The sequence below is a fragment of the Ostrinia furnacalis genome, unplaced genomic scaffold (assembly GCF_004193835.3).
Source record: "Ostrinia furnacalis isolate ACB-3 unplaced genomic scaffold, ASM419383v2 OfSCF5710, whole genome shotgun sequence".
Taxonomy (NCBI): Eukaryota; Metazoa; Arthropoda; class Insecta; order Lepidoptera; family Crambidae; genus Ostrinia; species Ostrinia furnacalis.
In genome coordinates, this window is record NW_021135949.1 from 33,719 (window position 1) to 158,948 (window position 125,230).

Below are 125,230 nucleotides of genomic sequence, written 5' to 3' on the forward strand. Positions count from 1 at the left end.
AGAGACATGCACACGACAATTCGCGTCACCATCTCGAGCTAACAGTCTCGAATCGATCATAAGGAGGAGGAGGGTCAATGGGGAAATATGTCACATTTACATATAATTATTTAAAAGGAATACTACCGACTAGTGTGGAAGCCGAAAGAGCCTTCTCTGCTGCTGGCTATATCACCTCTAAAATACGCTGCAGTTTGGCAAACGACTCTTTAGACATGCTATGTTTTCTTCGCAAACATTTCCAATTGAATGATAACAAAAATATGAAAGAATTCTTTATAATTCAGCTGAAACTGTTTTTTTTCTATTGTACTTGATTTTATTTTTATATTTGATCTCAGTACCTAATTGAAGTGTAATTTGATTGATCCCATTTAACGTTAATTAAAGTGAAATTACGTTGATTTAATTTGATTATTGTATTGTTTTATTTGCCTCGCATAATATTTTTCATAATTATATGCGGGATCCCGCCAATACCGGGATCCCGCGGGATTTGAATTCCAACTCCCGCCAATACCGGGATCGAGCATGGGGTGCGGGATTGGAAGCCCTAGTCTGGAATGCATTCTCTCAGCGGTCGCAGGTTTTTTATACTTAAGTACACAGATGGCCCGCGCGCCCGCGCCCCCCTTTAAAGGTCTTTGCGCCTCCTCCCATTTTGGGAACCAATGATTTAATCTAAATTATAACATCACCCTACAGCCAATAGGGGCTGTGCGGGAGAGAAAAATGTTGCAAAAACGGGAAATATTATCCAAACTATTTTCACAAATAACGAACTCGCGGGCACAGCTAGTTGAACAACAAATTAAAATAAGTACACGTTTCTTTACTCAAAGCCACTTCACGCATCATTGCTCATTAAAGCAATCCCTGTTTTCCTTCGGGCTCGCTACGGATCTTAATAGTTCCTGGAGCAATAAAGGTAGAGTTTCGTTTGCCTTGGTTTAATAGAGGCAAAGAATATTAATAACAGGTCTTAAGATATAATAATATGAAAAACACACTGTCTAATTAATAAAACAGTTTATTAATTTTTTTGCTTTTAAAGCACTGTCAAATCAATGTTTCTTTTTTGGTTTAGCCGGAAGTTCAACTGGCAAAAAATGCTTTTTTGGCATTATTTTCAAATCATGATAATAAGGAAAATGAATAATTTAATCATTTATCATCTTAATGTAGATAACCCTTTTGTCTAAAAATTGTTATTTATGATTCCAATGTAGTTTCATTTTTTAAAAAAAAAAAAAAAATATTTACTACCCGCGTCTTGTTATGACGCATACAATAAATAAATACCTGCCTTGTTATGCATTAAAAAGGTAGGTAACGACAAGTTGCATCTCAAATATCATCTTCATGACACTTAAACAATGATCTCGACGTAAATTGATAATGACCGTCATTGAGACACCTTCGAATGACCTTTTTCGTCATTTGACATCGCTATGATCATGCCATTTATGCCCGTTTTCACAAACATTACTATGAGGTCTCACAGTGCGCGTGGACGCACAAGGTGACACACGAACCAATCAAAGAGCTCTATTCAACACTGTGCATTCGATTTGCTGCTTCACTTAAGCAAGCATCGTTTGTGAATATGGACGTTGGACTTCGGACATGCTAGCATTTGCCCTTGCTTTGGTCGCTTCAAAGGTGGCCTAAGGTAGGTAGATTATTTTATGCCCCTACAAAGAAAATCAAAATCAAAAATGGCTTTATTTGTCTGGACTGATAAAATAAAATCCATAAAAAATAAATTTATTTTTGCAAAGCACTTTAACACGTCCCTGTATTAACCCTACCACTGCTTAGGGACAATAAATGGGCCAGTGTTGGCAGCGCAAAAATAAAATTAGTAGGTAGGTGCTTGCAAATCGCACAAGTATCTTATGTCACTTAATCTGTCACATGACACTTCACTTTCAAATAGAATGCAATTAAAAAGTATAAATAACTAAAATACAAGCACTGATACTGACAGCATTTCTTGCAGAAAAGAACTCTTCTTCAAAAGTAATAAAAACAATAATTGGCCCAATTTAAAATTCGAACGCACAACAATGGCGGGCAAAAATCAAAATGGCGGGCGGAAATGAGCGCGAGCGCTAATGACGCGCTTCCGGGATTATGGCGGTGGTTCCTGTGTTCTGGTTAAATTATTTTGGCTTTAATGCTGTAGCTGAAAGGGTTTCTTTTTGTTTAGTTGACGTAAGTATGGTAATACTAGCGCCTGCAACTTAGTACGCGTGGATCCCGTTTTACCTTCTTAAGGGTAGAGTTTCGTGAAGTCCGTTCTTAGTGAGCACATACGTTCTAAAAGGAACCCCCATGCAAAATTTGAGACTCTTAGCACTTGTAGTTTCTGAGATTTCGTGATGGGTGAGTGAGTCAATCAGTGCAGCAGTGACCTTTCGCTTTTATAGATATTATGTCATCACTTTCCATCATCATCATCATTTCAGCCATAGGACGTCCACTGCTGAACATAGGCCTCCCCCAATGCTTACCACGTTGATCGATTGGTAGCGGCCTGCGTCCAGCGCTTCCCTGCTACCTTTACGATGTCGTCGGTCCACCGATATTATGATATTAGATATTATGTAGATTAAGAATACTTTTCATTCAGGTGGCATTACAAAATGTCACCCTTTAGATATGGGGGGTAGTTATTTTTAAACCTTCTAACGTCCGAAATGCCCTTTTAACTTTGTAAGTTTTAGAACTATCGATTGGAAACCAAATATTTGATCGCACGATGAATGAACATTAGTAAACTTTTCAATTAAGTAGTTTTTAATGGGAGATATTTTGGGAAATTATTTCTATTGAATGGTTAAGGAACAAAATTAAAGTGAATTAAACTAGGTTAATTTTGTAGCAGAATAAAAATATAGGTAGTATATTTTAGAAAATAAATGCTTTGTTGAAATGCTTTCTGTCTGTGATGTATAGTTGTTGCAATTCACGAAGGCGAGTGAGCTTAAAGCCATATTCATTAGGCAACATTTGTTGATAAACACTGTTTATAAACTGTTCATATACAATGTTTCATAATGTTTCATCATCTCTGTAAACAGTTTATAAACAGTCCATAAACATAGGTGATGAAACATTGTTTATGATACATGTTGCCGTGCTCCCCGCTATGAGTGGAGAGCAAGTGTGGAAGGCCAAGTTTCAGAAACCTGTGTTTATGGTAAACTTGTTTCACACTAGTCATAAACAGTTTATCAACAAATGTTGCCTAATGATACATGGCTTTACAGCTTACACGTATGTGTGGTGGCTCGCTACTGTTCATTTTTCAAAAGATTCGATAGACATTACACTATCGTTATGTGCATGTACGTACCTATACTACTCATACACAAGTAAAGCTCACTCGCCTTCGTGAGTTGCAAGAACTACGAGTATAACCAGAAAAATTTTCACCTAACTTTAACGGTAACTCTTACGATAACCGGTGCATTTTGTATGGAGTTTGACAGATTTTTGACGTTTGTTACAGTCAAAGTAAGATGGTGCAACCCAGCCTAAGAATTTATTAATTAACCATTCAGTCATCGCAGAAAGAATCTCAGATAATTACTCTTTTCAATATCTGAGATTATAAGGACTGAGCCACACAACACCTGAAACCTGCTACAGATTTACAGAGAAGTTCAAATTCTTTCCAACCCTTTTTAGATTGCTCCTACATACAGGGTGTCCCAGAATGGGTGAATCAAACTGCTAGGGGAGGTAGTTCTACTAATGTACAATCGCGNCTATCCCTAAAAAATATGAAAAAAAAATTTTGAGTTCGGAATTTTTTTTTAAAATAAAGTGCTCTAAACTCGAAATCTAGTCATTATTTTCAAAAGATTGTTTACAGATAAACAAAGCGATTATGTACAATTAATATTAGTAAGAAAAAAGTACAAATAAACTCCAAACGCAGCAATTATAGCCAGATACTTAGGCGAAGCTGATTTATTTTCACTTTTTCAAAATATATTTTTTTTGTATCCTTATGCGCTTTATTTTTTTCATAATTTTTAGGGATGGTACATTAGTAGAGCTACCTCCCCTAGCAGTTTGATTCACCCATTCGGGACACACCCAAACAGGGTAACTGAAACACCAACCAATTAACGTGTACTTTTAAAAACTGTCAAAATGACCCTTTTGGAATATATGGGGTTGAGGAGAAGTGACAGATTCAAAGATTCAAAGATTCAAAGATTCAAAGATTCAAAGATTATTTNAGAATCATTTTGAACTTAACTGACGAACAGTTAAAGATTATTTTCTCTAACTCGAGATTATTCTGTAACATAGTTTCAAAAGGTAATATGTGCTCGCGATTCGTTGAAGGAATCAATTTGAAAACTGACGAACCTTTTCATTCCGTGACTGTACTATCCCTAAAAAATATGAAAAAAAAAATTTGAGTTCGGAATTTTTTTTTTAATAAAGTGCTCACAACTCGAAATCTAGTCATTATTTTCAAAAGTTTGTTTACAGATAAACAAAGCGATCATGTGCAATTATTATTAACCCTTAACCACCTAGCACATATTATTGTCACACAACCGCCTATCATACGTCTGTGGGACCCCAGNAGAAGAAACTCAGTCACCTTTGTCAGCCTCTTTTTCAATCTATACTAATATTATAAAGCTGAAGAGTTTGTTTGTTTACTTGAACGCGCTAATCTCCGGAACTACTGGTCCGATTTGAAAAATTCTTTCACTGTTAGATAGCCCATTTATCGAGAAAGGCTATAGGCTATACAACATCACGATACGATCAATAGGAGCAGAGCAATAATGAAAAATGTTGCGAAAATGGGTTTTCACGCGTACGGCTAGTTAATAGATATTTGTACTTAAAACAAGAATAGTAGAATAATTTTTAGAAAAAATCGTAAATACAGGTTACAAGTTTATATTCTTGGCACGGTGTGGCTCAGCCTTAAGCATTTTAAATCGACATTGTAAGCTTAGCGTATTTCCCTGGGGGCTCCATTGAAGTAAGATGGCAGATGGTAAGTGGTAGCGATTATAGAGAGGTGATATTTTATTGTCACTTTAGAAATTAAAGATAAAAGATTTAGGTTTTGCTGGGGCTTTTATGGCGTGGATTTTGATCTGATTTTTAAACGACTTTAGAATCTTTTTCAACAACAATGTTAACAGCATTGCTGTGTTCCAGCAGTTAGATAGCCAGTTCCTCCGTGATTGAGGATTCCAGGTGAAGCTCGGTTCAACCTTCGGCCTGATCATCACTTACTATCAGGTGAGATACAGGCCAAGAGCTTCCTCGTTGTGGATAAAAAAAAATCAAATAAAATCGTTTAATGCAAGTGTAAGCTTCAAAAGAGCACTTTTTGTGAAATGAAACTGTCTAGCTATTTAATCTTATACAATTTTGAAAAGGGGGCTGACAAAGTGACTGATGCCTGTTTTCACCATCAATCCCTAATTTTTAAGTGACCCCTATGGTAACACATAACAGGAAATTTGTTTTCATAGGAGTCACTTAAAAATTAGGGATTGATGGTGAAAACGGGCATGAGTTTCTTGCGCTCAGCATTGGAATTTTGGGTTATTTGGAAATTGGGTTTCAGTTCATTACTATTATTATTTCAAAAAGTAGTCGTGTTTTTTTTTTCAGCTGCGATACAAGCCGCTGATGTTTGTTGTCTTTACTACTTCTTGGAAATAATTATTATTAGTAGAGTAACCGATCCGCTCGAATCTATTCAAAGGTGACTCGACTGACATAGTGATCTATCAACGCACAGCCCAAACCACTGGACGGATCGGGCTGAAATTTGGCATGCAGGTAGATGTTATGACGTAAGCATCCGCTAAGAAAGGATTTTACGAAACTCCACCCCTAAGGGGGTAAAACGGGATCCACGCGTACGAAGTCGCGGGCGGCCGCTAGTTTGTAATAAAATTCTAACACACACTTGTGTGTTCACACGACAGTCCAGTTTTGATTCCTGCATTACTGTATCCCGCAAAACTGGATCTTAATAGGGAGGTGAACTTCCCACCCTTTCCTGATTGAAAACCTCTTTTAATGGTGTTTTCAGTCGTAAAATTGTCGTAAACTGAACGTTTCCATTACCAGCGTTCTAGGAGCTTAAACGCTTCAAGTATGATGCGAGTACTAGTTCATCTAAATACCAGCTCAACCAACGAATTTCGTACTGCCTTCGTTCAGCAGAAAAACATTAGGATTCTATTAGTGAAAGAATTTTTCATAAATCGGTCCAGCAGTTTCGGAGCTTGTTCAATACAAAGAAACAAATCTTAGAAGAACGTTATTCAATTATGGCAGTAGTCATTAATGAGAAAATTATAACAAACTAGATTTCGCTTCCTTTTTGTGAAATTTTGTCTGTCACAGAAAAACTATCGCGCGCGTCCCTTTTTCAAAAACCGGGATAAAAACTATCCTATGTCCTTTCCCGGGACTATCTATCGTGTCTGAAAGTAAATAAATGATTTAATTTGATTTGTCCGTTCCGTGGTTCACGCCTAGTACCCAATTAAGTGATTTTTTGCAGGACATTGCATAGGTAGGTACTTAATGTTCGTGTGAATGATTAGTATTATATTAAGGAACGTCCAGTAAAGTATACAGGGTGTTAGGTAAATGGGTATATGAGCCGACACTAGCCCATGTTAACATAGTCATATAAATGGTATGGTGAAGTCAGAAAATTGATATCTTCATTTTAATTATTTTAATTTTCATACAAATCGGATTTTATAAAAAATATTTTGTATGAAAAAAATAATAATAAAAAATGATGATATCAAATTTCTGACTTCACCATACCATTTATATGCCCATGTTAACATGGGCTAGTGTCGGCTCATATACCCATTTACCTAACACCCTGTATACGGGATCAATTGCATTTTTTGGCATCAGTATCGATCACTAATCACCCCCTGATAGTTATTTCGAAAATATATTTCTTGTACAGAATTGACCTCTCTACAGATTTATCTATCTATACTNGGGTTAAGATTAGTAAGAAAAAACTACAAATAAATTCCAAACGCAGCAATTATAGCCAGATACTTATGCAAAGCTGATTTATTTTCACTTTTTCAAAATATTTTTTTTTGTGTCCTTATGCGCTTTATTTTTTTTTCATATTTTTTAAGGATAGTACATTAGTAGAGCTACCTCCGAGCAGTTTGATTCACCCATTCTGGGACACCCTGTATAACACACCCAAACAGGGTAACTGAAACACCAACCAATTAACGTGTACTCTAAAAACTGTCAAAATGACCCTTTGGGAATATACGGGGTTGAGGAGAAGTGACAGAAGAAACTCAGTCACCTTTGTCAGCCTCTTTTTCAATTAATTGATATTTACGAGTACAGGAAATTATTAAAACAAGAATAGTAGAATCATCATTACATAAAACAACGTCGCTTTTTCCGCTCTGTCCCTATGTATGTTGAGATCTTTAAAACTACCCAACGGATTTTGATGCGTTTTTTTTAAATAGATAGAGTGACTAAAGAGGAAGGTTTTTAAGTATAATACATTGTATGTGCGAAGCAGTGGCGGGTTAACTACCCGCCACTGCTGTATGTATTAATTTTTAGAAAAAAATCGTAAATACAGGTTACAAGTTTATATTCTTGGCACGGTGTGGCTCAGCCTTAAGCATTTTAAATCGACATTGTAAGCTTAGCGTATTTCCCTGGGGGCTCCATTGAAGTAAGATGGCAGATGGTAAGTGGTAGCGATTATAGAGGGGTGATATTTTATTGTCACTTTAGAAATTAAAGATAAAAGATTTAGATTTTACGGCTTTAGTGGCGTGGATTTTGGTTTGATTTTTAACGACTTAAAAAAAGGAGGAGTTTTTTATCTGATCTTTAGAATCTTTTTCTTTAGAATCATAACAACATAACAACAATGTTAACAGCATTGCTGTGTTCCGACAGTTAGAGGTAAGATAGCCAGCTCCTCCGTGGTTGAGGATTCCGGGTGAAGCTCGCTTCCACCTTCGGCCTGATCATCACACACCATCAGGTGAGATACAGGCCAAGAGCTTCCTCGTTGTGGATAAAAAAAACAAATGAAATCGTTTAATGCAAGTAAGCTTCAAAAGAGCACTTTTTGTTAAACAAAACTGCTTAGCTATTTAATCTTATACAATTTTGAAAAGGGGGCTGACAAAGTGACGCCTGTTTTCACCATCAATCCCTAATTTTTAAGTGACCCCTATGGTAACACATAACAGGAAATTTGTTTTCATAGGAGTCACTTAAAAATTAGGGATTGATGGTGAAAACGGTCATGAGTTTCTTGCGCTCAGCATTGAAATTTTGCGTTATTGGAAATTGGGTTTCAGTTCATTACTATTATTATTTCAAAAAGTTGTGTTATTTTTCAGCTGCAATACAAACGTTAGCTTAGTGCAGAAGCCGCTAAAAATGATTTGTTGTCTTTACTACTTCTTGGAATTAATTATTATTAAATAAGCTTTTCAATAAAAGCTTGATTTTTTCGACCTCTGCAACAATCATCATGATGTTATTATTTCTACAGATTTGTTATTGGATCCCGTTTAGTAATAAGTACATTTGATTAACCTTCACATGAACATACCGTTTGCAGTGTCCCGAAAAAAACCGATCCGCTCGAATCTATAAAACTCAAAGGTGACTGACTGAGTGACATAGTGATCTATCAACGCACAGCCCAAACCACTGGACGGATCGGGCTGAAATTTGGCATGCAGGTAGATGTTATGACGTAGGCATCCGTTAAGAAAGGATTTTACGAAACTCCACCCCTAAGGAGGGGGATCCACGCGTACAAAGTCGCTGGCGGCCGCTAGTTTGTAATAAAATTCTAACACACACTTGTGTATTCACACGACAGTCCAGTTTTTACAGAATCATGCATTACTGGATCCCGCCAAACTGGATCCTAATAAAGAGTTGAACTTCTCTCCCTTTCCTGATTGAAAACCTCTTTTAATGGTGTTTTCAGTCGTAAAATTGTCGTAAACTGAACGTTTCCATTACCAGCGTTCAGGAGCTTAAATGCTTCAAGTATGATGCGAGTACAAGTTTATCTATACCAGCTCACCCAGCGAATTTCGTACCGGCTATGTTCAGCAGAAAGAATGTAGGATTCTATTGGTGAAATAATTTTTCCAATCGGTCCAGAAGGTAGTTTCGGAGCCTGTTCAATACAAAGAAACAAATCTTAAAAGAACTTTATAAAATATGCGTGTATAGTTTTAAGTCCCTTTGTTCTGTTTTTTATTTTTTTCCTTTTTTGTGTCAAATAAAGTTTTTCTTATTCTTATTCTTATTTAACTTTATTTAATTATTGCAGTAGTCACTAATGAGAAAATTATAACAAACTAGATTTCCCTTCCCTTTTGTGAAATTTTGTTTGTCACGGAAAAACTATCGCGCGCGTTCCTGTTTCATAAAACCGGGATAAAACTATCCTATGTCCTTCCCGGGACTATCTATCATGTCTGAAAGTAAAATTAATGATTTGATTTGATTTTAAATCAGTTCTGTGGTTCACGCCTAGTACCTAATTAAGTGATATTTTGCAGGACATTGCATAGGTACGTAATGTTCATATGAATGATTAGTATTATAATACGTAACGTCCCGTTAGTATACGGGATCATACAAAAAACGGAATATCTCCGTGAAAAAGAGCCCTTTTGAGGGGCTCAAAATATCAGTCATCAAGATAAACTTAGTAGATGATAAAGTTAAATTATTTATATCGTTTAATAGTTAATTTCTTGTTAAAAACTAACTAGGTAGCTGTGACGTAGGTACGCGTGAAAATCCCTTATCACCTAGGGTTATGAAAAATTTATCGTCGTATTCTCAAACCTACTGAACATAAACACAAAATTTCATATGAATCAGTCATTTCAGAGGAGTTTTGGTACAAACACGAAAATTTTTGTATATTAGAAAAAAAAANTATTAGAAAAAAAAAGAGATTTAAGTGTCTCAATTAAATCCAAAAGGACCTTATTTTTAACGTCAAATAATTAAAAAAACGAATACTCACTTCTAAATAATATTCTTCAGCGACACCCCGTCCATTTTCTCACGGAAAATAAAAAAAAACTTCAACAAAATACTTTTTCATAAAATACCCGGGCGAGTGTCTTCGGCCGCGACCGGGTGCCGACTGGTCGAGAGAATCCTGTGCCTCAGTCCCTATTTGAAATCGCGTTCCAACGGCACCAATACCAGTTGAGCCCTGAAATGTAGGTGGTTCTCCCTTTATATGCTCTGGAAAGCATTATGACGCAGGGGGGCGGGTGGCTCTTNCGGCTCTTGGTTTAATGGTCATCTGTTATCAAGCCTTGATTGGTAGTTTAAAGCAAATGCGACTCTGTAGTTTAAAAATAGGGTGTATTTTCGGTTGCAGGTCTAAGAAAATCTCGTTGAGTAGATTTTGCAGAAGGAAAATGGAACGTAAAAGGAATGGAATAAAGTGAAAATTGGGTTGTTAAAGAATAAATGCCACAGGTTTTCGATAAGTTTTCAGCTGAAAGTGCTTGAATCGAATTCACGGAGAAAGTCGTAAGTTACTCGCGTATTGTTAAAATGAGTTTTTAATATTCTGGCGACAGATGGGGGTTAAAAAAATATTTGAAATTGGAACGAGTTTGAAATTTTGATCGTTATAAATATTTGTTTTTATTTTTTGACAATGTTATTACTTGCCAGATTATGGTTTAACAATAGTACTAAAATTCCCTTTTTTAACCAACTTCAAAAAAAGAAGGAGGAGGTTCTATATTTTCCACCGAATATATTTTTTATGTTTAATTTATCATTACTTTTATAATAAGTTTTGAGCTTTGAAATCTACAAAATTGTTTGGCTCAGTTTAGTTATTTGTATAAGGTAAATAAAACGTTTTTTTTTTACTTGTACGTAGTTAATATACATTTGTACACCACACAAAACAAGAAAAGATATGAATGAAATACAAAAGTCAAAAATCCCCGTCTGATAAGGCAGTCTTATCGTTATGAAGCGATTTCTTCCAGACAACCTAGACAGCAATAGTTTAAAATAAGTAAAATTCCGGTGATCTTAATAAAATATTTTTTGTGTTAAAACCACAGGCAAAAAGATAGTGCCAAATTATAAGCCACTGGCCACACAATTGAAAAAGCGGACAAAAAAGAGATCCAAAAATAAAACCTTTTTCATGATCATAAATAAAGTATTACGCCAGTTACCACTTTATGCGCCCAAAGCGTGGGAGTCCTTAATTTCGCTATCCGTCCCTTTCTGGCGCGTGGTAAATTGTAACTTGCTGTCTCTATCACCACTTTTAGTACAATCATTTGGTGGCAAGTAGGTTCTGGTCCATTTGGGGTCACGTGTTAAATGAATAAGTGAAAATACGTCTGTAGAAATATATCAATGTGTGATTTGATGATCTCTTGACTTAAAAACTCTTCTTTTTTAGGATAAATAACAGCAATTATTACGTGTCATGTAAGTTTTAAGTTACTGTATTTGATTGAAGAAGAGGCTGACAAAGGTGACTATGTTTCTTCCGCCACTTCTTCTCAGCACCAGTCCATTTGTCCCGAAGTGGTGGTAGAGCAAGCTATATTGGGGACATATAAGTGCCCTGGAAAGGGCCTATGTACTGAAACTATTTTATTGTTAAAATTGTTCATTATCAATAGACTAGCTTTTTCCCGCGATAATGTCGTCACATGTCACAGAATATCTTTAAATCCATCCATATTCTGTATTATGTTCATCAGGGATAACGTAGAAATGGTAAAAGAATTTTTCAAATCGGTCCAGTAGTTATGGAGCCTATTCAAATAAAAACAATCGAATATTTTCTCTTTATTTTAGTGTAGATTAGTCATAATATCTAGTTTTCTGCTAATTAAAAATCGGTTCAGAAAAAAAAACAATTATAATAAATATTATTTATTATTATGTCCGTTTTCACCATTATTAGAGGCCGGTAGATCTATTCTCATAATAAAACACTGGATACTTAACTTTCACATTATATTGCCTTATTTTAAATACAATTCATCACTTAGCACAAAAGCACGCGGAGTCGTCTCCGCGCGTCCCGCTATTCTGGCGTTTGATTCTCATGTGACATTGACATAACGTCAATGTCACTATGACAGCAGCTCATTGGCTATAACGCTACAGTTATTTTAACGTTTTATATTTTTCACAATTAACACCATCAATCCCTAGTTTTTAAGGTACCTCTATGAAAACAGAATTCCTGTTATGTGTTCCTATAGGGGTCACTTATAAATTAGGGATTGATGGTGAAAACGGGCATTAAAGTCTTAAAAATTGAATTTCCTGAGGCGGGAATCGAACCCACGAGATAAGACTCAACGCTATTTTTTATTATTATTACAATTATAATATAATACAGTCAGCTTCAAATAGTTTGTGACATCCAAAGTGGCCAAAAAGATCACAACACAACATATACAGGGTGTTAGGTAAATGGGTATATGAGCCGACACTAGCCCATGTTAACATGGGCATATAAATGGTATAGTGAAGTCAGAAATTTCAGAAATTTGATATCATCATTTTAACTTTTTTAATTTTCATACGAAATAAATTTTATAAAATCCGATTTGTATGTAAATTAAAATAATTAAAATGAAGATATCAATTTTCTGACTTCACCATACCATTTATATNTGGCTCTTGGTTTAATGGGCATCTGTTATCAAGCCTTGATTGGTAGTTTAAAGCAAATGCCACTCTGTAGCTAAAAGATAGAGTGTATTTTTGGTTGTAGGTCTAAGAAAATCTCGTTGAGTTGATTTCGCAGAAGGAAAATGGAACGTAAACGGAATGGAATAAAGTGAAAATTGGGTTGTTAAAGAATAAATGCCACAGGTTTTCGATAAGTTTTCAGCTGAAAGTGCTTCAATCGAATTCACGGAGAAAGTCGTAAGTTACTCGCGTATTGTTAAAATGAGTTTTTAATATTCTGGCGACAGATGACGATAAAGATTAAAAGTTAATGATTTAAAATTGGAACGAGTTTGAAATTTTGATCGTTATACACTTTTGTTTTTATTTTTTAACAATGTTATTATGGTGTAACAATAGGACTGAAGTTCCCGTTTTAACCAACATCAAAAAAGGAGGAGGTTCCATATTTTCCACCGAATATATTTTTAATGTTTAATTTATCATTACTTTTTGAACTTTGAATCTACAAAATTTTTGTCTCAGTTTAGTTATTTGTAGTAAGGTAAAAAAAGTGTTTTTTTTTTACCGTTAGAAGCGATTTCAGCAGTCAACCTAGACAGCAATAGTTTAAAATAAGGAAAATTCCGGTGATCTTAATAAAATATTTTTTATGTAAAATCCACAGGCAAAAAGATAGTGACATATTATAAGCCACTGGCCACACAATTGAAAAAGCGGACAAAAAAAAGATCTCCAAAATAAAACCTTTTTCATGATCATAAATAAAGTATTACGCCAGTTACCACTTTATGCGCCCAAAGCGTGGGAGTCCTTAATTTCTCTATCCGTCCCTTTCTGGCGCGTGGTAAATTGTAACTTGCTGTCTCTATCACCACTTTTAGTACAATCATTTGGTGGCAAGTAGGTTCTGGTCCATTTGGGGTCACGTGTTAAATGAATAAGTGAAAATACGTCTGTAGAAATATATCAATGTGTGATTTGATGATCTCTTGACTTAAAAACTCTTCTTTTTTAGGATAAATAACAGCAATTATTACGTGTCATGTAAGTTTTAAGTTACTGTCATCATCATCATCATCAACAGCCCTTTACAGTCCACTGCTGGACTATGAGCCTCCTCCACTATGGTGGAGGGATTTGCCATAATCTCCACGCTTGGCAGGCGGGTTGGATTTGGATGTCTTGTACAGTGACAACCGTATTCACAAACGATTCTTGCTTAAGTGCAGCAGCAAATCGAACGCACAGCGTTGAATAGAGCTCTGTGAGTGGTTCGTGTGTCCTCCTGTGCGTCCACACGCACTGTGAGACCTCATAATAATGTTTGTGAATACGAGCCTGAAACGCTAAAGCCCTACGGCCTATGAGCTTTCGTAGAGGCTACGGTTGAGCTACGGAAGTCTTGTAGAGTGAGAATATTCTAATAATAACTTTTAAAGTCTTGCAAGTATGCAAAATTCCCTATTTACCCCCATGCAACATTTTAGACTCCTAGCACTTGTAGTTTCTGAGATTTCGCGATGAGTGAGTGAGTCAGTCAGTCAGTGATCTTTCGCTTTTATAAATATAGAATACAGGATGTTTGGCGATATTTTTTTTTAATCGAATTCTAAGTTGAATTTTTTATCGTGGTTTGTACTTTTGTTAAACTTTGGCGGCTCGTAACTAGCTATCCAATCATTATTTGGATCTGAAATTTATTTTATTTGACTAAAGACATATTCTATAATAATATCAAATAGAAAAATCGGTTGAAAACACGCGAGAAGGAAAAATTAAGCAGTTTTCAGGTCTCGGAAAAAAATGAAATAAAAAAAAAATCATTTTTAAAAAAGTAGCTCACTTAGGCCCAGTTTTTTGATTCATAGTTAAAATAACTAATTGTTAATATTTGCTACTAATGGTTAAATATTAACAAAATCTAAACTAATAGTTAAAAAATGTAGTAAAAGTCAAGCTAACCATTGTTCGAAAAACATTTTTTTCTAATATTTAACCACTTGTCACTTGACATCTGTCAAATTTGACTATTGGTTATTTTAACTACGAATCAAAAAACTGGGCCTTAGGGTCAAATCGGCGAACTTGTATTCTTAAAATGACCTTACCTATACACCCACGAAGTTTGTCTAACCTTCCACCAAACACCCTGTATAGATTGTAATTTATTGTCACTTCGGCCACACATAATTTTATGACATTCAGATTATTGTTACTACTCGTATTTTGCAAAGAAATAGGTAGTTAGTTGTTTCTTAGTTCAATTTAGGGGCAGAAAGGTTCTGGAATGGAGGCCGCGTACCGAAAAACGCAGCGTGAGACGTCCACCTACAAGGTGGACCGACGACATCGTAAAGGTAGCAGGGAAGCGCTGGACGCAGGCCGCTACCAATCGATTAACATGGAAAGCATTGGGGGAGGCCTATGTTCAGCAGTGGACGTCCTATGGCTGAAATGATAGTTTAATTTAGGCTATTAAAAATATTGCAAGTTTTAAAGCTAAAAAGTACATACTTTTTGTGCACATCTTATGTTACCTTATTTCTGTGAGTATTTTAAAAATGCAATGAAAAGATGCCATAAACTAACTATTGGTATGATTTTTACCATTTTACAGCATCTCAGTTAACTATACATATTTTCCTACACATCTTTACCTTCATTCAGAAATCTTGACCTAGTTCCAATAATATACATCTATCTAGACATTATTCATTCATTATCATCCGTAACCTTATATGCCGTATCAAATTCTTCTATTTTGCGCCAATTCCGTCTAGGATGTTTTCTGTCTCGCTCGCACTCGTGGCTGACCGTCTGCGATCTCTCTCTAACACTTAGCCGACCCTTAGGAGTGTTGAGGGACAGAAATGGCGTGGAGTCGATGTCTGACTAGCATTTTTTTTACTATAGTGAACTTTCGTTAAGAAAATAGTGATTTTCTACGTTAAGCATGTTGCATTAATGTTATTAGTTTGATTTTTCTACAGATTAAAGGATAAAGCACACTTACCAATCCAGAAACGGATCGAGGCGGTCAGTATTCTTTGTATGAAACTCCGTACTGCAACGTACACTTTATCCGCATCGTACAAACGCCACGCCTCGCAGCGAAAGGCGATACGGTGTTGTTCCCTTTCCGGGTTGATAAGTGTGCTATGACTACTATTTTTTATCAACAAGAATGAATAGCAAGTAAAGTGCTTGTTTTTAAATTGTAAAGCTCGATTCACACATATCAGTGAAGCCACAGTTCCGTCACAGTGTCCGCTCAGTTCAGTATCAGTGCTACAGTGTTGCGTCAGTAAAATATTTTGAATATTTTAAAATGTCAGAGAGCTGTTTCAATATTCTTGTTCAGAAACTATGAAGTAAGTTATTTTGTTTTTGATGCCGCGGCGGCGTCCGTGATCCGACTAAAAATATCGTCGTCAACGAATACAATATCCGTATTTCCGGTGTCAGAACTAGGGTTGCCAACTTTTCTTTCAAAATATAAAGTATATCAGAGGTCGGAGAAGGAAAACAGACAGTATTAAAAAAAACAAACAGTATAGCTCTACAACGCGTACTTAAATGTGGTGTTGGGCATTTACTTTTAAAAATATCTATGGATACTAGTGATGCTAGCTGAAAACAGTATTTTGTATACTTTATTTTTGTTCAACAGCAAAAAGTATAATATAGTGAAAAACAGTATAATACTGTTCAAAACAGTATAGTTGGCAACCCTAGTCAGAACTGACACTGAGAGCACTGTACGTCACTGACACTGACAAGTGGGGATGCGTTCATAGAAACAGTATGAAATAATATTTCGCACTGTGCCGGTACTGACCCTGAACTGTGACTTCACTGATATGTGTGAATCGAGCTTTAACCTCCTCAGGCAGTGGTCACTACGTTTGTTGAGGCGCTTCTACTAAGCACTTTCCAAATTTTTGTCTCGAAGCGCTCTATGGGCTGATGTTTTTTATTTTGATATTTGATTTCGATTGCTAACAATATGTAAGGAAGAAAGAAAAATTTTTATTTGGTCCAAAACAATTATTACAATTTTACAGTTCAAAGTATAACATTTTGTTAAAATTATTATTGTTAGACCGTGCGATGTGGAAGTCATTGGGGGAGGCCTATGTTCAGCAGTGGACGTCCTGTGGCTGAAATGATGATGATGATGATGATGATGATGATGATGATGATGATGATGATGATGATGATGATGATGATGATGATGATGATGATGATGATGATGATGATGATGATGATGATGATTATTGTTAGAAGTGTGACTTTTAGCATATTTTCTCATAACTCTGCATTTCGGTCCTCCAGGGATTTCCACGAGGCACGAAGACCGGTCCTGCGCCGCTCGCATCCAGGCACCTCCCGCGACCTTCACCAGATCGTCTGTCCACCTAATAATATGGACTTAGTTTGTCGGAAATATTTGATTTGATTTATTTGTCCTCTCCACTCATTCCTCTGTCCCGCTGAGTGCTACAGAGGTCCGCACTCCGCTCTAATCGCCGTCACTCCGCCTCGCTTCTAGTTCTGATCCTGAGAATAGAAATAATTCATTAAGCTCTATTAATTACAGATTTTCTTCTGCCACAGTCTTTATTTAATCGAAGAATAAAACACCGAGAAGAAATAAAAGAGAAAAGAACGAAATCGCTCTTGAGTGGCAGTTTGTTGAGTGCCCACTTAATTTCGAACTTAACCTTAATTTCGAACTCCTCCTATGTTCTTCTGATTAATTTCGTTGCGGGTCCAATGACAGTTTAACTTTCCCCCGGGACAAACTTGACCTTCATTGGTTGGGTTTTTGTGGCGGTCACGCTGTAAATCCTGGCTACACAGGAGTTGCAGTGGTGGGAACGAGAGGTGGGAATAGTCCCGAGTGCCCACTTATTTCTTTTTCTTCACACTGCCCAGTGTGCATGTGCATTTAACAATGTAATAGATCGTTTCATCCACGACGACGCGCCCCACTAATTTGTGGTCGAAGGAAGCGCGAGGTGCTGGGAGTTTGATCCGAGCAATCCGAGCGTCATTATTGTAGTGTGCGTGTGCACTCATTGTTTAAATTAACAATGAGTCAAACATTAGCGGAAGAATGGTGGGGCGCGTCTTCGTGGATAAAACGATCTATAGTGTACCTAGTGCATAACAAAAACCTCACTAAATCTCACGTGGGGGAGAGGGGGGGTCTCGGAAAATATCACGTAATTTTTTCCGCAAGAAAAAAGTAAAATTGACAGAAAACTGGGTTATTTTAAGCAAAAAAAAAATTTTTTATGATGTTAATGACATTTTATTCTAAAACTTCTAAACAAATAAAACTAAAAACGCCTCTGTCGGTTTTTGTGAACAATAATAAATGTTGAAATTAAGAAAATTATACGACAGATTTTTTTTTCCTCAAAATCTAATCTAGTTTTTTTTTTGTGCTAGATTATTAGTAATTTTTTTAGAAAAGTACAATAATAATTAAACTAGGTACTTCTGTAAAAAATGTGACTACGACTAACCGTTCAGTCACTAGTGTCACTACACATGGTTTTCTGGGTCTACTACACGTAATCAGGGGGCTTAGTTAAGACCTTACTTCATAGGATCATTTCTATAGTAAGCTCTTCGCTAGGGGGCTTAGTGCGAGGTTACATCAAACGTTAATAAAAATTTCAATAAATGTATGACGGATTGTAAAGCGTCAAAGGATTTTGTAATATAATAGAATGTAATATAATAGACATTGCAAATAGACATTTTTAAAAATATCACGTGAGATTAGGGGGGTGGGGGAGGGGGTCAAGCAAAATCTCACCAAATCTCACCAAGGGGGGCGGGGGGGTTGAAAAATAGCCAAAATTGTCTCACGTAATTAATGGACGCCCCCTTATGTCAAATGTCAGCGAGACTTCAGATATTTATGCTCCGTCACGTCATAGTACTTATGTCAAAATCATCCCTCCCGTGCTGCCTCCTCAGGCACTGAGTCAAGCGCTAGACCTATATAATAAAATTTCCAAATTATTTGTGAACCAAAATGGCAAACATTACGCAGCACGAGCTTTTTTTAAATTAAGATAAATTTTCATAAACTTCAAATGATGTTTTTTATTTCATTTAGTGATGTTGAGTTATTGAGCCTTAGGGCTATTTCCCACAGAGACATCCCGTTTTTTGCAGTATCCCGTTTTATAGTGTACGTGTTTAATATGAACACCCCGTTAGCAATGTCCCGACATTGCTCGTGAAAGCAATGATGACAGCAGCGACGTCATAAATGTAAACAGTTTTTTACATTGCTTGCGTAGTAAGTACTAAAGATTATTCGAACGTTGAGTACTGATACCGCAGTGGATAATGAGCACATATTATTTTGATTACTTTGTGTGCGTGAATTTCTAATGCGACACTGAGTTTCGAACTCAGCGCATTAGTTGGCATCTCTCTATATCTATGGAGAGAGCCTTACCTGTAAAACTTCGTGAGATGCTCAGTAAATGAGCTACAGTCTGTAACCGCTCCGTTTTCAAGTACTTAACTTATACCTTGCATAAACTAGTGAAGTATTTCAAGTTATAACAAGGTGAAATAGTGTTGGGGCTGTGTCATTTTGAATATCCGTGAAAGGTATCGTTCGTTCGTTCGTTTCAGCCAAATGACGTCCACTGCTGGACAAAGGCCTCCCCCAAGGTTTTCCACAATGAACGGTCCTGCGCTGCCCGCATCCAGGTTCTTCCCGCGACCTTTACCAGACCGTGAAAGGTATATTCTTTCAAAAATAATGTAATAGGTACACACGGCCACACTGTTAACTATCCATTTCCGTTTTTGCTCTCGCTCTCATCAAATGGTGATTCTTTGCGATAGAACGAGACGACATGACAGACAATGGATAGTTAACACTGTTGCCGATGGTACCTTACTGTAAAAAGGTTGCAGGAAGGCGCTGGATGGTCGATTCCCGGTCATTTTGGAAATCATTTGGCGCCTATGTTCAGCCGTGGACGTCCTGAATTGTATGATTCCTGTACTGATCGATCAAGAGAAAAATTGCAGGAGTTGTCGGTGTGGGAATGAGAGCTTATGGTACATCACCATTATGTCACTGCAGGAATGCGATATTTTCTTTACCAGCGACAGGTGTGGCCTACACTCTTATTCTGACCAGACCTGATGTCTTCTGCTGATTGACCTACATCCTCATATAGTTTGTGTGGGAGCAGTTAGCTAGAGACCTTTGGCTTAATTGTTTATTTTTTAATTGTGTATAATACTGTATCTCATGTTGATAGCCCAATCTATATATATAAAAATGAAACCCGTTTCGCGTTGTCACGGCATCACGTGTGAACGGCTGAACCGATTTCGATAATTCTTTTTTTTTAATGTTTGTGGAAGTCCAAGGATGGTTCTTACGGAAAAAAATATTAAGAAAATCTCTACGCTAAGGCGGTACGAAGTTCGCCGGGTCAGCTAGTAAAATAAATAAATAAATATGATTTTCAGATTGGAAGCGGCCCGCATCCAGAGCCTTTTTTGTAAATAACAAACTAATAGTGGTGTTGGTTAACCCCTCGTGGTACGCTATATGCTTATGTTTCACCACAATTCAGTAGGTTCACCACAATAGTCCAGCAATGTCAAGTCGGCCAGTCCGATACCGACACCATTCGAGACTATTGTCGCTTCCAAAACTCATTTATCCGGTTATATTTTATCGGATATCTTTCGGATACGGACTAAAGTAAGCCCATCTCTACAAAAATAGAGTGTCATAGACAAGATTAGTCCAATAGGGTCTCGGGCACGCCCTGTTGCTAGGCAACCGCACCGTCCGATGCGTATATACGTATATACTCGATTATACAGGAGAGCTTTGTATGAAGGAATGCAGACAACTCTACAAATAATGTTTTAAAACACTTTTTGGCTTAGCTGCCTGTCTGTTCTTCTTTCATTTATTTTTGCAAGTAGGCTTTTAAAACGCACTTTTACACGTCCTAGTATTAACCCTACCACTGCTTCGGGACAGTAAACGGGCCAGTGTTGAGAAGAAGCAGCGTAATAAAACAAGTACACTCGACAGCAAATAAATCGCACCACCCGCGACGCGAACTTTAAAGATTTTCTTTTGACACAATAATGGTGCCCCAACAATATTGGTGTTATTTGAAAGCCCAATAAATATCCTTAAAGAAAAACACATTTAATTTCTTAATAAATGATTAACATATACCATAAATGTGACTTGAAAAAAGACCTCACTTTGGGCTCACCTCTGGGATCAATTAGACCAAATTTTATGGTTATAAAACCAAATAATGATCACACGTCAACACGTGTCCTCTTTAACAGATGGATAGCGATTAATCCCAACTTAACAGTTTTATAGTCATAAAAAATGGCTATAGCGTAACTACCTATTTCTTGAAGAAGTGACTCTGGATCCTTGTAAAGACACATTTTTGGGGTAAAAACCTTTCCTTTAATAAAATGAAGTTTAGAACTAGGCTTTTAAATGGTGCCAATATTGGTGGGAAGTAGGGATGCTAACGTTTGAAAATGGTGGTGCGATTTATTTGCTGTCGAGTGTATTTTGCGTCTAGTTACTTAGACTATAACTTAATTTTATTGTTCAATACTCTTTTGACAGAACTTAAAAGCTTCTATTTAATTGTGGAATAGAGAGCTTAAAAATAGAAATGCCTTCAAAGAAAGTCGAACCAGGAACCCAGGAACATTGAAGAGAAGCAAACAGAAGTCCCACAATTTCACGCGGACGAAGCCACAGAAAAATACTAGTTAATAATATTCTAGATTTTATAAATAAAGTTCCATATGACAACAAGAGATGGCGGTGTATGTACCCTGCATTGCGGTAGAGTTTAATACTCAATAGTTTATTTATTTATTTTCCTCCGATCTTATAAAGGATCGATGATTGGTTCGTAAAAGTGTCAAGAGATGGTGATGTGTGTATTTTGACTCGCGGTATCACCTAATCTTCACCCTCAAGATATAAGTTAAAAATTGTACCTACACTAAGGCTGGGTTGCACCATCTTATTTTGACTTTAACAAACGTCAAAAATCTGTCAAACTCCGTACAAAATACTCCGGTTATCGTTATAGTCGAGGCGAAGAAAATCGGCAAGACCTGGAGCGAGATCAAACGCGAAGCTCAAGACCGAACGCGATGGAGGACTGTTGTGGACGCCCTCTGCCCCATCTAGGGGACATAGGACCTTAAGTTAAGTAAGTTAGTTAATCGTTATAGTCACGGTTAAAGTTAGGTGATGTGTATTCATTCGAATTTGATTACAATACGACTATACTGATTATATCTTCAGATCAGTTGATTTTCATGCGATACAATAATTACCGAACCATCTGTTTAAATTTTTCTTATGTATTTATTCTATAATTCATTTACATTCCATTACTGAAGTCTCTTTTACTATTGTGGGCGCCGTTCAGCAAATAAATACAATAATGGACGTTATTTCGAAAACAATAAGATGCAAATTCAATTGTCGAGAGCACGCTATAGAATGCACGAGGAATTCCAGATATGAGCGGGGGATTCTGGATCTTATTTACCGAATAATAGGGTGTGGAATTGTGGTGAGGGAATTTTAATTTACTGAAGATGTAGGGTGAGTATGAGTTTGGTAAGTAATAATTAGAAGTTGATAAATTCCAAGAAGTTACTTGAGAATAGGCTAGATGACAAAATTTCAATTATTTGTCCGTCAGACAGATAATTAGAAAATATTAGACTCATATTTTTTTATTTTCTTTCATAATTAAATAATAACAGTGCTACATCGAGTTGAAATGGCGCGTTACGTCACGTTTGAGTAGAATTTTTACTCAAAATTCATCTCAATAATTATAATACTATAATTATTCGGTTATGGAAAAAAATAAAAAATATGAGTCTAATATTTTCTAATTATCTGTCTGACGGACTAAATTGAATTTCGATTTCATTACTAATTCAAATTGTTACTAACCAAACTATGGACTGCTTTTGTCTGCAAATAAATGATTTTTATTTTTATTTTAATATTTATTACCAAGTCATCATCCCTATTGTAGTTCTTTACTTCATTGGTTTTCAAATGTTGTGATATTTCATTTTTAAGTTCTTTGAAATCAACATTTATTTATTTATTGATAAAGGTTCACGAACAACATATTTTAATCATTCTTAAGCAACGTTTACATTATAAGGGCTCGAGTCTATAAGATGCGCCTTTTCTTTCATGTAAATACAAAAAAGAATACACAAGAACAAGCTTTCGAGTTATTTGACATTAAATAAATAAATAAAATAAATAATTTTAAATATCCTTGGGCATTTTACACTGCGCTTCTAGACCCAAACTAAGCAAAGTACTAGACAACGGATATAAACATACTTAAATACTTTTTTATACATACATACATATTAAATACATAGAAAACACCCAGTCCAATACAAACAAATATGTTCATGCACACAAATGTTTGTACTGTGCGGGAATCGAACCCGCAACCTCTGGAATAGTAGTCCGTTTCGAACCACTACACCAAACGGTCGACAAATCACCTTTCATGAACTGTCAAAACGCGACTCTCTATCTTCTTTTTCTTTTTTTATGGCAATCGAACCTCCTGAGTTTATTTGTTACGTGGAAAATTGGTATAAATTCGAACACAACTCTCTCATACATTTTCCCACAATTTTTTTATAGGTTGCCTTGCATAAATGTATTACCATATTTAACAAAATACCACACAACCTTGTCGAATTGCCAATAAACAAATTTAAGATACATATAAAAAATACCCTTATGTCCAGAGGGTACTACAAGGTTCGCGACTATATTGATGAAAAGGATGCGTGGTCAGTTCAGTCTGCACATATTTGATGTACAGTCGCGGAATGAAAAGGTTCGTCACCTTAGTGTCGGTTTTCGCTTGCACTAGGTACTGTGAGAGTCAAACCTGCCAACATAATAGTGCAAGAAACAGTGCTGCTAACATTTAAATAAATATGACGTTTGCTAACGAATCAGTGTGTCTAGACAAAGTGCCATTATAATCGCAAACCAGTCGAAAAGTGGTCGAAAAGCCCCTTTTTTGTATGGAATTTGACGGATTCGATTTTCGATTCGATCAAAAAGTGCGTTTTGTCTAGGGGGGAAGGTTTTGCTTGTTTATTTTTCTATCCCATCAGTGCAATGCAATGATGACATTGACCAATTGACAATAGTTTTTTTTATTTAAAAGAAATAATAATGGCAGGTTGAACCAACAAGAAGGTTTTAGTTTATCAATCATAATAATCTTCTTGACAAGATAAATCGTCAAACAACTTTGATCTGANTTAACTTTTTTAATTTTCATACGAAATAAATTTTATAAAATCCGATTTGTATGTAAATTAAAATAATTAAAATGAAGATATCAATTTTCTGACTTCACCATACCATTTATATGCCCATGTTAACATGGGCTAGTGTCGGCTCATATACCCATTTACCTAACACCCTGTATAGTTCTAAAATACTGAACTGTCCTATCCATGACATTGACAGTGGGGCGCCACCGTCAATACCGGATCGCTGGTTCCGATTTTTGCCATGTTGGAAACCATGTTGAACGATGGTAGCGCCCCCCTGTCATTGAGTTTGGTGGGACAGTTCAGCGTGGGTCATCTATAGACGTGTTACGAACTTTTTGACTACTTTGGGTGTCACGAAATATTTGTCGCTGAATGTATAACAAATATGCAAATAAAAATACTCAATGACAATAAAGATAAAAACAAAATAAAAAAAAAGAAAATCAATTAATCTCGTAGCTCGTAGCAACTCCATAGTCGTAGTGCTACGGCATCCTGCTACGGCCACCTACTACGACATCCTGCTACAGCATCCTACTACGCCGCTACAGCCCTACGACTACGAGCTTTCGTAGACGTCTACGGGCGAGCTACGGTCACAAACGATGCTTGTTTAAGTGCAGCAGCAAATCGAACGCACAGCGTTGAATAGAGCTCTGTGAGTGGTTCGTGTGTCCTCCTGTGCGTCCACGCGCACTGTGAGACCTCATAGTAATGTTTGTGAATATGGGCCTGAAAATACGATAGAATAATAATTTAAGTCGTACAAGTATTTTGTTTGTACGAATAGGCTTTTAAAAAGCGCTTTTACGACATCCAAGACAAGAGTGCACCACTATTTTTAATTAGTAAAATAACTTTTTTGCCATACAAACCTTGATAAGTCAGCTGTTTAACTACTTTGTTCTCTTTGAAACACCTTTTTGTAAACCCTATTTATTGCAAATAAATAATTTGAATTTTTGAATTTTTTTGTTTGCTTTGCTGACGTGTTAAGATTTATTTAACTATTTATTTATTTAATTTACCAACGTCTGTTTACATTAGTTTTACATATTCATCACTAGCGGCCGCCCGCGACTTCGTTCGCGTGGAGCCCGTTTTACCCCCTTAGGGGTGGAGTTTCGTAAAATCCGTTCTTAGTGAGGACCTAGGTTCTAAAAGGAACCCCCATGCAAAATTTTAGACTCCTAGCACTTGTAGTTTCTGAGATTTCGCGATGAGTGAGTGAGTCAGTCAGTCAGTGACCTTTCGCTTTTATAAATATAGATATACAGGGTGTTTGGCGATAAATTTTTTTTAATCGAAATCTAAGTTGCATTTTAAACTTTGGCGGCTCGTTAATAGCTATCCAATCATTATCTGGATCTTAAATTGATTTTATTTGACTAAAGACATATTCTATAATAATATCAAATAGAAAAGTCGGTTGAAAACACGCGAGAAGGAAAAATTAAGCAGTTTTCAGGTCAAATTTCGGAAAAAATGAAATATAAACAAAAATATTAATTTAAAAAAAAGTAGCTCACTTAGGGTCAAATCGGCGAACTTGTATTCTTAAAATGACCTTACATATACACCCACAAAGTTTGTGTAACCTTCTGCCAAACACCCTGTATAGCCACACATAATTTTATGACATTCAGATTATATTAATTGTTACTACTCGTATTTTCAAAACAAATAGGTAGTTAGTTGTTTCTTAGTTTAATTTAGGTAATTAAAAATATTGCAAGTTTTAAAGCTAAAAAGTACATACTTTTTGTGCATATCTTTATGTTACCTTATTTCTGTGAGTACATATTTTAAAAATGCAATGAAAAGATGCCATAAACTATGTTATGATTTTTACCATTTTACAGCATCTCCGTTAACTATACATATTTTCCTACACATCTTTACCTTCATTCAGAAATCTTGACCTAGTTCCAATAATATACGTATATCTAGACATTATTCATTCATTATCATCCGTAACGTTATATGCCGTATCAAATTCTTCTATTTTGCGCCAATTCCGTCTAGGATGTTTTCCGTCTCGCTCGCACTCGTGGCTGACCGTCTGCGATCTCTCTCTAACACTTAACAGACCCTTAGGAGTGTTGAGGGACAGAAATGGCGTGGAGTCGATGACTAGTTATTTTTATTACTATAGTTATGCGTTAAAAAAATAGTGATTTTCTAAGTTAAGCAAAAGAGATACTAATAAGTTACTATTATGTTTATGTATTATGTCATTATTTATTCTATGTAATCTTATGTAAGTAGGTATATTATCCAAAATGTAATTTTTTTGCACCGCCTTACTCTTTTCTGCATGACCCGTGGTTGACTGGCAGATAATGCCATCCGGCATTAAGTGCGCCACAGTGCATTGTTTGTATGTAGATACACTTAGGGGTGCGATGGTGAGGGACCTCCTCGTGGTGCCTGGGCAACGTCCGCGTGGTCTGTTCACGCTAACTTCTCACCTGCGCGGCAGATCTCGTCAACTCGCGGACTGGAGGTTACTACTAACTAGGTACTACGGTTATAACTACAAAATTTTGTGTAAATTAAACAAACTATAGTCTGGTCCGTGAGCACGTAGAATTTTGTACAATGACCCCAAGCTCCCATCCTTATCGCTCGCGCGTGATTATGTTGCTATCGCGCTCGCACACTCACTGCGGGCGCCCGTCGCACAGTCGCGACAGCAATATAATTACGCGCGAGCGATAAGGATGGGTAGCTATTGGTCATTGGACAAAATTCTACGTGCTCACGGACCGGGGTTTACATATTATTATTTTGTAGTGAGCTAAACCTGGTTTGGTTTATAACACCAGTTCGCAAGACACTCATCAAAATTTGTGTAACGAAACATTTTTTTCAGTGTAATTTGGATTTGATGAACCTAAAAATAAGTATGCCTGAAATATATTTTTTGATTTGATTTGATTTATTTGGTCCTCTCCACTCATTCCTCTGTCCCGCTGAGTGCTACAGAGGTCCTCACTCCGCTCTAATCGCCGTCACTCCGCCTCGCTTCTAGTTCTGATCCTGAGAATAGAAATAATTCATTAAGCTCTATTAATTACAGATTTTCTTCTGCCACAGTCTTTATTTAATCGAAGATTAAAACACCGAGAAGAAATAAATGAGAAAAGAACGAAATCGCTCTTGAGTGGCAGTTTGTTGAGTGCCCACTTAATTTCGAACTTAACCTTAATTTCGAACTCCTCCTATGTTCTTCTGATTAATTTCGTTGCGGGTCCAATGACAGTTTAACTTTCTCCCGGGACAAACTTGACCTTCATTGGTTGGGTTTTTGTGGCGGTCAAGCTGTAGATCCTGGCTACACAGGAGTTGCAGTGGTGGGAACGAGAGGTGGGAATAGTCCCGAGTGCCCACTTTATTCTTTTTCTTCACACTGCCCAGTGTGCATGTGCATTTAACAATGTAATAGATCGTTTCATCCACGACGACGCGCCCCACTAATTTTTGGTCGAAGGAAGCGCGAGGTGCGGGGAGTTTGATCCGAGCAATCCGAGCGTCATTATTGTAGTGTGCGTGTATTTAGCGTGTACCGATAACACTCAAACATTAGCGGAAGAATGGTGGGGCGCGTCTTCGTGGATCAGACGATCTATAGTTAATTTTTATTTTAGTTGTCAATTATACAGTACAATATACGGGAGTCATAATGTAAAAAGCTTACATTGCATGCCTATTTAAATCAAATATGTAACGGCTAAATATGTAAGTAGCGGCCGCCCGCGACTTCGTACGCGTGGATCCCATTTTACCCCCTTAGGGGTGAAGTTTCGTAAAATCCTTTCTTAGCGGATGCCTACGTCATAACATCTACCTGCATGCCAAATTTCAGCCTGATCCGTCCAGTGGTTTGGGCTGTGCGTTGATAGGTCACTATATCAGTCAGTCAGTCAGTCACCTTTAAGTTTATTTGAAGTAACTACTAAAGATTATTCGAACGTTGAGTACTGATACCTCAGTGGATAATGAGCACATATTTTGATTTCTTTGTGTGTATGAATTTCTAATGCGACACTGAGTTTCGAACTCAGCGCATTAGTTGGCATCTCTCTATATCTATGGAGAGAGCCTTACCTGTAAAACTTCGTGAGATGCTCAGTAAATGAGCTATAGTCTGTAACCGCTCCGTTTGCAAGTACTTAACTTATACCTTGCATAAACTAGTGAAGTATTTCAAGTTATAACAAGGTGAAATAGTGTTGGGGCTGTATCATTTTGAATATCCGTGAAAGGTATATTCTTTCAAAAATAATGTAATAGGTACACACGGCCACACTGTTAACTATCCATTTCCGTTTTTGCTCTCGCTCTCATCAAATGGTGATTCTTTGCGATAGAACGAGACGACATGACAGACAATGGATAGTTAACACTGTTGCCGATGGTACCTTACTGTAAAAAGGTTGCAGGAAGGCGCTGGATGGTCGATTCCCGGTCATTTTGGAAATCATTGGGCGCCTATGTTCAGCCGAGGACTTCCTGAATTGTATGATTCCTGTACTGATCTTGACAAGAGAAAAATTGCAGAAGTTGTAGGTGTGGGAATGAGAGCTTAAGGTATATCACCATTATGTCACTGCAGGAATGCGATATTTTATACTTTACTAGCGACAGGTTTGGTCTACACTCTTATTCTGACCAGACCTGGTAAGTCCTGATGTCTTCTGCTGATTGGCCTACACCCTCATATCGTTTGTGTGGGAGCAGTTAGCTAGAGACCTTTGGCTTAATTGTTTATTTTTTAATTGTGTATAATACTGTATCTCATGTTGATAGCCCAATAAAATAAATAAATATGATTTTCAGATTGGAAGCGGCCCGCATCCAGAGCCTTTTTTGTAAATAACAAACTATACTCAACATCAAATAAACCGCACCTTCCGCGACGCGAACTTTAACGATTTTCTTCTGACACAATCATGGTGCCCCAACAATATTGGTGTTGTTTGAAAGACCAATAAATATCCTTAAAGAAAAACACATTTAATTTCTTAATAAATGATCAACATATACCATAAATGTGACTTGAAAAAATACCTCACTTTGGGCCCACCTATGGGATCAATTAGACCAATTTTTATGGTTATAAAACCAAATAATGATCTCACGTGTTCTCTTTAACAGATGGATAGCGATTAATCCCAACTTAACAGTTTTATAGCCATAAAAGTTGGCTTTAGCGTAACTACCTATTTTTTGAAGAAGTCACTCTGGATCCTTCTAAAGACACATTTTAGGGTAAAAACCTTTCCTTTAATTAAATAAAGGTTAGAACTAGGCTTTTAAATGGTGCCAATATTGGTGGGAAGTGGGGATGCATACGTTTGAAAATGCTTGTCGCGGGAGGTGCGATTTATTTGATGTCGAGTGTAATAGTGGTGTTGGTTAACCCCTCGTGGTCCGCTAATATGCTTGTGTTTCGAGTAGGTTCACCACAATAGTCCAGCAATGTCAAGTCGGCCAGTCCGATACCGACACCATAGGAGACTAATTATCGCTTCCAAAACTCATTTGTCCGCCTATATTTTATCGGATATCTTTCGGATACGACCAAAAAGTAATCCCATCTCTACAAAAATAGAGTGTCATAGACAAGATTAGTCCAATAGGGTCTCGGGCACGCCCTGTTGCTAGGCAACCGCACCGTCCGACGCGTATATACGTATATACTCTAATATACCGGAGCTTTGTATGAAGGAATGCAGACAACTCTACAAAGAATTTAAAAAACACTTTTTGGCTTAGCTGTCTGTCTGTATATTACCTTTTTAACTTAATTCATTAATTACTATCTTTTCGCCCGCGGCTTCGCGCGCGTGGAATAGGCTAGATGACAAAATTTCAATTATTTGTCCGTTAGACAGATAAACCTCATTTTTTCTTTCTTTCTTCTTTAATTTATTTTTGCAAGTAGGCTTTTAAAACGCACTTTTACACGTCCTAGTATTAACCCTACCACTGCTTCGGGACAATAAATAGGCCAGTGGCCATTTAGTACCAAATAAATATTTTTCTTTCTTTCTTTCTTTAAGTGCTGAGAAGAAGCAGCGTAATAAAACAAGTATTTTGCGTCTAGTTACTTAGACTATAACTTAATTGTTCAATACTCTTTTGACAGAACTTAAAAGCTTCTATTGTGGAATAGAGAGCTTAAAAATAGAAATGCCTTCAAAGAAAGTCGAACCAGTAACCCAGGAACATTGTAGAGAGGCAAACAGAAGTCCCACAATTTCACGCGGACGAAGCCACAGAAAAATACTAGTTAATAATATTCCAGATTTTATAAATAAAGTTCCATATGATAACAAGAGATGGCAGTGAATGTACCCTGCATTGCGGTAGAGTTTAATACTCAATAGTTTATTTATTTATTTTCCCCCGATCTTATAAAGGATCGATGATTGGTTCGTAAAAGTGTCAAGAGATGGCGATGTGTGTATTTTGACTCGCGGTATCACCTAATCTTCACCCTCAAGATATAAGTTAAAAATTGTACCTACACTAAGGCTGGGTTGCACCCTATGGGTGTGAAACGTGGAAGGTCACCAAGGTTATCTCGCACCAGCTGCAGGTCTTCATCAACCGCTGCCTTCGCCGAATTCTCGGCATATACTGGCCCGANAGAAATAATAATGGCAGGTTGAACCAACAAGAAGGTTTTAGTTTATCAATCATAATAATCTTCTTGACAAGATAAATCGTCAAACAACTTTGATCTGAATAATTTTGAACTTTACTGAGGAACAGTTAAAGATTATTTTATCTAACTCGAGATTATTCTGTAACATAGTTTCAAAAGGTAATATGTGCTCGCGATTCGTTGAAGGAATCGATTTGAAAACTGACGAACCTTTTCATTCCGTGACTGTACTTGAATTTGGTTATTCTTACCGTTAGATAATTACTGGCAATAACAGTTTGTTCCGGCGTTTCTTCTCAGCACTTGTCATATGTTTGTCTCGGAGCGCTGGTAGGGCAAATCAAATCAAATCAAATCAAATCATTTATTGCATTGCATTACATGTGGTTTGATAGTTGGTGAATGGTAGGGCAGCGCATCACATGCACCCTGCAAGGGCATAGCAAGCATTAAGAATACATTTTACAAAATAAAAGAAGAAGTTACAATTTTAGATCAGTAGTAACAATTATTAATTATGTTATTTAATTATATTTCATTTAATAATATATTTATTCAATTTTAAATTTATTGCAGCCTAGTATAATATTCATCAATTTTGTAAAAACACTTATCACATAGAAAAACATTTAAGGACGCCACAAATTTATCATAATTATCTATCTGTCTTAAATATTTAGGAACGGGACTATTCCCACCTCTCGTTCNCCAAAAGCCCAAAAGATAAGGAGACATGTAAAGTGCCCCATAGGGCTACCTTTTCTTTTTTATTATTTAATATATTTTGACGTTCATAAGTGCCACTTGTGGTCTAAACTGAATAAATATTTTTGATTTTGATTTTGATCCCACATTTGAGAAGAAAAGGTTCAGAAGCTTACCCTAATAATTCCATCAAACATGGTCACCCTACACTGTCGTGGAGGCGCGTGCGACGTCGGTATTTAATAAGCGCTACCACACATCTCAATAGGGTGCCCTTGTTTTGACGATACTAGCTAAAGCAGCCGGGTTTGCTTGATAATACTTAATAATATATTACTAGGTACTGGACAAAGGCCTCCCCCAAGGATTTCCACAACGAACGGTCCTGCACTGCCCGCATCCAGGGACCTCCCGCGACCTTCACCAGTTCGTCGGTCCACCTAGTGGGACGCCTGCCCATACTACGTCTTCCGCCCTTGAATAAAATACTTGAATTGTTACCTAATAACACTTCATCATCATCCAATGAGGGTTTTCGCGTATGAAAGATCCGCTAGATGGCGGGACGTGGATGTGGGGTCTGAGTGCTGCGTGAATGGTGGATTTTGACATCTGTCAATGTCATGTTAAAAATAACCAATCATGCAGCATTTGGACCTCGCGTCTACCGTGTATTGCCATCTGGCGGATTTTTCATACGCGAAAACCCTCATTAAAATGAAAGATTTTAGAACTTTTGTAAACTCAAATAAGTATTTATTTCACACAGACTGAATCTTTTCCAGAAAAGTGTTAGAATATGCATCAATTTTTCACATTTTCAACTGAATAGCAGTTCGAGAGGCGTTCTCAGCGTGTAGAGTTTACTGAATTGGAAAACTATTTGCTATCTAGAATATTTTACACTTGTAAAGTACGGAAAATTTTATATTCATGGTATTTTGACCTTTACGCCCGTATTCACAAACATTACTAGGAGGTCTCACAGTGCGCGTGGACGCACAGTGTCACACGAACCAATCACAGAGCTCTATTCAACGCTGTGCGTTTGATTTGCTGCTTCACTTAAGCAAGCATCGTTTGTGAATACGAACGCGAACGTCGTTTGTGCGAGTTGATTTTTTTATGCAGACAAGGCAGGTATTTCCATCCGACGACTTGGACCGTGGGTCAAGCTGAAAATGGACCTATTCATTCATATTTCATACTGAAAAATCATAGTCAAAGTCAGAGTTTTTTATTCAGTACAGTTCAGTACTTAGACCCTTTCCAAGGCACTTATACACGTCCCAAATATAGTTTGCCCTACCACCACTTCGGGACAACATGGCTGGTGCTGAGAAGAGGCGGAACAATCCCATCAATCTGTAATTTTTAAGTGACCCCTATGAAAACAAAGTTCATATTATTATTAATTGTTATCATAGGGATCACTTAAAAATTTCAGATGGTAAAATCGGGCATCAGTCACCTTTGTCAGCCTCATTTTCAATGAGATACAGCAAAATAATACTTATACATACATTAAGCATAATACATTTTAGTGCGAGCTAAGCGGGTAAAATCCACGCACTCTTGTCATATAAATAATCATTTACTTTATGTATTATCCTTTTTTTCAAAGGGATTTTCTTAATAAAACTCCTCCTTATTACTAAGTTCTAAAAATATCTAGATTCCAGACACCATTCAGATCGAAACCATTTCTTGGTGAAGACGTGAAGATGATCACAATAATGGATCTACTATGAATAAAATTGGTATCCCCCTCTTAATGGGGGTGGTGGCTTCTATTGAGATGTCGAGGGCGGTGGGACAAAGATTAAATAACACTAACATGAAGTATTATGCCTAAATAAAAAAATAAAAATTCTGTCTCTGCTAACTTGTCTGTCTGTCTGTCTTACTTTCACGCCTAAACCACTGAACCGATTTTGATGAAATTTGGCATAGAGATAGTTTGAGTCCCGAGAAAGGACATAGGATAGTTTTTATCCCGGTTTTTGAAACAGGGACGCGCGCGATAGTCTTTCTGCGACAGACAAAATTCCACGCGGGCGATGCCGCGGGCGGAAAGCTAGTTACTCAATATTTTCTGTTTGGCTCAAAAGTCAACTGGTAGAGAATACGGCAATTTTTTTGGTGCAATTAAGTATTTTTTAAATATCTTCGGACAGCGCTATATTTAACGCCAAAGTAAGCAACTAATATGCTTGTGTTTAAAATAAAAATTGAGGTTTTGACCGCTTGAATCGCGATCCTATTTATTTTGGTCTTAACTGAGAGAGCACGACCCTTTTCTTAGCTCTTTAAATTACTATATAAAATTTAAATAATACCTTCTACTTAAATAAAGATGTTTTTAGGATCAATCACGTGCTTTGTTTTTTCAAAATCCAGATCATATCGCATCATGAATTCATAGTTTAGGTAGAATACTACCAAATAGTCGCATCTGTTCACGTTTAGGTAGAATACTACCAAATAGTCGCATCTGTTCACTGACTAATCTTTGCTGAGAGGGCAGGAGGTCACGAAGTAAGGATAATACCCCGCACGTTTCCACGCTGGGGTTACATGGCGGCATTCTTCGACATAAATCATATAATAACTCATTTATTTCAACCAAAAGACGTCCAATATACCAATCACAGAATAAATAAATAAATAAAATAAATAAATAAATAGTTTATTCATTAAAACAAGGGCATTATAAGAACTTATTATGCTAGAGTTTACATATAATTACTAGTCTTTTGTAGCCTGAGCTAGGTTAAAAACCTGTGTTTCAGGCGAAAAAAGCTCACACGTTAAATAGTAATTAAATAAATTAACAATTAGCTTTATTAAATACGATTTTTAAGAATACTTAGGTTAAAACTTAGGTTACATAGGTGCTACAAGTATCTCCTCAGTTAAATCATATGTCAAACATTGAAGGTAAGAATGACAGGACATGTTGGAAACCATAATATGGTATAGTTGAGCGATTGTGGCGCCCCCCTGTCATTGAGTTTGATGGAATGGTTCAGCGTGGGTCATCTTTATTGTACATTTTGCACTTTTAGAACTTTTTTATTTTTATTTTATATAATTGATTGTTTCATGATTTTTACTGTCTGTATTTCTGTCATAGGTAATCTGTGTGTTTGTTTTTAATTTTTTACGGCGACCCCAGTGCCCCAAAGGTCCTTGCTGAAAATCAGTGTCGTGGCACCTTTAATGTCACCACGACTAATGCTGAGCCAGGGACCTTTCTGGCACAGGGCACTCTTTATTTTAATTTGGGTTTTTAGTTCTATATTGTATGTTTTATTTTGTATTCTGCCTATTGTATTGTGCCAAATAAACAATATTCTATTCTATTCTATATTCTACATCCACTGCTGAACATAGTGCCGTGTGGGGACTCCTGGAAAGAATACCATTCGCCTCCGCCAACAGGCGTGTCCTAAGAGGTGACTAAATCCAGTAGCACGAGATGGGCAGCAGCGTCTGCTATGATGTCGTCGGTCCACCTTGTGGGTGGACGTCCCACGCTGCGTTTTCCGGTACGCGGCCTCCATTCCAGGACCTTGCTGCCCCATCGGCCGTCAGTTCTGCATAATATCGTCGCTTGCCTCTCTAACTGACGTAACTGACATTTTTCAATATTTTTAGGATTAGACAGATCGATTCGTCTTGCGAAATTGATTAAGATGGTGTAGATAACTCAGTTTCGAAAAAAATGTCAGATACGTCAGTTAGAGAGGCAAGCGACGATATGTGCCCTGCAGAAAAGTAAGAAACTTATAATTTTTTAATTCTTACATCCATGTAAACCAAGGCTATACAGTTCAACAGGCTGTCTTCTGTTGGTAGACGCGAAATTGAAATTTATCAATTTTTTTCACGATTACTTATTTAGGTACCTACCTAATACATGCTTCTGATAAATACTCTTTGGTTAACTCGTAGACTTACTAAAATAAAATCAAAAGTTAAATTATGTGCAATTCCTAAAAATAGTAAGTTGGTCATCATCATCATTTCAGTCACAGGACGTCCACTGCTGAACATAGGCCTCCCCCAATGATTGCCATAAAGATCTGTTGGTAGCGGCCTGCATCCAGCGCCGACCTGCTACCTTTATGAGGTCGGTCCACCTTTTGGGTGGACGTCCTACGCTGCGCTTTCTGGTACGTGGCCTCCACTCCTAAACCTTGCTACCCTATGGATAGACCAATAGATTTTTAGTTGCTTACCTACACCTTAAATAATAACTATGTAAGGTGTGAATAATGCTCATTTTCACCACCAATCCCTAATTTTTAAGTGACCGCTTTGAAAAGAAAATTCCTGCTATGTGTTACCATAGGGGTCACTTAAAAATTAGAGATTGATGGTGAAAATGAGCATTAGTCACACCTTACATAGTTATTAATAAATGTAAGTGTAAGCAACTAAAAATCTATTGATCTATCCATAGGGTAGCAAGGTTCTGGAGTGGAGGCCACGTACCAGAAAGCGCAGCGTAGGACCACGTAGGACGTCTACCCATAAGGTGGACCGACCTCAAAAAGGTAGCAGGAAGGCGCTGTATGCAGGCCGCTACCAACCGATCTTTATGGCAATCATTGGAATCAAGCATAAGACATTAAATTTTATAATTTAGGCAGACAAGAACTCAATCCAAAAAATCTTTGAGCCACTGCCTTTTATAGTGATCTGACTCATAGAAATAATACATTTTTGTCGAACTTGTCTATTGCTATCTCAACCACAATGAAGAAAACAAAAGTAGCTTCAAGTTCTTTGTAAAATTAATGGATAAATAAGCGAACATCAGGCCTCCCCAACTCGTCTGGCCAGCGTGGGGAGTGTAGGACAAATCCTCCATTTGCCTTGTAAATTAGAGAGCCGTGTGGTGACGGCAGAGTAGAATACATTTAACACCAACCCCTACTCTTCCCGCGGGTGTCGTAAGAGGCGACTTAGGGACTACACATCAAACAGAGAACGGGCAGCAGCGCTCTCTGAAAAACATCAATCTTTTAAACTGCGATCTCCAATCCGCCTGCCAAGCGTGGAGATTATGGCAAAACCCTCCACTATTGTGGAGGAGGCTCATAGTCCAGCAGTGGACTGTAAAGGGCTGTTGATGATTGATGATGAAATTAGAGAGGGTCGTAGTCCTGCAGTGGAGACTGTATGACCTGATGATGATTATACATTGTAGTAGACCTACTGAACATTATCTATTCTTTAGGTGTACGAATTTATCACTACAATCAATAATTATCAATCCTTATCAACCGGGCATGAGATATGGGGTTTAGTTATAAAAATACTTTCAATAAGTACGTAGACTTTCGGTTTTCATATGTTGTGAAAGAATATGGACTATTGTATTGTATTTTGGATTGAATAATCGTGATGACATTTGACCTGTGTGATGTGAAATAATTTATTGGTGTAGTGTTTAAGAAACTTGAGTTTTGTGTCTACAAAACTGAAATGTATGTATTAACTAGCGCATTGAAATTAGGTCTACTTTTCTGAGATTTACTTAAGGCAAATAATTAACCGGTAAACACCATACGACGACGCGACTTCGTACGCGTGCCTCCCGTTTTACCCCCTTAGGGGTAGAGTTTCGTAAAATCCTTTCTTAGCGAATGCCTACGTCATAACATCTACCTGCATGCCAAATTTCAGCCCGATCCGTCCAGTGGTTTAGGCTGTGCGTTGATAGATCTCTATGTCAGTCAGTCAATCAGTGACCTTTCGCTTTTACTTAAAATAGATACTTAGCTAAAAAAAATCTGCTCGGTTTGGTTGATAGGGCTTATTCCAAGTCCTCCTGGTTACACCTACTTAGTTGTAAGACAGCTAGTTCCTCTGTGGTTGAGGATTCCGGGTGAAGCTGGCTTCTACCTTCGGCCTGATCATCACTTGCCATCAGGTAAAATATAGGCCGACTCTCTTACCTTTAAATGTCAAAACAGCTGCTAACATTGTTGACTTAGCTAGCCAGGAATTGAACGTGGTGGCAGTGTAATAGAATTCCGGTATATTCCTTAGGTCTAAATGTTTTTTATACTAAGTTTTAAATTGTTCAACTCCCAAACCATTTAAATTTTGTGTGTCCTCAAATAAAACTTTGTAAAACACATAAGTTTCAAGATAAGTTTTTTTTACACCCATTAATTAAACTATAGTTCACAAAAAAAATGTGGAAACCACGAGCCGGAAGATTTAGTGTGGGCAGGCCCCCCACTAGGTGGACCGACGATCTGGTGAAGAAGGTGATTGGATGCGGGCGGCGCAGAACCGATCGTTGTGGAAATCCTTGGGGGATGCCTTTGTCCAGCAGTGGACGTCATTTGGCAGAAAGGAAGGAACGAAAAAAATATGATCGAACCTTACACAAAATGATTAAACTATAATTACAATTTTACAAGTTTTATTATGTAAACCGCTTATCTTTCGATATCAGTAAGATTACAAGCTAATAAATTATTCCAGCGATAGACATGTCACTACAATATTCATTGAGGAAATATAGCATCTGTCAAACTACAGTGGCGTGACATGACGTAGGAAAAAAACTGACAGTTGTTCCCTCATCATCAGGACATTCAGTCTCCACTGCAGGAGCCCCTCTAATTTACCAGAGGCAAATGGAGGATTGGCCTACACTCCTAGATTGGGGGGATCATAGTTCTTATAGCAGACTTATCAACTCGGAAAGGGATCAACACAGTATCGCCTTTCGCGCGCTGTCATCGCTTTTCGCGCGCTGTCAAACGCGAGGCTACGGTGCTACGGTGCGGATAAGTAGGCGCGCACACCGTTGATTTTTAGTTGGCCGATAGTTGTGCCCGATTGTAAATTGTATGAAGAATCGGCCAAATCGAATCGGCGTAGTGTGCGCACTCCCTATACATGCCCATACTGATCAACTGCCCGACTAAACTATCGGCCGACGAAAAATCAACGGTGTGCGCCTACTCTTAGTGTGCGTTGCAGTATGGAGTTTCTTACAAAGAATACTGACGGCCTCGAGTTGATACGGTTACGATCCCATTCCGGGTTGTTAAGTGTGCTACCTTAATACCTACTTACAAGCCACAACTTCTTCAAAAAAGGACTTTACTACTCCTGTAAATTGAGTTAATTTTCAATTTACTGTAAAATTATATCTTAAACCTGTCACGCTTTGCACTGGAAGGNATGGAAGAAAGTCGAACCTTAACTTCGAACTCCTATGTTCTTCTGACTAGTTTCGTTGCGGGTCCAATGACAGTTTAACTTTCCCCCGGGATAAACTTGACCTTCACTGGTTGGGTTATTGGCGGTCAAGCTGTAGATCCTGGCTACACAGGAGTTGCAGTGGCGTAAACGACAGGTGGGATTAGTCCCGTATAATAAAATATTTTGTATAAAAACACATGAACATTTTAGCGATCGCGTTATCAATAAAGTAATGATGTCAGAACCTTATCTAAATGATAAACAAGCTATTAATTCGTCGGACACCGTCGTGCATAGCAGGCTATTGAAGTATTTGCTCCCGTAAGTATTTTTTTTGCATTTTGTTTTATTTTTAAAACTAGTGTTTAGCGCCATCTCTTGGTGGGGTCTGTCAACTCTCATTTTCACTATATTTTGAAGAATTAAAACTGTCTCTGTCTTTGAACTTTTACTTTTAAATTAAGCCATATAATTTTGATTGCTCGATTATAATAAGTAATATTTTGAATTAGTATGCACATTTAATTAATTTTTCCTATTTTGATGCACCTTTGTTCAAGCAGTTCACTGCGTTCCTAACAGATGGCGCTGCCAGTTTTAAAAAACACATTTTTTACAATAATTTTATTACAATTTACACTTTGCAAAATAGGAAAGATTAAATACTGAATTTGTTGAATATTAATAAAATTGCTGTCTGAAAAAACATGACAAGAGGTTTCTTCTCAATAGCTGACTAAATTGTTGTGCATTAATGCACTTCTTCCAATATCAGTTGATATCTTACCGATAATATTGATAAATTGATAAGGAAGGATAAACATTACAAGACTGATGGCACAATGTTTTGTTTGTATTAAGGTTATAAGGGACAATTAATAAAAAACATGATGCAAACTCATAAAATTTATTTTGTCTTTTTCCTCTTATAAGATGTTTTTTTCTTCGTTGTTTTATTTTTTTGTAGGTACTATATTTTAGCATTTTCCCATTTTCTCCAATTTTTTCCGATTTTTTTCTTTGTGACTTGCCTAAGCGTTGCCACTGTTGCCAGTATCAATATTTTCTATTTCTTTTGTTTTTTTTCTTTCTTTACTGCCAGTAAGTTTGAATTTTATTCATTTCTATAATCTGTGCATGTGTATTAACAATTTCAGACCACCAATGGCGGATATAAAGTACAAATTCGAGTACACCGCGCCCGAAAATGTGGAATCAGAAGTGCCAACCGAGCAAAAACTCCGCGATTCCTCTGCCATTGAAAAACCAACTATTTGGGATGAAAATAACATCGACGACCGCGAAGACTACGTTTTAGCTCCAGTTGTGACAGTAACTAAAAATGAAGCGACTTTCACTAAAGGAGATATGAAGCTTCAAAAAGTGACAGTCACAGAGAACGTTTCGGTAAGTTTCCAGCATTTGTTCAAAAAACAAACACTTCCCGGCAAAACTGTGATAACCCAAGTCCAGAAATTTGAGTACAAGTATTAATAAAAGTTTGTGAACTGCTCATTTTGTTTTTATTTAATCCCTAAATGTAAAATAAATCGTTTAAATCGTTACGACTTTTTCTTAAAGCTTGATGAGTGACAATACCTAACTACCTAGGTAATACCTAGTAGGTATTGTCACGGGGAATTGAGGTAGTTAAGTACCTATTTAAAAAGAAATAGTGTACATAATCTAATAGGTAGGTACACAAAGAATTTGTAAACCGACCATATCTGGTGTGGTAGTCAAGTAAGCAAACCATCAAAACACAAAATAGTTTAAAACAACAGTTAGGTAAATGGTTTTCAAAGTTAACCTTCATGTGGTTATAACGAAGGAGGTTTAGGTATTTACTGGGGGTGAAGTGCGAGTTTATATCAAACCTCCTCACTAAGTAGTGAGCGCGAAAAAAAATTACATTCAATGTATGACGGATTGTACAGCGCCCCTAGCGGAAACTTTCAAGAACTTAAATTTTCATTTATTTTTATAACGCGCTCACTAGTGAATCCGTTTGATGTAAATAAACACACACAGCTCTTTACTAACTATTCTGAATAAAAATTGACTCAGCATGGAGTGCATTACCGCAGCAAAATTTTTAAAAATGTTGTGCTTTAGAGAGTCGAGAGTAACAGATAATTGATTAGTCCATCGTGAGCAGAAATTTGTCCACTAATAGCAAAATTCGTTCAAATTATAGTTTTAAAGTTATTACGAAAAAACAGATTTTGCTGGGATAATGTTTGAAACATTACCCTGGCAAAATTTTTTTTTTGAAAAGTCGTTTAATCCCGGAACCAAATACATGGATAGATAGCTTTTGTTGCGTAGTAATTTGTCCACGAATAGCAAAATTTGTTCGTGTTTCGGTTCTCAAGTTATTCAGAATTTTGCTGGGGTAATGTTTTGTGATGTCCCAGATCTCGTAAATGGCTCAACGCAGAAGTTTGAAAAAAATACCAATGATAGACCTTGATATGTCCAAATTTTGCTATTAGTGGACAAATTTCTGCTCACGATGGACTAATTATCTGCTATACTCTCGACTCTCTAAAGCACAACATTTATAAAAATTTTGCTGCGGTAATGCACTCCTCAGCATGGGCATGCATGCATGCATGGATGTACGTTAAAATTAAAGTTACAGAAGTTGAACTCAAAAAACTATGATTATTAAACTGTCGTTATCGACTACATCCTATAGAATAGAATAGAACCGACCTCAATTTGACGTGGATGTAGTTAGAGGCGACTAAGGGACAAATATGCGGACATCAGGTCTCCCCAACCCGTCTGGCCAGCGTGGGGAGTGTAGGACAAATCCTCCATTTGCCTCTGGTCAATTAGAGAGGGTCGTACTCCTGCAGTGGAGACTAAATGACCTGATGATGATATTAAGCTTCAACAGGCCTGTTCATCTCCGCGAGTTTACATCGAAAACAAAACACGCACGATGGCCCACCTACAGGATACTATTCGACAAGGCCTCACATACGAGCGAACATTGACTCACGCACGCGTATTCTTGTGTGATGGAAGAAAATAAAGAAAATGGTGTACTAAATACTGTGCATTATTTAACTGCCTAAATAATAATAAAAACACAGAATGTACTTTTTTAAGTTGCCTCAAGCACANCGTCACATCTTCGGCGCAGTGGCGATCACTGACGTTTGTCAACAAAATGGTGCTTGACTCTTGAGACAGGCTAAATTACACCGTATTGTTAATGACATTGAGCATACATTTTTTTAAATACCTTCGCGAAGTAAAACTTCTGTACGTAGTACATTATTATTCTGTGGCTTCGACCACACCAACGCGTTGCCATTGCCGACGCGATCATAGGCCAATGACAGGCACTGTCATGGGTCGCGCAACCTGTCATTGGCCTATGATCGCGCCGGCGACGGCGATCTGCACGCGTTGGTGTGGTTGAATCTTAAAGGCTTAGCACTCAAATCAGTCAGGTATGGGAGCGGCACTAAAGCCTGGTCCGTGAGCACGTAGAATTTTGTCCAATGACCCCAAGCTACCCATCCTTATCGCTCGCGCGTAATTATGTTGCTGTCGCGACTGTGCGACGCGCGCCCGCAGTGAGTGTGCGAGCGCGGCAGTAACATAATTACGCGCGAGCGATAAGGATGGGTAGTTTGGGGTCATTGGACAAAATTCTACGTGCTCACGGACCAGGCTTTAGAATCTTTTTGGGACGTCAAACGTCAGTGAGACTTAATTATGCTTCAGATTTCTATGCTCTGTCACATCATAATAATGTCAATGTCACCCCTCCCGTGCCGCTCCCATACCTCAGGCACTGACTAAGTTTAGCGCTAAAACTTAAAAGAAGAAGAAAGAAATAAAGAAATAATAATAAATATCCTTGGACATTTTACACTGTGCGCCTCTAGCCCCAAACTAAGCAAAGCTTATACTATGGGTACTAGACGACGGGATAAACACTTCGTCGTAACGATTTACACAATACTTTTTTTTTGTAAATACATATTATACATAGAAAACACCCAGACCCGTCACAGAAATTAAAATTCATCATTTCAATTTCTGCCCGGCCGGGAATCGAACCAAAGAATACAAATGATTCTCTCTAATCTTAAATATTTTGCCATCTTTCCAGGAGATACGCAATGGCGTATTCCACACAATAAAAGCACCGTCCTACCCTCCCATCTATTCTGACGTCATCCCTGATTCACCAATCAGAAAGATGGAACCAGAAGAGAGGAAAACCAGGATTCCAACTAGATTCAAGAATGCTGTCAACAGAGTGAGGAGGGAGAGGTCTATGCCAGCTAAAAAGGCGGAGGTGAGAAGTCCATCATCATCATTTCAGCCACAGGACGTCCACTGCTGAACATAGGCCTCCCCCAATGATTTCCGGATTGATTGGTAGGGGCTTGCATCCAGTGCCTAACTGCTACTTTTATGGGGTCGTATTTTCACCTTGTAGGTGGACGTCCTTGTAAGAATTAAGTAAGCACTATGAGAACTTGTAAAAGATATTTTTTATCGTTGGAACTGTATCTACCCGACTATCCGACGAAAAAGAGGGTAATGGTCGATTCACACATTAAAGTGAAGCCACAGTTCTGTCAACGTGTTCGCTAAGTTCAGTCAGTCAAGTAAAACTGAAGCTTCGTGAACAGAGTTCTCTTTTCTCTTCGACATGTATGTGCATTACGTCCACTGCTGGACAAAGGTCTCCCCCAAGGATCTCCTTAACGACCAGTCGTGCCACTTTCTGCGACCTTCACCAGATTTTCGGTCCATCTAGTGGGGGCCCTACCCTAGACAGGTACATTTACTAATAACAAAATTACGTATCATTCCAGGCCCAGCCAAACCTTCTTCGTCGATCTTCAATCCCCAGACTGAAGCCCAAAGCTCCCTCCCCTAAGCCTGANCCAGTCGTCGCTTGCTCCAACAGAGCGAGCCACAGTCTGGGGCGGAGCCGCGAAAGAATGTCTAGGCCATCTAGCTCGGACAATAACTCGCAGCACCGTCCCAAAGACTTCGGGAGGACACCGTCAGGTTTTAGTGAGTAGGCCCTGCCCATCTGGCAGGGAGAGCCTTACATAACCCACTGGTTCCCCCGGGCCCGCACTCGCACACTCACTGCGGGCGCGCGTCGCACAGTCGCGACAGCAATATAATTACGCGCGAGCGATAAGGATGGGTAGTTTGGGGTCATTGGACAAAATTCTACGTGCTCACGGACCAGGCTTTAGAAGCTTTTTGGGACGTCAAACGTCAGTGAGACTTAATTATACTTCAGTGGGTCTAGACAAAGTGCAAATTATAATCGCAAACCAGTCGAAAAGTGGTCGAAAAGCCCCTTTTTTGTATGGAGTTTTGACGGATTCGATTTTCGATTCGATCAAAAAGTGCGTTTTGTCTAGGGGGGCTGATTTCTATGCTCTGTCACATCATAATAATGTCAATGCCACCCCTCCCGTGCCGCTCCCATGCCTCAGGCACAGACTGAGTTTTAAGCGCTAAAACTTAAAAGAAGAAGAAAGAAATAAAGAAATAATAATAAATATCCTTGGACATTTTACACTGTGCGCTTCTAGCCCCAAACTAAGCAAAGCTTGTACTATGGGTACTAGACGACGGGATAAATATACTTATATACTTTTTTTTGTAAATACATACATAATATTATACATAGAAAACACCCAGACCCGTCACAGAAATTAAAATTCATCATTTCAATTTCTGCCCGGCCGGGAATCGAACCAAAGAATCCAAATGATTCTCTCTAATCTTAAATCTTTTGCTATCTTTCCAGGAGATACGCAATGGCGTATTCCACACAATAAAAGCACCGTCCTACCCTCCCATCTATTCTGACGTCATCCCTGACTCACCAATCAGAAAGATGGAACCAGAAGAGAGGAAAACCAGGATTCCAACTAGATTCAAGAATGCTGTCAACAGAGTGAGGAGGGAGAGGTCTATGCCGGCTAAAAAGGCGGAGGTAAGAAGTTCTCATCATCATTTCAGCCACAGGACGTCCACTGCTGAACATAGGCCTCCCCCAATGATTTCCAGATTGATTGGTAGGGGCTTGCATCCAGCGCCTTCCGAACTTTTATGAGATCTTATTTCCTTGTAGGTGGACGTCCCTGTAAGAAGTTACTACTATGTTAACTAAGTGAAAGATATTTTTGTCATTGGAGCTGTATCTACCCGACTATCCGACGAAAAAGAGGGTAATGGTCGATTCACACTGTATAAAGTGAAGCCACAGTTCCGTCAACGTGTACGCTCAGTTCGGTCACGGACCGGCAATCACGGACGTAACACTGAAGCTTCGTGAACATTACGACCTTCACCAGAACGTCGGTCCACCTAGTGGGGGCCCTACCTAGACGTAATTAGATAGGTTTTCGTTCGTTCGTTTCAGACGAAAGACGTCCACTGCTGGACAAAGGCCTCCCCAAAGGATTTCCACAAAGACCGATCCTGCGCCGCTTACATCCAGGCTCTTCCCACGACCTTTACCAGATCGTCGGTCCACCTAGTAGGAGGCCTGCCCACGCTACGTCTTCCAGCCCGTAGTCGCCACTCGAGAACTTTTTTGCCCCAACGGCCATCGTCTCTACGAGCTATGTGCCCCGCCCACTGCCACTTGATTTTAGCAATTCTGCGAGCTATGTCGGTCACTTTGGTTCTCGGACGGCGGATCTCCTCTTAGTAACGGAGTAATTAGATAGGTACACACTAATAACAAAATTACGTATCATTCCAGGCCCAGCCAAACCTTCTTCGTCGCTCTTCAATCCCCAGACTGAAGCCCAAAGCTCCCTCCCCCAAGCCTGAAGACGAATTCGAAAGACTTTACGGAGAAATAGCTGACAGCCCTACCGATATAGACATTAGCTTACTAAACAACAAAGTTGATGACCCTGAGAAAGTCGAAGATTGTTTTGAGGAAATAATACATGCGTACGATGAGAAGAAAGCAGAATTAATTGATGTAGACAAGCCACAAAATCACAGCGACAATAATGTTAGTGTTGAAAAGAAGAAGCAGTCAAAAATTCCGATGCTCAAACGCAAGAGTGAAGCGGAAATTGAAGTCCCCAAAAGTGTACAAATGGACAGCAAAAGTATTCCTTCTGGTGATAAGAATAAAGTACGAGATTCAGTGGCTAAAGCTAAAGAAGCTAGCGATATAAAACCTTCAAGAATAGCTGTGACTAAGAAAAATGTTGATGATAATGTGAAATTAAAAACCACATACCAAAGAGTCAAAAGCGTGACTAGGGATGGACCAAAACATGAATTGCAAATAGAAAATATCGTTCAAGTATCAATGGAACAGGATATCAGTCCAGATAACTTTATAAACATTGACAACGTAAGTGCTGGTGAACCAATAGAATCGAGTGTTGAAATAGTCGAAATGTCACCAGTCTTGGAAACAATCAGTCCAAATAGCGAAAATTCACTACCGTACATTGTAGAAGTAATCGAATCGCCAACAATAGTCGAACTACAAAGCAGTGCCATAGAAATTGAGGAGGCGACCGAATATGAACCAAAAGTAGATGTAAATAAGGCAGATAATGTAACTGAAAACAAAACACCAGTCGATCCTATCACAGTTATATCTATGGACCGGTTTCAGAATTTAATTCAAGAAAAAACAAAAGAAAACGATAAATTTAAACCTATCATGGAAAAGTATACAAATGGATCTACACATCACAATAATAACGAAGTTATTAGTGCACCTAAAGACATACTTAGAATAGAAAAAGATGTTTCAGGGACTACTTCAGACGTAGAAAATAAAAAAGAGTTTACTAAGCCAGTTTTACGAAAAACCGTTAAACCAGAACCAAAGAAAGAATCAAATGATGAAGAAGACAACGGTGTTAAATATAAATCGGTGTTGTCCAAAATTGCTATGTTTGAGGTAAGAATTAATTACTATACTGATATTAGTTAGTTAAAATTGGTTGATAAATTAGAAAGATCAACTCTTAAATGATATGAATATTAATAAATTCATAGTTTTTCTATTTTATGAAATAAAAAGCCACAAAAGCCTAGCTATTGATGGAGATTACCCTTACGATCTACGAATGGAAAGTCTTATAAGAGTACTTTGGTTACTGTTACTACTGAAAACTGTAATATTATAACTGATTTCATCTAAAGCCCGGTCTGTGAGCACGTAGAATTTTGTCCAATGACCCCAAGCTACCCATCCTTATCGCTCGCGCGTAATTACGTTGCTGTCGCCCTCGCACACTCACTGTGGCCGCCCGTCGCACAGTCGCGACAGCAATATAATTACGCGCGAGCGATAAGGATGGGTTGCCTGGGGTCATTGGACAAAATTCTACGTGCTCCCGGACCAGACTATAGTGGAAAAAACGATTTTAACTATTTTTATTATCTTTTTTTACAGCAGCAACGTCCAGATGATAAATCTCAAGCTGGTATCAGACCAAAACCAGCAGTGCGGTGTGCATACAGACGCAGACTAGCCGAAGAACAAGAAGATCTTGAAACAAGTGCCTCTAAAACCACTCAAGATGTTGATGACGACTTACATAGAAAACCAGCTCCTCCAACGAGTAAAGTCCCACATTTTGAGCCTAGTGAAGATCATATTAGTTCAAAGCCAGTCATAGTCAGCGAAATCATCAAAACTGTAGATAAACCAGCCAAAAATGAACCTTATTATGAAGTTAATAACAACACATTCAATAATGATAACTTGAGAATATCTAGAATGGAAATTAAAACAGAAGAAGTTGCAGTGTCAACTGCAGTAGAAGAAAATATACCGGAAAATGAAACCGTGCAGGTTGAATTGATAAGTGAAGTTATAGATGTGTCTCCTTTAAATTTATCAAGAGACGAGAGAGTAAAAAAGCATTTACCAAACAGATACTATTCCTTTGAAGTGGACTACTCTCCTGATAGCTCTCTAACATACGAAAAACCTAACGAAATTGAAATAAAATCTTTAACATCCACCGAAATTGAGTACGCTGCGCCTTTGAATGATGTGCTTGAACCTAAAGTAAATCTAGCAAAAGAAAACAACAAACCTAAGTATCAAAATATAAGAAGAGACCCAAAGGAATCGCCATTCGATTTTACACCCAAATCTCATAAAAACAACAGCAATAATCGAAAAATAGACACTATGATGAGCACGGAAGATGTAATAAATGCTTACAAAGCGAGATCACAGGACAATTTGAAGAAAGCAAAATCTACAGCTGATTTAGACTTAGGCGATGCGGTGAAGGGTAAAGTGCAAGATTTGATTGTAAGGATGAAGTCTGTGGACAGAAGTGTGGAGAAGAAGGATGTTATCAACCCAAAGGAACGACCGAGGAAGAAGTCAGTATCGGAGAAGATAGCACTTTTTGAGGTAAGAATGTTTCGACAGTATTTTTGTGCCTAATCATAGCAGACTTATCAACTCGGAAAGTGATCAACACTGTATCGCGTTACGCGAGCTGTCATCAGCTTTCGCGCGCTTTCAACCGCGAGGCGAGGCGTTTACGTTACGGTGCGGATAAGTGCGTTGCATTTTGTGGTTGCAGTAAGGAGTTTCATAAAGAATACTGACCACCTCGAGTTGATACGGTTACGATCCCTTCCCGGTTTGATTAAAATGCGAAATGCTATTCTTGTTCTCTTAATCTCGGTCAAAACTAAAGATTTTTAACTATATACCTACACAAGTTGTTAAATCTAGACAAAGTGGGTATGCTAGTTAAATTGACAATAGGTGCTGGTAAACAAAAAGGTCAATGCCCTTATATTGTGTACCAAATTAAATATCAATTACTTACTTAATTGCTATCATTAACGTGCCTGCACACTTGATGCCTATGTTCATCAGAAATAATGTACCTACCTGGTATCCTTCCGTTTGGCCAAATTACTTTTCGCCAAATTTCACTTCGCAAACAACTTATCGCCAATGTTTCGTTTCCCAAATGAACTTTTAGCAACTGTACTTTTCGCAACTAATTCATTTGGTCAAATTATCATTTGGCAAAATTTTACTTGGCAAATATTTATATAGCAAATGTTTTATTTTGCCAAATATTATATCCCAAATAATTTGTTTGGTCAAATTGACACTTCAGATACTTACCCACCGTTACCCACAAATCAAAGCATAAGGCACATGATCGTGGTTTTGACAAGAATTTTATGTAAAACAAAGAGATAGCAGAAAATAGTATGGTTGCAAAAAGTAGGTATTGCAGAAAATAGTACGTTAGGTTAGGTTAGAACAGTGACCCTATGAGAATCACCTCTATTGTTAATGAATCATTTGGAAATTTCGATAAAAAGAATGAAATAAGAAAATTAATTTAGAACAAATTTTATATTAACTACCCACTAAACAAAATAATAACCACAAGCTAATTTGTATTCCATTCTATGCACCAATCAAATTATTTTGTAAATAGTTTATCGAGAAATATTTTTGCCAAATGAAACATTTGGCAAAACATACTTTGCCAAACAATAATTTGCTAAATAATAATATGCCAAAAACGACATTTGCGAATTAAAAGTTTGCTATAAGTTGTTTTGCCAAATGAGAATTTGCCAAATGAAAATTTGCGAAACGTTGTTTGCGATGTGATAATTTGGGAAACGTTTTTTGGCCAAACATTAGTAATCCACCTACCTAATAGATATTCTAAATTTCAATGATGAAAAAGTATTTTTTTCATATCGGTCCAATATTTTCGGATCTTATTCAACAATACCAAAAAAAGAATCAATCTTTCCTCTTAAATTTTTTTGTAAAATACTCGTCGCAGTGACGTCCACTGCTGGACAAAGGCCTTCCCCAAAGCTTTCCACAGCAACTGGTCCTGCGCTGCCCCCATCCAGGCTCATCCCGCGACCTTCACCAGATCGTCGGTCCACCTAGTGGTGGGCCTGTCTACCTACTACACTACGTGGTCGCTATTCGAGAACTTTTTTGCCCCAACGGCCATCAGCTCTACGAGCTATGTGCCTCGCCCACCGCCACTTAATTTTAGAAATTCTGCGGACTACGTTGGTCACTTTTTTTTCGGTTTTCCTGCATAGGTAAATCTCATTTCTGATGTGTATAATGTGTATGCATCTTAATTTTGTTCTATTAGTTTTGGTCATTTGTTGCGTAATTCGTGATAAAACATATTATCATTGTATAGTAATTAGGCGACTGCATCCAATTGAGAAAGATTCAGCAGACTTAATGAAAAAAGTAGAAACAAAAAAACTTTATTGACACTATACAAAATTCTTATTATCTAATTTTAACAATTAAATACTATTTATTAGGACTCATAAACAATAAAGAAAAAGCAAATATACAGTAGAACGCCGATTATCCGAACGCCGATTATCCGAATCGCCAATTATCCGAATCGGTCCTAAGCTGTCCTAAGCTTAATATAAAAAAATAAAACCAATTATTTTTTTTTTTATTTGTTTTGTTGTAACAAGTTGGAACTCGCTGGATTCCAGATATATTTCAACTGAGCGTTATTGTAGAACTGTTTTTGTTAATTTAATCCCACCAANTTAGAGATGAAACGGATATCCGGTAACTATCCGGTAGGCCGGATATCCGGCCTAAATTTACTATCCGGCCGGATACCGGATAGTAACTCACTATCCGGCCGGATACCGGATATTAAAATACTACGACAATTTTCTATAAAAAAATGAATTACATCTTTGAGGTACTTAAATATCAATAAAATGGCATCCCAACTATAATATTATAAATGCGAAAGTAACTCTGTCTGTCTGTCTGTCTGTCTGTCTGTCTGTCTGTCTGTCTGTCTGTCTGTTACGCTTTCCCGCTTAAACCTCGCAACCGATTTTGATGAAATTTGGCATAGAGATAGTTTGAGTCCCGGGAAAGAACATAGGATAGTTTTTATCCCGGTTTTTGAAACAGGGACGCGCGCGATAAAGCTTTTCTGTGACAGACAAAATTCCACGCGGGCGAAGCCGCGGGCGGAAAGCTAGTATAATAATAACGGCTTTTATTTAAACTCCAAAAAGTTACAAAAAAGCCATATTAAAGCCTTTCAAAAAACTTATTTCTTTTTTTGGGCTATTCACTCTAATGACGAATACATAGTAAATATCTGTTAATGTCGAAATATTGCCAAATAAAATAGGCGATCTTTTTTTCACTGATGATCTGATAACATGATGCAGTTCAGTCAGATTACGCAGCAAGTAAACAAATTTAATTTTCGCTATTCAATCACCCACTCACGATGGTAACCGAAATCTCCCGAATTGATCTATCCCCTAGACAAGTGGCAAAATCTGACATTCTATTCGGACGGATTCGATTTTCGAAAAGTGTGACTAGTCTAGTCTACTAATAGACCCACTGATCGCGTTCGAAGCACCTGTGCGGCGCTAAACTCGTCACAACATGCAACGAGACAATTGGCCAACTATCCGGCCGCCGGATATCCGGCTATCCGGCCTAGCAGCAGGCCGGATATCCGGTATCCGGTATCCGGCCTAACAACTATCCGTTTCATCTCTAATTTTTATTGCATTGATCGTTAGGGTCAAGTATAAGGATGAAATCTCTCTAATAAACTTGATAAATCAAATGAAAGGAAATCCATAAAATCTTAAATTATTTTTATTATGTACAGAAAATTGTATGGTATGGTAGTGAATTTTTGAAAAAAAATCGAAAATCTATGAATGCAGTTCTCTTTCTTTTCAAAAATGAAGGAATGTTTTCTTTCAGTAAAAGTTTCTATCTGCAGTATTAAGAGTACTTTCCCTCCAGGTGGCATTACAAAATTCCACCCTGAATACCTACACAAGTTGTTAAATCTAGACAAAGTGGGTATGCTAGTTAAATTGACAATAGGTGCTGGTAAACAAAAAGGTCAATGCCCTTATATTGTGTACCAAATTAAATATCAATTACTTAATTGGTATCATTAACGTGCCTGCATACTTGATGCCTATGTTCATCAGAAATAATGTAGGTACCTACCTAATATATATTCTGAATTTCAATGATGAAAAAGTATTTTTTTCATATCGGTCCAATATTTTCGGATCTTATTCAACAATACCAAAAAAAGAATCAATCTTTCCTCTTAAATTTTTTTGTAAAATACTCGTCGTCGTGACGTCCACTGCTGGACAAAGGCCTTCCCCAAAGCTTTCCATAACTACCGGTCCTACGCTGCCCCCATCCAGGCTCATCCCGCGACCTTCACCAGATCGTCGGTCCACCTAGTGGTGGGCCTGTCTACCTACTACACTACGTGGTCGCTATTCGAGAACTTTTTTGCCCCAACGGCCATCAGCTCTACGAGCTATGTGCCTCGCCCACCGCCACTTTATTTTAGAAATTCTGCGGACTACGTTGGTCACTTTTTTTTCGGTTTTCCTGCATAGGTAAATCTCATTTCTGATGTGTATAATGTGTACGCATCTTAATTTTGTTCTATTAGTTTTGGTCATTAGTTGCGTAAATCGTGATAAAACATATCATTGTATAGTAATTAGGCGACTGCATCCAATTGAGAAAGATTCAGCAGACTTTCTAAAAAAGGTAGAAACAAAAAAACTTTATTGACTATACAAAATTCATATTATCTAATTTTAACAATTGCATAAAATAATTACTAAATTAAATACTATTTATTAGGGCTCATAAACAATAAAGAAAAAACAAATATAGGCAGTAGAGCGCCGATTATCCGAACGCCGATTATCCGAATCGCCAATTATCCGAATCGGTCCTAAGCTGTCCTAAGCTTAATATAAAAAAATAAAACCAAGTATTTTTTTTATTTGTTTTGTTGTAACAAGTTGGAACTCGCTGGATTACAGATATATTTCAACTGAGCGTTATTGTAGAACTGTTTTTGTTAATTTAATCAGTTTAATATATTTGTGTCAGTTCCTTTTTATTTATTACCAGTCTATGTCCGATATTAATTTTATTAGCTACAATAGAACTTAGTCACTGTTCGTACAAACCGACCCTACTACGAGTATTTCAATTAGTATATTCTGCGATAATTTGGTCATATAATAGCTATTCAAAAATCATTACATTTTTAGTCTTCCGTTTTCGACATTAGTGAATAAATGTAACAGTAAATAATATAATAACAAGTAAATATTATGTAGTGAGAAGTCATGTAAGTATGTAACTATGTATTACCTGTGTATTTAAGGTAAATAAATAGTTTACCTTCCCACCAGTATCTAAATAATTTTTCTTTTGTTAATATTGACCGCCTCTGTGGTCTAGTGGTAAGACCACCTGCTTCAGACGCAGAGGTCCCGTGTTCGATTCCCAGTGGGGGCAGATTTTTCTGTTCGGTTTGGTTGGTGGTAGGACTTGTTCTAAGTTCGCCTGGCTAGCTACCACTATCTTACCTAAGTCTGTCGCCATAACAACAATGTTGTGTTCCGGCAGTTAGAGGTAAGATAGCCAGTTCCTCCGTGGTTGAGGATTCCGGGTGAAGCTCGCTTCCACCTTCGGCCTGATCGTCACTTACCATCAGGTGAGATACAGGCCAAAAGCTTCCTCGTTGTAAATAAAAAAATGAATTTCCCAAGTAAAGAAAATATAAAATCTTCATACGGTTAAATACCTATAAAACCTACAATGACAAACATAAGTATTGTGTAGGTTTGTTGTCGACACGACAAGAAGAAACGGTTTGCACCGAAGTAGTAGGTCAGCCAAAACCTTTACAGTGTCAAGTAACTTCATAAAATATAATTTGAGTAAATCCATTTCATTGAAATAAATAAATACAAGTCAAATTATGGAAAATACAAACAAAAGCTTAAAACCTCAAGTAGACTTCTCAAAAGATTTCGAAATTCACTAAATTGAATTAAATATAGTTATTCATTTTTTATGACAAAAGCAGTATATTTTACATGCTCTCGGCCTGATTTGATTTCCTTTGTCACTGCATAAAAAAAAAGTTTAAAAAAATGTATAAATAATGGGGGTAGGTACAATTTTCTTACCAAATCGGTTACCACTAAACTTTCAGTTCATTTTGTGCGCGATCCGACCCGGTCCTATCCTTGATTTGGTCCTCTCCTATCCTCTCCTGGAATCCCGTCTCTCCCTGTCCTATTTTCAAACCATACCGAACAATTATTGTGTATTTTGACGAAACGACGCGAAAAAGTATCATAATTTAATCGAAAATCAATCGTCAAGATGCTGAAATATTTAATTACAAGTACATCGTGGGTAATTTTCATTTATACAACGTTTAATTATTTGCACAGTTATTTAACTCACATGGAACAAATTCTGTTTATAACAGCGGGTATGGTACGTATAGTTTTATATTAATTAATATTTTTAACAGAACAGAGTCTGAAGCCATCTTGAACTTACTAGGGGCCCTAGGCACTTATTAACGCCCGTTCCCAAACATTACTATGAGGTCTCACAGCGCGCGTGGACGCACAGGGTGACACACGAACCAATCACAGAGCTCTATTCAATGCTGTGCGTTCGATTTGCTGCTTCACTTATGCAAGCATCGGATGTGAATACGGGCGTAAGTTTGTAAGCATTGGGTAGGCCTAAATAATGTTCGCATATTCTATGAATATTCACAAATGTGGAATTGTGGGTAGCCGATAAATAAATTGAGGGTAGTTGTTAAAAATGTCCAATTACCCATTTCATTTCGCGTCCCATCTTGTCAGTGACAGTTAAAGGAGTTTTTATTTTAATTCTTCGAAAATCTCATGAATTAACAGTGAAATTAAGTGAACAAATAATTAAATAGAAAAACAAATATGTCGTGGTATTTAAAGTATATTTCTTTTGTGGTCATAATAATTAGTTATGTGAGTACTATTTTTTTTTCTTTAATTGGAGCACGACCAATTTACCAGAGGCAAACGGAGGATTTGGCCACAATTTGGCCTACACTCCCCACGCTGGCCAGACGGGTTGGGGAGTTCATTTAAACCACTATTTCAACTGACATTTATGTCAAAATTCTACTTTAGGCAACCTCATTGTAACGCATTTTATTTAAACCTTTTTTAATTTTCTCGCCAAAACAGTGTTTTGTCTTTTTTTAACATGAAAAAGATTGTGACTGGTTGTAATCTTATCATGAAAACGAAAAATAAATTTAGTTTATTGTCAACTCAAAAAGTTAACAATACGGTAAGTGAAATTTTAAACATCTTGTAGGTACTTTGTTGTACCTACGATTGACGCAATAAATATTTTGAATTTGAATTTGTTGGATATTATGTGTATTGTATGGAGATTACAATAAACATACAGACAAATTGAGAACCTCCTTTTTTTGAAGTCGGTGAAAAATGTAGTTATGATGGTATCAAACTATAGTCATTCAACTCATCATTAAATATACTGGTCAAAAGTGAATTATGATGAGTTTGATCAACTAATCATAAATGCCACTATACTGGTCAATATTCAAAAAGTAGGTATTAAATTGATTTGATTTGAAGTAAGCATTTCAGCACTCTTCTAACACCTTAAGAATAATAATATGTTTTCACTTCAGTAAAATTTAAAATTTTCAGTTTGCGATTCGTGCGCAATTTTGATACGTAGGTAGTGTTTTAACAAAAGTACCCCCATTAATTTTTAAATTAAAAATTGTAACGGGTCGTGGATGCGGGCAGCGCAGGTCCTTTATGGAAATCCTTAGGGAAGGCCTTTGTCCAGCTGTGGACATCATTTGGCTGAAACAAACTAACGAACAGAAGCTTGCTTTGAAAATGTTTTTTTCCTGCTATTTTTGTATCCCTCAAAGAACATTCGAATTGTTGTTTTCTCTTTTAAGAAGTTAAACTGCACCGCACGAATTTCGTTTCTATTCATAGTTAAGAAAATCAACAACAAAGAAAGTTCTAGGTCCTTTTGTTAGTTTTTATAGTAATTCCATCAGTTCGATTAAATTCACATTTGGCGTTTTACCCGACTGCGCCTGAAGGAGGGTTATGTTTTTTTCAAAAAGATATTGTCAGAATATATTGTAATTTTATATGCGTAACTTTTTGTTTGGAGTTTCGGACATTTAATCAATTCGCCCTAGTTACTCGCTGAGCAACTTGAACTGGTGAACCAAACTTTAACTGGTCCGTTAGAACCAAAGTACTGGTACCGTTAAGATCGCCGAAATCTTCCATTCAAACTAGTACTCATAGCACAATTGGCTGTCCCAATTTTTAACAACTTTCATTAACTATAATGCTATGAGAGCGACAAGGAACGCGATAGGCCCTATGCTTTCTTATCTCTTTTTGACATGGCATAGTTATAGTAATATGTCGGTAAAGACATCGATAGACTGGTGACGTGACGAGACGTGCATTTTCTTTTATGGGCATTTCTACGGGGACGACCGATCGACCTACTGGGGCGAAAAAAGTACCTTTAAAATTGAAGTACGGACTTGAAAAAAATCACACGTATTTAAAGCACTCTTGACTTGATGGAGAGCATATTTAGAAGACCGCCAGGTTTTACATCTCGCCTTGAAAAAATCCGAAAGTTCAAAAACGGGCGAAATTTGGCCTAAAATGGAGTGTCCGGTTTCCAGAATTTACTCGTTTTTGCTTCATAACTTTTGAAATAATAACTTCCCCATTATGAAACCCACATTCACAGAACAAGGGATAGTTAATAAAGCTATATAAATGAGTTTATTTATTGCAAGTCCTTGGGTTTTAATACAATAACACATTTAAATTTTGTCCGACGTGTGTGCCTCAATTCCGTGATTTTTACTTTTGTGCTCCTATATCACTAACAACGCACAATACGAACACCCACGCCTGATTCCCATAAACTAGCAGTTGCACTCGAGTGGTCGAGCAGTATAAAAGAGGGATCAGTCGCTTTGAGGAGCATTTTTCAGAGGTTTGAAATCACTCAGAATTTTNCTCTCATCTCTTTTTGACATGACATAGTGATGGTAAAATATCGATAGGTGACTAGTTTCTTACGATATTTAATGTTCTTCTCAGCACCATGCTGTCCCGCTGTGGTGGTAGGGCAAGCTATATTTGGGACGTGACAAATGCCCTGAAAATGGCCTAAGTACTGAATAAAAGATTTTTTTTTTATTTGATTGAATGGTGACAGAATTCGTAATAACATTGAACTTACTAATTTAACTTCAAATTTTTTTTAAATTATTTTTTGTTAAAATTATTTGTTGGTAGGTACTCCATGCCCTTTCTTTATTGTTACTGTAGGGTCTGTAGGAACTATTATTGTTGATGTTTTAAATTATGACAGTTTGTTGTCCAAAACAAATTTATTTAAAAATGTATGATATGGTGTAAAAACCCTGACTGATTCAAATCTTGCAAATATAAAATACCTTTTTGAATGGGAATAACATTATTAATTGACTAATCGCCTGTGACAGTTGTTTTTGAAGAATTACTTAAATAAGTGAAATTATTCACTTAAACCTTAAATGTACTAAAAACACAGTACGTAAAGCGAACTTCATGCCATTCGGCATTCTCCTCCAGTCAACCTTAGGGCCAAACTGAGAAAAAGTTCAAATAATTAAAATAAGATTATAAACTGCGTGCCCAAACAACTGTACGCAGGAAGATTTAATGAAGGCTACTGACAACGCCATTCTTGTGGCGGAGTTTTGGGCTGACACTGTGTAGGTTTGTTGTCGACACGACAAGAAGAAGAAGATAAATAAATAATTACCTTTATCGACAAAACTATCGATAGATGATCCGACACATCCCTACGGCCCTAATCGCTGACCATTCCACAGGGCTTCCTCACGATCGGCACTATGACTCACGTCACTCGTGAGGAGCAGAAGCGTATAGAGACTGCTCGTCAAGCTGCCGATTTAGCTGAAGAACAGGCTCGCGAACAGGCTCGCGAGCGTGCTCGCGCCGAACGCGCGCGCGCCGAGCACGAGCGAGCTGAAGAAGAATATAAAACGAAACTTAAAGAGTTACAAGAGGGGAAAGAAACTTATGGGAGAAGGGACATGATGCCGACGATGGAATTGAGTGATGGAGCCAAAATGCCGATCTTGGCTGTTGGGACTGCACTGGTGAGTTTATATTGTCATTTTGTATTTTCAAATTGCACTTTGAAAAAGGCAAAAGCATTTTCACACGGTACACTAAGGCTGAGTTGCACCACCTAACTTTGACCGTAACTATAACGATAACCGGTGTTTTTTGTATGGAGTTTGACAGATTTTTGACGTTTGTCAAAGTTAAAGTAAGATGGTGCAACCCAGCCTTAGTCGTCATATTTGCACAAATATTTGGCTGAAACGAACGAATCAAGGAAATTATTTTAAAAAGCTCTTTTATTCGGTACCTACCTAAGCTTAATTCTTATTTAAAAAAGCACTTTCTTAATCGGTATTGTGTAAATCAGTGTAGATTATAATCCGGGCCTTTTCAAGGCAAGAGTAAATAGGCACTTACAGGCAGATATGTACCATCCTAGACTGCATCCCACTTAGGGTTTCTGATTTCTCGACCTATTTTTTTTCTCGAGTTTCGGGAATTCTCGAGGCCAAAGTCTCGAGTTTTCTCGGGTCTCGAGTCTTTTAATTAAAATTGTTGAAATCGATTGAAATTTGCTAAAAACACAGGTTTTTTTAAATCTAATATACAAAAAAACAAAAACCCAACTACGTAAAAATGAACTGAAAAGATAGGAACAAGACAAAGTGTTCACAAATGCAGTCGAAGGCATCAATGACTATTTTTTTTGTTGGTGATAAGTAGTGGGTGATAAGCCGTGTGGTGACGGCAGAATAGAATACATGTCACCAACCCCTACTCTTCCCGCGGAGGAGGCTTATAGTCCAGCAGTGGACTGTAAAGGGCTGTTGATGATGATGATGATAAGTGTTTGATGCTTCCGACTGCATTTGTGAACACTGTCTTGTTTTTATCTTCTCAGTTCATTTTGACCCAGTTGGGTTTATTTTTTAATAATATTTTAATTTTAATCTTTTAGTTAAAGAAAATACATTTTGCAAGCTATTTAAAAACCCTTTATTTTGATACCCCACTCGATAGGTTTGAGATATTTTTTTAATACATATTATAGCGCCAAAAATCGGCCATGTTAATATATTTACAGTTAAAACAAATCTAACGATAGTCTTTAGTGACACTCGCCGGACTGAGAGGAATCGATTGACGTGCGAATCATAAAAATCGACCCCGGAGTTTTGTCTCTATAGTGCTTCAAAAAACATACATACATAGGCTGTTAAACACATTATCACTCCTTTGCGTCACGCAGTAGGGTAAAAAAGGAAAGACTAGACCAGTCTAAAAGAAACGTTAACCTATTAAATAATTAAAATCTTACTTTTGTCTAAGAAAATAGGCTTTCAAGAATATTAAAGCTTCAAATTCGAGACTCGAGAATTCTCGAGCTCCGGTAATTTTTTTCTCGTCTCGAATGAAGCCAAATTTCTCGAGTTTTCTCGAGTTCGAGAAAGCTCGAGCAGAAACCCTAATCCCACTTAACACCAGGTGCGATTGTGGTCAAATACCTCCCTTGTTATGTATAAAAAAGTAGAATTTAAGCAGTGCAAGAACCTCATTTTCTGTATGCCACTTTTTTTTGGGTTTATGCAAGTTATTTACACTGTTGGCCTTTTGGTGTAGTGGTTCGTAACGGACTACTATGCCAGAAGAAGCGGGTTCGATTCCCGTACAGTAAAAACTTTGTGTGACACGTTTTTTTGTAAAGTTTAAAATAAAAAAAAAGAATATTTCATGCTTACGGTAATTTCATGCTTTACCTCAACCCAAACTGACTTGCCCACTGCCCACAGCTGGACCCGCGTCTGGCGCCCAACATCATAGCCACGGCCATTGACTTAGGATACCGGGCCATAGACACGGCGTTCATCTATGGCAATGAAGCGGCTGTGGGACAAGGAATTAAAATGAAGATCGATGACGGAACTATACAGAGGTTGGTACAATTTTCTGTTACTAGATGGCGTTGTTCAACATTTGTATTTTTGCAGACCGCGGTGTGCAGATTTTTGTACCATTTACGATAAATATTTAAATCATAGTTATATAGTTATCTGTTTAAACGATAAATAGTAAAATAAACCAGTTATTTTGTTGTTTTTTAGTTAGCCGTGAGTGTAGTTGCGACAGAGACAGAACCACCCGCAAACGCATTGAATAAATACTTTCTTTCTTCTTCTTCTTTCCGTGGATGTCATACCTTCGTAGTACAAGTCAAGGTCATAGCACACTTATCAACCCGTAAAGGGATTAACACCGTATCACCTTTCGCCGCGTGGCGAGGCGTTTACGTTACGGTGCGGATCAGTGTGCGGTGCAGTACGAAGTTTCATACAAAGAATACTGACCACCTCAAGTTGGTACGGTTACCATCCGTTTCCAGGTTGACGAAGCACACCTTCGTCCTTGAGTGGTAACTAAATCAAGCCTCCCCAACCCGTCTGGCTAGTGTAAGGAATAAAGCCTAAAACCTCCATTTGCCTCTAGTGAAATTAAAGATAGATAAATAGTTATGCTTTTCAGTGAATACAGATCTTCTTCTACCAGGTCAGACCTGTTAAAGTCGTGTGATATGGGGAGTGTAGGCCATATCCTCCATTTGCCTTTAGGGTCTTGCTTCTGCAGTGGAGACTCAATGAACAAATGAAAAAAGCTGTATTTTTCCAGGTCCGACCTGTTCGTGATCTCCAAACTGTGGAGCACCTTCCACCGCACCGACCTGGTGGAGACGGCCTGCCGGCGGTCGCTGGAGACCCTCGGGCTGGACTACATTGACTTGTACCTGATACACAACCCTATGTCTTTTAAGGTAGGTACTCTATTTCTTCAGTTCTATTACAGGAAGTACTGCTTTGCGATGGAAACTCGAACCTTAACTTCGAACTCCTCCTATGTTTTTTTGATTAATTTCGTTGCGGGTCCCATGACAGTTTTTATGAAAATTTAAAGAGATAAAGCGCGCCAAAGTTCAAATTAAGAGGGGCCGTGACGTCAATGAGTGCTTAAAAGTGCAGCACTTTATGACATCACGCGGAACTTCAACGCACCATCACTTTGTTTCATTGACAATAATAATAAAAAATATACGTGTCCAATATATTTGGATATTAAAATTGACGGACTAAAAAAATTTTTTAGGAAACTAGCCTAAACATTTTCTACTGGGTTTGGTTTGATGGAAGTATGGTTTATTTTTCTTGCAGGAAGGTGCGGATCCGATCCCAACTGTAGCAAAAGTAGTCCAGTACTCAGACCACGACTTCCTGGACGCCTGGTACGGGATGGAAGACCTGGTCTCCAAGGTAAATGTCTGAAGAATGTAAAACATAGAAATAGCTTTTTCCACAACCTTAATTTGGAACTCCTCCTATGTTCTTCTGATTAATTTTGTTGCGGGTCCAATGACAGTAACTTTCCCCCGGGACAAACTTGACCTTCGCTGGTTGGGTTATTGGGTTGATACGGTTACGATCCGTTTCCGGGTTAATAGTGTGCATGTTTCGCAGTTTTTTTTTATGTGCGCGCTTTCAAAGAGCTTGAATTAAAATTATTTTTTATGACTTTTAGGGGCTTGTCAAAAGCATCGGGGTTAGCAATTTCAACTCCTCACAACTTCAGAAGATCCTGGACAAGGCCCGGATCAAGCCCGTGGTGAACCAGGTAAGCAATAGAACTAAAAAAAATTAAAACCGACCCTAACTTTAGAATCAATATGAAAAACGTAATACCTACGTGCTTATAAAATTTAAGGTTTGCTCTCGATTTCCCTAGGACCCATCATCAGATCCTGACTTGGCAATGGGACCACCTCAGAAGTGTACCACCCTTATCGAACAAAAAAAGAAAATACATACACCCGAACATAATTATTATTACCTCCTTTTTTGAAGTCAGTTAAAAACTCATAAAAACTCTCAGAAACTACAAGCACTACAAGTGCTAGGAGTTTTAATTCTGCATGGCGGTTCCTTTTAGAACGTAGGTGGTCACTAAAACGGGATCCAGTCATCCCATTTTTGGTTTTATAAAATTGAAATAAAGACGCCGACTTCACGCAGCAGCAGCGGTGCTGACGTGCTGTGTTGGCTAAGAACTGGCCCTATGCTTCAACGGTCTATTCCACTTTGATCACCTGGCTTTGATGACCCAGGTGATCAAAGTCCACTTCCAGCGACAATTTAGTGTCCTTTGATCACCCACGGATACGATGCCCTGGGTGATCAAAGTGGACTCCAGTTAAATTATTATTTTAGTGTCCTTTGATCACCGACATACAAATCACACCAATGTTTGTCCGTACATTAAGTATAAGAGGAGGTGTGATTTGTATGTACCTAATTGATCAAAGGACACTAAAATAATAATTTAACTGGAGTCCACTTTGATCACCCAGGGCATCGTATCCGTGGGTGATCAAAGGACACTAAATTGTCGCTGGAAGTGGACTTTGATCACCTGGGTCATCAAAGCCAGGTGATCAAAGTGGAATAGACCGTTGAAGCATAGGGCCAGTTCTTAGCCAACACAGCACGTCAGCACCGCTGCTGCTGCGTGAAGTCGGCGTCTTTATTTCAATTTTATAAAACCAAAAATGGGATGACTGGATCCCGTTTTAGTGACCACCTACGTTCTAAAAGGAACCGCCATGCAGAATTAAAACTCCTAGCACTTGTAGTGCTTGTAGTTTCTGAGAGTTTTTATGAGTTTTTAACTGACTTCAAAAAAGGAGGTAATAATAATTATGTTCGGGTGTATGTATTTTCTTTTTTTGTTCGATAAGGGTGGTACACTTCTGAGGTGGTCCCATTGCCAAGTCAGGATCTGATGATGGGTCCTAGGGAAATCGAGAGCAAACCTTAAATTTTATAAGCACGTAGGTATTACGTTTTTCATATTGATTCTAAAGTTAGGGTCGGTTTTAATTTTTTTTAGTTCTATTGCTTACCTGGTTCACCACGGGCTTGATCCGGGCCTTGTCCAGGATCTTCTGAAGTTGTGAGGAGTTGAAATTGCTAACCCCGATGCTTTNACCGTGGCCCACGGCGAGGAATGAATGACGCTGGTTTTCAGTGTGCCCCATACCTGGTTTTAACCCTAAAAAAACATACACATTTTTTTATTATTCTGTGCAGGTCGAATGCCACCCCTACCTGTCACAGCAGCGCCTATACAACTTCTGCGACGAGCGTAACATCAAGCTGTCCTGCTTCGGCGTCCTGGGCTCCAAGGGGACACCAGCTGAGTACAAGAACACCACCGCTTCTGCCATAGATGACGCGCTGGTGAAGGTGACAGCTGCGGGCATGGACGGGGATGTCAGCCCAGCTCAAGTGCTGATCAGGTAATCTATAGGAATATTATTTATAGTATTCCTTTAATATAATATTCTTTAGCTGAAGAAGAAGAGTTTGTTTGTTTAATTGAACGCGCTAATCTCAGGAACTACTGGTCCGATTTTAAAAAATATTTCTGTATTAGCCCATTTATTGAGGAAACTTATAAGGAGGAGGCTTATAACATCACCTTACAGCTAATAAGGGCGGAGCAGTAAAGAAAAATGTCGCATAAACGGGAAATATTATTCAAACTGTTTTCACGCGTACGAAGTCACGGTCACAGCTTGTTTTTAACCACCTCATCATCTCGATGCCTAAGTAGCTCAGATTATGAGAACAGTCGGCAAGCCTTTCGATTCCCACAAGGCAAATCTATTTTTTCAAGTGATGTGATCCATCCGTCCGATTTCGACCATTTTTAACACGCTTTTATACGGTCTTCGTGTATCTAATTAGTGGAATCAGAATCTGAATTACATGCATTTCTAATTCTTGTATCATCATGAAACTTGGCAATTATGACAATACAATATTATGGTATCATCTGTCTGATGATGGGGCTGGAAGGTGGCCATAGGAACTCCTAAACGTAACCGAATTGACGGCCTTTGGATTTTTTTATTTCAAGTAAAACTGATTTTAATGGCATATGTTTTTCAGATACCAGATACAGTCAGACCACGCGGTGGTGGTGAAGGCTTCCACCGCTAAGCACATGTGGGACAACCTGAAGGCTCTGGACATCCAACTGACTGAGAGCCACATGGACGCGCTGCGGTCTCTGAACCGGAACAAGCGCACCTTCGCTTTTAAGGGGTAAATATCTTTTTCCCACAATAAGGAAGCTCTTGAAAATTACAATTATTAGGCTGAAGGTGGAAGCGAGCTCACAGGAACTGTCTATCTTCAATCCAGCAGAGTTAACTAAAATCTGGCAACCGTGAAGTCACATCGGAGGTGTGCGGGTGAGTGCGAGGGAGTCGCATTCCAGCGAGGTTTACTGTTGAAAGAAATTGATGATCAGGTCGAAGGTGGAAGCGAGTTTCATCCTCAACCACAGAGGAACTGGCTATTCTACCTTTAACTGCCGCAACACAAAATACTGTTAACAGTGTTGTTATGACGATGGGATTAGGTAAGTAGTGGACTAGTGGTAGCTAGCCAGGCAGACCCTTTTCAGAAAAACGCATTGATTCACTTAGAGACGGACTTAGAACAACTTGCACCAACCAAACCGAGCAGGAAAATGTTGCTTCCATTGGGAATCGAACCCGGGATCTTCTAGCTCCAGTCTGACCACGCGGTGGTGGTGAAGGCTTCCACCGCTAAGCACATGTGGGACAACCTGAAGGCTCTGGACATCCAACTGACTGAGAGCCACATGGACGCGCTGCGGTCGCTGAACCGGAACAAGCGCACCTTCGCTTTTAAAGGGTAAATATTCTTCTGTCTCTTTCCCACAATAAGGAAGCTCTTGAAAATGACAATTAGGCTGAAGGTGGAAGCGAGATTCGCCCGGAATCCTCAACCACAGTGTAAGATTTTGACGCTGAAGAACAGGTCAGGGACTCAACTCATGGCACTCTTAGTGACATTTTGGGGCATTCAAACTGTGACTAGCGCGTAAGCTTAATCAATCAATAAGAGTAATGAACAGCGTTATATCTATCTCGCTCACAGCTTAGCCTATCTTACTCTGACACAGCACACACAGTAGCTATCCAGGCGGACTTTTTTTTGCGTCAAGAAAACGTTTTGACTTGCATACCCACCGGTCGTGGATGCAGGCGGACTTAGAACAACCAAACCCAGTTGAAAATGTTGCCCCCACTGAGAATCGAACCCGGGATCTCCTAGATCCAGTCTGATCATTCTGATCCACCGTGGAGCACTTGTGAGACAACCTGAAGGCTCTGGACATCCAGCTGACTGAGAGCCACATGGACGCGCTGCGGTCTCTGAACCGTAACAAGCGCACGTTTGCTTTTAAGGGGTAAATATTATTGTGTCTCTTTCCCACAATAAGGAAGCTCTTGAAACTGACGAATCAGGCTGAAGGTGGAAGCGAGCATCACTCGGAATCCTCAACCATGAGGAACTGGCTATCTTATTCCCAGCACAGCAATGCTGTTAACAGTGTTGTTATGGCGACAGAATTAGGTAAGTGGTCGCTAGCCAGGCGGACTTTTTTGATTCAGGAAAACGAATTGACTTGCATACCCACCAGAACCGAGCAGGAAAATGTTGCCCCCACTGGGAATCGAACCCAGGGTCTCCTAGATCCAGTCGCTGCCACATGGACGCGCTTCGGTCTCTGAACCGTAACAAGCGCACCTTCGCTTTTAAGGGGTAAATATTATTGTGTCTCTTTCCCACAATAAGGAAGCTCTTGAAACTGACGAATCAGGCTGAAGGTGGAAGCGAGCATCACTCGGAATCCTCAACCACAGTGTAAGATTTTGACGCTGAAGAACAGGTCAGGGACTCAACTCATGGCACTCTTAGTGACATTTTGGGGCATTCAAACTGTGACCTGCGCGTAAGCTTTAGTCAACCAATCAGAGTAACGAACAGCGTTATCTATCTCGCTCACGGCTTAGCCTATCTTAATCTGACACAGCACACACAGTAGCTATCCAGGCGGACTTTTTTTTGCGTCAAGAAAACGTTTTGACTTGCATACCCACCGGTCGTGGATGCAGGCGGACTTAGAACAACCAAACCCAGCTGAAAATGTTGCCCACACTGGGAATCGAACCCGGGATCTCCTAGATCCAGCCTAACCATTCTGATCCACCGTGGAGCACATGTGGGACAACCTGAAGGCTCTGGACATCCAACTGACTGAGAGCCACATGGACGCGCTGCGGTCGCTGAACCGGAACAAGCGCACCTTCGCTTTTAAGGGGTAAATATCTTTTTCCCACAATAAGGAAGCTCTTGAAAATTACAATTATTAGGCTGAAGGTGGAAGCGAGCTCACGAGGAACTGTCTATCTTACAATCCAGTAGAGTTAACTGCGCATCTGGCAACCGTGAAGTTACATCGGAGGTGTACGGGTGAGTGCGAGGGAATCGCATTCCAGCGAGGTTTACTGTTGAAAGAAATTGATGTTCAGGTCGAAGGTGGAAGCGAGTTTCATCCTCAACCACAGAGGAACTGGCTATTCTACCTTTAACTGCCGCAACACAAAATACTGTTAACAGTGTTGTTATGACGATGGGATTAGGTAAGTAGTGGACTAGTGGTAGCTAGCCAGGCAGACCCTTTTCAGAAAAACGAATTTANGACATACAAATCACACCAATGTTTGTCCGTACATTAAGTATAAGAGGAGGTGTGATTTGTATGTACCTAATTGATCAAAGGACACTAAAATAATAATTTAACTGGAGTCCACTTTGATCACCCAGGGCATCGTATCCGTGGGTGATCAAAGGACACTAAATTGTCGCTGGAAGTGGACGTTGATCACCTGGGTCATCAAAGCCAGGTGATCAAAGTGGAATAGACCGCTTCAACAGCAGTCAGCCATCATGTGTGCATTCCAGTGGCACTGATAGCGTCCCTCTATCGTACGAAGGCCCTGGTGGATTTGTTCTTCACTTAGATCCTTAAGAGTTGTGAGAAAATTGTTCAGGTGATTGCGAAGAGAGTGTAACAGTTTTCAAAAAAGGTGTATCACCTTAATATGTGCAGGTCGAATGCCACCCCTACCTGTCACAGCAGCGACTATACAACTTCTGCGACGAGCGTAACATCAAGCTGTCCTGCTTCGGCGTCCTGGGCTCCAAAGGAACCCCAGCTGAGTACAAGAACACCACCGCTTCTGCCATAGATGATGCGCTGGTGAAGGTGACTGCTGCTGGCATGGACGGGGATGTCAGCCCAGCTCAAGTACTGATCAGGTAATTTATCTATAGCTTTAAAGTAAAAAGTAAAAAAGTATTTATTTCTCAAAGATGTCACATGTACAATTTATTCTGGCGGTCTCTGCTAAGCTAGAAAGCTTGTATCGCAGCGGCCAATTCAAACAATTATTACCTTTGTATTGACAAGGACGGACGTGTTAAAACTAGTTATAGGCTTTTAATGTGTTAAATATAGTTTATACAGCTACTTACTATAAAAGCGAAAGGTCACTGACTGACTCACTCATCACGAAATCTCAGAAACCACAAGTGCTAGGAGTCTCAAATTTTGCTTGGGGGTTCCCTTTAGAACTAAGGTGCTCACTAAGACGGGATTTTGCAAAACAACCCCTAAGGGGGTAAAAAGGGATCCACACGTACAAAGTCGCGGGCGGCCTATTAAAAAGCTGAAGAGTTTATTTGCTTGAATGCGCTAGTCTCAGGAACTACTGGTCTGATATTTTTTAAAGCGCTTATTATATTTTGTGCAATACTAATTAATAATAGTCCCTTTAGCCTCTCGTGCTAACTGGAAGGTGACCATAGGAACTCCTAAACGAAACGGCGGAATCGCATCGAGTTTGGGTTCGTTGGATTTGTCTTTTCGAGCAATTTAGTGCTAGATGATGTCCAGGGTCCTGATGATGCAGTCTGGAGATGGCCATAGGAACTCTATTAAGAGCGTGTTTTAGTTTTTAAACTATACATTTTTTGGGAAACAGAATTCAAGTGATGATGATCCATCCGACCGATTACGGCCATTTTTTCAAGTGAAACTGTTTTTAATGGCATATGTTTTTCAGATACCAGATACAGTCAGACCACGCGGTGGTGGTGAAGGCTTCCACCGCTAAACACATGTGGGACAACCTGAAGGCTCTGGACATCCAACTGACTGAGAGCCACATGGACGCGTTGCGGTCTCTGAACCGGAACAAGCGCACCTTCGCTTTTAAGGGGTAAATATCTTTTTCCCACAATAAGGAAGCTCTTGAAAATTACAATTATTAGGCTGAAGGTGGAAGCGAGCTCACGAGGAACTGTCTATCTTCAATCCAGCAGAGTTAACTAAAATCTGGCAACCGTGAAGTCACATCGGAGGTGTACGGGTGAGTGCGAGGGAGTCGCATTCCAGCGAGGTTTACTGTTGAAAGAAATTGATGATCGGGTCGAAGGTGGAAGCGAGTTTCATCCGGAATCCTCAACCACAGAGGAACTGGCTATTTTACCTTTAACTGCCGGAACACAACAATACTGTTAACAGTGTTGTTATGACGATGGGATTAGGTAAGTAGTGGACTAGTGGTAGCTAGCCAGGCAGACCCTTTTCAGAAAAACGAATTTATTCACTTATAGACGGACTTAGAACAACTTGCACCAACCAAACCGAGCAGGAAAATGTTGCCCCCACTGGGAATCGAACCCGGGATCTCCTAGATCCAGCCTAACCATTCTGATCCACCGTGGAGCACTTGTGGGACAACCTGAAGGCTCTGGACATCCAGCTGACTGAGAGCCACATGGACGCGCTGCGGTCTCTGAACCGTAACAAGCGCACTTTCGCTTTTAAGGGGTAAATATTCTTCTGTCTCATTCTCACAACTAGGAAGCTCCTATCCTTCATCTCACTTGGTGGTCAGATGATCAGGCCAATCGTGGAAGCGAGCTCCAAACGGGGTAAATGATAATATAGTTTATTTTCTACAACGAGAACGCTCTTGCCTTTATCTCACATGAAAAGTGATAATCAAGCTGAATGTGGAAGCGAGCTTCACCCGGAGAACCGCAACCAGCGCACGTTCACTTTTAAGTGGTAAATATAATTCTTCTGTCTTTTTCCCACAATGTGGAAGCTCTTGGTCTGTATCTCACTTGGTGGTGGTCAGATGAGCTCTTGCCTTCGTCTCACTTGGACAGTGATGACAGAAGGAAGCGAGCAACAAGCGCACGTTTGCTTTTAAAGGGTAAATATACACTTCTTATGGAGCGTACTATGCTAGGAGTTTCCCTGCGTGATCGAATCAGAAATGAGGAGATCCGCAGGAAGACCAAAGTGACCGACATAGCACGCAGAATTGCTAAAATCAAGTGGCTGGCGGGGCACATTGCTCGCAGAGTTCAAAAGTTCTCGAGTGGCGACCACGGCCGGAAGACGTAGTGTGGGTAGGCCCCCACTAGGTGAACCCACCCCAAAGGTGATAATACACTCAAAATCAAAACAGGATTCTGGATGAAGACCCGGAATCATCAACCACAGAGGAACTGGCTATCTAACTGCCGCAAGGTTTTATTATTCGCCTTATTGCCAAACGGGAGCACAATGAGAGACACTCGTAGAGCTGATGGCCGATGGGGCAGAATTATTATTAAATACGAGCAACATTTGAAATTATCCTAACACTTTTTTTTTGTTTCAGGATGGGCGACACCCACAAAAACTACCCGTTCCACGCAGCATTTTAAGAGGCTCCATTTTATTTATTTTTTACATTTTGACATCTTTTGTTTGGTCATTTTTTAATTTATATTTTGTATTCTTAGATGTAGGTAAGCTTCTTTAATAATTTTGACATTAATAATTATAATAATAAATCATCAATTAATTTTTGTGTTACTTTTAAGCTTTTATGGTTGTATGTATTTACATTGTGTTTGCATTTGTATACGTTCAAATTCCTGCTTTATGGACTTCAATTTAAAAAATATTATCAATATTTTTTAGTTTATAACAATTATTTCTGGTAACTGACGTATGATTTTTATAAATTGACATTTATTAATTGTAATTTTTCTTGTTTTTTTCAACGCCTAGATCATGTTAAGTAGGTAAATAATATAAATTTGATTATTTTAGATGCAATCTTTAATTGTAAAACTTCGGAAACTGAGTAATCTTCTTTTAATTGTCTCCCATACAAATTCCATCCACAAATTATGTAATAAAAATATTTGACATGGAACCCCCAAGCGGTTACATACGGACACCGGGTTAAGAAACCCCTAGATAAATTATTTTTACTATCTGAGTACTGCAACTTGTATTTTTAGGTAGGTAGGTATGTATTAAGTATGGTTATTTTAAGACGTAGATATAACAATTTTAAGTAATCTTTTTCATAAATAAATAATTTTGAATGTGGTGGTGGTATTTTTTTAAATAAATTTTCGTATTTTCGTAATAAGTTTTTCATTTACTCACAAATAGTTATTTATTTATTTTCATAGCTGGGCATTAACTCGTTAATCCGTTAATCGATAGTTAACGAAGTTAACATTTCTATTAACGGATTAACTTTTAAGTTAACTTTAAAAAATGTTAACGGACTCGTTAACTTCCGTTAAATTATCCTAAGTCCGTTAATCGTTAATCCAGTACCTACTATTTACCAAAAAGATACAGCAGGCACGCTGAAAAACGCTAGAAGACAAGTACGTTCGGGCTTCCAGAACCCAAAACAACAGTTTTTGTAACCAGATCACTAGTTTATATGTGAGTTGTCCCACACTCTTGCAACTGAATATAAGACCAGTTTTCCTCAACCGATTGAGCTAAAATTTGGTATACTTATGTAAGTACGATAACAATGCAATGTTATGGTACCATTGAGCTGGTCTGATGATGGAGTCATGAGGTGGCCATAGGAACTCCTAAATGAAATGGCGGCATCGCATCGAATTTGGGTTCGTTGGATTTGTCTTTTCGAGCACTGTAGTACTAGATGATGTCCAGGGTCCTGATGATGGAGTCAGGAGGTGGCCATAGGAATTCCTAAACGAAACGGTGTGAACTTATCGAGTTTGGGTTTGCTGGATTTCTCTTTTCGAGCACTTTGGTGCTAAATTGTATTGTAATTGAACCAAGGCTCTGAGATTGAGATACTTACTACTAAAAAGTGTAAAATAAAATTAGAATAATTAAAAAACTTTTTTATATCAAGCTTTTTTTCTGAAATGCAGTTGTACTAAAACGAAAAAAATAATTGTACTTATGCAAGGTTCAAATAATTTCGCAAGCTTTCGAAATAATTTGAACCTTGCGTAAGTACAATTATTTTTTTCGTTTAGCGCAAACATAAAAGAGGAATAAATTCCATGCGCGATACAAGCTTTCGAAATTCTTTGAACCTTGCATACAATTATTTATTTTTTTCGTTTTATTATCATGTGTTAGCGGATTAACGATTAACGTTAACTTGCGTTAAGTCTTGCGAAATGTAACGTTTTAACGTTTAACGAAGTTAACTATTTGATTAACGGTGCCCAGCTATGTTTATTTTTCTATTAAAAAGCGTCAAAGATTCTTAGTAAGTGTAGAATACAGGACGCAGGGTTCCTTTTGACGTCGAAAAGCAGGTAAATGATTTGATAATCTTTGATAATAGGTACCAAATCTTCGGAAGACAATTCAATGCCAATGTTCGAGAAGAATTTTACACAGAAATTCGGTAACCTTTAAAAAGTAAATTTTAAAACCAGCAATACCATTTGACAAATGCGGACATATTGTATGATATTCAAATATTATACACAAATCCTTCAAATTGACAGAATTCGAAAAAAAAGGAACAAAAAATAACGAAAACAACAATCAAAACAACAACAAATAAAAAAAAACAAAACGACAACAAGTAACAAAAAATCAAAACAACAACACAACAACAAGTAACAAAAACAAACAACCCAACAACAAGTAATGTACCTACATAAATTATAGTAACACGTCTAAACGCTACCACACTCAGCTGTACATTGAATCAGACTGGACTGATGCAAAAGCGCTGGTGCGAGTCGTAATGAGTCGTCAAAGATAAAGCCCGGTCTGTGAGCACGTAGAATTTTGTCCAATGACCCCTAGCTACCCATCCTTATCGCTCGCGCGTAATATATTGCTGTCGCGACTGTGCGACTGGCACCTGCAGTGAGTGTGCGAGCGCGATAGCAACATAATTACGCGCGAGAGATAAGGATGGGTAGCTTGGGGTCATTGGACAAAATTCTACGTGCTCACAGACCAGACATAGACGGATTTATGCACTTTTCATTAAAATTCCAAACATCTTATTTTTTAAACTAAAGTCACTAAAACATAGCAAATGTTGTGATGCATTTGACTTGCGTGTGAGAAAAAGTAGCTTTCTGTCTTTTACTCTGAGGCGCAGTTGCGTTCCGCTTACGTTACAACTTCGTTTGAACTAGCTGTCAAAACGACACCGCGATACGCGGCGGGGGGGTCGGGGGCGTGGCAGGGCACGTGGTGTTTTCGGTGCACGTGTTTTTTTCGGTGCACGTGCTATTTTTCGTGTGCGTGCTATTTTCTGCCGGCGTACCTACTACAGGTTTCTGGTACACGCTGCTGCTGCATGCATCATCCCTCCTTCTAACGGGATCTCAAGAACTATAGCCTCCGGAATGCCATGTCGATTGGAACTGGAAGACTGTACGTTGAAGCGTGATTCTGCGATGCCCGAATCTGTAGGTGGATGTGACAGATTTTTCGTTGTGGGCGCCAATAATTCTCGCTGATGTGATTCCTCTTCTGTACGTCGTTCTTTCTTATCATCATCATCACCAGCCCTTTACAGTCCACTGCTGGACTATGAGCCACTATAGTGGAGGGTTTTGCCATAATCCTCACGCTTGGCAGGTGGGTTAGAGATCGCAGTTTAAAAGAATGTTTTTCAGAGAGCGCTGCTGCCCGTTCTGTTTGATGTGTAGTCCCTAAGTCGCCTCTTACGACACCCGAGGGAAGATTAGTGGTTGGTGACAAATGTATTCTACTCTGCCGTCACCACATGGCATTCCATTCTTCCTCACATGACGGCAATCTTTGTTGAGGGCGCGTAGTCTCCCCGTAGTAGGTACACTAATCGGGCCCGAAATAAATGTTTCTTAATTTTCTGCGAGTCGAGTATGACAACATCTTCGACAATCCGGCCCGAAGGACCCCTTTATAGAATACGTATAAGGTGAACCTTAACTTCGAACTCCTATGTTCTTCTGGTTAATTTCGTTGCGGGTCCAATGACAGTTTAACTTTCCCCCGGGACAAACTTGACCTTCACTGGTTGGGTTTTTATTGGCGGTCAAGCTGTAGAACCTGGCTACACAGGAGTTGCAGCGGTAGGAATGAGAGGTGGGAATAGTCCCGTTTTGTAGAATACAGGATTTTGACGCCGAAGAACAGTCAGCAAATGAAACACAGGGCTCGATCCAAACGTGACAGTAACTTATTTCTTGGGTCTCGCCACCTTACTTACTCATTTTCGTGTTCAAACGGTGACTAAGTAACTACATGAACCGATTTAAATAAAATAAACAGTAAAATGTTAACCGTAATTAATCACAAACAAATGTGAAAACACCACACAAATAAACATTAGTAAGTACCTAGTTACTTAGATAATAACTACAATATCACCACTAATGTTTCTAAAACTAAAATCGTGGTAGTTTTGTTAGACAGAGAAAAAAGACCCGTAAACAGTGTACGTTAGAGCGAGACATCATCAAGGGTCCCTAATTGCCCTTCTTATAGACCCAAAAACGATTTGTCAGTTTGACAGTCAACTGCAGGCAGTGTACTTTGTGTATTCATTTGGTGCGCAGGCGTTTCACAAAATGTAAGTAAAACCAGTTCTATATCTTAGTTTATGTTATTGTTGATTTTAAGTGTGAATTTTTCAGTAGTTTAGACATACTTAAATGTTTTTGAGTGAAAATATTAACTGTTGCGTTAGGACGTACCACAAAAGATTGGTTCGGAGTGTTGAATATTGAGTTATAGTTTTTTTTTGTGAGTGTCTCCAAAAAGAAAACTTAAATAAAATCATTTTTAATAATAATAGTTTTTATAATTTAAGGATTACATGGAAAAAAGCATATTTTATAAAAAATATTGTAATAATATTTAATTACATTAGGTATTTTACTTAGATTGATGTATTCAACCAGATGTGCACTTTTATGTTAGTACGTAGTAACATACGAGTAACAAATACGATGTAACTACCTACTTACTTATTTTTTATGTGCATTCAAATGAATAAATAAAAAACAGACCAACGTTTGACCATGACAGTTCCAATAGAAATATTTATTGTAATTCGTAAATTAGTTTGTACTAAAAATGTGGTCTTTTCTTACAAATAACCTCGTATTTTACAGCCAAAACAATGTGGGAGATAATTTACGAACGAATGTCCGCTACAGAATTATGGAATTTGATCTTCATCGCCAATTTCATAATTTTCATCCGGATGCTGATTGATTTAAGATACCCTATGCTTTCGACCATAAACCAGGAGAAATGTCTCACAGCCTTAGACGAGTGGCTTTACGGAAAACTCATGGCTATATGCCCTGATAGCTGGAACCAACGTAAGTACATCATCATTTTTCAGCCATGTTTCAGCCACAGAACGTCCACAGAACATAGGCCTCTCCAACTTAAAGGATGCACACTTATCAACCCGGAAACGGATCGTAACCGTATCAACTCGAGGCGGTCAGGGCCCCGATTGCGCTAATTTGTAATGTCTCCAATTCATTCGCGTCCCATCTNTTTCATCTCTAGTCCACACCAGTCACACTCCAATTTCATTCCAGCTGAAGTGCATTCGGTTTCGCGGTAAAGTTCACTCGCAAACAAAGACGAAACAACGGATTTAAGCACTTTCCATTAAAACTTCGAACACCTTATTTTTCACTAAAACACAGCTATGTTCGTAAAGCGTTTGAATTACGTTTGAAAAAAGTAGTTTGCTGCTGTCAGCTTTTACACAAAGACGCAGTTTGCATTCCGATTACGTAACAACTTCGTTTGATCTGAATCACTGTTGAATGAAACTGTGCATAAAGCTGATTTTCGTTCGTCGTTCAGTTGCGTTGCAGTTGAAAATATCTAGCGCAATAGGGGCGCAGTGTGCCGCGGTACACCGTTTGCAGAACATTGCTGTAATGATGATGATTGTATACTTTAATAACTTGTATTCTTACAACAAATAATATTCTTTTTCCAGCCTGGACACCCCCTTCTGCCGGATACATGAAGTTGCAGAAATGTTTTTACTTCTTAATGAACTTAAATCTGTATTCACTTGTAATTATAGTCTTAGTAGTTCTTTCAAAAGTATTTGATCAAATTTTCTTCATGTTTTCTATAATTATGACTTGTTTAATTTTGTATTTTTTGTATGCGTGTTATAAATTAAGCACACTTAGGATACAACGCCCTAGATTCATGTTGAGGCCAATTGAACAGGCTATGCATGATATAAATGAGTTTAACGCGAGAAACAGTAGAAATAGATATTGTCGGGGATAGTCAATTAGATAAAAACTGATTATTTAAATATTCAAACTAGACCTAAGTTATGGCATTATGGCGCTAGATTGAGCCTTTGTATTAAAGATAATGTTTATTTGTAATAAATTATTATTTTCGACTTGTATGTTTTATTCCTTCTTTCATCGTTCTTCTGATTAATTTCGTTGCGGGTCCAATGACAGTTTATCTTTCCCCCGGGACAAACTTGGCCTTCATTGGTTGGGTTATTGACGGTCTAGCTGTAGATCCTGGCTACACAGGAGTTGCAGCGGTGGGAACGAGAGGTGGGAATAGTCCCGTCTTGTGTGTTTTATTTTAGAGGACGGGAGTTACGTAGAATTATGTTGTCATACTTGGGACATTTTACATAACACCATCTAGTCCTAAAATAAGCAAAGATAATTTAAACCAGTCTTTCCCAAAGTGGGCGATAACGCCCCCTTATGGGCGGTGCAGGCTTAAAGGGGCGCGGTAAGAGACCCAGAAAAAAAGTCGGGACGTTCTGTAGAGGCTTGTGAGGCTTACTAGTCATCTACTAGAAGGACTCTTAGACACCGACTGAGCTCAACTCTTGACTACAAAAATGGGGGGCGCTAAAAAATATTTTTTTCTCAAAGTGGGCAGTAGACTAAATAAGTTTGGGAACCACTGATTTAAACGAATAAAGCTGAAGACTTTGTTAGTTTGCTTGACCGCGCTTATCTTAGGAACCACTGGTCAGAGGGCTTACGCCCGTATTCACAAACATTACTGAGATCTCACAGTGCGCGTGGACGCACAGGGTGACACATGAACCAATCAGAGCTCTATTCAACGCTGTGCGTTCGATTTGCTGCTTCACTTAAGCAAGCATCGTTTGTGATACGGGCGTTAGTGTGAGTTTACATCAAACGTCACTAGTGAGCGCGTAAAAAATTACCTTAAATGTACCTACCACAGAATAATAATAAGTACTACGTACAGAAGTTTTACTTCGCGAAGGTATTTAAAAAAAATGTATTCTTAATGTCACTAACAATATGGTGTAATTTAGCCTGTCTCAAGAGTCAAGCACCATTTTGTTGACAAACGTCAGTGATCGGCACTGCGCCGAAGCTATAGGGCTGACTTCGGTAAAATGATGTGACGTGAGGTGCCAAACTGCGGAAAATGGCGGAGGTAATACATGATTTAGCNTCCCATCTCTAGTTCACACCAGTCACACTCCAATTTCATTCCAGCTGAAGTGCATTCGGTATCGCGGTAAAGTTCACGCGCAAACAAAGACGAAACAACGGATTTAAGCACTTCCATTAAAAGTTCGAACACCTTATTTTTCACTAAAACACGGCTATGTTCGTGAAGCGTTTGAATTACGTTTGAAAAAAGTAGTTTTCTGCTGTCAGCTTTTACACAAAGACGCAGTTTGCATTCCGCTTACGTTACAGCTTCGTTTGAACTAGCTGCCAAAGCGACACCGCGATACGGATTTATGCAAACAGCTAATTTTCGTTCGTTGTCCAGTCGCGTTGCAGTTGAAAATACATATTTAGCTCAATCGGGACACAGTGTGCCGCGGAACACTGCTGTAGATGATGATAATTATTATTGTATACTTTAATAACTTGTATTCTTACAACAAATAATATTCTTTTTCCAGCCTGGACACCTCCTTCTGACGGATACATGAAGTTGCAGAAATGTTTCTACTTCTTAGTGAACTTAAATCTGCATTCACTTATAATTTTAGTCTTAATAGTTATTTCAAAATTATTTGATCAAATTTTCTTCATGTTTTCTATAATTATGACTTGTTTTATTTTGTATTTTGTGTATGAGTGTTATAAATTAAGAACACTTAGGATAATACGCCCTAGATACAGGTTGAGGCCAATTGAACAGGCTATGCATGATATAAATGAGTTTAACGCGAGAAACAGTAGGAATAGATATTGTCGGGGATAGTCAATTAGATTAAAACTGATTATTTAAGTAAATATTCAAAATAACTAAGTTATTAAAATAATTAAGTTATGCATTATGGCGCTAGTGATAATGTTTAATTGTAATAAATTATTATTTTCGACTTGTGTGTTTTATTTTAGAGGACTTTAAATGTATGACGGATTGTACAGCGGAAACTTTGAAGAAAAAAATGTTCATATAATTATTTAACGCACTAATTAGTGGGACGTTTGATGTAAACTCACACTAAGCCCTCTGATTGATAAAATTTTAAATAAGGCGAAAGCACTTGACTACCATCCTTGGTCAAACCACTATTGACTGGAAAAATCAGTCATAAGTAGTTTTGGCCGATTATGAGTTTTGACTGTAACCGTTATTAATAAATAAAAGAAGTTTCGTGTAAAACATAAGTGTTTATTTATTATTCAATAATATGTGTACTCTATACTCTATAGTACTGTGTAAAGCCCGGTCTGTGAGCACGTAGAATTTTGTCCAATGACCCCGCAGTGAGTGTCCGAGCGCGATAGCAACATAATTATTACGCGCGAGCGATAAGGATGGGTAGCTTGGAGTCATTGGACAAAATTCTACGTGCTCGCAGACCAGACTATAGTATACTTATTGGTATAATATTCGATAGTAAGGCATCGTATGGTGTTTAAAATTCGTCGTTCTCGAACGGATGGTCCTTGTGGCCGAGGGAGCTGAAAAATAATAAGAAAATATGTTTTATTTATTAAATACCATGTTACAAGAAGTCCTTCTGCCCAGCAGTGGACTAAAGAAGACAGGGTTATATTCAGCAGTGGGCAAAGGCATGAAGGGGGAAAACTGTAATCGTTTCATCCTCGAAGACGCGCCCCACCATTTTTCCGCGAATGTTTGAGTGTTATCGGCACACGATAAATCATTCATAATGCCCGAGACCAAAAAGTGGTGGGGCGCGTCTTCGTGGATGAAACGTGGGTTACATAAATCCACCAGTGGACAACCTAAGTTCAGCAGTGGGCAACCTATGTCCAGCACCGGGAAATCTTAGACCAACAGTGGGAAACCTATGTCCAGCAGTGGGCTACTCACGCAGTCGTCGGCACTAGCCGCCAGTTGCAATCTAAGTTATCTATCAACTGCACATCGTCTTGCGACAGCTTGAAGTGGGCTACGTTAGTCTGTGTCCAGCACTGGGCAACCTAAGTCTAGCAGTGGGCAACCCAAGTCCAAAAATGGGCTACCAAGTCTAGCTGTGGGAAACCTAAGTCCAGCAGTGGGCAACCTAAGTCCAGCTGTGGGCTACTCACGCGGTCATCGGCACGAGTCGTCCATTACAGTCGAAGCTGTCAATCAGCTGGACATCCTCTTGCGACAGCTTGAAGTGGGCTATGTAAGTCCAGCTGTGGGACAAGTCTAGCAGTGGGCAACCTATGTCCAACACTGGGCTTCTTAACTCTAGCAGTGGGCTACGCAAGTCCAGCATTGGGCAACCTAAGCCCAGCAATGGGCAACCTAAGTCTAGTAGTGGACAACCTAGGTCCAGCAATAGGCTACCAAGTCCAGCACTGGGCAATCTAATTCCAGCAATGTGCTACCAAGTCCAGCAGTGCAACCTTATCCCATCAGTGGGCTACTCACGCGGTCATCGGCACGAGTCATCCATTACAATCGAAACTATCAAGAAGTGGGCTACGTAAGTCCAGCAGTGGGGAACCTAAGCCCAGCAGTGGGCTACTTAGCTCCAGCACTGGGCTTCTTAACTCTAACAGTGGGCTACATAATTCCAGCAGTGGGCAAAGCCCAGCAGTGGAGCAGTGGGCTACTCACGCGGTCATCGGCACGAGCCGTCCATTACAGTCGAAGCTGTCAATCAGCTGGACATCCTCTTGCGACAGCTTGAAGTGGGCTATGTAAGTCCAGCTGTGGGACAAGTCTAGCAGTGGACAACCTAAGCCTAGCAGTGGGCAACCCAAGTCTAGCAGTGGGCAACCTATGTCCAGCAGTGGGCTACAATAATTTAGCCGTGGGAAACCTAAGTTTAGCAGTGGGCAATCTTAGTCCAAAAGTGGGCAACCTAAGTCCAACAGTGGGCTACTCACGCGGTCATCGGCACGAGCCATTACAGTCGAAACTGTCAATCAGCTGGACATCCTCTTGCGACAGCTTGAAGTGGGCAACGCAAGTCCAGCAGTGGGCAACATATGTCCTGCAGTGGGCTACAATAATTTAGCCGTGGGAAACCTAAGTTTAGCAGTGGGCAATCTTAGTCCAAAAGTGGGCAACCTAAGTCCAACAGTGGGCTACTCACGCGGTCATCGGCACGAGCCATTACAGTCGAAACTGTCAATCAGCTGGACATCCTCTTGCGACAGCTTGAAGTGGGCAACGCAAGTCCAGCAGTGGGCAACATATGTCCTGCAGTGGGCTACAATAATTTAGCCGTGGGAAACCTAAGTTTAGCAGTGGGCAATCACCTATGTCTAACATTGGGCTTCTCTAGCCGTGGGCTACACAAGTCCAGCAGTGGGCTACTCACGCGGTCATCGGCACGAGTCGCCCATTATAGTCGAAGCTGTCAATCAGCTGGACATCCTCTTGCGACAGCTTGAAGTGGGCTAGGTAAGTCCAGCCGTGGGCAACGTAAGTCCAGCAGTGGGCAACCTATGTCCAGCACTGGGCAATCTTAATCCAACATTGGGCAATCTGTCCAGCAGTGGGCAACCTAATCCCAACAGTGGGCTACTCACGCGGTCATCGGCACGAGTCGTCCATTAAAGTCGAAGCTATCAAGAAATGGGCTACGTAAGTTCAGCAGTGGGGAACCAAATCCCAGCAGTGGGCTACATATGTCCAGCAGTGGGCAACATAATCCCAACAGTGGGCTACTCACGCGGTCATCGGCACGAGCCGTCCATTACAGTCGAAGCTGTCAATCAGCTGGACATCCTCTTGCGACAGCTTGAAGTGGGCTATGTAAGTCCAGCTGTGGGACAAGTCTAGCAGTGGACAACCTAAGCCTAGCAGTGGGCAACCTATGTCCAGCAGTGGGCTACAATAATTTAGCCGTGGGAAACCTAAGTTTAGCAGTGGGCAATCTTAGTCCAACAGTGGGCAACCTAATCCCAGCAGTGGGCTACTCACGCGGTCATCGGCACGAGCCGTCCATTACAATCGAAGCTGTCAATCAGTTGAACATCCTCTTGCGACAGCTTGAAGTCGAAAACGTCGAAATTGCTCGCGATGCGTGACTTCGTCACCGATTTCGGGATGACAATGTTGCCGCGGTCGATTTGGTACCTGGAAAGAATAACAGAAATAGATTTTATGAGTTACTAAAGCCCGGTCTGTGAGCACGTAGAATTTTGTCCAATGACCCCAAGCTACCCATCCTTATCGCTCGCGCGTAATTATGTTGCTATCGCGCTCGCACACTCACTGCGGGCGCCGGTCGCACAGTCGACAGACAGATTTTCTGCGTAAAAAAGTGACATTAAATGTATGAAGGATTGTACAGCGCCCCTGGCGGAAACTCAAGAACTAAAATCTTCATAATTATATTTTTTTTAACGCAGTCGATATTGAATGCGTTTGACGTAAACTCACACTACCGCCCTCAGAATAGAAATACCTACTTTTCTTCTGCTTTTCTTATAGCTTTTTCTCCATGAAATCAAAAATGAAGAGATCCGTAACAAACTAACGTCAACTAACTAATGGCAATGGGCACGACACTAGTAGGCGGAACGATGCTTCGCTCCTTAGGAGGTGAATTTATTTGGTACACAACTTTCAACTGGGCAGGTGGACTACCTACTAGGTGGACTGACGATCTGGTGAAGTTCGCGGGAGGACCCTGGATGCGGGCAGCGCAAGACCATTCATTGTGGAAAACCTTGGGGAGGCCTTTGTCCAGCAGTGGACGTCATTTGGCTGAAACGAACGAGGGCTTGTTCTAAGTTCGCCTGGCTAGCTACCACCATCTTACCTAAGTCTGTCGACATAACAACAATGTTAACAGCATTGTTGTGTTCCGGCAGTTAGAGGTAAGATAGCCAGTTCCTCCGTGGTTGAGGATTCCGGGTGAAGCTCGCCGAAGCCTGATCATCACATACCATCAGGTGAGATACAGGTCAAGAGCTTCCTCGTTGTGAATATAAAAATATTAGAAAGGGTTGATTCTTACCTCCACCTACAAGGTGGACCGACGACATCGTAAAGGTAGCAGGGAAGCGCTGGACGCAGGCCGCTACCAATCGATCAACATGGAAAGCATTGGGGGAGGCCTATGTTCAGCAGTGGACGTCCTATGGCTGAAATGATGATGATGATGATGATTCTTACCTGATCAGTACTTGCGCAGCGGTCTTCCCAAGTCTATCAGCTATGGCCTTGATCTTCGGGTCTTCCAAGAGCTGAGGGTCTCCTGGCTTGGCCCAGGGCCGGTCCGGCGACCCGAGCGGCGAGTATGCTGTCAAGGCGATGCCTTGGGACTCGCAGAAGGCCTTCAGACGGCTCTGATTGAGGTAAGGGTGACATTCCACCTGGGATAGAATAATAATAATGAAGTACTTTAAAAAACTGTGTAAGTACTAATAGGTCTAGTTTAGGGATGTTATGGATATGTAATTTCGGTTATGGATACGGTTACGGATATAAGAATAATATTATGCCGGTTTCGGTTAGGGTTAGGGATATTTTTTTATTTCGGATATCCGAAGGTTTCGGTAAGTGCTTTGGAATGCAATTTGCAATAGTTGTCCAACACGGTTCATTCATGGTCGTACATGGTGACGAGACTTAAATGCATTGATCTTCATCGCTGCACGCCGGCTGATCGCGTGTGGTCGCGTTGGTTTGGCCGAACCTGTACATAAGCGCCTCGCCTCGCGGTTGACAGTGCGCGAAAAGCGGTGACAGCTCGCGAAAGGTGACACGGTGGACAAGGTGAAACGGTATCCCTTTCTGAATTGATAAGGCCCAGAACACAATTAACTGTTGGTGAACCAAATAAATAAAATAAAATAAAAATAAAACACACGGTGAAACGCAACTGCAACGATAATGCAACTTCTAGTTACTTTTGAGTTGCATCTAAGTTTCTGCCATAGATTCCGTTGAGAGACCACACATGACGCGACCAGTTTGACCAGTTCAAATCGGTTTTAAACTTAAAAAAAAACTCAAAAGTAACTATAAGTTGCAGTTTCGTTACAGTTGCGATTCACCGTGTGTTCTGGGCCTTAGTCTGCTGCTGTCCGAGTATTTGACTGACACCATATCCCAATAATTCGAAATGACAACTTCATTCTGGTCTAAAAACTTAATTAACTTAGGCAATAAAATAAATCAATAGTATAAAAATTAAAAACTTAAAATACAGTCCACTATTTATTTAGAGCGAGTTATCGAGTTAAATTTTTTATTTCATGTATTAAGAGCGTTGTCACATTTTTCATGCAGAAATCGAGAATTTGGCAGATTTCGAAATGATTTTAGTCATATAATTTATTGTTATAGCTTCTTTTGACTTATATCATCGTAATTATCATACGTTTTTACGGAATGTCTATTGACAAAATCTCGGTCAAATTGGATTTTTGCCTACGAAAACAGCGAATTTCGAAAGCCCGATTTCCAGGTAACTCGCGAAGGCACAACTTTGAACTAATATTACAACAAATTTATTTCTAAGTAAGAAGATAGAATGTATTCATTAGAATAAGCATACCCTGAAGAAGGAAGTGTATTGAGAAAATTTTGATGTTTAATTCATTAAAATGCATTTTTATCATGTCTAAGATAGTCAAAATTCGAGAAAATTACTGCAAGAAAACAGGTCACATCTCATACTCTAAAAGTCATTTGGCAACATAAACTACTTTATACTTAAGAAGAAACATAGTACTATTATTGTGTGAAAAAGAAAAAATATCTATCTTCAATCTTCAAATGAAAAATTAATTTGAAAATACTATAAAATCGGGTGCATCAAATGGCATAAATCAGTCGTGCTTTGGCACTCGTAGACGCCGGGTCTATGTCAGTTGACTGCCCACTGACGTATGTGCGTCACGCGTGATTTTTTCGTAAATTGTAGTATGATTGAGTACTTTTGATCCGCAAGTATTTTTAATTTATTTGTTTAGGTAAATCGGACNGACGTGAGGTGCCAAACTGCGGAAAATGGCGGAGGTAATACATGATTTAGCATGTATTATCATGAATAATATTAACTACTTATTTACCTCTCAGTGTCTTGAGGCAACTTAAAAAAGTACATTCTGTGTTTTTATTATTATTTAGGCAGTTAAATACTGCACAGTATTTAGTACACCATTTTCTTTATTTTCTTCCATCATACACAAGAATACGCGTCAATGTTCGCTCGTATGTGAGGCCTTGTCGAATAGTATCCTGTAGGTGGGCCATCGTACGTGTTTTGTTTTCGATGTAAACTCGCGGAGATGAACAGGCCAGAGCCCCGATTACGGTAACTTTTAAGTCTGTAGTCTACAATCCAGACGCGTTTCTGATTCTGCAATACGATTGGTCAAAACAGCTGACGTACGCTGTTGAACGACCAATCGTATCGCAGAATCGAGAAGCGTGTCTGGATTGTTGACGTTAAAAAATACCGTAATCGGGGCTCTGGTATGATGGATTGTACAGCGCCCCTAGCGGAAACTCTCAAGAACTAAAATTTTCATATAATTATTTAACGCACTAATTAGTGCCGACGTTTGTTGTAAACTCACACTAAGCCCTCTGATTGGTAAAATTTTAAATAAGAAAGAAAGAAAGAAATAGACTTTATTTAACGCGAAAGCACTTGACTACCATCCTTGTTCAAAACCACTTTTGACTGGAAAAATCAGTCATAAGTAGTTTTGACCGATTATGAGTTTTGACTGTAACAGTCATCTTCTATATAAATAAAAATGAATTGATGTTCGTTAAGTCTGATTAAAACTCGAAAACGGCTGGGCCGATTGAGCCGATTTTGGTTTTAAAATGTTTGTCGTAGTCCAGGGTAGGTCTAAACGGTGCCGCGGTGAGCAAATACGCGCGCGATATTGTTCTTCTGTAACAGACAAAATTCCACGCAGGCGAAGCCGCGGGCGGAAAGCTATTTATAAATAAAAGAAGTTTCGTGTAAAACATAAGTGTTTATTTATTATTCAATAATATGTGTACTCTATACTCTATAGTACTGTGTAAAGCCGGGTCTGTGAGCACGTAGAATTTTGTCCAATGACCCCGCAGTGAGTGTCCGAGCGCGACAGCAACATAATTATTACGCGCGAGCGATAAGGATGGGTAGCTTGGGGTCATTGGACAAAATTCTACGTGCTCGCAGACCAGACTATAGTATACTTATTCGTATAATATTCGATAGTAAGGCATCGTATGGTGTTTAAAATTCGTCGTTCTCGAACGGATGGTCCTTGTGGCCGAGGGAACTGAAAAATAATAAGAAAATATGTTTTATTAAATAACATGTTACAAGTCTTTTTGCCCAGCAGTGGACTAAATAACAAAGGGTTATGTTCAGCAGTGGGCAAAGAAGCAGGAAATCTTTGAATAAAGAAATAACTTTCGTCTTTCAGTGGACTACTTTAGGTACAGTTCTTGCAACTCACGAAGGCGAGTGAGCTTTACTTGTGTGTGTACGTGTACATGCACATAACGATAGTGTAATGTCTGTCAAAACTTTTGAAAACGAGCTGTAGCGAGCCACCACACATGTAAAGCTCACTCGCCTTCGTGATTTGCAAGATTTTTATTAGATCAATAGCATGTAGTGAGCCAGTGGATTAGATTAATTTTATTTGACACCACCAATCAATTGACGTACTTTTTAAAACTGTCAAAACGAGACTTCCATAGATTTTGTATGGCAATACTAACCGAGTGACGTCACTATTTTGTCCACTCAAATAAACGACTTTTTTCAATTACAATGCGACCAAAAATCGTAATTTACAGTTAATTTGAAAATTCATTAAGTTTTTAAGGCTAGAATGAAGTATTTTTAAAAAAGTTGTGATTTAGAATTATTGGGGAATGGAGTCAAAATAATAGTCAATTGTGTCCAATTATTTGTCCAATTGTTAAAAGAGTTCTTTGACTTGCTGTAGTTTTGTTCTTCTTTAGAATCGTCGCTAATATTGTGGTGTTTCTAGTTTAACTTTTGCATGCTAATAATTTTAGCTAAACGTGTATCGTTCTCACTGTCTACCTAACATCTTTATATACCATGTTTAATTGCAAATAAATGATTATGATTATTAATATTGGCCTAAGCGGGAAATGAAGTGTCCGACTAAAGGACGAAGCACACTTATCAACCCGGAAAGGGATCGTAACCGTATCAACTCGAGGCGGTCAGTATTCTTTGTATGAAACTCCATATTGCAACGCACACTTATCCGCGCCGTAACGTAATCGCCTCGCCTCGCGGTTGACAGCGAAAGGCGATAGTCTTACGCCCGTATTCACAAACGATGCTTGCTTAAATGAAGCAGCAAATCGAATGCACAACGTTAAATAGAGCTCTGTTATTGGTTCGTGTGTCACCCTGTGCATCCATGCGCACTGTGAGAACTCATAGTATTGTTTGTGAATTCAGGCGTTAATCCCTTTCCGAGTTGATAAGTGTGCTATTATGACCTTTATTTGGATGTCCATCATGGGACTGACGTAATAAAGCAGTCACCCAGTGGGATTGAAAGGAGCCATAAGTCCTGCTCTGAGCTAAATTAGCCCAGCTGTGGGCTACATAAATCCACCAGTGGACAACCAATGTCCAGCAGAGGGCAACCTAAGCCCAAAAATGGGCTACGCAAGTCCAGCAGTGGACAAAGTCCAGCAGTGGGCTACTCACGCTGTCATCGGCACGAGCCGTCCATTGCAATCGAAGCTGTCAATCAGCTGGACATCCTCTTGCGACAGCTTGAAGTGGGTAATATAAGTCCAGTAGTGGGCAACCTATGTCCAGCAGTGGACAACCTAAGCCTAGCAGTGGGCAACCCAAGTCTAGCAGTGGGCAATCTATGTCCAGCACCAAGCAATCTTAGTCCAACATTGGGCAACCTAAGTCCAACAGTGGGCTACTCACGCGGTCATCGGCACGAGCCGTCCATTACAATCGAAGCTGTCAATCAGCTGGACATCCTCTTGCGACAGCTTGAAGTCGAAAACGTCGAAATTGCTCGCGATGCGTGACTTCGTCACTGATTTCGGGATGACTATGTTGCCGCGGTCGATTTGGTACCTGGAAAGAATAACAGAAATAGATTTTATGAGTTACTAAAGCCCGGTCTGTGAGCACGTAGAATTTTGTCCAATGACCCCAAGCTACCCATCCTTATCGCTCGCGCGTAATTATGTTGCTATCGCGCTCGCACACTCACTGCGGGCGCCCGTCGCACAGTCGCGACAGCAATATAATTACGCGCGAGCGATAAGGATGGGTAGCTTGGGGTCATTAATAAATAAATCTTTGGACAATTTCACACATCGCCAGCTAGCCCCAAAGTAAGCAACTTAATGCTTGTGTTATGGGTGCTAGCTTAACGGATATACTACTTATATACTTTTTTTTTTAAATACATACATATTATACATAGTATCACCCAGACCCGTCACAGAAATTAAAATTCATCATTTCAATTTCTGCCCGGCCGGGAATCGAACCCGGGACCTCTTGGCATAGTAGCACGTTCTGAACCACTACACCAAACGGCCGACAAATTGGACAAAATTCTACGTGCTCACGGACCAGACAGATTTTCTGCGTAAAAAAGTGACATTAAATGTATGAAGGATTGTACAGCGCCCCTGGCGGAAACTGAAGAACTAAAATCTTCATAATTATATTTTTTTAACGCAGTCGATATTGAATGCGTTTGACGTAAACTCACACTACCGCCCTCAGAATAGAAATACCTACTTTTCTTCTGCTTTTCTTATAGCTTTTTCTCCATGAAATCAAAAATGAAGAGATCCGTAAACGAACTAAAGTCGCTGACATAGTCCGACGGATTAGCAAGCTGAAGTGGCATGGACAGGACACTAGTACGCGGAACGATGCTTCGCTCCTTAGGAGGTGAATTTATTTGGTACACAACTTTCAACTGGACAGGCCTACTAGGTGGACGGACGATCTGGTAAAGGTCGCGGGAGGACCCTGGATGCGGGCAGCGCAAGACCATTCATTGTGGAAAACCTTGGGGAGGCCTTTGTTCAGCAGTGGACGTCATTTGGCTGAAACGAACGAACGAACGAGGGCTTGTTCTAAGTTCGCCTGGCTAGCTACCACCATCTTACCTAAGTCTGTCGCCATAACAACAATATTAGCAGCATTGTTGTGTTCCGGCAGTTAGAGGTAAGATAGCCAGTTCCTCCGTGGTTGAGGATTCCGGGTGAAGCTCGCTTCCACCTTCGGCCTGATCATCACTTACCATCAGGTAAGATACAGGCCAAGAGCTTCCTCGTGGATAAAAAAAAATTAGAAAGGGTTGATCCTTACCTCCACCTAGAAGGTGGACCGACGACATCGTAAAGGTAGCAGGGAAGCGCTGGACGCAGGCCGCTACCAATCGATCAACATGGAAAGCATTGGGGGAGGCCTATGTTCAGCAGTGGACGTCCTATGGCTGAAATGATGATGATGATGATGATGATGATTATTACCTGATCAGTACTTGTGCAGCGGTCTTCCCAAGTCTATCAGCTATGGCCTTGATCTTCGGGTCTTCCAAGAGCTGAGGGTCTCCTGGCTTGGCCCAGGGCCGGTCCGGCGACCCGAGCGGCGAGTATGCTGTCAAGGCGATGCCTTGGGACTCGCAGAAGGCCTTCAGACGGCTCTGATTGAGGTAAGGGTGACATTCCACCTGGGATAGAATAATAATAATGAAGTACTTTAAAAAACTGTGTAAGTACTAATAGGTCTAGTTTAGGGATGTTATGGATATGTAATTTCGGTTATGGATACGGTTACGGATATAAGAATAATATTATGCCGGTTTCGGTTAGGGTTAGGGATATTTTTTTATTTCGGATATCCGAAGGTTTCGGTAAGTGCTTTGGAATGCAATTTGCAATAGTTGNAAATGTAGTTGTCCAACACGGTTCATTCATGGCCGTACATGGTGACGAGACTTAAATGCATTGATCTTCATCGCTGCACGCTGGCTGATCGCGTGTGGTCGCGTTGGTTTGGCCGAACCTGTACATAAGCGCCTCGCCTCGCGGTTGACAGTGCGCGAAAAGCGGTGACAGCTCGCGAAAGGTGACACGGTGGACAAGGTGAAACGGTATCCCTTTATGAATTGATAAGGCCCAGAACACAGTTAACTGTTGGTGAACCAAATAAATAAAATAAAATAAAAATAAAACACACGGTGAAACGCAACTGCAACGATAATGCAACTTCTAGTTACTTTTGAGTTGCATCTAAGTTTCTGCCATAGATTCCGTTGAGAGACCACACATGACGCGACCAATTTGACCAGTTCAAATCGGTTTTAAACTTAAAAAAAAAACTCAAAAGTAACTATAAGTTGCAGTTTCGTTACAGTTGCGATTCACCGTGTGTTCTGGGCCTTAGTCTGCTGCTGTCCGAGTATTTGACTGACACCATACCCCAATAATTCGAAATGACAACTTCATTCTGGTCTAAAAACTTAATTAACTTTAAATTGCCTATAAATTAAGATTTTTGGTTGCATTGTAATTGAAAAAAGTAATTTAATGAGGGTTTCGCGTATGAAAAATCCGCCAGATGGCAATACGTAGACGCGAGGTCCAAATGCTGCATGTTTGGTTATTTTTGACATGACATTGACAGATCTGTCAAAATCCACCAATCACGCAGCAGTCAGGCCCCACATCCACATCCCGCCATCTAGCGGATCTTTCATACGCGAAAACCCTCATTGAGATGACAAAATAGTGACGTCACTTGCTTGTATTGCCGTACAAATCTATGGGAGAGAGTCGTTTTGACAGTTTTAAAAAGTACGTCAATAGGTTAGATAACAAAATTTCAATTCAGACAAATAATTAGAAAATATTACTCATATTTTTTATTTTCTTTCATAATTAAATACAACAGTGCTACATCGAGTTGAAATGGCGCGTTACGTCACGCTTGAGTAGATTTTTTACTCAAAAGTGACGTGACGCGACATTTCAACTCAATAAATACTGTAATTATTCGATAAGATAAGATAAGCATTTATTGTTAATCGATTATGAAAAAAATTTAAAAATATGTGTCCAAATTTTTTTTATTATCTGTCTGACGGACTAAATAGAATTTTGATTTTATTACCCAGTCAACCCTATTGATTGGTGGTGGCAACACGTCTTTTACTGACCTGGTTGACAACAGGCTTGATGGTGGCCGTTTCCAGCAGCCGTGTGATTTGTTTCTTATTGAAGTTGGAGATGCCGAGGCTCTTCACCAGACCCTCGGCCACGAAGGGCTCCAAAGCCTTCCAGGTGTCCACGAAGTCCACTGAGGAAAACTGGATCTTGCCTTCTGAGTCTACGGGGAATAGTATGTCTTCTTCCTGGAGACAAATGTAGAATATTATTCTTATGAAGCCACGATAGCCGAAGGGTGAAGGTGTCGGACTGGCCAACTCGTGATACCTATTAGTACATAATTTGTGAAAAAACAAATTACTAATATTCTTTTGACAAAAAAAACAACGTGCCCACAGACATTGGCGTATTTAAGGTCATTTATCAAGGAGGGGTCCGGCCCCTGACATGTCAGGATAGTGTAGACTAAAGGACGAAGCACACTTATCAACCCGGAAACGGATCGTAACCATAATATCCGCTCGAGGCGGTTAGTATTCTCATAGTAACTCTGTACTGCAACGTACACTTAGCCTCACCGTAACGTAAACGCCTCGCCACACGGTGTTGATAAGTGTGCTATGTAGGATTGATAAGAAGTCATTGGGGGAGGCCTATGTTCCGCAGTGGACGTCCTATGGCTGAAATGATGATGATGATGAAGATGATGGTTACCTTGTACGCCTGAGGCCAGTGGATGAGGTACAGGTCCAGATAGGTCAGGTTGAGGTTCTGGAGGGTCTCAGTCAGCGCTCCTCGCACCAGGTCTGGGCGGTGGAAGGTGTTCCAGAGCTTGGAGGTGATGAAGAGGTCCTCCCTGGAGAAAATGAAGTATTTAAAGATGAAAACACAAAAAAGTGATTGATTTTTACACCTAAATATTTTTATTCTTAGGAAGTTGGATTCATGAAACGAAATGTTTCAACTGTCTAAATCACCATCATAAGCTGAATGAACTATAGTGTCGACGTTTGATGAGAACTCACACTAAGCTCTCAGTTTTCGATTGGCGACGACGGAAGACGTTCGTAGTGTGGGCAGGCCCGCCACTAGATGGACCGAAGATCTGTTGATGGTCGCGGGAAGAACCTGGATGCGGGCAGCGCAGGACCAGTCGTTATGGAAATCCTTGAGGGACGCCTTTGTCCTGCTGTGGACGTCATTTAGCCTAAACGAACGAACAGAGGGCTTAGTGCGAGTTACATCAAACGTCGTTACTAGCGAGCGCGAACCTTAATTTAGAACTCCTTCTAATGTTAATTAATTTCGTTGCGGGTCCAATGACAGTTTAACTTTCCCCCGGGACAAACTTGATCTTCACTGGTTGGGTTTTTATGGCGGTCAAGCTGTAGATCCTGGCTACACAGGAGTTGCAGTGGTGGGAACGAGAGCTGAGATAGCGAGTTAAAAAAATATAAGAAGATTTTAGTTCTTGAAAGTTTCCGCTAGGGGGGCTGTTGACATCGAATGCGTTTGACGTAAGCCCACACTACGCCCCCAGACCCTGGATGACACTCACCTCTTGCCGAAAGAAGTCCACTGCTGGACAAAGGCCTCCCCCAAGGATTTTCACAAAGACCGGTCCTGCGCCGCTCGCATTCAGGCACCTCCCGCGACCTTCACCAGATCGTCGGTCCACCCAGTGGGAGTCCTGCCCACGCTACGTCTTCCAGCTCGTGGTCGCCACTCAAGAACTTTCCTGCCCCAGCGGCCATCAGCTCTACGAGCTGCATAGCTCGTAGTGGGTAAAAGTGGGCGGGGCACATGCCCTGCCAGGCTGAAATGAACGCACTCACCTCTTGACGACTCCCTCCTGTATTTTCGCAGTGATGGCAGCACCGACCTCCTTTTCATTCCCATAGACGTACGCGCAGTCGAAGTGACGGTAGCCGATGTCGATCGCGTCTTTCACCGCCTGCGTCACTTCGCCCGGCTTGGACTGTAGAAGGAACATTGCAATTAAAGATCATAAGAGACTTGTCACCAACCCCTACTCTTCACGCGTCTCGTAAGAGGCGAATTAGGGACTACACATCAAACAGAGAACGGGATTGATGTTTTTCAGAGCGCTCTCTGAAAAACATCAATCTTTTAAACTGCGATCTCCAACCAGCCTGCCAAGCGTGGGGATTATGGCAAAACCCTCCACTGTAGTGGAGGAGGCTCATAGTCCAGCAGTGGACTGTAAAGGGCTGTTGATGAGGATGATGAAGGGACTTGTCAACTCGGAAAGGAATCGCCTGTCACGTGCTGTCAAACTCGAAGCGAGGCGTTTACGTTACGGTGCGGATAAGTGTGTGTTACAGTATGGCGTTTCATAAGAATACGGTCAGTATTCTTTGTATGGAGCGTCGAATTGATACGATTACGTTCTCTTTCTGAGTTGATAAGTGTGCTATGTCCTTCAATGTTAATTTTTACTCCATCATCATCATTTCAGCCACAGGACGTCCACTGCTGAACATAGGCCTTCCCCAATGATTTCCAGAATGTCCGGTTAGTAACCTGCATCCAGCGCCTTCCCGCAACCTTTAATGTTCATCTGTACACGTTGTGGACGTCCCACGCCAAGTAATTTTCACTCGGAATAAATCAATTACAACACTTGTGTTAGAAATGGGTTCACTACAATAGTCCAGCAGTCGAAGGGAATCGAACTGGCGATCCTCGAAACATTCATCTAAATTCACCAGTTAGAAGTGGTCGCCATGACCGAAATCGGTCAGATGAATCAGTCTAAATGCAATCACACGTTGCTTACAATGACATGACTAGTTGGTACTGGTCATACATAGGACTATATTTTTGTTGCAAAACCACTCTTTTTGCAACTACATAAGTGCTACGTTGATAAGCAGCACTTATCTGAAGCCTTGACATACATCGGGTCAACTGCTTGTAAATTATAATTACATAATTGACGATCAATAATTTTTATGTAAACATACATAATTGAGTAGTAGACTACGTAGAGACGTTCAATCGATTGACATAATATACTGTAATATACTTATGAGCAGTTTCCTTAAAACATTAGCGAAAGAATGGTGGGGCGCGTATTCATGGATGAAACGATCTAAAGTTTAAACGGGGATTTGGGAACCAATATGGTTCTCAAAGTGGGGGGCGCAAAAATCTTTAAAGGGGGGCGCGGGCCATCTGTAAGAAACCTGCGACCGCTGAGAGAATGCATTCCAGACTGCTCGATACGAACAATAAATAATCTTGACTGGAAGAGGGGGGGCGCAGAATTTTTTGTATGGCCGAAAGGGGGCGCGTCTCACATAAGTTTGGGAACCAATGGTTTAAACGATATACCTACTTAATGTATGAAACCTATTCCGTTCTGATACATCACGACACCACACAGACATACAATAATCTACCTTTTTTACAACCAGCTATTCAACAGATTTTTATAGCTACCACTAATTTTTTTACCGACCTATAAAAATACTGCATTGTAATCTTCCAAGCACTCAACAACAAAGCCTATAGCATGATAACTGGAATTATTGATCTTATCGTTAGTCAAGGTCGTTTGTAGCATGTTTGAAGTATCGTTAGCGCCAGTAGAGTCTAGCAAATTTGGTACTAAAACTCATAAACAACTCATAAAACTAATTTATTTATGCAAGTAGGCTTAAAAAAGCACTTTTACACGTCCCAGTATTAACCCTACCACTGCTTCAGGACAGTAAATGGCCAGTGCTGAGAAGAAGCAGCGCAAGAAACTATTGTCAGCCTCTTTCTCAAAGGTTTACAGACTTTAAAAAATACATAGTTATAAATATTTATGCGAGCTAGGCAGTTAACCATCCCAAACATTTTTATCTTTTAAATAATCATCGACTTTTCATTAAGTTAAGCTTCGGCTTCAAGCTTGACTGAGTTAAAAATTAGATAGATTCTACATGGGCGTACCCAGCTTTTTTTGGGTTAGATTGTTTGACTTATGCCCGTTTTCACCATCAATCCCTAATTTTTAAGTGACCCTGAAAAAATGCCTTTTAAGTGTTACTATAGGGGTCACTTAAAAATTAGGGATTGATGGTGAAAACGGGCATTAGCTCCTTCAAAGCGATTTCCGAGGGGGGCAGCTGTCCCTGCCTGCCTAAGGCGGGAATAAAAACCACGACCTTCCCGTTTCCCGATTCCTGATCGATACCCGCCTTAGGCTTTAGATTTTTTCGAAAATAATAATATTTTCATAATTGCCTGTTCCTATCGGCACTATAATCACTTTGGCACAGTTGAGTGCAAATAATATGATGGACACTTATCTTAGTGTTTAACAATAATCCATTGTGATAGACATCTACCAGATAATATAAAATGATTGTACTGATGGTGAATGATACTCTTTATTCTGATAGTAGATAAAGGTGTTATTGTAGCATAAGTTTTCATCATCGTCATAATTTCAGCCGCTAGCCTGTGTTACTAATAAGTATTTTGATAATTATAAATAACTTGAAAAAATCGAACTGCATAAGGCAGGAATTGTACCCACGACCTTCCGCTTGTCGGGCGACTGCTCTTCCAACTGAGCTACTTAGACACTGGATGAACCCGTCGAAATTTTCAAGTGCAATACGCTGTTCATCATCATCATTTCAGCCATAAGACGTCCACTGCTGAACATAGACCTCCCCCAATGCTTTCCATGTTGCCCCGTTGGTAGCGGCCAGCGTCCAGCGCCTTCCTGCTACCTTTATGATGCAATACGCTGTTACGGCCAGCATTTGTTTCATCAATGTTGGGTATACCTACCCTTATATATCTAACAAAAATATTCTTGGAAATATTTAACTGTCAGTTAATATAAATAAGATGGGGGTTTTATTTGCTGAACGTCTTCACTTGACTATTTCTAAGAATTTCTGGAGTGGGCAATAGACCATTCTGGAGTGGGGGGATACATCTCACTTGATGGAAGGTGACGAACATGGTTTATGTGAAAGAGGTGACGGAAAAGATTTTTAAGCCAGTTCTAATCTATAAAAAACTGGTGGTTTGAATGATTTTTTTATTTAATTAACTACCCAATATTAGTGGTAGATAAGCACAGGGTTCAGAAGATATTATTATGTTAGTCATATTTTATGAAATAAATAAGGAATTAAAATTTGAAGGCGCCACAAAAGTACTTCTAATGGAATGAAAATAAAATACAATAAAACCTTGTGGAAGTCCTTGGGGGAGGTCTTTGTCCAGCAGTGGACGTCATAAATGGCTGAAACGAACTTATAAACGAAATATGGCTAATATCCACGTCAGTCAATTGAACAATCTCGAGTTTAAAAATTGCCAAAGTACAGACAAGTTTGTGCCCTAAATTATTTATACTATATCCTTAATGTAATAACAAGTAATTGAAGCGATAATTAGCTGATAATTTTTGTTCTAAAGTTAGTAATTCAGCTGAAATTCTCAATTCTAAAATTCAAAGTGACATTCTTACCTTCCAAGTTCCCAAACCAAGAATTGGACATTCCAACCCATTGCAGAATTTCACTTTAGGAACTTTAGACGCCATATCGTTTTATTAAAAACAAGTTTCTTTCTAAAATACACAGCAACGTATTTCTTCTCGTAGTTTTTAGTAATTAATGAATGGAAAAAGAGCCGGCTGTTTTCAATTCAAGGCCCCAGAATCACAGATTAAAGAGTGCCCAGAATGACAGTAATTTTCATTCGATCAAATGTCAAAAACATGTGTATAGTTTTTATAATTCGGATTTCGTTCGGAAATTGTGTCGATTAAAACAAGAAAAAGTTTTAATAAAAACCAGTCTAATTTTTAAAAAAATAAGCGCTTTATAATAAGTTCATAGCGTTTTTGATTATTAAATTAATTAAATTATTGCTATTTATAACAACTTTGTAACGTTAAAATTGATTCATCATGATCTGAGTAAAAGTAGTTTTTTAAATTAACTTCCTTGATGACTGAGAATAATGTGTGTAAGAATGTGTAGCATATCAAAATCTGTTTAGCAACCTACTTGATGGCACATAAAAAGGACCGTGACCTATAAATGCTCGTATTGTTTCACGTAACTATAATACCTATAGCTTAAAGTTCCATACGCGATTTTTATTTAGGCATAATTATATTAGTAGTTTATTTTTCAAGAAAAGTTGCAAAATCTTACCTTCCAAGTGCCTAATCCCATAACGGGAATAGTTTGTCCATTGTTTAACAGTTTGACAGGAACTTTTGGCGCCATTTTTCACACACGACACGACCACCGCCTTCGAAAACAACGACGCAAGTGTAAAATGAAAAATCATCTTCAGTCATTCTTCAGTTTTATCGATCGAGTTATCAAGTCGTAAATAATAAAATAACTACTATTAGATAGCGGTATGGATAACAAGCAGTAAGTTATCGTGAGTAGTTTAACCTCTCGAGCATTCTATATTAGTCTTTGCTCTGGAATATCGGAAACAGTAGGTAAATGAAGCCTAGGCGCAGACCACCGATTTTTAGTTGGCCGCATAGAGCAAAGTAGGTACCTAATACATTGGGGTTGGCCGATAAGTTGGGGTTGGGCTGTTAATCAGTATGGCCTATGGGCATGTTATGTATGAAAGTGCGCACATTACACAGTTTGGTATCGCCGATTCTTCGTTGGTCTGCGCCTAGGCTAAAGAAGTTTTTTCTCCTTTAGGTATTTTAGGAACTGTGACCTGACTTAAATTAAAAATCCATGCTGATATTTTAAAGGCGTTCAAACTGAGGTTCAAACCTTCCTTTTGTTGAAATCGGTTAAAAAGGAGACATCGATTTACCTTAGACAAGACTCTTATCTCCAAATTTATTATTAATATTTAAGTTATGTGATATCATGAAATTGTGCTAATTCACGGTCTCCAATTAAACAATTCCATCCTCCTTAGGTCACTCACTAGACATAGATACATACATACTATACATACACAGAGAAGACACGTGATAGTCTCATAGTATGGCTAGACGATATACTTAATAAAAAAACATTCAATTTCTTAAATAAGCCGGGACTTGGGAGATGATATTTTTTAACTTGTATAGTTATAAAATGTGCAAGTACCGAAATCTAAAAGCCTTCCTCGATAAATTGGCTATCCAACACAAAAATTCGAATCGGCTTAGCGGCAGATTAGCGCGTTCAAGCAAACAAACTCTTCAGCTTTAAAGTAAAGTATAAATTAAGTATGATGAGATGACCACAACAGTCCAGCGGTCGACGTGGATCAAACTCGACCTTCCTTTGACCTAGTTGGTAGTCATTCATTTATTAATTGCTTCATGTGGTAATTAACTAGCGGCCGCCCGCGACTTGACGTGATAACTGTGATAACCATAGCTGGGCATTAACTCGTTAATCCGTTAATCGTTAATTAACGAGGTTAACATTTCTATTAACGGATTAACTTTTAAGTTAACTTGAAAAATTGTTAACGGACTCGTTAACTTCTGTTAAATTTTTCTAAGTCCGTTAATCGTTAATCCAGTACCTACTATTTACCAAAAAGATACAGCAGGCAAGCTGAAAACGCTAGAAAAACACGTTCTGACAAGTACGTTCGGGCTTCCAGAACTTCCAGAACCCAAAACAACAGTTTTTGTAACCAGATCACTAAGGACACTTGTTAGTATGTATGTGTGGGACAACTCTTGCAACTGAATTTAAGACCAGTTTTCCTCAACCGATTGAGCTGTTTGGTATACTTATGTAAGTACGATGACAATGCAATGTTATGGTACCATTAAGCTGGTCTGGCGTCATGAGGTGGCCATAGGAACTCCTAAATGAAACGGCGGCATTGCATCGAATTTGGGTTCGTTGGATTTGTCTTTTCGAGCACTTTAGTACTAGATGATGTCCAGGGTCCTGATGATGGAGTCGGGAGGTGGCCATAGGAATTCCTAAACAAAACGGTGGAAACTTATCGAGTTTGGGTTTGCTGGATTTGTCTTTTCGAGCACTTTGGTGCTTAATTGTACCTACCTATTGTAATTGAACCAAGGCTCTGAGGTTGAGATACTACTAAAAAGTGTAGAGTAAAATTATAATAAATAAAAAAACTTTTTTTAAAACAAGTTTTTATTCTGAAATGCAGTTGTACTATAATTTCGAAGGTTCTACCTTTTTTCGCAGAACTTTTTTAATCATAATTTTACTATGCATAACAACGGATGGCATAATCTTCTTTACGCAGAAATTCGTTAGGCATACACTCATTTGGTATACATTCAAAACTAATAATTTTGTAAGGTAGAATCATCTTTAGGCATAATTTTAGTATCCCGAATAATTAAAAAGCAGAACCATCACATCGCAGAAAGTTCTTAGTCAGAATAGTCTTTTGGCATACTATTAAAGGTAAAATGTTTATTCCCCAATCGCATTATTAAGGGTTGTAGGGATGAGGTGGTGGGAGAGAGGGAGGTAGGGGAACTCCCCCTGTGAATGGGGGAGATCAGAAACTTAGTTTCTGAAAAAACTGAAAATGAAAGGACAGTGCCAATCCATGTATGGAAGTTGGACCAAGTGCTGCCCAGAATGAAACCATAGTGCATTTTGTTCCTCAGGCCAAAACTAATTTATAAACCGGAGCGCACTGAAATCTATCCCTGGAGTTAAGAGAAAAAAAAGCTTGTAAAAAAGAGTTTTGTTTTGAATTATTTACATACAAAATATCATCGATGTATACGTACTAAGCATAAGATTTCGCGATTGTGGCATTAAATAACACGCGATATGTTGAACTTAACCATACTGCATCCGTACACCTTACTTTAGTACGACTTCGACATTCTTTATAAGCGATCAAGCGCTATTACAGTAGTTTGGTTACTTGACAGAAATTAATTATTTCCAAAATGGAGCAAGAAGTTTTAGCTTAATAACTCCAATAATCGATTGTAATACACTAATAAATTTATTTTTTGCAATGATATAGAACTAAAACTTCTTGCTTCATTTTTGGAAATAATTAATTTCTATCAACTTACCAAACAATTAAAACAGCGCTAGATCGTTTATAAAGAATGTCTAAGTCGCACTAAAGTAAGGTGTACGGATGCAGTATGGCTAAGTTCAACATAGCGAGTGTTATTTAATGCCAAAATCGCGAAATCTTATGCGTAGTACGTATACATCGATGATATTTTGTATGTAAATAATTCAAAACAAAACTCTTTTTTTCTCTTAACTCCAGGGATAGATTTCAGTGCGCTCCGGTTTATAAATTAGTATTGGCCTGAATAACAAAATGCACTATGGTTTCATTCTGGGCAGCACTTGGTCCAGACCCTGGCACTGTCCTTTTGAGGTTAAGTTGCGTTTTTTGGGTAGTTTTTATTGGAAATCAACTATTTAAGTATGCGATTCTAGACTTAGCGCTCGGCGGCCGCTGCCGCGGTCGCGCAAGTCTAACCTAACCTAACCTATAGCTTTGTTGTCCAACAAGTTTTTTAAAATGACCTTCGTTGGTACATTTGAAGACTAAGTAGATCATGCCGATCTTCCACTAAGAAAGGGACGTCTTAGGCTGGACTCTATTTACTAAAAAAACACGCAAACCCAAAAGTTGGGTAGGCACTCTAAATGTTAGCCGTATTCCACCATTGGAATATCATTAAATAATGATGCCAAATTATCATGGTGCTAAAGAAACATTATGCTAATCGAAATTATGCCAAATAAAATTCTGCTATCTTAAAAGTATGCCATTGAAAATTCGGGTATATAAACATTCTACCAAACGATGATTATTTTTGACAATGTTTATGCCTTATAAATATTCGGTTAAAGAAGATTATGCCAAGTGAGTTATGCCAAATGAGTTTCTGCGTAACGAGATTCTGCCAGATAGAGTCGGAGCCAATTTCGAAAGCTTGTAGCGCAAACATAAAAGAGGAATTAATTCCATGCGCGATAGGTACAATCTTTCGAAATTATTTGAACCTTGAATACAATTATTTTTTTCGTTTTATTATTATGTGTTAACGGATTAACGATTAACGTTAACTTGCGTTAAATCTTGCGAAATGTAACGTTTCAACGTTTAACGAAGTTAATTTTTTTATTAACGATTAACGAAGTTAACTATTTGATTAACGGTGCCCAGCTATGGTGATAACCGCCTACCTGCATGCCAAATTTCAGCCCGATCCGTCCAGTGGTTTGGGCTGTGCGTTGATAGATCACTATGTCAGTCAGTCAGTCAGTCAGTCACCTTTACAAAAATGACAGATGCCGACACCGTTGGACTAGTATAGCTTGAAAGGGAGGAAGGTGGACAAATATAACAATAAAATTGTCTTCAAGAATATAATACAACATTTATTACAATAATCAAATTCATCGTTCCACAATATTTCCATCACAGATGAGCAATCCAAAAATATATTTATTGCTTCACACTTCATTAAGGTGCATTCACACTGATACGGAACATTTGCCTCGTAACAATGTGAATACAGCTTTAGGGTACGCTTACACATCCGTACCAAGACCTCGTGGTCAGCGGCGTCTAAAACGACAAATGTCAATGACCAAATCAATCAAAATAAATTGATCTAAAGTCCGGTCGCCGAGCAGATAGAATTTCGTCCAATGACCCCAAGCTACCCATCCTTATCGCTCGCGCGTAATTATATTGCTGTCGCGACTGTGCGACGGGCGGCCGCAGTGAGTGTGCGAGCGCGACAGCAATATTATTACACGCGACTTTAGACACGCGGTAGCGTATCAAGCCAAGTTCAAGTAACAGAACTGGCGAGCAGCACCGTGCCATATTACACGAACCATTTGGAGCCACTTTTGACCCCCTCATAATTAATAATATCTTAAAACAAGCTTTTATGATGGCCATCTTCGGCTCCATCATCAGATCAGAATCTGGATATCACAAGACCAGAGTACTTGAACGAGATCAAACGAACCCAAACTCGATAGGGTTCCATCGTTTCGTCAGTTTCTATGGCCACCTTCTGGCTCCATCATCAGACCAGCTCTATGACATCATTATTTTGCATTGGCATCTGAATTACATGTATGCAGAAAATGTAGAGGGACTAAATGACCTGTAGCCTTATTCACGTAACAAAACTTCAACGACAACAAAACACTGAGTTGCGATCCTATCGAGTAATCGTTCTATCAAAATGACCCTTGTGAATACGGATTTAGGACTGTTTTTCAATGGGACGACTTCAGAACGTCAGCGAGATCTTGACTGTCAAAATACGTGAATTAGGCCACTGGTGATGATGATTGGTCATTGAATTTAGTACTAATCGCCGCTGACTACAAAACCTTGCTGATATTTTGACACTGGATCGTTGGCATCGTTTTGGTTATTAATATCTCATTAAAATCGGTCCAGCCGTTCTTAAATTATAAATTAACTAACACGACTTTGTTTTATTTGAATTAGATTTACCGTTTTTTTTTTATTTATTTAAACCGGTAGACAGTAGTGACTGAGTTTGATGCGGTGCTTCTTCTCAGCACTTGCCAAATGTTGGTCTCGAAGCGCTGGTAGGACAAAAAGATTATGAGACATGTAAAGGCTTCTAAAGAGCAATGTTTTGTTTATTTTCTTTGAAAAAAATGACGATTTGTAAGATTTTTTTAAAAGAATTTGTAAAAAAGAAAAGAAAGAGAATAATAATGTTCAAAATCATTGTTTAAGGGCCTTGAGACAAGCGAATAAGGTTAAAAATATGGTGGGAAATATATTCCCTTTAAAAACGATCCAACGACCCAGCGTCATCCGTCCATCACTCATCGTCCAAGGAGACGCCATATTGAAAATTAAAGCTCCCGTAAAAAAATCTATGTCTAAACAATAAATAATCACAATTTGCCCCGCAATCAGCTCCAGAACGTTGCTTGACTTCACTGGGAGTCGAACTCTTGACATTCTTGCCTTGCAGTTCGCCAGTTTCATAAGCAAAAGTGGCACAACTCAAAAAATGGAAAAATTGAGTAATATATTTATAAAAAAAATTTATAGCACATTACATAATTGTGCAGAGTAAATGCTTAAAAATACAACATTAATTTATTAAATGCTATATTATTTTCGAAAACTACTTTTTTCAGTTGTGCCGCTTTAGACGATTTTTAAGAGTTAAAAAAGGACAGGATTTTTTTAAACGATTTCAAATAGGCCAATCGAATCACAATTATAGTATACCTTTAAGAGGCGTAGCAAGTAAAAAACGTTTTTAACCTTAAGACAATGCAATAAGGTTCCAAGAAAGGTGACAACTATATTGCCTTATTTTTTTCAATAGATTTACACTGAACAGAAGGCTTATATTGAATTTACATTCACGAATATTTGAATAGAAATTTCATAGTATACTTTGCACCGAAAATGTAAGAAATAAAAATATTTTATGATATTTTACTGATAACCTTTTTTATTAAAGATAGTAACTTGTTATTGTTACACAAATTACTAATATTCCCGTTAGCCCCTCGTACTAAGCTAAATATGCTTGTATCACGAGTGAGCTCACTACAATAGTCGAGCGGCGGCGGGGACCGAACCCGCGTTCCCCGGATCACGAGTCGGCCAGTCCGACTCCTTTACCGTTCGGCTATCGTGGCTTACTTACTTACTTTAAAAAGAATTAGATTTTATTGCCACTAAAAATCACAAAATGATAAATTGTCATCATCACAAATAGTGGCGTAACTCAAGATTGCACAAAAAAGATTTTTTTGAAAAAAAAAAACATTTTCGGCGCAAAATAAAAACATTACAACTAAAGGCAGTTTTTAAGACTTCTTCCTAACCTACAAATAAATAAACTTTAACGAGCGATTTTATGGTGAACAAGCTAGATCTAGCATTTAAGTGACCGCCATTACATTTTGAACTCTAACAGGCGTGTGTCGGTTCATGTTGTGACATTTTTATTCCGATTGCGCCATCTAGTCCCAAACTAAGCAAAGCTTGTACTATGGGTACCAGACAACGGATATAAACATTATGTACTTTAAAGTTTAAACTTTTTTAAATTGTCAATTGACACAATTTAGAAATCAACTCCTTTCACAATCTTTTGTAAGTTTCTTAGCTTGATGATGCTAAAACCAGTGTCTTAAACAGAATGCTCTCCATAAAATCCCTCGCCATAGCGTCTATAAATAAACTTCAATCCAATATGGCGTCCGGTAAAGTCACAACACTAAATCACTTAGTCACAGAATAACGCACTGTTACACTGCCGCGTACAGTCACAGTCCGCAACACGTATTGTGGTAGCTCCGCAGTTCACGTGACGTTCTGTCACAGCTGCGCGTCACTGACACAGTTCCACGTGACGTCGTTACAGCTCCATGTCACCGTTACACTTCTCGTCACAGATCCGCGTCACTGTCACACATACTGTAACAGCTCCACGTCACTATAACAGGTACGGGTCACTGTCAGTTCCCCGTTACGTGATTTCACAGCGACACTGTTATTATAACAGGTCCAGGTCACCGTCAAATCTTCGACACGTCATGTCACTGTTACTGTAACAGTTCCTCGTCACGTGATGTCACAGCGTTGCACCGCGTACTGTCACAGCTCCGCACGGCGTGTCACAGCTCCGCTGTATCGTCGCGCGGTTCTACTCGCCTTTTAACCGTTTACTGAATTCCTCCTGTTGTAGCTCCCGCCATTCTTTTTTCGCCTTCATTCGCTTTAGTTGGCCGTCCCTGTAACAATAATTATGATTTAAGTTCATCTTGTAAATTGTAGCGATAGGTACTAAAGCCTGGTCCGTGAGCACGTAGAATTTTGTCCAATGACCCTAAGCTACCCATCCTTATCGCTCGCGCGTAATTATGTTGCTGTCGCGCTCGCACACTCACTGCGGGGCGCCCGTCACACAGTCGCGACAGCAAAATAATTACGCGCGAGCGATAAGGATGGGTAGCTTAGGGTATTGGACAAAATTCTACGTGCTCACAGACCAGGCTTTAGCTTTTCCTCGTGGCCCAGGAGAGTGACGGAGTTAGTAAGAGAGGAAAGGAAGCATGTGTGAAAAAGAAAGAGCGAGCGAGTGTGAGATAGGTGTGGAGAGCGTAAGGGGGATGGGGGGGGGGATAATTATGGTAGGAGGAAGAGAGGGACAGGAACAGTTATAGAGAAAAAATTTAAGGGGCTCGAAAAGGTAAGAGTAATGTTGGCAGAGACAACGAGAGATATCGAAGCACCAGTGCGAGGGAGAGCACATGTGAGAGGGCGAGTAAGACATGGGGAAAGAAAGAAAGAGGTTGAGAATCAGCATTCTCAAATATCATAGATGCCAGTCAACAACTCACCACTGTAAATCAACCAGGCCACCGCGCCTTGCGACCGCCGCCTTTACTCTATTCGCGAAGTCTACTGCAGATTCATCTCGCGCTCGATGCATGGCTGGTAGATACCACACGTCGCACACAATCGCCCATGACGTCATCATGTTGAGTAAATAGTGCAGCATGCCGTGACGTGAACTGTTCCAAAATGCGTCGCCGAAGCGAGGGTCGTATCTGTAATTTAAAAAAACATGGTTGGATTAGTAACCTCTTCCTTTTTTAAGACGGTTTCTCAAGTCCGTATTCACAATATGAGGTCTCACAGTGCGCATGGACGCACAGGGTGAAACGAACCAATCACAGAGCTCTATTCAACACAGCGTTAAATTTGCTGCTTCACATAAGCAAGCGTCGTTTGTAAAAACGGGCGTTACTCTGACTTCTCACTCATGAAGAATTGCTAAAATCAAGTGGCAGTGAGCGGGGCACATAACACGTAGAGCTGATGGCTGTTGGGGGCAGAAAAGTTCTTGAGTGGCGACCACGGGCCGGAAAACGTAGCAAGCCTCCCACTAGGTGGACCGACGATCTGCTGAAGCAAGGAAGAACCTGGATGCGGGAAGCGCAGAACCGTCGTTATGGAAATTCTTGAGTGAGGCCTTTGTCCGGCAGTGGACGTTCCTATGGCTGAAATGATGACGAATAGCAGCTAAAACTTACTTGATAGCGACAGGGTAGATGGTGCCTCCGACTTCGAAGCTGCCTTTCTTGAACTGCATGACTGAGGTGTTGTTGATGCAAGTCCCCTCCGGGAAGATAAGGATGGGAGGGTTGTCCGCGACGGATATGTGCTCTTTGAGCCTGTGGGACAAATGCAGGATCATTATAGCCCTTGCAGCAGTGGTACAAAAAAATAATAATGTTTGTTTTTGTTTATTGTGAAAAGCTCGCCACAAACGTCGGCAAACTTAGAGTGAAAGTGCGATTTTGTTCCCCAGTCGATGAAGCACATGATGGAAGATTTAATTAATGCTACTGATAACGCCACTCTTGTAGCGGAGTTTTGTGCTGACACTGTATAAGGTTTTTTGTCGACACGATAAGAAGTACGTGACACCCAAAGTAGCCAATAAGTTCGCAACATGTCTTTGTTACAACAGTAATAAGGTTGTGTTGTCAACTTGTTGGTCACTGGGTATCAAGAACTATCTAGCCGACTCTGTACCACTCAAAACTCACCTCTTAGCAACAGCGTGCCTATCCTTCACCTCGGACCGCTCAAACCAGATATGAGGCGAGGCGCGCGCTAGCGCCCTCTGTAGCAGACCCAGGAAACCGCCGTGCCTTTGCCCGATCTGCAATATTTGACGTCACATATTGCCCGAAATCTGTCATATCACACAGTGCAATAACGTCAGAAGTCAAAAAATAAATTTTTGGACTTATGACGTTATTGCACCAAGTGTGTGATCAATGGATTCTTTAACTAAGACGTCACAAATTTCCCAATAAATGGCCAGAAATGGTACGTTGGTTTTCTTATGTTTGAAGACGCCACATACTGCCTAAATAAAGCTTGAGATAATATAAGATGGGGTATGAAAAAGATTATTTAAAAAATTCTGATTTGTTTTATAAAAGAAAAAAGTTTTAATGAAACAGAAAATTTAGTATTTTTAAGACTACATAGTTTTTTATTGATGAAATAAAAAGATAATCATATTGCAATTAAGTTTGTTATAAAGAAAAACATCTGAAAAGTATAATTTATTAATGTCAAAAACTGTATACGAGAGAAGTTTAAAATTGGGATCAAAATAATATAAATTCACCTCGAATAAAGTACATTATGTACATCTATGAATATAAATTGAGTAGTTGACACCACCAAGAAGTTAAGGTTAAATAAATTAATTACATTAAGATTTATTAACCTAGTTATGTTTGTTTAGATGCGCTAAGTTCTAAATGTTGATTAGTTATTATTATTAAGGTGGATTCGACCCAACAAGAGTAAATATTAATCTCAGAATAAACTTGTCATTTTGACATATTTTCCATACTGAAGCCAGAGTAAATACAAATGAGTAGGTCATCTTCATAGAAACGCACCGAGCGCGGTTTGTATGTGAGCGCGTCAATACGTATGCGGCGCGCACGCACACACTGACAAAATTCGGGGCAGCTCCTCGCTAATCCACGCACATTTTGTCAGTGTGTGCGTGCGCGCCGCATACGTATTGACGCGCTTACATACAAACCGCGCTCGGTGCGTTTCTATGAAGATGACCTACTCATTTGTATTTACTCTGCTGAAACTGTCAATGTGCCAGTTATACCAGGAGTTATTCTCGGATAAAAGTTTGGTCGAATCGGGCCTTAATGTTATTATTATTATTCATTGGTTGGTGTTAACTACCCAATAATGTTTTCAGTCTTATAATAAACCCAACATGCACTAGACCGACACATACCAGTTTAAAATCAGCTTTATGCCCAGCAAAATAACGTTCACTTACCTTTGCAGCCTTGATTTAGCTGCTGCCGATACTGCGTTGGAGATTGTTATGTAATCGTTGACGAATAGTTAAAAACTAATATGAAAGTGTCTAAATAAAATTGTAGGCACTTTTAGAGCTGTCAAAATGCCATTCAGTATCTAGATCAGCGTTGCCAGTTTTTTTTTTCGCCAAGTCGGGACTTTGGTACTTTTTGAGTGAAAATAGCGGGATTCTTCCGTCAGAAGCGGGACATAGTAAAAAAACGTATAAAATCAAAGGTTTTCAAATATTTATCTTTTTATTTGACTTAAAATTACGTTTACGTGACAATAGATAGCAAAAGTAGCCATAGAAAATGTATTTTAACAAAAAAAAATATTCTAAATCAGATTTAATCTATCGTTAAATTCGTCTTTTGAATAAAAAAGAAAAAAAAAAGAAAAATCGAAATTAAAAAAAAATGTTTTATTCTTTAGAATAATAAGTATGGCGTTTCAAACAACAGTCTGGTGAAGTGAGAGTCTCTCCGAAAAGCGGGACCGAGCCTGTCCCGCGCGGGATATTTAATTTTGATTTAAAAATCGGGACGTCCCGCCAAAATCGGGACGTCTGGCAACGCTGATCTAGATGTCCACTGAAGTGCCAATGAGGGTTTTCGCGATTGAAAAATCGACGCGAGGTCCAAATGCTGCATGATTGGTGGATTTTGACATATCTGTCAATGTCATGTCAAAAATAACCAATCATGCAGCATTTGGACCTCGCGTCTACGTATTGCCATCTGGCGGATTTTTTAATGGCGAAAACCCTCATTGCGTCATTGATAGACACTTTTTGATGTTCACTAGTCTTCATAGACACTTTTATTACTTACCTACGTTGTTCACCAAAGTCTCTATTGACACTTTTGATGTCTACCAAAGTCTGTATGTTGTCCACCAGTTTTTATAGACACTTAATTACTTACGTTGTCCACCAAAGTCTCTATACACACTTTTTGATGTCTACCAAAGTGTCTTTGGATGTCCACCAAAGTGTCTTTCGAAGTCCACCAGTGTCTTTCGATGTCCACCAAAGTGTCTTTCGGTGTCCACCAAAGTTTTTGATGTCCACCAGAGCCTGTATAGACACTTTTTGGATAACAGTTGTCCACGAAACTTACCAGCGAGTAACAATTGTCGCACATAAGCACCAGCGCGTCGATGGGCGACGTGTGGTTGGCAACGCATATGCCTCCGCGCGCCGGCTTGTTGTGGACGTCGTGGTGCGTCACCACCGCCGATATGCACCGCGATAGGAAGTTGAAGCACATTATGGAGACTGTATAGTTGGTCTTCTGCTTCAGAGGTCCGTCCGGGAGCGTGCCGATACACGCGGTGCTTATGATCAGCCACCACACCTATAGCCCACACATTGGGAAGTATGAGGGGTGTGGTTGACGAAAGATAGTTGGAAGTTTTTAGTTAGGGATTTGTTGGTAACATTTTTGCGAAAAAAACGCTTTTGTAAGAACATAGACTAGATGACAAAATTTCAATTATTTGTCCGTCAGACAGATAATTAGAAAATATTAGACTCATATTTTTTATTTTCTTTCATAATTAAATAATAACAGTGCTACATCGAGTTGAAATGGCGCGTTACGTCACGCTTGAGTAGGTTTTTTTTATATGCTAGACAAGGCAGGTATTTTACTCAAAAGTGACGTCACGCGACATTTCAACTCAATATAATACTGTAATCATGCGATTATGAAAAAAATTCAAAAATATGTGTACAATTTTTTTTTATTATCTCTGACGGACTAAATAGAATTTCGATTTCATTACCCAGTCATCATCCCTATTCCTAAATACATGTAAGTAAGGAAATTAGTGTATTTATATTTTTAAGGCGGTCTATAGGAAATAATAGTATACAGGCTAAAAAACGCACTTATACATCATCCAAGTATATGAAGCGTGCAGCCTTTTTAGGAGATAATTATTGTTATATAATTTTTTTAGGATACTTATACGTCCCATAAAATGCACGTGCAAGCTAGCTATGTGAATTCCATACACACTTGCAGGGCAAGACCAATTNTTGTGGACGTCGTGGTGCGTCACCACCGCCGATATGCAGCGCGATAGGAAGTTGAAGCACATTATGGAAACCGTGCTTTAGCGCGGGCGGTTTATGAGTGACTTTGCTGTGACGCTGCTGTTAGAGCTAGCGAGTGTGTATCTATAGCGACTTACCTACGTTGGAACGCGATGGAGACTGTGCCTTAGCGCGAGTGTTTTAAGAGTGACTTTGCTGTCAGAGCTAGCGAGTGTGTATCTATAGCGACTTACCTACGTTGGAGCGCGATGGAGACTGTGCCTTAGTGCGGGCGGTATAAGAGTGACTTTGCTGTGTCGCTGCTGTCAGAGCTAGCGAGTGTGTATCTATAGTGACTTACTTTTTTAAGCACTAGGCGGTTTAAGAGTGACTTTGCTGTGACGCTGCTGTCAGAGCTAGCGAGAGTGTATCTATAGTGACTTACCTTTTATAGCGCTGCTTATGAACGCCACAAGATGAGGCCATTAAGACACTTGAGATGATGACACTGCGACTATTTGGGTAATATCTAAGTGTCTAAATATGATTGTAGACACTTTAAGAACTGTCAAAATGCAATTTAGTGTCTAGATGTCCACTGGGGTGAAGATTTTACGTCATCAATAGACACTTTTTGGAGTTTTGTTGTCAACTAAAATTTTTATAGACACTTTTAATACTTACGTTGTCCACCAGTCTCTTAGGCACTTTTTGATGTCCACCAAAGTGTCTTTCGATGTCCACCAATGTCCACCAGTGTCTGTCGATGTCCACCAAAGCCTGTATAGACACTTTTTGGATAGCAGTTGTCCACTAAACTTACCAGCGAGTAGCAATTGTCGCACATAAGCACGAAGGCATCGATGGGCGACGTGTGGTTGGCGACACAGATGCCTCCGCGCGCCGGCTTGTTGTGCACGTCATGATGCGTCACCACCGCCGATATGCACCGCGATAGGAAGTTGAAGCGCGATGGAGACTGTGCCTTAGCGCGGGCGGTTTAAGAGTGACTTTGCTGTGACGCTGCTGTCAGAGCTAGCGAGTGTGTATCTATAGCGACTTACCTACGTTGGAGCGCGATGGAGACTGTGCCTTCTGAGTGACTTTACTGTGACGCTGCTATCAGAGCTAGCGATTGTGTATCTATAGTAACTTACCTTTAAATGCTTATGAACGTCATAAGATGGGGCCATTAAGACACTTGAGATCTAAGCATTATTTAAGTGTCTAAATATGATTGGGGGCACTTTAAGAGCTGTCAAAATGCCATTTAGTATCTAGATGTCATCAATAGACACTTTTTTGATGTTAGTTATCTACTAAAGTCTCTGTAGACACTTTTTGATGTCCACCAAAGTGTCTTTAGACACTTTTATTACTTACGTTGTCCACCAAAGTCTCTATAGACACTTTTTGATGTCCACCAGTGTCTTTTGATGTCCACCAGTGTCTTTCGGTGTCCACCAGTGTCTTTAGATGTCCACCAGAGCCTGTATAGACACAGTTTTACTTAGAAACTTACCAGCGAGTAGCAGTTGTCGCACATAAGCACGAGGGCATCGATGGGCGACGTGTGGTTGGCAACGCAGATGCCTCCGCGCGCCGGCTTGTTGTGCACGTCGTGATGCGTCACCACCGCCGATATGCAGCGCGAGAGGAAGTTGAAGCGCGATGGAGACTGTGCCTTAGCTTGGACGATATAAGAGTGTTTTTGCTGTGTGTTGTCAGAGCTAGCGAGTGTGTATCTATAGTGACTTACCTTTTATAGCGCTGCTTATAAACGCCACAAGATGAGGTCATTAAGACACTTGAGTTTATAGACTAGACTGTGTCTAAGTGTCTAAATATGATTGGGGGCACTTTAAGAGCTGTCAAAATGCCATTCAGTGTCTAATTGTCTGCCACCAAAGTCTCAATAGACACTTTTTTGATGTTAGTTGTCCACCAAAGTATCTAAAGACACTTTTTGATGTCAACTACAGTCCTGAAAGACACTTCTGATTTTCATTGTAAACTAAAGTCTCTATAGACACCTTTGATGTTAAAGTCTGTATAGACACTTTTGATGTCCACCAAAGTTTTTATAGACACTTTTAATACTTACGTTGTCCACCAAAGTCTTTATAGACACTTTTTGATGTCCACCAGTGTTTTTCGATGTCCACCAAAGTTTTTGATGTCCACCAAAGTTTGGATACACACTTTTTATTACTTTTATTGTCCACTAAAGCCTGTTGACTTACCAGCGAGTAACAGTTGTCGCACATAAGCACGAGGGCATCGATGGGCGACGTGTGGTTGGCGACGCAGATGCCTCCGCGTGCCGGCTTATTGTGCACGTCGTGGTGCGTCACCACCGCCGATATGCACCGCGATAGGAAGTTGAAGCACATTATGGAGACTGTATAGTTGGTCTTCTGCTTCAGAGGTCCGTCCGGGAGTGTACCGATGCACGCGGTACTTATGATCAGCCACCACACCTATAGCCCACACATTGGGAAGTATGAGGGGTGTGCTTGACGAAAGATAGGGAGTTTTTGGTTGGGGATTTGTTGGTAACATTTTTGCGAAAAATACGCTTTTGTAAGAACACTTATACAATAGGCTAGATGAAAAAATTTCAATTATTTGTCCGTCAGACAGATAATTAGAAAATATTAGACTCATATTTTTTATTTTCTTTCATAATTAAATAATAACAGTGCTACATCGAGTTGAAATGGCGCGTTACGTCACGCTTGAGTATGTTTTTTTATATGCTAGACAAGGCAGGCACGCGATATTTCAACTCAAATACTGTAATCATGCGATTATGAAAAAAATTCAAAAATATGTGTACAATTTTTTTTTATTATCTCTGACGGACTAAATAGAATTTCGATTTCATTACCCAGTCATCATCCCTATTCCTAAATACATGTAAGTAAGGAAATTAGTGCATTTATATTTTTAAGGCGGTCTATAGGAAATAATAGTATACAGGCTAAAAAGCGCACTTATACATCTTCTACTTATATGAAGCGTGCAGCCTTTTTAGGAGAATATTATTGTTATATAATTTTTTTAGGACACTTATACACGTCCCATTAAATGCACGTACAAGCTAGCTATGTGAATTTCATACACACTTGCAAGGCATGACCAATTAAAAATAATTTAGTTACCCGCATTATAAATTCTAAAGTCATTCCAATTTAATTATTTTTATTAGACTTAACTAAATTTTTATATGGAGATATTGTTCTTAAACAAACCATGATTGTATAATTGTAAAAACCATAATACATGTACTGAATGAAAATTAGAAAAAAATATCATTGAATACTTCGCTTTTACCAACAAAAAACTTTAAATAAATGCAGATAAAGTCTAAATTTCGTCAAACATCACCCCAGACAATGTGTCCCTGTAAATGCACCACATTAACCCATGATGGCGGTGACGTCACAAGACATGCTAAAATTAAATACAAATACCCGACACAGACTCCTTATAAATAAAAAATACTACCAAAGAGAAACACGTATTCACGCTGAGCATGGCAACATCGATGACACTCGTGTGATTGGCAACACAGAATCCGTTCGCTTTCGGCCTGTTTTGCATATCGTGGTATGTAGCGACGAATGAAAGACTCCTTATCAAGATTCTCATGTACATCTTGTAGGACATTCTGCCGAAGAAATTCCGTATCCTTCCTTCAGGTAGGAAATTTACGAGGGTAGTCGTCGATAGCATAGTCAGCAGCTGGTGTTGCCAGTTTTTGGTAGGTTTTGGTAGTTTTTGGTCCGATGTTGCCAGTGTTAGTGGGGAGTGGAAAAAATATTATTAGTACACGTGAAAAAGAATAGGATTGTGAAGTTTGTAAAGTGTTTATATTGCAAAAGAGAGAGATAATGATAATTTAAGTACAGCAGCGTCAAATAGTTCGTGACACCCAAAGTGGGCAAAAAGTTGACAAGACAACCTTATTCCAATGAGCGCTAAAGTGGTAGGAGGACTATCGCATTTGCACTCATCAAGATGGCGCCACTGTAGAGTAAGGTCTTGTCAATCGCCAGGGGTGCCAACTGTTAAGTATAAAAACGATAGCCCTCATTGTAACAAAGACGTGTTGCGAACTTTTTGACTACTTTGGGTATCACGAACTATTCGACGCTGAATGTGCCAGCTAAATCATTATATAGATGACCCACGCTGAACTGTCCCACCAAACTCAATGACAGGGCAAAAATCGGAACCAGCGTTCCGGTATTGACGGTGGCGCCCCGCTGTCAATGTCATGGATAGGACAGTTCAGTATTTTGGAACTATATTTCAAATTAATATCGCGATAGTCCTCTGCTGCTACAACAGAGGTCGCGGGTTCAATACCCGCGCAAAACAAACAATATTTGTTTGGGTGTTTACGATTTATAAATTTGATTATTTACAAAAGTATATAAGCATGTTTATATCAGTTGTCTGGTGCCTATAGTACAAGATTTCTTTACTATGGGCTTGATATCCAATTTTTTCAGTTGTAGTATTTTTTCATACGCGAACGATTTATTAATAAAATAGTATTTTAATTACTTTACAAACTTCACGTAAACAAAAATACAGGAAAAGAAAAATAATATTGCAAATAAAAAAAAAAACAAAGTAAATAACCTAATTTGTGTGTCGTATTGCGAAAAAAAACATTTTTAACTCAAGATACATAGAGAAAATATAAAAAAATAACAGAAAGGATCATTTCATTAATTTGTGGTTCGTAATGTAAGGTTAAAATAATAATTACAATGAGGAAATTGGCCATATTGCCACAAGGTCAAAGCAAAGAAAATTATTTGACCTTTGCATTTTTCAGGTGTGGTTCAAAATTACCGAAATATTTTCTGACAAAATTAAATGATGATTTTCAAACATTACCTCTTTATTATAAGGTATAATTTGAAAATAATCTTTATAGGCCAGTAGAATTAAACACAAAAATTGATTAAATCGGAAATAATTCCTACAATAGATTTTTTTGCTTTAATGGCTTCATTGGTTGCCCATTAAGACTCTCCTAAGTTTTCGACTTCGACGGAGTTGTACTCAAGTGGTGGGGGCCCCCGAAAGGGGCGTTTTTTCGGTTTTCTGGTTATACCGCGTAAAGGACTTACCCTATCGAAAAGTGGTCTTCATGACGGTTGAAGGGCACTTAATCCTGCATTGAATAAGACCAAATTCAAATGTTTTGGACAAACCGTTCCCGCGCTAAAGTTCGGAAAAGTAGAAAATATACGTATAATTAATTACCCTCTCCACGTCCAATGGCTTGTTACCCACAGGCTTCCAAGTCTTGAAAAGGGCCACCTCAACCAGTGTAACCCTATCAAGGCTTACGAGCTTGATGCGCCTATCCTTGTGTGTCCCAGCCGTTCCTTAACTGCGGTTGGTGCACCTCTTCCTTGCACTCTCCTGAATGACCCTGTGTTACCTACTGTGGCTGTCCCTCTTCCTTGCAGCCTCCTGCACGACTACGTTGCCTAGCCGTATGCCTCTGGTCCAAGGTTCGACGCCACAAAATCAACTTCCCACGCGTGAAAATAGTTTAAATACTATTTTCCGTGCTTGCAACATTTTTCTTTACTGCTTCGGCTCTATTAGTCGTAGAGTGATTGTATATATCCTATAGCCTTCCTCAATTTATGAGCTATTCAACACAAACATTATTATTTCAATCAAACTAGTAATTCTTGAGATTAGCGCGTTCAAACAAACAATCAAAAAACTCTTCAGCGTTTTAATATGAACTTGTTGTTGTTGATTTTTGGCGTCAAACCTTAGACCAGGCATACGGCTAGGCAACGTAGTCGTGCAGGAGGATACAAGGAAGAGGGGCAGCCACAGTAGGTAACACAGAGTCGTTCAGGTGAGTGCCAGGAAGAGGTGCAGCAACCGCAGTTAAGGAACGGCTGGGACGAACAAGGATCGGCGAATCCAGCTCGTATGCCTTGATAGGGTTACACTGGTTGAGGCGCTCCTTTTCAAGACTTGGAAGCCTGCGGGTAACGAGCCATTGGACGTGGAGAGGGTCATTAATTATACACATATTTTCTACTTTGCCGAACATTTGCACGAGAACGGTTTGTTCAAAACATATGAATTTGGTCTTATTTAATGCAGAATTAAATGCCCTTCAATCATCAGGAAGACCACTTTTCGATAGGGTAAGTCCTTTACGCGGTATAACTAGAAAACCGAAAAATCGCCCCTTTCGGGGGCCCCCACTACTTAAGCACAACTCCGTCGAAGTCGAAAACTTAGGTGAGTCTTAATGGGCAACCAATGAAGCCATTAAAGCAATAAAATCTTTTGTAGGAATTATTTCCGATTTAAAAGCTAATTCTACTGGACTATTATGTAATAGTACTTTTCAAATATTACTAAATGAAATTAATATTTTAATGATTTCTTTTTTTTTACAAATAGTATTATTAACTCATTATGCTAAGGTACAAAATGAATTATGTACCTATCTTCTTGTATTAGTACCTATTTTTTTTTTTTAAATATTATCTCATTCTTATAAGGTACAAAACGAAAATTTTTTTCAACAGTGCCAAAAGTACAAAATCAATATGTAGTAGAAGTTTAGTTATACATATAACAAACTTACCCCGAATATAAAGATGAGTATCCTCAACGGTAGCAGGAAGAAGTAGCGCACTATGAAACCCATAGCCCATATGATGGTTAGACGCCATGTTAGAAACTCGTACTGCCTGGAAGGATGTAGTAATAACTATAATATAATAAAATAAAATAAATAAATATCCTTAAAAACTTTTGCATTTATAATATAGGATATATGTATTTACAAAAAGATTGTATNAAATGTATTTAAGTATGTTTATATCCGTTGTCTTGTGCCCGGTCCGTGAGCACGTAGAATTTTGTCCAATGACCCCAAACTACCCATCCTTATCGCTCGCGCGTAATTATATTCCTGTCGCGCTCGCACACTCACTGCGGGCGCCCGTCGCACAGTCGCGACAGCAATATAATTACGCGCGAGTGATAAGGATGGGTAGCTAGGGGTCATTGGACAAAATTCTACGTGCTCACAGACCAGACTATAGACCTATAGCTTACAGTACAATCTCACCTGTTAGTCCTCGTGAGGAGGTTCCAGCTCCTCAACTCCTCAGCCTCGAAGACGGAGGTGACCTGATCCTCAATGATGGACTCCATGCCTGCCTTCACCAGATCCAAGCAGTGAGACAGATGGAACTCCAGGTTGACCTGGCGAGAACGCAAAAGAACTATAAAGTTTACGTAAGGCGGATGTCGTAGAGGCGACTAAAGGGAAGATACGGAAAGGGATCGTAACCGTATCACATGGGGCACACGGAAAACCAGCGCCGTGTGGCCTTCGTCACCGTGGGCCACGGCATATGCTGAGTGGGGTCCCGTTGCAGTGGGCATCTTGTTGGTGAATGGGTGGCACTGCTCAGTTTACTCTTGTTTTTATTTTTTCTTCTTCCATTATTATGTGCCACTGTCATGTCTATGTAATTGCCTGTATTTGTGTGATGTCCATTGTAATAAATGTATCTTTCTTTCTTTCTATCAACTCGAGGCGGTCAGTATTCTTTGTATGAAACTCCTGCAACGCACACTTATACGCACCGTAAAGTTAACGCCTCGCCTCGCGGTTGACCGCGCGCGAAAGAAAAGAAAGCGATACGGTGTTGATCCCTTTCCGAGTTGATAAGTCTGCTATGACGTTAAGGGACTAATATGCGGACATCAAGCCTCAGAACTCGTCTGGCCAGCGTGGGGAGTGTAGACCAAATCCCCCACTTGCCTTTGGTCAATTAGAGGGCTAGTCGGTGCAGGACCTGGCCAGCCAGGTTTGATTCAGCATAAAGTTCCTCTATTTTCTTAATATAATTAAAATAATTTGTAAAATTACTCCCAACTGCCTGTGACTGGGGAGTGTAGACCAAATCCTCCATTTGCCTCCGGTAAATTGGAGAGGAGTGGAGCCTAAAATGATCTGATGAGGATGAGCTCTCAAAACCGATCTTCCACTAATTAAACCTGGATTTGATCACCCAGGTGATCAAAGAGGACTCCAGGCGACACTTCGGTGTCCTTTGGTCCCACATAGACCAGATTACCTAGGTGATCAAAGTGGACTTCTTATCCATGGGCGATCAAAGGACACCAAAGTGTCACTTGGAGTCTACTTTGATCACCTGGGTGATCAAATCCAGGTCATCAAATTGGATTAGGCCCCAAAACAGGTCTATTCCACTTTGATCACTTGGATTTTGATCACCCAGGTGATCAAATTGGAACAGGCCCCAAAACCTACCTTCTCCTGAGGCTTGTGTCCGTTGACGCGTTCCTGACTCGAGCTCCGCTTGTAGTTTAACTCCGGTGAGGGTCCGAGGATCTCGTCCCTCTCTATTACTGTCATTTTTGTACCTGGAAAGACAACAACAATCCATTAGTTACTTTTAAAAATTTTACCTAATGCTATTACGGGATTATTGCGATCGCTAAGCGTGGAGATTATGGCAAAACCCTCCACTAAAGTGTAGGAGCCTCATAGTCCAGCACTGGGCTGTAAAGGGTTGTTGATGAACGGGGAACTATGTGCCCTGCCCATCGCCACTTCAGCTTGCTAATCCGTCGGGCTATGTCAGCGACTTTAGTTCGTTTACGGATCTCCTCACGTCACGTAGTAACAGGTAGTATATTTTCAAGAACAATGTTTAATGTCATCATCATCAGAGCTATAGGACGTCCACTGCTGAACATAGGCCTCCCCCAATGCTTTCCATGTGTTTAATGTATGTTTAATGTATTGTGGGGTTACTATGAAGTCTACAAGAATACAAATCATAAATGTAACTACGTAAACGTGCTGGAAATACAAGTCAATTTGTCATGTGAGTTGTGTAACCACGTTGTATGTTGGCATGACAAACAACTTAATAGCAATGTTATGTTATTATTGAAATAAACCGTCTTTGGATGGTCTATTATTTAAAATGTAAATCATACTTAAGTTTTTAAATAGGTAATATTTCTATTTATAATTTATCGCTGTATTCCGGCAGAGGAGAATATGACATAGCTCGTTGAGATGATGGCCGATGGGGCAGAAAAGTTCTCGAGTGGCGACCACGGGCCGGAAGACGTAGCGTGGGCAGACCACCCACTAGGTGGACTGACGATCTGGTAAAGGACCTCAATGCAGCATCGAAGGGCCGCTCGTTATGGAATCCTATGGGAGGCCTTTGTCAAAAGTGGTGACTGAGTTTGTTCCGGCGTTTCTTCTCAGCACTTGCCATATGTTTGTCTCGAAGCGCTGGTAGGGCCCAAAAGATAAGGAGACATGTAAAGTGCCCCATAAGGGCTACCTTTTTCTTTTTTTATTATTTTCTATTGACGTTCATAAGTGCCACTTGTGGTCTAAACTGAATAAATATATTTTTTGATTTTGATTTTTTTTTATTTTTTGTGCAGCAATGGACGTCATTTGGCTGAAACGAACGAAGCAAAGGATCAGCTCTACACTTTCCGTGAATGTAAATAAAAATATGCGATTATCCTTCCCCAGTCCATCTGGATAGTGTGGACAGCCAAACCTTCAATTTGTCTCTGGTAAGACTAGGCGCAGACCACCGATTTTTAGTTGGCCGATAATTGGGCCCAATTTTAATTTGTTTAAAAAATCGGGCAAATCAAATCGGTGTAATGTGCGCACTTCCATACATGCCCATACTGATCAACTGTCCGACTAAACTATGGGCCAACGAAAAATCGATGGTCTGCGCCTAGGCTAAGTTAAACAAATTATGCTCCTGCTAAATGACCTGAAGGTGATGATGATTTAAATAATTAACAATTCATTTATTCATGCACGATAAGTAAAACTCAATTATTGATAATTACGATGTATTATCTACTGTACACTTTTGCATATAAATAACTGTTAACAATGTGAATTTCCAAACCATGTACGGGCGACTAATCTTCTGCTGAAATCGTCTAATTTGAACGATCCTTTAGAACAAGCTGTACCAGGCATTTTGCCGCCACTGGAGTCGAATCCAGGACATCTTTCGCACGTACCATTGAGTCCTTTTAACTTTCCCCCGGGACCAACTTGACCTTCACTGGTTGGGTTATTGGCGGTCAAGCTGTAGATCCTGGCTACACAGGAGTTACAGCGGCGAGAACGAGAGGTGGGAATAGTCACGTACCATTAAGTTTGAGATCTTTTAACTTTCCCCCGGGACCAACGTGACCTTCACTGGTTGGGTTATGGCGGTCAAGCTGTAGATCCNATAACTATAATATAATAAAATAAAATAAATAAATATCCTTAAAAACTTTTGCATTTATAATATAGGATATATGTATTTACAAAAAGATTGTATTTAAGTATGTTTATATCCGTTGTCTAGTGCCCGGTCCGTGAGCACGTAGAATTTTGTCCAATGACCCCAAGCTACCCATCCTTATCGCTCGCGCGTAATTATATTCCTGTCGCGCTCGCACACTCACTGCGGGCGCCCGTCGCACAGTCGCGACAGCAATATAATTACGCGCGAGTGATAAGGATGGGTAGCTAGGGGTCATTGGACAAAATTCTACGTGCTCACAGACCAGACTATAGACCTATAGCTTACAGTACAATCTCACCTGTTAGTCCTCGTGAGGAGGTTCCAGCTCCTCAACTCCTCAGCCTCGAAGACGGAGGTAACCTGATCCTCAATGATGGACTCCATGCCTGCCTTCACCAGATCCAAGCAGTGGGACAGGTGGAACTCGAGGTTGACCTGGCGAGAACGCAGAACTATAAAGTTTACGTAAGGTTGGATGTCGTAGAGGAGTCTATAAGGCCCAGAACAGACGGTGAAACGCAACTGCAACGAAACTGCAACTGCTAGTTACTTTTGAGTTGCATCTAAGTTTCTGCCATAGCCTCCGTTGAGAGACCACACATGACGCGATCAGTTTGAAACTCAGTTTCAGTTTCATTCATCAGAATGATCAGAAAGTTGCAGTTTCTTTGCAGTTGCGTTTCAACGTCTGTTCTGGGCCTAAGTCATTTATTTTCTGCAAATAGGGTTTTAAAATGCGCTTTTACACGTCTCAGTATTACTGCTTTGGGATAATAAATGGGCCAATACCTACTGATTAGAAGGCGGCGCAAGAAAGCAAGAGAAGGTTTAGAAAAGTTCACATTCAGTTGAAGAAACTTTGTTTTGTCATCATCAGGTCACTGCAGACAGATGTCCTTTACCAGTCTACACTCACCACGTTGGCCAGACGGGATGTAAAAGCACAGAAAAAAATGAGTATGTTTTCTGAAGACCATGCTGACAGCATAGGGACGATCGTTATGGAAATTCTTGGCAGTCTTTAGTCATCTTTTGGCTGAAACTGGTTCCTCCAGGACCCACCTTCCCCTGGGGCTCCGCCCCCTCGTTAAAAGGAAACGTGGTCACCCCAAGCAAACTTGGCGGCGCACTGTAGCAGACGAGACGAAGAAGATCGGCAAGATTTGGAGAGCAAAACGCGAAGCTCAAGACCGAACGCGATGGATGACTGTTGTGTACACCCTCTGCCCCATCTAGGGTACATAGAACATTAACGCAAGACTAGTTTCTCCTGAGACCCGGCGTTAAGTTCTTCCAAAACCCACCTTCTCCTAGTGAGCCTCAACTTCAACCTTCGCTGAATTAGAGGGTCGTGTAATCGTGTTCCTGCAGTGGAGACTGAATGACCTGATGATGAAATGGTTTGCTCCAAGGACCCACTTTCTCCTGGGACTTGTGTCCGTTGACACGCTCTTGGCTCGCTTTAAATTCTTCCAGTACGATAGATTATGCCCTAAGATTTAGGTTTTTGAGACAAGGCAGGTATATGACCGCAATCGCACCTGATGGCCTTTGGGGCAGAAAAGTTCGCGATCATGGAAGATGAGAGGAGGCCTCTCGCTTGGTGGGTCTACCATTTAATGAAGGTCGCGGAAAACCCAGGACCGGTCTTAGTGGAAATAGGTACATGGGGAAAGGCTTTAGAGGATCGTTGTCCTGCAGTGGAGACTAAATGACCTGATGATGTGCTTCATATTTTATGACCGTCCTTTGGCTGAAACTGGTTTCTCCAAGACCCACCTTCTCCTGAGGCTTGTGTCCGTTGACGCGCTCCTGGCTGGAGCTCCGCTTGTAGTTTAACTCCGGCGAGGGTCCGAGGATCTCATCTCTCTCTATTACTGTCATTTTTGTACCTGGAAAGACAACAACAATCCATTAGTTACTTTTTGAAATTTAGCCTAAGGCCCGCCATACATGGACAGCTCGAGCAGTTAGCCAATGATAAACATACACGGACCGCTCGAGCAGTTGCAACTGATTCGGGCGGTCGACAGCACGGTGAATTTTCATCGTGCGGTCAAGCAGTCGCCAGCCATACACTGACAGCTCGAGCTGTCGACAGCTCTCGCGCAGTTACCTCCGCCCACTTTCTTCATTCCAGGGCGCACGCGCTTGTAATTTGTTGAGCAGTTAATACCAACTGCTCGAGCAGTTATCACTGGCAGCTTCAAGCTGTTGACTCTTGACTACAAGTGGTCCGTGTATGTTGATCACTGACTAACTGCTCGAGCTGTCCGTGTATGGCGGGCCTAATGCTATTACAGGATTATTGCGATCTCCAATCCGTATGCTAAGCGTGGAGATTATGGCAAAACCCTCCACTAAAGTGGAGGAGGCTCATAGTCCAGCAGTGGGCTGTAAAGGGCTGTTGATGATAATGATGATTACGGGATTTCCACCTCTCGTTCCCACCGCTGCAACTCCTGTGTAGCCAGGATCTACAGCTTGACCGCCAATAACCCAACCAGTGAAGGTCAAGTTTGTCCCGGGGGAAAGTTTAACTGTCATTGGACCCGCAACGAAATTAATCAGAAGAACATAGGAGAAGTTCGAAGTTAACCTAATGCTATTGTAACAGGTAATCATCATCATCATTTTAGCAACAGGACGTCCATTTCTGAACATAGGCCTCCCCCAATGATGTCCACATCACCCCGGTTGGTAGCGGTCTGCATCCAGCGTCTTCCTGCTACCTTTATGATGTCGTAGGATCTTATTGGTGGACGTCCACTGCTGCGTTTTCCGGTACGTGGCCTATACTCCAGAACCTTGCTGCCCCATCCCATCGGCCGTCAGTTCTGCGTACTATGTGCCCTGCCTATTGGCCACTTCAGCTTGCTAATCCGTCGGGCTATGTCAGCGACTTTAGTTCGTTTACGGATCTCCTCACGTCACGTAGTAACAGGTAGTATATTTTCAAGAACAATGTTTACGTCGACGACGTCCACTGCTGAACATAGGCCTCCCCCAATGCTTTTCATGTGTTTAATGTATGTTTAAGTATATTTTCAAGAACAATGTTTACGTCGACGACGTCCACTGCTGAACATAGGCCTCCCCCAATGCTTTTCATGTGTTTAATGTATGTAATGTATGTATGTAAATCATATGTAACTACGTAAACGTGCTGGAAATAAGACAATTTGTCATGTGAGTTGTGTAACCACGTTGTATGTTGGCATGACAAACAACTTAATAGCAATGTTATTATTGAAATAAACCGTCTTGGATGGTCTATTGTTTAAAATGTAAATCATACTTAAGTTTTTAAATAGGTAATATTTCTATTTATTATAATTTATCGCTGTATTCCGGCAGAGGGGCAGAAAAGTTCTCGAGTGGCGACCACGGGCCGGCGGAAGACGTAGCGTGGGCAGGCCCCCCACCAGGTGTACTGACGATCTGGTGAAGGACCTCAATGCGGCAGCGAAGGACCGTTCGTTATGGAATCCTATGGGAGGCCTTTGTCCAGCAGTGGACGTCATTTGGCTGAAACGAACGAAGCAAAGGACCAGTTCTATACTTTTCGTGAATGTAAATAAAAATATGCGATTATCAGACCTTCCCCAACCCGTCTGGGTAGAGCGTGGGGTGTATGCCAAATCTTCATTTGTCTCTGGTAAGTTAAACAAATTGTGCTCCTGCTAAATGACCTGAAGGTGATGATGATTTAAATAATGAACAATTCATTTATTCATGCACGATGAGTAAAACTCAATTATTGATAATTACAATGTATTCTCTTTGCATATTAATAACTCTGTTAACAATGTTTATTTCCAAACCATGTTAACTGTTTTCGTTTTGCGTACGGACGACTGACGTCGTCCTGCTGAAATCGTCTAATCTACGAGTATACTTATAATAAATCTGTAGAGAGGTCAATTCTGTATATGAAATATATTTTTTAAAAATGACTATCAGGGGGTGATTAGTGATCGATACTGGTGCCAAAAATGCAATCAGTAAAATTTTTGTCTGTCTGTCTGTATGTTCCTTATAGAAACATAAAATACTCGACGGATTTTAACGAAACTTGGTACAATTATTCTTCATACTCCTGGGCAGGTTATAGTATACTTAGTAATTCCCACGGGAACGGGAATTAGCGGGAAAATCCTTTTGTATGAAAAATCTAAACCGCTTAAGTTAGACGCTTGAAATTTGGCATGCAGGTACCTTAGTAAACTTAAAGCTTAGTTACAACAGGATATTGCAAAATTCCCACGGGAACGGGAATTAGCGGGAAAAACATTTGTATGAAAAAATCTATACCGCGTAATATAGATGAAGGGGGTAATACGGGATCCACGCGTACGAAGTCGCGGGCGGCCGCTAGTTTGAAATAATAACCTTTAGATTAGAACAAGCTCTATCATCCAGGCATTTTGCCGCCACTGGAGTCGAATCCAGAACATCTTCACACGTACCATTGAGTCCTTTTAACTTTTCCCCGAGACCAACTTGACCTTCACTGGTTGGGTTATTGGCGGTCAAGCTGCAGATCCTGGCTACACAGGAGTTGCAGCGGTGGGAACGAGAGGTGGGAATAGTCACGTACCATTGAGTCCTTTTAACTTTCCCCCGGGACCAACTTGACCTTGTTATGGTGGTTATTGGCGTTCAAGTTGTAGATCCTGGCTACACAGGAGTTGCAGCGGTGGGAAAGAGAGGTGGGAATAGTCACGTACCATTGAGTCCGTTCTCCTTGATAAGAGCTGATGGTGGCTTGTCGCTTGGCACAGGCGGAGTGGTGGCACCTTCATCCTCATCGGAACTGTCGAGTCTGCTGATCTTCTTCGCCACCTCGATGTGTTGGCGGCCATACTGCAACAATTAATACGGCTTTTTAATACAAAATCGAGATTAAAAAACACATCATTTTGATTTAGACATTCGTGGTGTGTTTTATTTATTTATTCTTTAATGCAAAGGGAACTAATTGCCATTGAGCATTATCTGCCAGTTAAACTTTGGGCTAAACAGGTCCTTGTGTTAGACCCGGTTTCCACCAAAGCGGAAAGATGGGACTAGAGATGTTTTTCAATTCTTCTCCGCTATGCTTTACCTACAGGATGTCCTAGAATGGACAAATCAAACTGCAAAGGGAGGTAGCTTGACCTCTGATCTACCCCTAAAAATAATTATGAACTGTACTTTTTTTCTGTACTATTTCTTTTTCATATTTTTAGGGGTAGGTCAAAAGCTACTTCCCATAGCACTTAGAATCACCCATTATGGGACACCCTGTATCATCATTTCAGCCAGGATCCACTGGGAGTTCTGGAATGGAAGCCACGTGATTGACCGACGACCTCATAATATTTTGGAAATTGGGGGAGGCCTATGTTCAGCAGTGGACACCCTGTATATCATACGAAAACAATGAGATTTTGACATATCTGTCAGTGTCATGTCAAAAATAATCAATCATGCAGCATTTGGACCTCGCGTCTACGTATTGCCATCTGGAGGATTTTTCAATCGCGAAAACCCTCATTGAAAACAAAAAATGCCCCAGTGCAGTAAGCAACCGTAATCACAAATCGCTTGAGCATGCGATTACGTAACGTACTTATCAAATCTTGCGCCTGCGCATCGCAGCTAATTGGTACTTATGAGGTTACGCGAAGGTCGAATATTGTTGTAACTCAATTCTGAGTTGCATTATAGTATATTAACCTAGTTAATTTACAGTAGACTATCTGTATTACAACCTTAACTTCGAACTCCTCCTATGTTCTTCTGATTAATTTCTTTGCGGGTCCAGTGACAGTTTAACTTTCCCCCGGAACAAACTTGACCTTCACTGGTTGGGTTATTGGCGGTCAAGCCGTAGATCCTGGCTACACAGGAGTTGCAGCGGTGGGAACGAGAAATGGATATAGTCCCGTTAGTATATTATACCTACTAATTTTCTAAAAACATAACACTCCTTCTGGCGCAGTCGGGTAAAAATCTGGGTTGTTCGTCATCTCGCACCTGTCAAACTCGCTAGCAGGCGCGAGTTGGGAAATTCCGATTTTACCTATTATTTTGTTCGTCAACTCGCACCTTTTCAAAAGTACAGTCAAATAAAAACGAATTGAAACTAAAAACTTTCAGTGTGTTGGGCATGTA

At 39.6% G+C, this 125,230-nt stretch overlaps 4 protein-coding genes, 1 long non-coding RNA gene and 1 pseudogene across 12 annotated transcripts; 4 read left to right on the forward strand and 2 right to left on the reverse strand.

Moving 5' to 3' along the window:
- Positions 1–18,372: 18,372 nt before the first annotated feature.
- On the forward strand, positions 18,373–18,469 carry LOC114361445 (uncharacterized; annotated as a pseudogene).
- Positions 18,470–36,907: 18,438 nt separating this feature from the next.
- On the forward strand, positions 36,908–44,665 carry LOC114361439 (uncharacterized). Its single transcript, XM_028316458.1, has 6 exons — positions 36,908–37,056; positions 39,005–39,115; positions 39,952–40,201; positions 42,930–43,118; positions 43,645–43,750; positions 44,604–44,665. The coding sequence occupies exons 2-6, from the start codon at positions 39,027–39,029 to the stop codon at positions 44,663–44,665; spliced, it is 696 nt and encodes a 231-aa protein (XP_028172259.1). The 5' UTR covers positions 36,908–37,056; positions 39,005–39,026.
- Positions 44,600–70,285, forward strand: LOC114361440 (uncharacterized). Of its 2 annotated transcripts, none has more exons than XM_028316459.1 (11): positions 44,600–44,792; positions 45,567–46,739; positions 47,238–48,215; positions 57,643–57,933; positions 59,692–59,834; positions 60,566–60,707; positions 61,102–61,200; positions 61,466–61,558; positions 63,031–63,239; positions 63,895–64,050; positions 69,564–70,285. In XM_028316459.1, the coding sequence occupies exons 1-11, from the start codon at positions 44,694–44,696 to the stop codon at positions 69,607–69,609; spliced, it is 3,429 nt and encodes a 1,142-aa protein (XP_028172260.1). In that variant the 5' UTR covers positions 44,600–44,693; the 3' UTR covers positions 69,610–70,285. The 2 variants fall into 2 exon arrangements, with proteins under 2 accessions (XP_028172260.1, XP_028172261.1); XM_028316460.1 differs by lacking the exons at positions 63,031–63,239; positions 63,895–64,050 and adding exons at positions 66,935–67,143; positions 67,950–68,105.
- A 3,398-nt stretch (positions 70,286–73,683) lies between these two features.
- Positions 73,684–75,590, forward strand: LOC114361444 (uncharacterized). The gene is made up of 3 exons (XR_003656595.1): positions 73,684–73,766; positions 74,311–74,523; positions 75,165–75,590. It is a non-coding gene; the product is annotated as an uncharacterized LOC114361444 (long non-coding RNA).
- Positions 75,591–77,812: 2,222 nt separating this feature from the next.
- Positions 77,813–96,051, reverse strand: LOC114361442 (aldose reductase). Of its 4 annotated transcripts, none has more exons than XM_028316467.1 (7): positions 95,250–95,448; positions 91,582–91,724; positions 90,461–90,602; positions 89,797–89,991; positions 88,109–88,308; positions 80,555–80,710; positions 77,813–78,126 (listed from the first exon to the last, which is right to left on the reverse strand). In XM_028316467.1, the coding sequence occupies exons 1-7, from the start codon at positions 95,322–95,324 to the stop codon at positions 78,081–78,083; spliced, it is 957 nt and encodes a 318-aa protein (XP_028172268.1). In that variant the 5' UTR covers positions 95,325–95,448; the 3' UTR covers positions 77,813–78,080. The 4 variants fall into 4 exon arrangements, with proteins under 4 accessions (XP_028172268.1, XP_028172269.1, XP_028172267.1 ...); XM_028316468.1 differs by lacking the exon at positions 77,813–78,126 and adding an exon at positions 80,285–80,359 and having other exon boundaries at positions 80,611–80,710; XM_028316466.1 differs by lacking the exons at positions 77,813–78,126; positions 80,555–80,710; positions 95,250–95,448 and adding exons at positions 84,560–84,873; positions 86,532–86,687; positions 95,944–96,051.
- Positions 96,052–102,879: 6,828 nt separating this feature from the next.
- Positions 102,880–123,942, reverse strand: Gpat4 (Glycerol-3-phosphate acyltransferase 4). Of its 4 annotated transcripts, none has more exons than XM_028316464.1 (10): positions 123,802–123,942; positions 117,028–117,140; positions 115,813–115,949; positions 115,324–115,429; positions 110,918–111,154; positions 107,755–107,991; positions 105,331–105,446; positions 104,812–104,952; positions 104,116–104,325; positions 102,880–103,506 (listed from the first exon to the last, which is right to left on the reverse strand). In XM_028316464.1, exons 2-10 carry the CDS (start codon positions 117,130–117,132, stop codon positions 103,419–103,421), a joined length of 1,377 nt encoding a protein of 458 aa, XP_028172265.1. In that variant the 5' UTR covers positions 117,133–117,140; positions 123,802–123,942; the 3' UTR covers positions 102,880–103,418. The 4 variants fall into 4 exon arrangements, with proteins under 4 accessions (XP_028172265.1, XP_028172262.1, XP_028172263.1 ...); XM_028316461.1 differs by lacking the exon at positions 110,918–111,154 and adding an exon at positions 112,185–112,421 and having other exon boundaries at positions 103,371–103,506; XM_028316462.1 differs by lacking the exon at positions 110,918–111,154 and having other exon boundaries at positions 103,371–103,506.
- Between the last annotated feature and the right edge of the window lie 1,288 nt (positions 123,943–125,230).

Coding starts and splice junctions, on each gene's coding strand:
- LOC114361442 (XM_028316467.1), bottom strand. CDS start 95,324: ATGGCGTCTAAAGTTCCTAAAGTGAAATTCTGCAATGGGTTGGAATGT. Junction 91,725..95,249: donor TTGGTTTGGGAACTTGGAAG/GTAAGAATGTCA, acceptor TTCCTTCTACAG/TCCAAGCCGGGCGAAGTGAC. Junction 90,603..91,581: donor CAGGAGGGAGTCGTCAAGAG/GTGAGTGCGTTC, acceptor CATTTTCTCCAG/GGAGGACCTCTTCATCACCT.
- Gpat4 (XM_028316464.1), bottom strand. CDS start 117,132: ATGACAGTAATAGAGAGGGACGAGATCCTCGGACCCTCACCGGAGTTA. Junction 107,992..110,917: donor GCGACAACTGTTACTCGCTG/GTAAGTCAACAG, acceptor TGTGGGCTATAG/GTGTGGTGGCTGATCATAAG. Junction 104,953..105,330: donor AGGCACGCTGTTGCTAAGAG/GTGAGTTTTGAG, acceptor TTTGTCCCACAG/GCTCAAAGAGCACATATCCG.
- LOC114361440 (XM_028316459.1), top strand. CDS start 44,694: ATGGAACCAGAAGAGAGGAAAACCAGGATTCCAACTAGATTCAAGAAT. Junction 46,740..47,237: donor CCAAAATTGCTATGTTTGAG/GTAAGAATTAAT, acceptor CTTTTTTTACAG/CAGCAACGTCCAGATGATAA. Junction 57,934..59,691: donor TGGCTGTTGGGACTGCACTG/GTGAGTTTATAT, acceptor CACTGCCCACAG/CTGGACCCGCGTCTGGCGCC.